Source organism: Chiloscyllium punctatum, chromosome 40 (genome assembly GCF_047496795.1).
Source record: "Chiloscyllium punctatum isolate Juve2018m chromosome 40, sChiPun1.3, whole genome shotgun sequence".
In the NCBI taxonomy this organism is placed as follows: Eukaryota; Metazoa; Chordata; class Chondrichthyes; order Orectolobiformes; family Hemiscylliidae; genus Chiloscyllium; species Chiloscyllium punctatum.
Window position 1 is genome coordinate 67,375,914 of NC_092778.1, and position 144,179 is coordinate 67,520,092.

Below are 144,179 nucleotides of genomic sequence, written 5' to 3' on the forward strand. Positions count from 1 at the left end.
CAATTCATACTCACCCCTAATTCACAAACCCCTCTCCCAATTCACACCCCTCTCCCAATTCACACACACCCCTAATTCACGCACCCCTCTCCAAATTCACATACCCCTAATTCACACACCCCCCTAATTCACATACCCCTCTCCCAATTCACACCCACCCCTAATTCACACACCCCTCTCCCCATTCATACTCACCCCTAATTCACAAACCCCTCTCCCAATTCACACCCCTCTCCCAATTCACACACACCTCTAATTCACACACCCCTCTCCCAATTCACACACACCCCTAATTCACACACCCCTCACCCAATTCACACACCCCTCTCCCAATTCACACACGCCTCTCCCAATTCACACACACCCCTAATTCACGCACCCCTCTCCCAATTCATACTCACCCCTAATTCACAAACCCCTCTCCCAATTCACACCCCTCTCCCAATTCACACACACCCCTAATTCACGCACCCCTCTCCAAATTCACATACCCCTAATTCACACACCCCCCTAATTCACATACCCCTCTCCCAATTCACACCCACCCCTAATTCACACACCCCTCTCCCCATTCATACTCACCCCTAATTCACAAACCCCTCTCCCAATTCACACCCCTCTCCCAATTCACACCCCTCTCCCAATTCACACACCTCTAATTCACACACCCCTCTCCCAATTCACACACCTCTAATTCACAAACCCCTCTCCCAATTCACACCCCTCTCCCAATTCACACACACCCCTAATTCACACACCCCTCTCCCAATTCACACACACCCCTAATTCACACACCCCTCTCCCAATTCACACACACCCCTAATTCACACACCCCTCTCCCAATTCACACACACCTCTAATTCACACACCCCTCTCCCAATTCACACACGCCTCTCCCAATTCACACACACCCCTAATTCACACACCCCTCTCCCAATTCACACACACCTCTAATTCACGCACCCCTCTCCCAATTCACACACGCCTCTCCCAATTCACACACACCCCTAATTCACACACCCCTCTCCCAATTCACACACACCTCTAATTCACGCACCCCTCTCCCAATTCACAAACCCCTCCCCCAATTCACATCCACCCCTAATTCACACACCCCTCTCCCAATTCATACCCACCCCTAATTCACAAACCCCTCTCCCAATTCACAAACTCCTCTCCCAATTCACACACACCCCCAATTCACACACCTCTCTCCCAATTCACACACTCCTAATTCACACACCCCTAATTCAAAACACCCCTAATTCACATACACCCCTAATTCACACACACCCCTAATTCACACACACCCCTAATTCACACACACCTGTCCCAATTCACACACACCCTTAATTCACACAACCCTCTCCCAATTCACACACGCACCCCTAATTCACACAACCCTCTCCCAATTCACACACCCCCTCTCCCAATTCACACACCCCCTCTCCCAATTCACACACCCCCTTAATTCACACCCATCCCTAATTCACACACCCCTCTCCCAATTCACACACACACCCCTAATTCTCACACCCCTCTCCCATTTCACACACACCCCTAATTCACACACTCCTCTCCCAATTCACACACCCTTGATTCACACACCCCTCTCCCAATTCACACACACCCCTAATTCTCACACCCCTCTCCCAATTCACACACACCCCTAATTCTCACACCCCTCTCCCAATTCACACACACCCCTAATTCTCACACCCCTCTCCCAATTCACACACAATCTTAATTCACATGCCCCCTTAATTTACACCCACCCCTAATTCACAAACACCCCCAATTCAAAAATCTGCCAATTCACACACTACCTTCCCAATTCACACACCCCCTTAATTCACAAACAGCCCCAATTCACATCAAATGTTAAGGAGTAGAAAAGATTGTCGCTGTACCCAGACCTGCACACAATCTCTACTCATCGTGACAGAACTGAATTCAGAGTGTGCAAAGTCAGTTCTCCTAGTAACAGCCCAAACTCAAGCCATTAGCTCTGTCAGTGAATGATCAGCCCTCAAACCCCATGACCAAAAACCAGCAATAACTCACTGTGGGAGATTAACCCACTTCCCAGGAACAAGCTACAGGATGTCAACAATAACATGACAAAATCTTCTTCAAATCTGTTTTTCCAACCTTACGGCATAAAAGTGTAGAATCCTTGGTGCAGAGTTCACTTGGCTTTTTAAAAATTTATTTTGTGGGATGTGGTTGTTGCTGACTGGGCCATTATTTATTTCCCGTCCCTAGTTGCCCCTTGAGAAGGTTGGGGTGAGCTGCCTTCTTGAACCGCTGCAGTCCATGTGCTGTAGGTTGACCCACAATGCCCTGTGGGAGGGAATTCCAGGATTGTGACCCAGTGACAGTGAAGGAACGGCAACATATTTCCGAGTCAGAATGGTGAACGTCTTGGAGAGGAACTTGCAGAAGGTGGTGTTTCCATGTATCTGCTGCCCTTGTCCTTTTAAATGGAAGTGGCCGTGAGTTTGGAAGATGCTGTCTGAGGATCTTTGGTTCCCTGAAGACAAAAGGTTCTGGGGTTTGAGACCCACATCAAACAATGAAGCACAAGACTTTGGCTGATGCTGAGTTCATTATCAAGGGAAAGCAGCAAGGTCAATTTGGTGGCTCTTTGATGAGGCTACACTCTGTCAGGTAGATGAAGCAGATTGTATATCAATATTCTGAGAAAAACATGGCAATCCTTCTGAATGCGTCAGTCAATGCTTATTCCTCAACCCATTCAACTAATTATTTGTTCATTGAAATTGCTCCCACTTATCTATCCCCACTGTCACTACTAATTAATATATACAGAATCTCTACAGAGTGGAAACAGGCCATTTGGCCCAACAGGTCCACACTGAGCCCCCAAAAAGCATCCCACCCAGAGCCCTATAACTCAGCATTTCCAACGGCTAATGCACCTAACCTACACATCCCTGCACACTTTGGGTAATTTATGTTATAGACTAGGCCAGACCACTCAAAACATTCTTAAGCAGGCAACACAGACCATAACTTTGCAATTTGTTTAGTGTACAGTGAAAATTACCCAGAGTAAGTTAGCTAGGTTGACTACCAGGTTTTAAAACAGACAAACATTTATTCATAAAATTACACAATGAAACACAATGAACAGAATAAAGAACCCCTACAGAACTCAGTCCATCCAAACTAGACTTAATTATGCTATTCTGAATATACACAACAGTCCCAATAAGCAAACTCCCTTAAAAAAACAGTATCAATGGAACAGATGCTTACAGGTTGAAGTTAGAAGGGCAGAAGGAGAGAGAGAGCTTGTTTCCACACAGCTGAACCCCTACTAATTCTGGACTGAACTGCTCAGTTAGAGAACTGACCATTCCCCTTTCATTATACAGCTCACTTCCAAAACATGACCACTTTGGCCAGAAGTTTAATCTGTTTACATATAAACAAAATCCTTTCGCATCTCTTTATCAAACTAGTAACCTCCGAGCCGGGAAGGATTTATGACCCCTCTGAGAAAAATAAAGTACACAGTATCCTTGAGAAAAGGAACATCTTTTAGAAAAAATGGTCCAGCTTTGTGACATTTAGCATGGCCAATCCACCCTAACCTGCACATCTTTGGAGTGTGGGAGGAAACTGGAGCACCCGGAGGAAACCCACGCAGACAAGGGGAGAATGTGCAAACTCCACACAGTCAGTCGCCTGAGGCGGGAATTGAACCCGGGTCCCTAGTGCTGCGAGGCAGCAGTGCTAACCACCGAGTCACCATGTTAATTAACTGTTCCAACGTAATAATATCCTATAATCACACCCTTGGCAAAATAGATTGTCTCACATGTAATTCCAGCTTTTAGCTGCAGTAAAGAGAGAGAGAGAGAGAGAGACAGGGTGGTGTAGCAACTTTCACAACCCCAACAGCTAGTGAAAACTAAACTAAAATCCTGGTTCTGTGGGAGTTTGGCTCTTCCCTTTCAGACTGCATCTATTGTTCCAACTTTAAAAAGAAACCCAAGGCTTCACAAGCTGTTTACTTTGTATTGGCTTTGAGCAGACCACTCACTACCTCTGTCCAACCTTTCTTCATAAAAAAAGTCAGGAGGAAACACATCTCTTAAAGCTGTCGTATCTTACATGTGGCTCTCGGATCGGGGTCATCATAGAATGCTGTGTCAGTGACATAGAACATTCTGGGTGGGCAATCCGACCCGTGAGTGACTGATTGCTGATACTGACCTGATTGGTCACAACATTTCCTACATTACGATAATCACTGCACTCCAAGTGTACTTCATTACACTACAACCAAAACAAAAAAGACTCTTGTGTCAATAAGGTAAGGATTTTCATTTTTTTTCAGTCGTGTGATTGGTAAAAAAAAAATCTTTTTTTCATTTATCATTTGATATTATAGGTGGACTAAGTTAAGCTTAAGATTAAAAATGGCAGGAGATCTCAGACCCATGTTATGCTCCTCTTGCTCAATGTGGGAGCTCCGGATGCAGCTGATGTCCCTCACTCTTTCATGTGCAGGAAGTGTGTCCAGCTGCAGCTCTTGTTCGACCGCATGACGCCTCTGGAGCTGCGGGTGGACTCACTTTGGAGCATTAGCGATGCTGAGGAAGTCGTGGATAGCATGTTTAGTGAATTGGTCACACTGCAGATTAGGATTGCTGAAAGGGAATGAGTGACCAAATGGCAGAGCAAGAGCAGGAAGGTAGTGCAGGTGTTTCCTGTGGTCATCAGCCTCCAAAACAGACACACCATTTTGGATACTGTTGGGGGAGATGGCTCACCAGGGGAAGGCAGCAATAGCCAGGTTCATGGCACCGTGGCTGGCTCTGCTGTACAGAAGGCAGGAAGAAGAGTGGAAGGGCTATAGTCACGGGGTTTCAGTTTTGTAGGGAGAAGATAGGCATTTCTGTGGTTGAAAACGAGTCTCTGAATGGTATATTGCCTCTCAGATGCACAGGTTAGGGATGTCTCAGATCGGCTGCAGGACATTCTGAACAGGGAGGGTGAAAAAAAGCGATGAGGTCCTACAAGCGGAATTTGGGAAGTTAGGAACCAAGTTAAAAAGTAGAACCTCAGAGGTAGTAATCTCAGGATTGCTCCCAGTGCCATGTGCTAGTCAGAGTAGAAATGAAAGAATAGCCAGGGTGAATGTGTGGCTTGAGAGATGGTGCAGGAGGGAGGGGTTCAGATTTGTGGGACATTGGGACCGATTCTGGGGGAGGTGGGACTATTACAAATTAAATGGTCTACACCTGGGCTGGACTGGAACCAACGTCCTAGGGGGTGCTTTTGCTAACGCTGTTGGGGAGGGTTTAAACTAATATGGCAGGGGGATGGGAACCAAATGAGGAGGTTAGTGGACAGTAAGGTGTTAGTAACTAGAGCCTGTAGGGCCTAGATAATGAAGTCAGCGTGATTAAGGGGAAGAGTAGGCAGGGAGCAGAGGGACAAGTGGTCTGAGGTGCATTTGTTTTAATGTGAGAAGTGTAGTAGGTAAGGCAAATAAACTTAGGGCTTGGATTAGTTCCTGGGAGTATGATGTTATTGACATTACTGAGACTTGGTTGGCGAAAGGATATGATTGGCATCTAAATATCCCAGGAAATCGATGCTTCAGGTGGGATAGAGAGGGAGGTAAAAGAGGTGGAGGAGTTGCAATACTGGTCAGAGAGGATATCCCAGCTGTGCTGAAGGTGGGCACTATGGAGGACTTGAGCGGTGAGGCAATATGGGCAGAGCTCAGAAATAGGAAGTGTGCAGTAACAATGTTGGGGCTCTACTACAGGCCCCTCAACAGCAAACGTGAGATAGAGATACATATATGTAAACAAATTATGGAGAGATGTTGGAGCAACAAGGTGGTGGTGATAGGAGATTTTAATTTTTCCCAACATTGACTGGGATTCATTCAGTGTTAGAGGTTTAGATGGAGCAGAATTTGTAAGGAGCATCCAGGAGGGCTTTCTAGAGCAGTCTGTAAATAGTCCAACTCGGAAAGGAGCCACACTGGGCCTGGTGTTGGGGAATGAGTCCGGCCAAGTGGGTGAAGTTTCAGTAGGGGATTACTTTGGAAATAGTGATCACAATTCATTAAGTTTTAAAATGCTTACAGACAAAGACCAAAGTCCTAAAGGAAGAGTGAAACTGGGGAAATGCCAGCAAACTTCGGCAGGAGCTGGGGAATGTGGATTGGGAGCCACTGTTTGAGGGTAAATCCACATTCAGTATGTGGGAAGCTTTTAAAGAGAGGCTGATTAGAGTGCAGGACAGACATGTCCCTGTGAAAATGTGGGATTGAAATGGCAAGATTAGGGAACCATGGATGACAGGTGAAATTGTGAGACTAGCTAAGAGGAAAAAGGAAGCATACAAAGCGTCTAGGTGACTGAAGACAGACAAAGCTTTGGAAGAATATTGGGAAAGTAGGACCAATCTGAAATGAGGAATTAAGAAGGCTAAAAGGGGTCATGAAATATCTTTAGCAAACATTGTTAAGGAAAATCTTTTATTCATATACGAGGAGTAACTAGAGAAAGGATTGGCCCACTCAAGGACAAAGGAGAAACATTATGTGTGGAATCAGAGAAAATGGGTGTGATTCTTAATGAGTACTTTGCGTCGAGGAGAGAGACATGATGGATGTTGAGGTTAGGGATAGATGTTAGAACATAGGACAGTGCAGCACAGTACAGGCCCTTCTGCCAACGATAAAGGGCTAGCCTTTTATCCTACTCTAAGATCAGACTAACCTAAATACCCTTCATTGCACTAACTTCCATGGGCCTATCCAAGAGTCGCTTAAATGTCCCTAATGTATCTACTCCCACTGCTGGCAGTGCATTCCACGCACCCACCACTCTCTGAGTAAAGAACCTACCTCTGATATCTCCCCTAATACCTTCCTCCAAACACCTTAAAATTATGCCCCGCTGTGATATCCATTTCCACCCTGGGAAAAAGTCTTTTGCTATCCACTCTATCGATGCCTCTCATTACCTTGTACACCTCTATCAAGTCCCCTCTCATCCTTCTTTGCTCCAACGAGAAAAGCCCTGGCTCCCTCAGCCTTTCTCCATAAGACACACCCTCCAGTCCAGGCAGCATCATAGTAGATCTCCTCTGCACCCTCTCTAAAGCTTCCATATCATAGAACACAGAACATTATAGTGCGTGGAAGGCCCATGGAAGTTAGTGCAATGAAGGGTATTTAGGTTAGTCTGATCTTAGAGTAGGATAAAAGGCCGTCGCTGTTATGCTGACCTAATCTGAAGCCCATCTAACCTACACTATTCCATTATAATCCATATGCTTATCCAATTACCATTTAAATACCCTTAAAGTTGGCGAGTCTACAACTGTTGCAGGCAGTGCATTCCACATCCATATTACTTTGAGTAAAGAACCTACCTCTGATATCTATCACCCCTCGATTTAAAGCAATGTCCCCTCATGTTAGCCATCACCATCCAAGGAAAAAGGCTCTCACTGTCCATTTTATCTAATCCTCTGATCATCTTATATGTCTTTATTAAGTCACCTCTTAACCTTCTTCTCTCTAACTAACACAGCCTCAAGTCCTTCAGCATTCCCTCACAAGACCTTCCCTTCATACCAGGCAACATCCAAGTAAATCTCCTCTGAATCCTTTCCAAAGCTTCCACATCCTTCCTATAATGTAATGTAGTGACCCCAGAACTGTACACAATATTCCAAATGCAGCCACACCAGAGCTTTGTACAGCTGCAGCACCATCTCATGGTTCCAAAATTCAATCCCTCTACCAATAAAAGCTAACACACTGTATGCCTTCTATCAACCTATCAACCTGGGTGGCAACTTTCAGGAATCTATGTACATGGACACCGAGATCTCTCTGCTCATCTACACTGCCAAGAATCTTACCATTAGCCCAGTACTCTTTATTCCTGTTACTCCTTCCTCAGTGAATCACGTCACACTTTTCCGCATTAAACTCCATTTGCCACCTCTAAGCTCAGCTCTGAGCTTATCTATGTCCCTCTGTAACCTACAACATCCTTCAGCACTGTTTACAACTCCACCAACCTTAATGTCATCCGCAAATTTACTAATCCATCCTTCTATACCCTCATCCAGGTCATTTATAAAAATGACAAACAGCAGTGGCCCCAAAACAGATCCTTGTGGTACATCATTATTAACTGAACTCCAGGATGAACATTTCCCATCAACCACCACCCTCTGTCTTCTTTCAGCTAGCCAATTTCTGATCCAAACCACTAAATCACCCTCAATCCCATGCCTCTGTATTTTATGCAATAGCCTACCATGGGGAAACTTATCAAACGCCTTGCTGAAATCTCTATACACTACATCAACCACTTTACCCATATTCACCTGTTTGGTCACCATCTCAAAGAATTCAATAAGAGTAGTGAGGCACGACCTACCCTTCACAAAACTGTGTGGTCTATCTCTAATCAAATTATTCCACTGTAGATGATTATCAATCCTATCTCTTATAATCCTTTCCAACACTTTACCCACAACCAAAATAAGGTTCACTGGTGTATAATTACCAGTTTGATTACTCTAGGTCAAGTCGGCATAAGGAGGGAGGACATGTTGGGTACTCTAAAAGTCATTAAGGTGGACAAGTCCCCAGGTCCAGATGGGATCTATCCCAGGTTACTGAGGGAAGCGAGAGAGGAAATAGTTGGGGCCTTAACGGATATCTTTGCAGCATCGTTGAACACAAGTGAGATCCTGGAGGACTGAAGAATTGCTAATGTCCCCCTTATTTAAGAAGGGTAGCAGGGATAATCCAGGTAATTATAGAGCGGTGAGTGTGACATCAGTGATAAAGAATCTGCTGGAGAAGATATTGAGGGATGGGATCTATTTACATTTGGAAGAAAATGGGCTTATCAGTGATAGGCAACATGGTTTTGTGCAGGGAAGGTCATGTCTTACCAACTTAATAGAATTCATTGAGGAAGTGACAAAGTTGATTGATGAGGGAAGATGTCATATACATAGACTACAGTAAGATGTTTGATAAGTTTCCCCATGGTAGGCTGATGGAGAAGGTGAAGTCGCATGGGATTCAGAGTGTTTTAGCAAGATGGATAGAGAGCTGGCTGGGCAACAGGAGACAGAGAGTAGTAGTGGAAGGGAGTTTCTCAAAAATGGAGACCTGTGACCAGTGGTGTTCCACAAGGAGTCGTGCTGGGACCACTGCTGTTTGTGATATACATAAATGATCTGGAGGAAGGTATAGGTGGTCTGATTAGCAAGTTTGCAGATGATACTAAGATTGATGGAATAGCAGATAGTGAAGCGCACTGTCAGAGAATGCAGCAGAATATAGATAGATTAGAGAGATGAAGCAGATGGAGTTCAATCCGGGGAAATGCGAGGTGATGCATTTTGGAAGATCCAATTCAAGAGTGAACTATACGGTAAATGGAAAAGTCCTGAGGAAAATTAATGTACAGAGAGATCTGGATGTTCGGGTCCATTGTTCCCTGAAGGTGGCAATGCAGTTCGATAGAGTGGTCAAGAAGGCATACGGCATGCTTTCCTTCATCTATAGGGGTATTGAGTTCAAGAGCTGGCAGGACATGTTACAGTTCTATGGGACTTTGGTTCGGCCCCATTTGGAATACTGTGTACGGTTCTGGTCATCACATTACCAAAAGGATGTGGATGCTTTGGGGAGGGTGCAGAGGAGGTTCACCAGGATGTTGCCTGGTATGGAGGGTGCTAGCTATGAGGAGAGGTTGAGTAGATTAGGATTATTTTCATGTGAAAGACGGAGGTGAGGGGGGGGACCTGATTGAGGCCTACAAAATCATGGGAGGTATAGACAGGATGGATAGCAAGAAGCTTTTTCCCAGAGTGGGGGATTCAATTAGGGGTCATGAGGTCAAGATGAGAGGGGAACAGTTTAAGGGAGATACGTGTGGGAGATTCTTTACACATAGGGTGGAGGGGGCCTGGAACACTTTGCCAGTGGAGGTGGTAGGGGCGGGCACGGTAGTGTCATTTAAGATGTATTTAGACAGATACATGAATGGGCAGGGAGCAGAGGGATTCTTAGAAAATGGTCGACAGGTTTAGATAGAGGATCTGGATCAGCGCAGGCCTGGAGGGGCCGAAGGGCCTGTTCCTGTGCTGTAATTTTCTTTGTTCTTCATTCATTAGCTGTGGAGCGCTTTGGGCAGCACCTGGAGATATACAAATGCAAATTGTTTTGTTCTTCCTTGGTCTCACAGAGTTGACCTGGTCTTGTCCTGATGTGTAAAATAAATCAATGGTTTTCACAGCAGAACTAGAACATTGTGCTGTCACACAATCACCTTCATTAGAACGTGGAAAGACTTTTCAGTGGAATTTCTCTTGAATAATTCTGATGATCTAATTAATACCAAAGCATCATATTCAGACAATGAGTAAGTTGTCCTGTATCTGAATCAGCAACGCAAGTTTGGAATCAGTTACCATCAAATCTGTTACACAAATAAAATAATTCTTTGGTTACAAATTTATCAGATTTTCAGTAAGATATTTATGACCAGAGAGCAAGAAAAGATTAACAACTTGTAAATATCCTTTCCAAATAGTTACAAACCTCTTAATTGCCATCTGTTGATCTTCAGTCTGAAACAGCTGTAGCTGTTGGGTTTACAGCAAAATTTATTTACCATGAAATTGCCCAGACAGGTAGGAATTACTAGGACTTAGAGAAATACTCTACAACTTCTCATGGTAGCTCTGAGTGTTAGAAGCAATGAAATGAACACAATTACAGATCTGATACTTCTTTGTAATAAATTGTCAGATTAGAAACCCAGTTTTTTGACAATTCAGAACTTAAATCTTGCTGAGAGAGAGGCAAATTATCGAGACATTTCCTCTTACCATCATCAGGACCAGTGCAAGAATGTCAAATCTCAAATGATCACAACAATTTATATTGCAGCAGAAAATGGTGCTGATTGTTTGGCAAGAATACAGTGATTAACTGAAGCCTAGGGAGCGATAGTCTCCCCAGCTCCTGGATAATTCAAAATATGTACAAGGTCATATTAGATCATTTATAGAGAATGGATCCCTGCAGATAAATGACTTGCCACTTTGTGACTTTGACTCGTGTAAGGAAGGAGCTGAGGGTTTATCAGCTGCTTCTCAGAAAATGTGAAAAACTGAAAAAACTGCAGATGTTGGAAATCAGAAACATGAACAGAAATTGCTGGAAAAGCTCTGCAGGTCTGGCAGCGTCTGTGAAGAGAAAGCAGCGTTAATGTTTTAGGTCACGTGACTTTCCTTCAGAACTGACGGTAGCTGCGAAAAAGTTATTGTTTATGCAGAAGATTATGGTAGGGCTGGGGGAAGAGGTAAACAATAGGTGGGAACAGAGCCTAGAGACACAGAAGGACAGTTGAACCGACAAAGGAGCGTTTAAACGTCAGCCTGGGAGAATGAGTGGTTGCTAATGGGGATTATTACTAGCTGAAGAAAATGCTGTGAAGATGCAGCCCATCTATACTGTCTTACTCAGAGCACAACGGGCCAAGTATCAAGCCAGGAATGTCATTATTTTTCAAGTTTAAAGAAGTTAATTTAACAGCTGATGAGACAGGCTTTACCAAAAAGACCGTATAACTCCCATGTAACCTTTCTTTAACAAGAGCAATTTTGGAGCAATAATTGAGAACATGGCTTATTCCAGAGAGAAATGAAAACTCCACTCATGGACATTTTTGTCCATTCTTTTCATTGTGTCTTACCTAACCCTTCAAAGTCACTAATTTCACCATCTTCTATATCTTGACCATCTTTTTACAATCACCAACACCATAAAATCGTTTTGCTCACTTCCTAGACTTACTCTGTAACAGTTAGCATCATTCCCTCTCGTTTTCAATAACCTGCAGTCTTTCTGACACATGCCAGTATTACAATAAATATCAATGACATTGTACAGGATATTGCAATGACCTAATCAATCAATATTCTAACTTTACTCAAGTTGAAGATTCTGAGCTCTTTCACCAAGTTGTCAAATATTTAAAATCCATTATTTGAGAATTTACAATATTGTATTAAAATAGACAAGTTCAAACTCTTTCACGAGACTCACTTCATAACCTTTTTGTTAAATCTTGACCTATTCTCATTGTTCTTTTAAAAATATAATCTATTGTTTGGCTTCCAAAGAGCAAACACGCATTTAACTTTCTTTCATACCAAAAACAGCGCAGTTTAAATCCATAAAAACATGAAGTGATTTCGTACAGGTGAAGGCTAGCACGAGGGGACAGAGCTTTAAATTGAGGGGTGATAGATTTAGGACAGATGTCAGAGGTAGTTTCTTTACTCAGAGTAGTAGGACCATGGAACAGCCTGCCTGCAACGGTAGTAGACTCACTGATGTTAAGGGCAGTTAAATGGGCATTGGACATACATATGGATAATAATGGAATAGTGTAGGTTAGATAGGGATCGGATTAATTTCACAGGTCGGTGCAACATCAAGAGCTGAAGGGTCTGTACTGTACTGTAATGTTCCATGTTCTGTTTAAAGTTACTTTCTAAGAGAGACAGAGTAGATTGTGAGATTGTCTTCCTCATGGCAGATGTGTTTAAGACCAGAAAGCAAAAGTTTAATCTGAGGAGTAAATGGTTTAGAGGAGATCAAAGAAAGAATTTTTCACTCAGAGAGTGGTAGAATGATGAAAGGTGTTGCCTGAGAGGGTGGTGGAGCCAGATACTCTCTCACTATATCTAACCAATCTCTAGATAAGCAGTTATAATGCCAGGGCAGGATACGCCATGGACTAAGTGCAGGTCAATGGGATTAGTGTAGCTTGGTGTTTGTCAGCACAGACATGGTGAGCCGAAAGGCCTGTTTCTCTGCTGCATGATTCTAATGGGCACAGATCTGTGGAGATAGAGCATTATGAAGCACACTAACAGCAAGCTTTTATGACTCAAAATAAGACGTCAGGTTGTATTCACGAAGTAAAACTGTGAGCATTGTGCCTTCCTTCCTATCTTGGTTTCTGACCTCCCTCTTACTCAATACACACACTGCAAACACACACCATACAGTGGTTCCCATCACTCTCCAATAATTCCACTGGACACCCATTTCCCCTCAAGCTTAATGGAAACATTATCTATAATTGACCTTAACCTCTCTTACTCAAAGCAACATGTCTAACATTTCAAGACAGTCAGAGTGAGATACATGATGTCAAGCCTGGGATAAAAATATCTAAATATGGTGTAATGCTTAAGCCGACTAGAAATTGCAATTTATTAGAGTCATTTAGACAAAACAAAGAATAGCAATTAAGTTTGCCATTCCAATTTTAACCGCAATAAGAAGTAAAATGGGTGAAGGGAGAGGACTTGTGGTGCTATAAGAACATACGGACTAGGAGCAGGAGTAGGCCATCTGACCCATTGAGCCTGCTCCGCCATTCAATACGATCATGGCTGATCTTTTCAGGGACTTAATTCCACTCACCATAACCCTTAATTCCTTTACCGTTCAAAACTCTATCTATCTTCGCCTTAAAAAAATTCAATGAGGTAGCCTCACCGGGTAGAGAATTCCATAGATTCGCAACCCTTTGGGTGAAGAAGTTCCTTCTCAATTCGGTCCTATATCTGCTCCCCCTAATTTTTAGGCTCTACCCTCTTGTTCTAGTTTTACCCACCAGTGAAAATATCCTCTTAACGTCTATCTTATACATTCCAGTCATAATTTTGTATGTTTCTATAAGATCCCCCTCATTCTTCTGAATTCCAATTAAAGTAATCCCAGTCTACTCAGTCTCTCTTCATGAGCCAACCCCCTCAACTCCTGAATCAACCCTAGTGAATCTCCTCTACACCCCCTCCAGTCCCAGTACATCCTTTCTCGAGTAAGGAGACCAAAACTGCATACAGTACTCCAGGTGTGGCCTCACCAGCACCCTGTACATCTACAACATAACCTCTCTGTTTTTAAATGCGATCCCTCTAGTAATGGTAGTGTCTCTACCTCCAGGTCCGGAGACTTGGGTTCAAGCCTCACCTGCTCCAGAGGTATGCAATACCATCTCTGAACAGGTTGATCAGAAAATATCTGGAGTGGGTGAAGGAGTATTATGGGCAGAAGTGTATGATGGAATATGTTGGCATGACCTGAATTATGAAAATGACTCCTGATCACACAGAAATAGAGAGGAGTTTGGTACACTGCTGCCTTTAGCACAATTTAAAACGGACTTAGTAATAAGAGGCTTAACATTAAGCCTTAAAAAATTCAACTGGCTCTCTCTGTGTAAATAGACCAAGTGATTTTATTAAACCTAAATTGATGAGAAGCCTGAGATTCAATTAATTGACGAGCATTAACGTCACTTCATCTGACGGCCACAGTGAAGGCGTAAGTGGCTTTAGCATTTTTGAATTAAGTGGAAAATAAGTTAGTGAGATCAGCAATTACCACAAGATCAGCCCTTCTTGTGTAGAATGTCCAATCTCCTTGCAATACTCAGCTTTCTCATTCAGATATGAATAAGTGTATAAATGAGTAAATGGAGACCACCACAATGGAACTGCACTCTTCTGAGTCACTGACTTGGTGAATTGGATTGAAGATTTTATCCTAAAAGTGATCTATCGATGGGTCAACATTATTACATAAATGTTTCAAGCTAGCATGAAGGTGGGGTCAATTGATCACAAAAACCTGTTCGTTTTTGGAGTACAGTTCTGGTTACCCTGCTATGGAAAGAATATTATTAAATTGGAAAGGGATTGAAAAGATTTGCCAAGGTGATACTGGGACTGGAGGGTTTGAGTTATAAGGACAGGTTGGGACTTTTCTCACGGGAGCGCAGCAGGTTGCGGGTTGACCAGATAATGGTTTATAGATAAGGTGAATAACAAAGATTGTTTCCCTAGAGTAGGGAAGTTCAAAACGAGAGAGCATCATTTTAAGGTGAGAAGAGAAAGATTTAAAAGGGACTTGAGGGGCAACATTTTCACCCAGAGGACGGTTTGTGTGTGGAATGAACTGCCAGAGGAAGTGGTAGATGCAGGTACAGTTACAACATTTAAAAGACATTTGGACAGATACATGAATAGGAAAGGTTAGAGGGATATGAGCCAAACACAGACACGTGGGACTAGTTTGGGAAACCTGGCTGGCATGGATGAGTTGGACTGAAGGGCCTATTTCCATGCTACATGACTATATGACTCTATGAGTCTATAAGATTAAAGTTTGAGTAAATTGTCACCTCAAAATCAAGGGTGAGTGACAGGGTCATGCTGCAACAGTTGTTGTGATGGGTTAAAATACAAGGTGCTCCCACTAGTGTCTAAAACAGGACACAAGATCGATCAAGCAAGATCAGCTTTCTGGTACTTGGGATGAATAAGCATCGAATGGAATTTGACTTTATCCAACACAGTATGCTATTTTAACAAGATTGTTGAGGTTTGGTAGAGATAGAACCTTTTTGTTGGATTGGAGAATGCATTAGGAAGTGAAATCGTTTATAATTCAAATCCTTATTGCGTTATTTGGAGCAGCACAGTGGCTCAGTGGTTCGCACTGGTCCCTCACAGCACAAGGACCTCGATTTGATTCACCGGGATTCATGGAGTTTACATGTTCTCCCTGTGTCTGCATGGGTTTTCTCTGGGTGCCCAGGGTTCCTCGCACAGTCCAAAGATGTGTAGGTTAGGTGGATTGGCCATAAGAAATGCAGAGTTACAGGGATGGGGTAGGGAGGTGGATCTGGGCAGGATACTCTTCAGAGGGTTGGTCGGACTTGATAGGCCAAGGATCCTGCTTCTGCACTGTAGGGATTCTATGAACTTAACCAACATGAGATAGAAATAACAACGTTGGAAAATATCCAATCACACTCATACAAACCAATTTTTTTTATTATGTTAAAAAAGATGTGTAAAATATATTATCATTATTTTTGGAATACTTAATTATTTTTAAGAGAAGCATATGGAATTGGCCTCTTTAAAAAAATGATCAGGAAGTCTTTCTGGAACAGGGATTTCAATGTTCCAAGAAGACAGCTGACTGCAATCAAGGGTTTGGGAGAAACTCTGAAGTTTTCAAATGATAAGGTGTTTACACTTTTGAGTTGATGACAGGCAGTGTAAACACATTAAGCCATTGGTAGAAGATTTGTAGCTCGGGTGCTCGTTGTTGTGGTTCTGTTCGCCGAGCTGGGAATTTGTCTTGCAAACATTTCATCCCCTGTCTAGGTGACATCCTCAGGTGACAGCACAGAAGCGCTTCACAGGAGGCTCCCAAGCACTGAGGATGTCACCTAGACAGGGGACGAAACGTTTGCAAGACAAATTCCCAGCTCGGCGAACAGAACCACAACACATTAAGCCATTAGCTTGTTTTCAGTTCGATTTAGAAATCATTAGAGTTTTAGTTGAATAAATTCAACAGTTGAGATCAAAGCAATTTTTAGTGTCTCTTAGCAGCTTTCAGTTCAGAAAAACCCAATCCCTGCACTAATAGTTTTTTTCAGTTTGTGAAGTTTCCAAACCAGGAGAGTTTCAGACAGAACAGTTTGGGTTATTAGAACTGAAAATCCATACTCACATTCCAGTCCTGTAGATCCAAAGGCAGCCTTCCGGTTGTCTTCTGGGCTATTTTCTGCATCAGCTTGTGACATTTTAAAGGTCCATGCACAAGGACACCCAGTTCCCTCAGGACTCTGCAATATCTCTGCAATTAGATTATATGATTTTTAAAAAAAATATTTCTGACAAAATGGACAAGTTCATATTTTTCCACATTATATCCCATTTGCCAGATCATTCCCCAAGACCGAGTGTAAGAAAACAGTCAAATGGAAGATGCAGTCTGATCCATTACACATTGATCAAAAATCTCAGTGTCACAAGATGGTCAGAAGTTTACAAATTGAAGTTTAATTACATTGCTTGTTTAAAAGCCAGTTTGCTGTGGCATTGATTGATTGTCTAAAAGTAGCACCTAGTTTCAGTCTTACACCAGTTACCATAGGACATTGAAAATGTAGGTTCTATTGTAACTTGCAGTTGATTGGAATTTTCCAATGTCTATTTCCGTGACCACTGAATAACAGTGAATGGTGTTTGCTGGCACTGCCTGTATATTACACACGTTAGTTTCTGCTAGAGTCATCTGCAATCCCCCAGGTACATTCACCATCACTAATCCTTTCTTGTATCATTTGAGCTTCTGATACCAGGTGGAGAAAGGCATTTAGCAGAAGCTAGGTTCAATCAAGATGAACAGGAAAGGTTTATGACATTATTTAATAGCTAGTGACATTATGTCTAATATATATGATTGTCACCTTGAGATAATTAAGCCCATCATAAGAATACAGTTAATGGGACACAGAGAGCTGGGGCAATACTGATTAGCTCCTCCAGAAGAGTCCACTACAACCTTGATCGGCATGTTTTACCTTGTGATGTGAATTAATGTGACTTAACCCTTTCAGAAACTAACTGTTTAACTGTCTAACCCTCTAGAGAGGGTGAAAGGGTATACTGGAAGTAAGGGAACCTGAGGCGAGGCTGAGGGACTGATTATGCAGATCAATAGCAGCAGAGGAGGGAGCCAGGGTCTCCTTGTCACAATTGCAGGAGAACGAAGGGGTGAATGAGGGACGCAGGTCGTATGGGTAAACAGATTGTGATTAAAGACAAGCCGACTGTGTTTGGGAAGATGGGAACATGGAGACCATGTGAGGGTACAAGATCAAAGGAACAGTTGTGAATGGGGATGGGAGAATTTAGATGGAAGGTAAGGTTAATGGAAGCAGAATGGAATTCACAAATTATGGGATCTCTCTGACCCCAATTCAGAGTAACAAGGAACATCTCCAAACTCAATGGTCCAAACGCATGCTGACTGCGCCACCAAAACTTCAGTTTTATAATCAAAGTATTGACAAGATGTAAAAACAATGTGTGCTCCATGTTGGCTTTCAGCCACAGGGTCTGATGCTGGCTCCTGCAGACTCTTACTACACAGAGAGATTTGTCAAGTGATGTCACTAACAGGGGGCACACGGAAACAGAGTTGGGCAATAAATCAGCTGAGAAAACTCTATACTGCAGTGCAGTTACTGCTGGAATTCCTATCACTAATACCTCTCTCAGTGATTTGTGTTATGCTAAATACAAGTCATCTTTACAGGAAATGAATAACATTTGCCAGAGAGCATTTGATCGAGTGTAAGAGCCAGGCTCAGGGTGAGAACTAGCAAAACTGAGGCAAAAGCAATAAATAACATGCAACATCTGAGTCAATTACAAAATAGAGCTGTTGTGTAGAACTGATTAAAATATCGAATCCGATAAAATGGAGGGTGTTTAATGTGATTATGGAAGAAACCATGGGGTAGATTTTTTACTCAGCGGGTTGTGAGTTCATGGAATGCCCTGCCAGTAGCAGTGGTGGACTCTCCCTCTTTATGGTCATTTAAGCGGGCATTGGATAGGTATATGGAGGTTATTGGGCTAGTGTAGGTTAGGTGGGCTTGGATCGGCGTAACATCGAGGGCCGAAGGGCATGTACTGCGCTGTATTTTTCTATGTTCTATGTCCTATGAAACCATTTTAGGCTTTAATCATTCATGGGATGTGGGTTTCACTGCCTGGATCAGTATTTGTTGCCCGTCCCTAGTTGCCCCCTTGAGAAGGTGGGGGTGAACTGCCTTCTTGAACTGCAGCAGTGCTGTAGGTTGACCCTCAATGCCATTAGGGAGAGAATTCCAGAATTTTGACCCATCTTAATGCTAGTGATCTCATGAAAAATTACAATTTTAAAATGTAAGTCACGAGGATGGTAACAAGGGCTTGGGAGAATTGTTGAGTTTATCAAGACATCAGACTTGACTGAAAACAACAAATTCTGAAGATCACAGCAGGTCTGGCAGTATCCACGGGAAGAGAGCAAGCTAATTTTTCAAGTCTAGACGACTTTTCATCAGAGCTGACACATCAGAAGCAACTCTTGCCAAGTTGGGTACAATTATGACATTTTAAAGGCATCTGGATGGGTAAATGAATAGGAAGGCTTTCGAGGGATATGGGCCAAGTGCTGACAAATGGGAATGGATCAGTTTAGGATAGCTAGTCGGCATGGATGAGTTGGACCAAAAGACAGGCAGCTGTCTGTGTGGAGTTTGCACATTCTCCCCGTGTCTGCGTGGGTTTCCTTTGGGTGCTCCGGTTTTCTCTCACAGTCCAAAAACATACAGATTAGGTGAATTGGCCACGCTGAATTGCCCATAGTGTTAGGTGAAAGCGTACATGTAGGGGAATGGGTCTGGGTGGGTTGCTCTTCAGAGGGTCGGTGTGGACTTGTTGGGCCGAAGGGCCTGTTTCCACACTGTAAGTAATCTAATCTATTTCCGTGCTATACAGATCTATGACTTTGTGACTCTATAGCAAACAAAGAACCAAAAAGCTGGTTGCCAAATCTTCTACAACCAACTCAGTTGACACATTATTATAAAACCATCTTTTTGCCAAATCTCCTTCACTGTCACTGGGTCAAAATCCTGGAATTCTCTCTCTAAAGGCATTTTGTGTCAACCTACAGCACATGGACTGCAGCAGTTCGAGAAGGCAGCTCACCCCCACCTTCTCAAGGGGCAATCAGGGATGGGCAATAAATGCTGGGCCCAGCCCACAATGCCAATGTCCTGTGAGAGAATTTTTAAAAAGACCAAATTGCTAGTCTGATTTAGCAAGCAAACTTTCTTTATAAAAAATGAATGTTAAAGTTGACCATTTGTAATCAGAAACAACTCATTAATATTGGGTAACTTGGTAATTAGCTGAAAAATGTATTGCTGGAAAAGCGCAGCAGGTCAGGCAGCATCCAAGGAGCAGGAGAATCGACGTTTCGGGCATAAGCCCTTCTTCAGGAATGAGGAGGGTGTGCCAAGCGGGCTGAGATAAAAGGTAGGGAGGAGGGACCTCGGGGAGGGGCATTGGGAATGCGATAGGTGGAAAGAGGTTAAGGTGAGGGTGATAGGCCGGAGAGGGGGTGGGGGCGGAGAGGTCAGGAAGAAGATTGTAGGTCAAGAAGGTGGTGCTGAGTCCGAGGATTGGGACTGAGATAAGGTCGGGGGAGGGGAAATGAGGAAGCTGGAGAAATCTGCATTCATCCCTTGTGATTGTAGGGTTCCTAGGCAGAAGATGAGGTGCTCTTCCTCCAGGCGTCGTGTTGCCATGGTCTGGCGATGGAGAAGGCCAAGGACCTGCATGTCCTTGGCGGAGTGGGAGGGGGAGTTAAAGTGTTAACTTGGTAATTAGACCACCATGAAATGTTATCATGAGGTGTTCCTCCTCAAACTTATTAAGCTGAATAATGATCTTGAGCTATTGAAAATATTCTGTAGATGTTCAAAATTATTTTAAAATTGACTGTTCTGAAACATAGGGTATATACAATAGAAAGGTGACATTTGTTTTACACATTTTGCATTCAGTATGCAAGTCACTCTGTTTGGAATGAAATGGAGTTTATTCTTTATTTTTCACTTTAGTAAATTACTGGAGAAAGTGAGGACTGCAGATGCTGGAGAGTCATAGTCAAAATGTGTGGTGCTGGAAAAACACATCAGGTCAGACAGCATTTGAGGAGCAAGAGAATCGATGTGGAAACATTGACTTCATGAGTTTCCTCATCTCCCCTCCCCCCACCTCATCCCAGATCCAACTCTCCACTCCGACTATTGCAAATACCCCCCACCTGCATCTACCTATCACATTCCCAGCTCCTTTCCCCCCAGTCCCACCCCACCCCTCTAAGTATCTGTCAGCCCTCCTTCCCCCTCCACATTCCTGACGATAGGCTTATGGCTGAAACGTCAACTCTCCTGCTCCTTGGATGCTCCCTGACCTGCTTTTCCAACACCAAGCGTTTCAACACCGAATTACTGGGGAGACACATTAAGTTTTATTTTACAATCAAACTTACATTCCACATTTCAGATCCAAGAGATGTAATTCTTCTAATATCTAAAGAACAGAACAGAATAGACATTTTGTGAGTTCACAATTTCCATTGTGCTAAGTCTGAGATATGTCGCTATCATAGATTCCGTCAACTTTAGAAATTAAAACCATGTTTCTATAATTACGAGACTGGTCCCTTATAAAAGATAGCGTTGCCTGATCCTGCTGTACCATGGTTCTATCATCAGGGAGAGACACAACTGGTGAGGGTCACCACAGCTCATATCGAGAAGGCAGGGACCTTCACAGTAACTCCAGCTCAGACAGCAGTCAAGCCCATGCTGTTGGTGTTACTCTACACCGAAGAGCAGCTGTCCAGTCAGCAGAGCTAACCAACCCCCTCAGGTAAGTATAGAGCAGATATTTCCTCTTGCGGGGGTTGGGTGGGGGAACTAAAACATGACTCTCCTTTGCACGCTCTCTAGCGTGAGATAATCAATTTCCTCAGGTTCTGACCTGATGGCTGCTAATAATGAAGTAAAATACAGAAGTTAAGTATTGGTATATTTGACCGGAAAGTCATATTTTGATGCATTTGAGCACAATATTTTGGAAAAAGTGTCAATGCCAGTGAAAGATTTAATGAGCATTATATGGGATCTTTACTGAAATAAGATCAGCTGGTTCTATGACAATGGGAACTCAGTCAGCTGTTTATTTCAATTAGAATGATAAATTGCCACTTGTGTTCCTTCTCTCAGGAGGAGATTTGAATCACTTGTCACCAGTACTCTCTCCTGACTGCTGTTTTGTTTTAAAATGATGCAATCTGTTAGATCAGCTCTAGACAATTAAGAGTATTGCATCTTGCATTATTTTGCTGACTTTCCAAACTATTGATTTGATTAATTGTCTTTCCCCCCCCGTGGTCAGCTGGCAGAGGTTATACAGAGACAGCTCCTACCATAAGACCATAAGACCATAAGACATAGGAGTGGAAGTAAGGCCATTCGGCCCATCGAGTCCACTCCGCCATTCAATCATGGCTGATGCGCATTTCAGCTCCACTTGCCAGCGTTCTCCCCGTAGCCCTTAATTCCTCTAGACAACAAGAACCTATCAATCTCGGCCTTGAAGACATTTAGCGTCCCGGCTTCCACTGCACTCCGTGGCAATGAATTCCACAGGCCCACCACTCTCTGGCTGAAGAAATGTCTCCGCATTTCCGTTCTGAAATGACCCCCTCTAATTCTAAGGCTGTGTCCACGGGTCCTAGTCTCCTCGCCTAACAGAAACAATTTTCTAGCATCCACCTTTTCAAAGCCATGTATTATTTTGTACGTCTCTATTAGATCTCCCCTTAATCTTCTAAACTCCAACGAATACAACCCCAGTATCCTCAGCCGTTCCTCATATGCTAGACCTGTCATTCCAGGGATCATCCGTGTGAATCTCCGCTGGACACGTTCCAGTGCCAGTATGTCCTTCCTGAGGTGTGGGGACCAAAACTGGACACAGTACTCCAAATGGGGCCTAACCAGAGCTTTATAAAGTCTTAGTAGTACATCTCTGCTTTTATATTCCAACCCTCTTGAGATAAGAGACAACATTGCATTCGCTTTCTTAATCACAGACTCAACCTGCATGTTTACCTTTAGAGAATCCTCGACTAGCACTCCCAGATCCCTTTGTGCTTTGGCTTTATTAAGTTTCTCACCATTTAGAAAGTAGTCCATTCCTATATTCTTTTTGCCAAAGTGCAAGACCTCGCACTTGCTCACGTTAAATTCCATCAGCCATTTCCTGGACCACTCTCCCAACCTGTCTAGATCCTTCTGTAGCCTCCCCACTTCCTCAGTACTACCTGCCTGTCTACCTAACTTTGTATCATCGGCAAACTTCGCTAGAATGCCCCCGGTTCCCTCATCCAAATCATTAATATATAATGCGAACAGCTGTGGCCCCAGCACCGAACCCTGCGGGACACCGCTCGTCACCGGCTGCCATTCTGAAAAAGAACCTTTTATCCCAACTCTCTGCCTTCTGTTAGATAGCCAATCCTCAATCCATCCCAGCAGCTCACCTCGAACACCATGGGCCCTCACCTTGCTCAGCAGTCTCCCGTGTGGCACCTTATCAAAGGCCTTTTGAAAGTCCAGATAGACCACATCCACTGGGTTCCCCTGGTCTAACCTACTTGTTACCTCTTCAAAAAATTCCAACAGGTTTGTCAGGCATGACCTCCCTTTACTAAATCCATGTTGACTTGTTCTAATCAGACTCTGCTCTTCCAAGAATTTAGAAACCTCATCCTTAATGATGGATTCTAGAATTTTACCAACAACCGAGGTTAAGCTGATTGGCCTATAATTTTCCATCTTTTGCCTTGATCCTTTCTTGAACAAGGGGGTTACTACAGCCATCTTCCAATCGTCCGGGACCTTTCCTGACTCCAGTGACTCTTGAAAGATCTCAACCAATGCCTCTGCTATTTCCTCAGCAACCTCTCTCAGAACTCTAGGGTGTATCCCATCGGGGCCAGGAGATTTATCAATTTTAAGACTTTTTAACTTTTCTAGCACTATCTCTTTCGTAATGGCAACCATACTCAACTCAGCCCCGTGACACCCTTTAAGTTTTGGGATATTACTCCTGTCTTCCACTGTGAAAACTGACGCAAAGTACTTGTTAAGTTCTCCTGCTATTTCCTTATCTCCTATCACTAGGCTCCCTGCATCAGTTTGAAGTGGCCCAATGTCTACTTTTGCCTGTCGTTTGTTTCTTATGTACTGAAAGAAACTTTTACTATTATTTCTAATATTACTGGCTAGCCTACCTTCATATTTGATCCTCTCATTTCTTATTACACTCTTTGTTATCCTCTGTTTGCTTTTGTATCCTTCCCAATCTTCTGATTTCCCACTGTTCTTAGCCACTTTATAGGATCTCTCTTTTTCTTTAATACATTTCCTGACTTCCTTTGTCAGCCAAGGTTGTCTAATCCCTCCCCGGTTAATCTTTCTTTTCTTGGGAATGAACCTCTGTACAGTGTCCTCAATTATACCTACAAACTCCTGCCATTTTTGCTCTAGTGTCTTCCCGGTTAGCCTCTGCTTCCAGTCTATTTTAGTCAGTTCCTCTCTCATGCCCTCATAATTACCTTTATTCAACTGTAACACCATTACATCAGATTTCGCCTTCTCCCTTTGATCCTCTCATTTCCTCTCCCTACTCCCTACATTGAGGCAGTACATTGGAAATTGAGCTTGTAATTACATTCTGTCCTGTGAGAGGCAGAAAGCATCACCAATCCCTGAGTCGTCTGTAAATTCTAACAACTCACTCATTGGCTCCAGCGTTGAGGATTCCTATGTTCCAAGTGGATGTACAGACAGGGACTGACCAGGAAGGACAATGATCTGTTTCCAAACCTTGGGGAAAAGCTGAATTGTTCAGCTGAAAGTAGCTAAAGGGCTCTTAAGAGCTGATCAAAATTAACACAAGAAGACACTGGCACTTTAATATGAGGCAATTTGTTAACGTAATCAACTTAATATATATTGCAGACATATGCAAACTAATAAGTGAATCTATTAACTTAAACTTCATAATATATATCTATACATGCTTCACAGTGCCTTCTCTCTGTCAGGGATTGTGGTAACGGTGACACTCAGAGCTCTGCCTTTGATTCCATGGCACCGGTCTCACCAACCCCAGCCCAGTGGTGAACAGTCCGATGAGTGGGACAGAGTCCCAGAGATTGAAACTATTCTGAATCTGAAGTTATGTGCTGAATTCCCATTTCCTAACACTTTCAGTCCTTTTCCAGACATTCCATTGTGCTGAAAACAAGTTGGAAACATCTCCGGGTGGCTCCATGTTAACTTCATAAAAGGACGGTTCCCATGGACATCCAGGATATGCAGTCCCCTTCCAGCAACAGCAGCCGGCTTTTGACACAAGGCCTGATTTTACATATGTTTTCTTCACTTTAAATACTAGGCCAGTGTTTATTGCCCATCCCTAATAACCCCCAGGGCAGTTAAGAGTCAACCACATTGCTGTGAGTCTGGAGTCACTTTTTTTTAAGATTAGGTTCCCTATAGTATGGAAGCAGGCCATTCAGCCCAACAAGTCCAGGAGTTCTGGTTAAAGCTCTGGGGACACAGGTTCAAATCCCACCAGAGTAAATAATGAAACTCGAATTCAATGAAAGCTATTCACTCCAAAGAGTAACCCACCCAAACCCATTCCCTTATCCAAGGCGCCTAACACTACGGGCAATTTAGCACAGCCAATTCACCTAACCTGCACATTTTTGGACTGTGGGAGGAAACCCACACAGACACAGGGAGAATGTGCAAATTCCACACAGTTACCCAAGGCAGGAATCGAACCCAGGTCCCTAGCACTGTGAGGCAACTGTGCTGACCACTGAGACACCATGCCACCCGTAGGCCAGACTAAATAGTGAACGCAGATTTCCTTCCCTGAAGGGAGAGTTTGTGAACCAAATGGGTTTTTCCCAGTAATCAGAAAAGAATTCACATTCATCAGTAATTCCAGATTGTTATTTCCCGTCTGCTGTGGTGGGATTTGAACCCAGGTCCCCAAAACATTACTTGCTTCTCTGGATGAACAGTCCAATAATAATATCTCTGGGCCATCACCTCCCTCCAGGAGTTCTGGTTAAAGCTCTGGGGACACAGGTTCAAATCCCACCAGAGTAAATAATGAAACTCGAATTCAATGAAAGCTATTCTAATGGTGACCAAGTTGATTGTCAATTGTTCCAAAAGCCCCTCTGATTTGCTAATGCTCTTTAGTGAAGAACATCTGTCACCCTTGTCTAGCCTACATGTGACTCCAGACCAACAGTAATGAGGTTGTAGCTTTATAGAGCTTCAGGTAGGCCACACTTGGAATATTGCACACAGTTCTGGTCACCACACTACCAGAAGGATGTGGATGCTTTGGAGAGGGTACAGAAAAGGTTTACCAGGACGTTGTCTGGTCTGGGGGATTTTAGCTCTGAAGAAAGGTTGGATAGACCAGGTTTGTTTTCACTGGCACGCAAGAGGTTGGAGGGCAACCTAATAGAAGTGTACAAGATGTGAATGGCATGGATAGAGTGGAAAGTATGAGGCTTTATCCCAGGGTGGAGGGGTCAATTACTAAGGAACAACAGGTTCAAGGTGCAAGGAAGGGAAGTTTAATAGAGATGTGCGAGGCAGGTTTTCACACAAAGGGTAGTGAGTGCCTGGAAGGCCCTGCCAGAGGAGGTGGTGGGAGCAGACACAACAGCAATATTCAAGAAACACCTGGACAAACACAGGAATAGGAAGGAAATAAAGGGATGTGGTTCCTGTAAAGAAAGACAGTTTTAGTCTGGAAGGACAAAATATGGCAGCACAGGCATGGAGGGCCGAAGTACCTGTTCCCATGTTGTATTGTTCCTTGTTCTAACTGCCCTCTAGGTAATACATGCTGTCCAGACAGCGATGATTGATTTTTAAATAGCCATAGGAGTTTCAGCAAGATGTGACCTTGTAATTTGTCTAAAATGGGATTTTGAATTCAGGGATTTTGATTAAATATTTCTTCAGCCAGAGAGTGGTGGGCCTGTGGAATTCATTGCCGCAGAGCGCAGTGGAGGCCGGGACGTTAAATGTCTTCAAGGTAGAGATTGATAAATTCTCGATCTTGCAAGGAATTAAGGGCTTCAGGGAGAGTGCGGGTACGTGGCATTGAAATGCCCATCAGCCATGACTAAATGGTGGAGTGGACTCGATGGGCTGAATGGCCTTACTTCCACTTCTATGTCTTATGGTCTTATAACATTGCTACAAGCTTCAGTTTCCTCTCTAGACTCCAAATCCCTTTCTTCTCAGTGCTGAGCTCATGTGGGGCTGCACTGGGATTGGCCAATGGGTTTTTAATCCGTTTTCCATTGGTATTGGAGTAAATCTCAGCAGGAGAGGAATACAGTGGGAAATGTTGCTGTTTCCATTCAGAGGGATCTTTCACATTGTTCAGGGACTGCTAGAAACTTGTAAAGTGACACTACAATCTCACCGCAAGATGTAGGTACGGACTTATATGAACAAAAACACAGAAAACGCTGGAATTACTCAGCAGGTGTGTTAGCTTCTATGGAAAGGGAAAAGAGTTCATGGGGGGGGGGGTGGGCTTACCTGTGGACAGTGTGTCAGGATAGGGTGTGACTGCGATTTAAAAATTGCAGTCTTAGAGGAGATCCCTAAACCCTGACACCTCCAAGATATGCAGTAACTTTCTGAGGCAGGGACTGGGGAATGCTTACCTCCAAAAACCAGCTCATTAAGCTCCGTCAGGGCCTCGTCAGCAGACCAGGGAAGGTGAGACTGCCATTTTCGAACATGAATTCAGTGACCCCAAACAGTTTAGTCCAAGTCAGCTCTAACAAAGCAGAAACAAGTAAAATCTTCTTGAACTGTGAAAAGCCTGGGATCCTGCACTGGGCCATACACGTCACATTTGACCATTTGGACCATTCTGTTCCTGCTGAAACTGCTGCTTCTTATCTTCGGCAAACCAGCAGCAGGATCCAACATGGCCACCATCTGATCTTGCCCTCATGATGTGCCACTAACTCTGCCACTAACTGGGCATCAAGCTCAAATCCCATTTATTTTGGGAATTTTCATTTCAAAACGAGGGCCGGGTTCTGGAAATAATCCAGATCCTCAACCACACTTTGAAAATCCAGCTCAATGTTTCAGGTTGATGACCCTTAGCCATGGGGCCACTTTTATTTCAGATTCTCAACATCCTCAGCATTTTGGTTTTGTACTCAATAAGGAATGTTCCTTAAGAACACTGACTGGTTGTTCTCTAATCATGAAAAAATAGCTTTTCCACAATAAAACATTTTCACATTACTATGAGTACAATTTCACTGTGGAAAGTGAAAAGCCTGAGTTTAATTTAAGACAATTCTAGTTTTGGGGATTTTCACAATATTTCCATAAAAAGAAAGCAGACTGCAGCAAAGTTTAATACCTTTATATGTGAATTTATATTTAAAATTATACTTCCGCTGTGTTATTCCACATCCTGAAAGGTGATGTTTAGTTGCATTAAATACAAATGGTTTCATATATAATCGTACTACCTGACAATCACCCAGACAACACATTGAGAGATGTCCAATTTGAGAAGGTGGCCAAAGTCATCTAACCCTACCAGCTGGGAAGGGTTGTGTACCTTCAGGCCCCAGATCTCTGAGCTCCTTCATTCCACCCCATAACAACACACTGGGAAATAAAAGAATTCCTGACATCATCTCTACGTTTTTGCCAAGTATTTTAAATCTAGCCTCTGACATTTTCAATCTTTCTGCCACTCAGAATGCTTCATTTTGTTTACTCGATCAAAACACTTCAAGATTTTGAATAATATTAGCAAATTTCACCTCAAAGTTCCCTCTGAATCAGGTTGATCTTTGATGTGATGTTCACATCAAAGGGGAGGTGATTGATTATCGCTGGACTGTTAATCCAGAGACCCACATAATGTCCTGGGGACCCAAGTTCGAATCCCACCATGGCAGATGGTGGAATTTGAATTCAATTTTTTAAAAATTTGGAATTAAGATGAGCATGAATCCATTATTGACTGTCAAGAAAAATCCATCTGGGTCACTAATGTCCTTTTGGGAAGGAAACTGCCATCCTTACCTAGTCTGGCCTACATCTGACTCCAGACCCACAGCAATGTGGTTGACCCTTATACAGCCCTCTGGGCAATTAGGGATGGGCAATAAATGCTGGGCCTAGCCAGAAATGCCCTAATCTTGTCAATGAATAAATAAGAAATTAGCCCTATTGGAAGTACTATTGACCCTCCAAGGACCCATTGTTGGACAGTTGTGGCCATTATGAATACTTGACTAAAGCTTGACTTGCTCATCAGTGTCAGAACAGTAAATGTTCTACTAATCTGAAAATGAATGACAGTTTTCAAAGTTTTAATAGAAGATTTTGGGCTCAATTCTTCCCTCCCTGGATTTGGCAAGAGAGATGTTGGGAAGAGAACTTAATGGGACTGTTTTGTCCTCAATCACCTGTTTCTCACTATCTCGGCAACTGAGTGTTGGTTGAGAAAGTCTAATGGGGACTCAACTCATGAGCAATTAGACCTTTAGATTGATAATTAATGACTGGATCACTAGCATGGTTGGTGAATGGGAAAGAAGTATTGTTTCCTGACTGGGTAACACTGGTGTCCTGCTAACTGGGTTTAGGGTGCTCACTAGATCGGATTTGTGAGACTACAGGAAGTGGGGTGGGGCAATGGGACCCTCTGACCTCTCTCCCGATTCGGTGACAAAGAGATGAAACTGGCTTTTCCTCTCAATGCTGAATCTGCCCAGGAGCAGACCTGGCATGCAGCGGTGCCGATGCTGAGGTCTGTGATAGGGCAAGAACTTCTCCAATTCTGGACGAGACAGGGAAGCAGCACTGATGATACCATCGATATACCGGAGAAAGAGTTGTGGGTGGAGGCTGGAATAGAATTGGTAAAAGGAATGCTCCACATACCCCTCCCCTCAAAGAGACAGGTGTAACTAGGGGCCATGCGAGTACCTAGAGCCACCCTCTGACCTGAAGGAAGTGGGAGGAGTTAAAGGAGACATTGTTGAGGGTGAGGACAGGTTCAGCCAGGCAGGTGAGATGGTGGATGGGGACAGGTCAATACATGCATCTGTTTGAGGAAGAAGTAGAGGGTTTTCCGACTCTCCTGATGGGGAATAGACATGTAGCTGCCCGATTCCCAATTAAAATTCTTTGTATTATTTGACCAATTAGTTATTCTGCTTAAAACTTCTTCCGTTATGACATTCACTTTGAATTTTGATACAAATCTGTACTCTTGTAACTCAAAGGGTTAATTTTCCAAAATTTGTGATATGATCAACAGTCAGCATTGAAACAGCGAATTTCCAAAATTCTTCGGAGCCAGATCTCATTCCAAGCACATAATCCAGACTCCAAGCCTTTATCAATTCAAGGCTTCCCAATATTAATCTCCAATGGCTCCATATCTACTTTTCACAAGGTCAAATTATTACTTTAATCCTGATTAAATGTTGTTAAATTGCTTGCTTTATATCAATCTCAATATTGAAGCTGCTTGGGAACAGGTTAACAGCTTCTGAGTTTGTTGCAGTAGAACAATATCTTTTTGAATTTTGTAACTAATCTGATCTCAGTAGATGTGTTAGGAGCGGCTTGCAGTTGGATGCAGACCTTCTGGCCTAGACACAGGGACATGATCATTGCATCACAAGAGTACTCACAGCAAGGCCTTTTAATTATTTCCAATCATCGATATTTAATGAGCTGCAAAAAATCACAGCCACAATTTTCCCAACTTTTAATTTCATTTTGTTCACGCTCTTGAAGACAGTCCATCTGGTACTGTCATGTTGTGCATATTGAAGCAGTTAAACAAAGCCACATAATGAGCAGCAGATCCTAATTTTTACTTTATTGAGAAACTTCTAGGTAAAGGGCTGTAGTTGGGGAAAAAAATGTGCATTAAGAAAACACTTGGATGCCAAACACATTACTGTTCAGCTCACATATCAACCCCTTCCTAGTTCAGGGGCTATGGACAGTCACTTCCCATAGATGTGAGAGTCTGCTAGACCTGAATGATACAGAGTGAGAAAATCAAAGACAAATGAGCCTAATCCACACTGGAAAAAGACAATGTTGTCGAGGAGAATACTGAGGTACAGGCTACGAGACTAGATGGGATAGAGGTTCACAAGGAGGTGTTACAAATCTGGAAAGTGTGAAAAAAGGTAAGTCCCCTGGGTCAGAGGGGATTTATCCCAGGATTCTCTGGGAAGCCAGGGAGGGGATTGCAGAGCCTTTGGCTTTGATCTTTATGTCATCATCGTCTACAGGAACAGTACCAGAAGACTGGAGGATAGCAAGTGATGTTCCCTTGTTGAAGAAGGGGAGTAAAGACAACCCTGGTAATTATAGATGAGTGAGCCTTACTTCGGTTGTGGGTCAAGTATTGGAAAAGGTTAAAAGAGATAGGATTTATAATCTTCTCGAAGGGAATAAGTTGATTAGAGATAGTCATCACAGGTTTTGTGAAGGGTAGGTTGTGCCTCACAAACCTTACTGAGTTCTTTGAGAAGGTGATCAAACAGGTGGATGAGGGTAAAGCAGTTGATGTGGTGTATATGGATTTCAGTAAAGTGTTTGATAAGGTTCCCCATGGTAGGCTATTGTACAAAATATAGAGGCATGGGATTGAGGGTGATTTAGGGGTTTGGATCAGAAATTGGCTAGCTGAATGAAGACAGAGGGATGGGAAATATTCATCCTGGAGTTCAGTTACTAGTGCTGTACCGCAAGGATCTGTTTTGGGTCCACTGCTGTTTGTTATTTTTACAAACGACCTGGATGAGGGCATAGAAGGATGGGTTAGTAGATTTGCAGATGACACTAAGGTCGGTACAGTTGTGAATAGTGCCGAAGAAGGTTGTAGGTTACAGAGGGACATTGAGAAGCTGCAGAGCTGGGCTGAGAGTTAGCAAATGGAGTTTAATGCAGAAAAGTGTGAGGTGATTCACTTTGGAAGAAGTAACAGGATTGCAGAGTACTGGGCGAATGGTAAGATTCTTGGTAGTGTGGATGAGCAGGGAGATCCCGGTGTCCATGTACATTGATCCCTGAAAGTTGCCACCCAGGTTGAAAGTCAAGACTGTGGTGCTGGAAAAGCACAGCAGGTCAGGCAGCATCTGATGATCAGGAGAATCGATATTTTGAACTTCATTCCTGGTGAAGAGTTTATGCCCAAAATGTCAATTCTCCTGCTCCTCAGATGCTGCCTGACCTGCTGTGTTTTTCCAGCACCACACTCTTGACTCTCATCTCCAGCATCTGCAGTCCTCACTTTTACCCAGGTTGATAGGGCTGTTAAAAAGGCATATGGTGTGTTAGCTTTTACTAGTAGAGGAACCATGAGGTCATGGTATGGCTGTACAAAACGCTGGTGCAGCCACGTGTGGAGTATTGTGTACAGTTCTGCTCACTGCATTGTAAGTAGGATGTGGAAGCTTTGGAAAGGGTTCAGATGAGATTTACCAGGATGTTGCCTGGTATGGAGGGAAGGTCTTACAAGGAAAGTCTGAGGGACCTGAGGCTGTTTTCGTTAGAGAGAAGGTTGAGAAGTGATTTAATTGAGACATATAAGATGATCAGAGGGTTAGATTAGGTGGACAGTGAGAGCTTTTTTCCGAGAATGGTGATGGCTAGCCGAGGGAGCATAGCTTCAAACTGAGGGGTGATAGATATAGGACAGATGTCAAAGGTAGTTTCTTTACTCAGAGAGTAGTAGGGGCATGGAGTGCACCGCCTTGCAACAGTTGTAGTCTCACTAACTTTATGGACATTTAAATGGTCATTGGATAGGCAAATGTACAAGAATGGAATAGTGTAGGTTAGATGGGCTTCAGATTGGTTTCACAGGGCAATGCAACATCGAGGGCCGAAGAGCCTGTACTGCGCTGGAATGTTCTATGTTATAAATGTTGGACAGAGTCTGGGATAAGACTATATTACTTTGATATCATAGTCACTAACGGTTTTCCATTTAGCTAAAACTAATTGCATTTGGTACAAAGTTACATACGTGGATCAAGGCTGCAACCAAAATTCACCAGCACTATATTTAACAATTAAAACTGTTCTTTTCCTTAAAGAAAACATTTTAATTAAATAAGACACTGAGATTTTGTCACTCAAAACTGATTGATATTTAACACCTGCTCCACACTTTCACGATGACCCTCACTGACAGCTCCTGCTCTAGGTCCAAATTTCATTCTGCTGAATCTCGATCCACAAATATATGGACTCTCAAGGTGATGTCGTCACTGCTTCTGGGCCGGGAGGCCTGGGTTCAAGACCCACCTGTTTCAGAGGTGTGTGATATCATTTCTGACCAGATTAATGAGGAAATGTATCCATCTGAAAGGAGATGGTGATATTTATCACAAAATGTTGTAAGCTGGATAAGGGAAGGTTGAATGGGAAATAAACCAATTGCTAATTTTTCATTGTCCATTTGGAATTACTTCCTAAGAATAACTTCACCCCATTGTTTCCTACTTTGTTTGAAGATGCTGACTTTGGAAAGTCCATTCCCTCAGGAAATGCAACAAAGGTGTCAATGTATGGGAGACCCTCGTTCAGAAGAAACTGACTTGGAGCAAACTCTTAAATAAAGGGACACAATTCTCTGAGAACATGCACTGGCAAGAGGAAGTACGGAAAAGGAATTGGAGAAAGGAATGCCAATGATCTCGGGGCCAAGGACCAATTCCACTTCCCGGAAACACCTGCTAAAGAGGAGATCCGGCTCTAGAATCAGGATCATCAGCTACACAAGGACCCACAGATCCCAGGACCAGTGACACGGAATAGAATAAAGAACAAAGAAAATTTACAGCACAGGAACAGACCCTTCGGCTTTCCAAGCCTGAGCTAATCCAAATCCACTGTCTAAACCTGTCGCCCAATTCCTGAGCATCTGTATCCCTCTGCTCCCCACCTCCTCATGCATTTGTCCAGATGCATCTTAAATGAATCTACCGTGCCTGCCTCTACCACCTCTGCTGGCAACATGTTCCAGACACCCACCACCCTCTGTGTAAAGTACCTGCCACATGTATGTGTCTTAAAGTTTCCACCTCTCACCTTGAAACTGTGACCTCTCGTTATTGAATCCTTCACCCTAGGAAAAAGCTAGTCTCTATCCACCCTGTCTATACCCTTCGTGATTTTATAAAGCTCAATCAGGTCCCCCCTAATCTTTTTTCTTCTAATGAAAACAATCCTAACCTACTCAACCTCTCCTCTTCATAGCTAGCACTTTCCATACCAGGCAACATCCTCGTAAACCTTCTCTGCACCCTTTCCAAAGCGTCCACATCCTTTTGGTAATGTGGTGACCAGAATTGTACACTGTATTCTAAATGCGGCCGAACCAATGTCTTGTATAATTTTAACATGACCTGCCAGCTCTTATACTCAATACTCCGCCAGATGAAGGCAAGCATACTATATGCCTTCTTGACCACTCTATCCACCTGTGCAGCAACCTTCAGGGTACAATGGGCCTGCACTCCCAGATCTCTCTGCCCATCAACTTTTCCCAAGGCTCTTCCATTTACTGTATAATTTGCACTAGAATTAGTCTTGCCTAAATGCATCATCTCACATTTGTCTGGATTGAATTCCATCTACCACTTCTCTGCCTAACTCTCCAGTCTATCTATATTCTCCTGTATTCTCTGACAGTCCCTTATGCTTTCTGCTACTCCACCAATCTTCGTGTCATCTGCAAACTTGCTGATCATACCCACAGTGCCTTCTTCCAGATCATTTATGTATATTACAAACAGCAGTGGCCCCAACACTGACCCCTGTGGAACACCACTGGGCACCTTTCTCCATTTCGAGAAACTCCCTTCAACTACTACTCTCTGTCTCCTGTTGCTCAATCAGTTCTTTATCCACCTAGATAGAACACCCTGCACACCACGTGACTTCACTTTCTCCATTAGTCTACAATGGGGAACCTTATCAAACGCCTTACTAAAGTCCATGTATATGCCATCAACAGCTCTTCCTTCATCTATCAACTTGGTCACTTCCTCAAAGAACTCTATTAAGTTAGTAAGGCACGATCTCCCTCTCACAAAACCTTGTTGCCTATCACTGAAAAGCCCATTCTTTTCTAAATATAAATAGATCCTATCCCTCAGTATCTTCTCCAGCAAATCTCCCACCATTGACATCAGGCTCACTGGTCTGTAGTTACCCGGAATATCCCTACAACCCTTCTTGTACAGGGGGGCAACATGAGCAACCTTCCAGTCCTCCAGCACCTCACCTGTGTTTAAGGATGCTACAAAGATATCTGTCAGGGCCCCAGCTATTTCCTCTCTCGCCTCCCTCAGCAACCTGGGATAGACCCCATCCAGTCCTGGGGATTTATCCACCTTAATACCCTCGAGCATACCCAACACATCTTTCTTCCTTATGTCAACGTGATCCAGACTAATCAAACTTCTAACTCCCAGGTAGCCAATCAGACGCATTAGGGAGTGTCGCTGAGGACATTGAGTAGAAAATTGGCAATCCTTCCTTGACCTCTGCAAATGTGAGAGTTCTGAAGAGTCATACCAGACTTGAAATGTTAACTCTGTTTCTCTCTACACAAGTGCTGCTGAGCTTCTCCAGAAATTTCTGATTTTATTTCCCATCTGCATCATCTGGAGTGTTTTGCTTTTATTTTTGGGCTCATGACCATTGCAACCAATCACTCCAGAATACAGCCATTTCCCCATGACTGAGACTAAGGCTGTCTGCTTTACCTGAAGCTGACAACTCATTTGCAAAGTCGTAAAGATGACCAGACCCATGCTTTCAGAAACATCGAACCTTTTCAGCAAAGATTCAGCTGGTAAAGTGTGGTGACATTCTTCAGTACAGCTTATAACATAATGTATCACTTGGCCAAATATTATTACAAAATGTTCACTCCAGCAGTTAAGAGGATTTTGAATATGGGAAGGAAGATCCTTAAGGGGGAGAATAAGGAGGATGCAATACACTGCAGATACTTGACTGTTGTCATAACTCTTAGAGAGCGGTGTTTTTAATAATTCACACATGGGACGTGGGTGTCACTAGCCAGTTCAACATTTATTGCCTGACCTTAGTTGCCCTGGATAAGATGGTGCTGGGCTGCCTTCTTGAATCGCTACAGTCCACTGAAGAACGCTTAATCAGAACAATCTCTGCTCCTTGCACCAACAGCGTGACGGACACATAGAAACATATTGTAGAGGGAGGCCTTTCAGCTCATTGAGTCTATACTGCCAAAGCTACATTAAATCTACACTGGTCCCATTTTCCAGAACTTGGGCTATATGGACATTGCAACTCCTCAAAGTACTTTTTAAAGGTTGTGAGGTTTCCCACCTCAACTTCCCTCCCAGCCAGTGCAGTCCAGAATCCCCCCTCCCCCCACCCTCTGGGGGTAAACACTTTTCAAGTCCCTCTAAACCTCCTGCCTCTAAAACGATGCCCCCTTTTATTGACCTTTCAGTTCAAGGGAGCAGCTGCTTCCTATTAGCCCTGTCTATTCCCTCAATCTTATACACCTTCTCTGCTCTGAAGTAAACAACCTGAGCTTATCCAGCCTCTCTTCATCGCTAAACTGCTCCATCACAGGGCAACATCTTGGTGAATCTCCCCTGCACCCCTCCAGTGCAAATCACATCCTTCTGATAGTGTAGGGACCAGAACTGCACAGTCCTCTATCTGTGGCCTCACAGTCCTGTACAGCTTCAACGTCACCAATGTCACCTCCCCGTTCTTAGCGTCTATGCCACGACTCACAAAGGCAAGTGTCCCCTGTGCCTTTTCAATGACCCAGTCCTGCCACATTCAGGGACAAACATCCCAGATCCCTCTGCTCCTCTGAGTTTCCTAGTGCCCTACCATTCATTGAGTACGCCCCTTGTTTTGTTCCTGATTCCAAAGTGCATCATCTCAGTGATTCGAGTTAAATTCTATCTGCCACTGATCTCTCCATCTGAGCAATGTTTACATCCCCCTGTCACTTAACACCTTCCTCCTCAGCATCAACCACTCGACTGGTTATGCGTGTCATCTGCAAACTTATCACCCCGAGCACGTTCTTATCTATACTGTTTATATCAATGTATCATGAACAATAAGGAACCCTCACTGAACGCTGGGCTCCACTCACACAAACAGCCTCCTACTGCCACCCTCTGTTTCCTGTCGCTAAGCCAATTTTGGATCAAACTTGCCAAGTTAGCCTGGAACCTATGTGCTAAGCATGTACACATGTAACATGTAAGCAGAACACAGCCTCATCTCCACTGGTTACCACATGTGCCAGATATGACTGCAGTCTGTCAACAAAAAATGGGCAAAATCTGAGTTGGTAGCAGATATCTATACACTATATCTGTATATGACCTTTAGCTGCAGATTGTCCATTGCACGGATTGAATTTGTGGTGTGTCCATTCCTCCTCCTTTGACCTGCTGCAGCGATGTCATCATCATTCCTGAACCTCAATGGTGGAGGTAACTGGTAAGCTGGTGCCCCCCGGAGGTATATCCTGGGAAGTTCAGTCAGCCACACACTCATGCCCCACTATAGACCTTTCTGTGCCTTTGCCAACCATCTGAACACATTTTTGGGAGGATTCAAATTTCCAGATTTCACCTCCGACGGCCTGAGTAAGTCAATGAGAATCACAGAAAGGAAGAACTGCTGGCGGTGCCAGGGACAGCTGAGCAACAATTAGGAAAGATTTAGATGTAGGAGTAACTTTTACATAGAGCCCTTGCAGCTTTGCTTGTTAACCATGCCTGACCCCCACCTCCCCTGCCCCCCCACATTGTTGACTGACTCAGTGTGGTCTTGCAATTCCAAAGCAATGGTTGGGAGGGGGGGGGGTGCACTTTGCTTCTGTCGGCCTTTCCACAGAGTTCAAAAACAGTTTTATTTATGAACTGTGTTCCTCCTCCACAGAGAAATTCTGTTCATAGGCAATGGGAGCTCCTTCATCCAACTGAACATAAAATTAACCAAAACCACAAAAAGAAATGTTTCAGGTCTCCCACCAATGCCCTTACCTTCCACCTCAGATGTCACATGAAAGCCAGCCCCAACACTTGTTATCAATATCACCTGATCCAACTTCAAAGTGCATCTCAATTAACATGCTCAGCACTAAGACCTCTTCATTGTATATGTGGCTTTTCAGGTAACAAATTAACAAACAGGGTCCTGACATGGGGACATTGTTACAGAATAAGGGGACCCTCACAGGGGAGTGAATGCCTGAAATTCTCTGCTCCAGACAGCCATGGAGACTAGCTCACTTTCAAAGGTCCATCTCCTTCCTCTGAAAAGTATTTAAAGGAATAAGGAACTGACACCAAAGAGAAGTTGAAACCTGGAGCAGATCATCCATGGTCTTGTTGAATGCAGGGACAGGTTCTAGATTAGTGCTGGAAAAGCACAGCAGTTCAGGCTCTATTCCTGATGAAGGGCTTTTGCCCGAAATGTCGATTGTCCTGCTCCTCGGATGCTGCCTGAACTGCTGTGCTTTTCCAGACCACTCTAATCTAGAATCTGCAGTCCTTGTTTTTACCTGAATGCAGGGGCAGGCTCGAGGGGCTGAATGGCCCACTACAGCTTCCATTTGAATGTTTTTATGCACCCCTTTTATTATGATCCCAGATAGGACCAGCACATATTGCTCTGGTCTAGTTGGGGACCTGCGACATCATTTTCATTAACGTGGACAAGATTTGAGATCCTGATTACAAAGAGAATAAAGCCACATGATTCCATGGTTTTGAATAAGCAAGTAAATGTTATTATACACAGTCACAAAAGTAAAGCGTATATTCTAACATCTGGAATTACCAAGAGGTAAATATGGTAAAAGACAAACTGTGGTCAAACACCCCAAAGAGCACAACAAATAACAAATGCAGCCAAAATAGATCCCACATATTTCTCAGCGACTTCCAGATGTTGGCCACCAATTCATTATGATTCAGCGCTGAGAAAGGGTCACTCAACCCAAAATGTTAACACTGCTTTCTCTCCACAGATGCTGCCAGACCTGCTGAGCTTTTCCAGCAATTTCTGTTTGCATCTGCCACACAGTGTTTTAACTCATATCTAGCAAAAAAACTGAGTTGACTCATTAAAAACTAACACAATTAATACTATAACAAAATACACTATAAACTAACAATTTACACTATAAAACTATCTTGTGCTTTGCCATAACTCTGGATGCCATAACTCATATCCCACCACACTAGATCTTGGCCTTGATCCACGTGATGACCACTGTCTGGTCTTCTCCCAGTGGCCCCAGGGTGCCTTGTCATTTTGGTGATTGGTCTCAAATTACCACCTTGAGGGTGGTGGTGTGGTCATTCTTATACCTGAAAGTCTTGAAAGTTTTGGAAGGGTCTTCACCATCCACCAATGGAATGATTTGTCTAGATCACCCTGATCAATCGGACCCAACCAGGCGTTGGCGTGTTGGTGGCAGGGTGATCCTTAGGCATCTGCTGCTGGAGGCGCTGGGCGCATGTAGCCTCCTCCAAATAAAGGTGGGAGGTGCCTGTATCGGGTACACTCCACAATGTTTCTGTCCAGCCACGGTCATTACAACTTTGTTTCCTTTGCAAGGATTCCAATTTTTCACTCTCAAAGATAGAGTTTCAGAATTCCTTCAGATTCTGCTCCAGCTAGGAATGCTTCAATGGCAGCTGTCTGTCACTGGAATTCTCTGACCGTATCCCAGCATTACTCATCGACAATTCCAGCTCTTCCTCGGACTGCTAACATCAATAAGATTAGCACTGCCCCTTCAAGTACTTCTCAGCTCCCAGAGACTGTAGGCTTCCTTCACCTTCACTCTCAATGATCAATGACTTACAGGGTCTTGTCCTGCCTGATGGCCTGGTGTCTGCTAACAGCAGCACTTGCTGTCTGCCTGAAACCACACCCGTGCTTAAAACTGTAAATGCAGCTAGTCTCTCCTGGTAATCACACCGATAAACTAATACCAGAAAACCTTCTTCAACTTCACCCTATCTCCACGATGACCTAGCCTGATCCAGGCTGTCTTTACCCTGATCTTAACCTGAGGGTTACGTATCCTTTGTTTACCCTGTTTCTTTGATATGATTACATCAATGGGTTGGAAAGCTTTACAGCTTGCATGCAATAAACAATGCCCTCGATTTTAATGTTGTTAAACAAAGATAAATAACCTCTTTAAGCAACAAGACACCAATCTTTTGAAGTGCACTAAACCTCACAGATCGCACATTTATCCCATCTTCGACTCGTAAATGTTATAAAAATTGAATTCAAAAAAACATAAACCAGGAACTTGATTTATTGCAATAACGCTCACGCCCATGATCCCTCATTCAGAACCATTACTTGCCGAGTGGTGTAGGTGTAGTGTGCAACTTCCTACACCAGCAATGTACTGAGACGGAATCTGTGGTTTCGGCATTGGTTTTGTCAAGCCATTCAGCTGTGTCAGGTGTGGCTAAATGCTGAGCAATGTCATCTTCAAATATCCTGCTGGGAGTTAAATGAATACGCTTCACATTTGTGACCATAATCTTTGACAACTTCACTGAATCTTTTGATAAGAGTGTAGGAATACTGTAGTGCATAACTCACCTACTGACTCCCCAAGGCCTGTGCACCATTACCCTCACTTGCCCGGACGGGGGCAGCTCCAATAACACACAAGAAGTTTTACATCATCTAGGACAAAAGCAGCCCACTTAACTGGCACCACATCTACAAACATCTACTCCCTCCACTACCGTAGCTCAGTAGCAGCAGTGTGACCATGTACAAGATGCACTGTACAAGATCACCAAAGATCCTCAGACAGCACCTTCCAAACCCATGACCACTTCCACCCAGAAGGTCAAGGGCAGCAGATCCATGGGAACATCACCCTCGCAAGCTCCCCTCCAAGCCACTCACCATTTTGAATTGGAAATATATCACCATTCTTTCACTGTCGGTGGGTCAAACTCCTGGAATTCCCTCCCTTAGGGTATTGTGGGTCTAACCCACAGCACATGGACTGCAGCCGTTCAAGAAGGCAGCTCACCCCCACCTTCTCAGGAGGCAATTAGGGACAGATAATAAATGCTGGGCCCAGTCAGCAACACCCACATCCCATGAGTGAATAAAGAAAAAGTTCAAACAACATTGTCAACTATTTTATTGGGTGGAGATAAAAGTAAAATGCAAAAATATCTGCCGAAAGTGTTTTGGTTTCTGATGGCAATATTAAGGATCGCTTTATTGTGACCAAAGGGGGAAAGGTGGAAATGAAATGAATAGAAGTTAACAGCCCAATTTTCTTTCAACTGAACATGTTGCTATTTCAACTATTTTGTTAATGAATTTGTTGAATAATGCTTTTGATGATGCATGAAAAGTGAAAAGTAATGGGCACCTTCTTTAAAGGGAAGATTGTTTTTGCAGAATAAGCTCTTTGGGACCACTGCGGACATTATTTCCAATCCAGCTCACCATTTCAAATATGGTGCGTTTCCATAGAGTGACATGAAATTAATGGAGTTAATATTTGTAATCACCAAATAATTTAGAGCCTTCACACACATTGCCAAACTGAATAGTCAGTACAGCCAATTTCACAATAGGTACAGGCTTCTGATTATTAGCAAACAGCCCCTATATATCTGTGAGTTAATACAAAATCAGGAGGTTTCCATATGCTTTATGCTAAAAGGCTAAAATAACTTTTCATTGTTAAAGGCCATCCACATGATCCATTGTGATGATGCTTTTTGTTTCCTCCTCCTCCTTCTGAAAGTACAGGAAGTTCAACTTGAGAGGGTCCACCTGAGTCAATACAATTATTACTCCCAACAGATAACTGACAACATCCAGGAAGGAACGGACATTGGAACGTGACATTGCGCTGATGTTACTGAACAGGGGCAAGGACAGATATCTCCCTAAGAACATTGTGGGTCTATCCACAGCACATGGACTGCAGCGATTCAAGAAGGCAGCTCACCATCTTCTCAAGAGGCAATTAGGGACAGGCAATAAATTCAGCCAGCAAGGTCCATGTCCCATGACAAAATAAAACAGAAGAGCATGAAGCAAGGCACGTCTCATTGCGCCACACTGACATGGCAGACATAGGAACATTGCTGCTTCTGGTAATAGGGATGTAGAAGGAGTCATACATCAATGTGTGAATGTGAAAATATTAGCAGCCACTCAGACTAACTCAACCTGGCTAAACGCTAGCATTTCTGATTCATGGATCAGGGAAATGGAGAAGCCGTATCAAATGGAAAAAAAAGGAAGGTGGTCATCATTGCAGACAACTGCACCCTGCTTCCCAGCACCATCATCAACTTCTAGCCAATGGACTGAGGGCTGGATGATTTAGAGTGCTCAATACCAATCCTGATGGTAGCTGACCTCTCAGGTTTAAAGGCCCTCAATAAGGAGTACAATCCAAAACAAACCATCTTCATGTGAAGGTGGCATGGAGGATGCTGACAGAAGCCACAATCGCCAATTGCTTTGCTCATAAACGGGCTTCAGCTGGGCAAGACACCAGGAATGAGAATGAAGCCAACCATCCTGAAGCCAAATGTATGCTAGAGGCCAGCTGGGACATTTGCTGCAGAGACAACCACGGAATCTCGTCCTGAGGTGGACGATGTGGTGTAGGTTTAAGGCTGAGATAGATTCTTGATTAGTTGGGAATCAAGGGTTACAGGGAAAGGGCAGGAAATTGGACATGAGCAATGTTGGATCAGCCACAATCCTTTGAATGGTGGAGCCAACTCAAGGGACTGAAGGGCTTACTTCTGTGGGCGAAAGTGAGGACTGCAGGTGCTAGAGATTAGAGTCAAGTTTAGACTCAAAACGTTGACTTTCCTGCTCCTCAGACATTGCCTGACCTGTTGTGTTTTTCCAGCACCACTCTAATCTTGGCTTACTCCTGTTCCTATTTCTTCTGGTCATAGTGTTATTATTGTGAAATGCCTCCAAAATAACCTTAATGTCCAATGGGGTAGTTTCTCCATGGGTGTAGATTCAACATTTTAGGCATCATAATCTTTGTGGCACAGTGATAGTGTCTCTACCTCTGGGTCAGCAGACCCAGGTTCAAGTAGCATCTACTCCAGAGGTGTCATAACATGTCTGAACAGGTCGATTTTTAAGAGAAATATGGATTTGAATCCCTATTTGCATGAACATATTAGGAAACAGTTTACATTACTAAACAAACAGCATGCCATTTACACACAAATACCTCACTCCAAAGACTGCAAATGAGAAACATTTGATACTAACAAAAGGGAGAATAAAAAGTATTGCTTATTTGTTTTTTAAATGAAAATTCTGCACAAAGGGAAAATATAAATTTGCCAAGTGGCTTGTAAAATTAGATATTGAAGAAACACATTGTGCAATATTCCAGACAATTACTTCATAATTAAAATCTGCAGGAACAAAAGCACAGAATTATTCTTGCTAATTTCCAGCAACTTCTCTCTTCTCTGAACAATTAAAGTCTAATTTTGAATATTCATTTATGGAGTCGATGGCATTTCGGATGACAAGCTATTAAATATCCTGACGTGGGGAGATATGTCGAAGTACAAAGAATAATATAAAGTCAATTTTCAACAATGATGATTCAGTCTGTAATGGGACAGATGTTTTGTTCTCACTATTGGTTGTATTATGATTGCCTGAATGAAAATGGATACATTAAAACAATTAGCAGAGAAAATGACATTCTAGGATATATTCTCATTACAGAACCATGTTTACAGGATAGAGGACCATCTAAATGGAAATAAACCGCAAGTACTAAAAAGGACATCTGTCTCTAATGTGCTTGGTGCAGAAAATATATTCATCACGGGAATTTTTCAATGTTCCAAATTTTAAAAATCTTGATGATGCAGATTTATTTTATATTCACTTCTGGACTGCCTACCCAAAACACAGGCACTGCAAGCTGTCCTTATTCCACAATAACTGCGCTCTGTTGCAACTGATATCTAACTCACTTAAACATCCAAAAGAAAAAAATTGAACCCCCACATACCAGACTCCAGCTGGCAATTTTATTATCTGTGGGTCTGTCAAGATTTGAGTGTGGCGAATAGAGATGTAAAGCGGCAAGTACCAAGAGCAAGGTGATGCTGAATTTGCATAAAACACTAATGAAGCCCCCTGACTGGAGTACTGGGTACAGTTGTGGACACCACTTTTCAGGGTGCGAGTATACTAGAGAAAGTTTGAGGTTGACAAAGAATACCTCCAATCAGGAGAAAGGTTAGTTATGAGAGTAGGACAGAGATTGTGGCTGTTTTTTTGGAAGGTAAAGATCAGGTGGAAGTGTGATAAAGGTTTAAAGATCATGAGGGATCTGGATTGAGTAGAAAATGAAACTATTCCCACTGGCAAAAGGATTGAGAACAGATTTAGAGTGACTGGCAAAGTGGTAAGATCACAGCAGCTGTAATGTAGGTAATGAGGATCTGAGTCTGGACAGACAGTATATAGAAGGTTTTGAGAAGATTTGTAGCTCAGGTTGTGGTTCTGGATCTGGATATAGGTTTACTCACTGAGCTGTTACCTAGTATGGTGACGAAACATCTGAAAACAAACCTTCCAGCTCAGCCAGCAAACCTACATCCAGTAAACAGAAAGGTGGGATGACTGCACATAAATTTGTCCAGTGAATGATTTGTTTCTGTCATGTATCTTAGTTGGAAAAAAGGCAAAATAGTGAAAAACATTTTCATCGTTGCCACAATCCAGAGACATCTCACACAGTTTGAAGAACAAAAACATAATTATTCAGTCCTAAGACTTATCGCCATCCCTTCTCCACCACCTTGACACTGGCGACACCGGACCAAACCAAACGTTGATGTCAAACACTATTTTTCGCTGCTGGGGTCTATTTCAGTGACATCGCCTCCGCTGTTGTATCAGCTGCCGATTCTGATACTAGCTCCCATGCACACACCAGCTAAGGTCTACGCACGGCATCTTTGAGTCCGTGCTGAGGTTCCACACCAATGCCGCCTAAGCTCAGGACAAGAAATAAGAAGAAAAGCAGTAGGAGCAGATGAGCTGCAGCTCAGAAGTCCTACTCAGCCACCATCATCCCAAATTACAGTTGGAACACAACGTGAAAATGCAAGGTTACATACTTTGGCAGAAATAGAGGATTGCATAAAATAGTGAAACTAGCTTAATGGGCTGAATGGCCTATTTCTGTTCCTACGCCTTACAGAAATATTAGGCTTATCTATAACATTACCTTCAAGTTCTCAATTCTCTTGGGAGCATAGAGGGCACCCTGCTGTCTGAATATTTCAAATGATTAACAAAATGTCAGCTTTAAGAAACCCCCTCTTTGCTTTTGACAATCACACAATTTGTCATATTTCTCAAAGGGTAAGCATCAATAATTGGTTGCCCAACGTTACAAGATTGGTGACTGAACCCTAAACATGTTCAATACATTAATGAATGGATATTATTAGCAATCTTTCAAAGCCCAATAATTCTTAGGAGGTAGGGCACAAGGATCAGGTCAGAGAAGGGATGATGTCAAGGAAGTTGGGAGATAAACTGGGGATCAAACAATAGAAGTTTAAAGTGGGGTGATGGTGGGGTGAAGAGAAAGAATCAAAAGGTTGGGGTTTGGGGAGACAGGAGGTTGGTCAAGGGGTGATAGCAATTGAGAGTTGGGGCATTGGTGTAATGACTTGCACTTGTTAAATCCTGAGCTTCCAGGACTGCTCCTCCTGTCTCCACATCCAGTAACTTACAACCAATGTAGGGCTTACTTTTGCTGATGCTGCATGATTTGGACGTGAGCATAAGAGGTACAGTTAGTAAGTTTGCAGATGATACCAAAATTGGAGAGTGGACAGTGAAAAGGATTACCTCAGATTACAACAGGATCTTGACCAGATGGGCCAATGGGCTGTGAAGTGGTAGATGGAGTTTAATTCAGATAAATGTGAGGTGCTGCATTTTGGGAAAGCAAATCAAAGCAGGACTCATACACTTAATGGTAAGGTCCGAGGGAGTGTTGCTGAACAAAGAGACCTTGGAGTGCAGGTTCATAGTTCCTTGAAAGTGGAGTCACAGGTAGATAGGATAGTGAAGGTGGCGTTTGGTATGCTTTCTTTTATTGGACAGAGTATGGAGTACAGGAGTTGGGAGGTCATGTTGCAGCTGTACAGGACATTGATTAGGCCACTGTTGGAATATCGCGCACAATTCTGGTCTCCTCCCTATCAGAAAGATGTGAAACTTGAAAGGGTTCAGAAAAGACTTACAAGGATGTTGCCAGGGTTGGAGGATTTGAGCTATAGGGAGAGGCTGAACAGGCTGGGGCAGTTTTCCCTGGAGCGTCAGGAGGCTGAGGGGTGACCTTATAGAGGTTTAGAAAATTATGAGGGGCATGGATAGGATAAATAGACAAAGTCTTTTCACTGGGGTCGGAGAGTCCAGAACTAGAGGGCATAGGTTTAGGGTTAGAGGGGAAAGATATAAAAAAGACCTAAGGGGCAACTTTTTCACGCAGAGGGTCGTACATGTGTGGAATGAGCTGCCAGAGGAAGTGGTGGAGGCTGGTACAATTGCAACACTGAAAAGGCATTTGGATGGGTATATGAATAGGAAGGGTTTGGAGGGATATGGGCCGGGTGCTGGCAGGCGGGAATAGATTGGGTTGGGATATCTGGCCGACATGGACGAGTTGGACCGAAGGGTCTGTTTCCATGCTGTACATCAGTTAATTCAGGGATAAATGAAAATAGAATGGATCTCTCTAACAAAGGGACCTCACACTGTAACATCTTATCGTTCACAATTTAAGCATTTTTTGGTTCAACTTAAACTTGGCATACTATGCAAGATAACTCTCTCAAAATTCAAGTTATTTTAAATGATCTCCAATCAGATTCTGCAAGGGATTAAACGGAGGTTAAAATTCAAGCCCCAATTTTTTGTTTTATGTAAGTAAAACACAACCCATCATCACACATGCCCATGCAATGACCTGATGCACATAAAAATCATGGCATCCACAGCCCATGTTTCAAAGAAATTTTATGTGCATTCCTAAAAAAACTTTGCTTGATTTTGAAAAGGAGTCAGAATGTTCTGAAAGAGTTGAATTGGCATTTTGCTCTCATTGTAGCCTCGCACAGCTCCCCGATAACCAAATATTAGTACTACCCTGAAGAACAGTGCTTTCTTGGGGGCAAAGTGGTTCTCAGCAGAAAACCAATTGCAGATCCGTTATTTAAGATAGGAGTGGTGGCAAAAGAAGTGGTGGCCTGAAGTGCATCTACATTAATGCGAGGAGTATAATGGGTAAGGCAGGAGAACTTAAGGCTTGGATTGGCACCTGGGAATATGATGTTATTGCAATCACAGAGACTTGGTTAAAGGAAGGGCATGATTGGCAACTAAATGTTCCAGGATATAGACATTTCAGACAGGACAGGGAGGCAAGTCCAAGGGAGGAGGGGGAAGGGAGGTTGGAGTTGCATTGCTGTTCAGGGATGATACCACGGCTATGCTAAAGGAGGACTTGAATAGTGAGGCATTATGGGTGGAGCTGAGAAATAAGAAGGGTGCAGTTACATTGTTGGGGCCGTATTACAGACCTCCCAACAGTGAGCGTGAGGTAGACAAACAAATAGGTAAACAGGTTATGGAAAGATGCAGAGGCAATAGGGTAGTTATGGGAGATTTTAATTTTCCCAACATTGACTGGGATACACTTAGTGTCAGAGGTCTGGATGGGGTAAAATTTGTAAGAAGCGGCAGGAGAGTTTTCTAGAGCAGTATGTCAATAGTCCGACGAGGGAAGGGGCCATATTGGACCCGGTACTGGGGAACAAGCCAGGCCAGCTATTTGAAGGGAAGCCCACATTCGAAATGTGGGAGGCTTTTAAAGATAGGTTGAAGATAGTGCAGGATAGGCATGTCCTATTGAAGGCAAAGGATAGGAAGGGCAAGATTCGTGAACCTTGGATGACAGGAGAAATCGTACGTCTAGCCAAGAGGACAAGGGAAGCGTACGTATAGTGCAGGCAGCTTAGAACAGAATGGGCCCTGGAAGAATATCAGAAGAGCAGGACCAATCTTAAATGAAGAATCAAGCGGGCTAAAAGAGGTCATGCAATAGCTTTAGCGAGCAGAATCCCAGAGCAGTTTATTCTTTATATTAGAAGCAAGCAGGTAACTCGAGAAAGGATTGGTCCACTAAGCGATAAGGAAGGCAGGCTGTGCGTCGAACCTGAGAGAATGTGTGAGATTCTGAATGATTACTTTGCATCAGTGTTCACTGAGGAGAGGGACATGATGAATGTTGAGATTAGAGATAGAGGATTGATTAGTCTGGATCACTTTGATATAAGTAGGGAAGATGTGTCAGGTAGGCTAGAGGTTAATAAAAGGTGGATAAATCCCCAGGACCGGATGGAATCTATCCCATGTTGATGAGAGGAAATAGCTGGGGTCCTGACATGTCTTTGTGGCATCCTTAAATACAGGTGAGATGCTGGACGGTTGCCCATGTTGTCCCCCTGTACAAGGGTAGCAGGGATATTCCAGGTAACTTCACACCAGTGAGCCTGACATCAGTGGTGGGAAAGTTGCTGGACAAGGTACTGAGGGATAGGAACTATTCAAGGTATTGAGGGATAGGATCTAGAAAAGTGATAGGCAACATGCTTTTGTGTGGGGGAGATCGTGCATTACCAACTTAATAGAGTTCTTTGAGGATGTGACTAAAGAAAACGTGAGGTCACATGGTGTGCAGTGTTCCATCTAGGTGGATAAAGAACTGGTTGAGCAACAGGAGACAGTAGTAGTTGAAGGGAGTTTCTCGAAATGGTCACAGGGGTCAGTGTTGGGGCCACTGTTGTTTGTGATATACATAAATCTGGAAGAGGGCACTGTTGGTATGATCAGCAAGTTTGCAGATGACACAAAGGTTGGTGGAGTAGCAGAAAGCATAAGGCACAGTCAAAGAATACAGGAGGATATAGATAGACTGGAGTTGGGCGGAGAAGTTGGGATGGAGTTCAGTCCAGGCAAATGTGAGGTGATGCATTTTGGTAAGTCTAATTCTACAGTAAGTTATACAGTGAACGGAAGAGCCATGGGAAACATTGACGAGCAGAGAGATCGGATAGGTCAGATCCCTGAAGGTTACTGCACAGATGGATAGAGTGGTTAAGAAGGCATATTAGTATGCTTGGCTTCATCAGACGTAGTGCTGAGTATAAAAGCTGGCAGGTCATGTTAAAAATGTACAAGACATTGGTTCAACCGCATTTAGAATACTGTGTACAGTTCTGGTCACCCCCATTACCAAAAAGGACATGGACACTTTGGAGAGGGTGCACAGAATACTTACGAGGATGTTTGCCTGGTATGGAAGGTGCTAGCTATGAAGAGAGGTTGAGTAGGTTAGGATTGAATTCATTAGAAAAAAGGAGATGGGGGGGGGGGAAAGAGGATCCTGATTGAGCTTTACAAAATCATCAAGGGTTTACCGACAGGGTGGATAGAGATAAGCTTTCTCCCCAGAGTGAAGGATTCAATAACGAGAGGTCACACTTTCAAGGTGAGAGGTGGAAAGCTTAAGGGGGATACACAAGGCAAGTACTTTACAGAGGGTGGTGGGTGTCTGGGATGTGTTGCCAGCAGAGGTGGTAGAGACAGGCACGGTAGATTCATTTAAGATGAGTCTGGACAGATGCATGAGTAGGATGGGGTGCAGATGCTTTGGAATTGGGCAACAGGTTTAGACAGTAGATTTGGATCGGCTCAGGCTTGGAGGGCCAAAGGGCTGTAAATTTTCTTTGTTCTTATTTAGTAACTGTTTCACTGTGGTACACAGCATCACCTAGTGGCTCACACAACCCCTTCATGTGCTTATTGACACAGGAACCTTGATTATCTGAATATTGGATTATCCAGCAAGATCGCAAGGTCCCAATGCTTACCTAAACTAGGTTACCCTGCATTCAACTAACCAAACGAAATGCTCCCTGCCCGGGTCCTTCAGATAATTCCAGTTCCTCTATACTTCCCTTCTTGCCTATAGCTTCAGCAAATGTTTGTGCCATTTGTTTTGCTGATCAGTTGTCATCTATAAGATTGAATATCTGAAAACCTGGCCAAAACGAACAAAAAATTTATCTACTATAAATGTCATAATATATTGGGCACAAAGTTCTAAGTTTCTTGAACTTTAAATCCTGCAGTGTTTTATAGTTGATTGTGATATAACACTATAGTTCTGTCCTCCTGCGATTTCATGTTATAAAAAAATCACGTTATAGCCAACACAGGTCAAGCAAGTTTGCATTCTACAGGTAACAGTCCAAATGGATTGAAGAAAGACACACTATAGCAGAACCAACTGTATTCATTCACAGAATGTGGGCACTAGCTACCCATCCCATACTGCCAAGAATCAGCGATGTTACTGTAGGAACGATGCTGGTACCTAGACCTGCATTAAGGATCAAGTCTAAAGAGGTTTTTTACAATTTAAAAACTATTTTGTAAAAATAGCTTCACAAAAGGCAAACCAAACTTGAAATAGGAGTCCATGCATACTTAGACAAGTAACCAAAAACCGGTTAATCTTTTTCCTCCTTAAAGAGTGTTAAGGTGACAGACTTGGAGGAGATTCCAGAGCTTAAACCCCAAACAACTTGAGTCACTGACAACATTTGAGTGAATTAAATGGTGACGTGTATAAGATCAGAACTGGAAAGAGCACAGCAGGATTTTAAAAACATGTGTCAGCCTTTCTGTACAAAGGCAAGGTGTTACTGATCTAGTTCATTAGCAAGGGCAATGAGAGGACAAAATCTGTTAAGAATAAACAAACATTGTGCAAGTTTGCAGCCAAGGGACATTCTTAAAAATAAACAGCCAAGTATTCCTTTGAATGAAACAAAAACAGACAGACACTTAAGGACTGAAACAGAAACTCCATGAGCCTGCCAGCATTGTGGGATAAAGCCAAGTTAACATCAAGTCTGGTGACTCTGTCAGAATTGATAACATCACGGAACTCAATGTTTCCTGTTTTCTCTCGAGATGCTAAATTTCTCTAGCACCATTTGTTTAAAATATTCCATTGCTTGTTCGTGTATTAATTTCACAGCCTGATTAAAAGACAGACAGAACAAGTGATTTCAATGTTTTATTACAGACAGGTTGCACGTTTTAGAAAAAGAATCCTAGAATCTTTCCTCCCGTGTGTTTCCGTTTGGCCTCTTCATGGTCCATGATCCCTGCTGAGGTCGTTAGAACGATGTACCTATAAAATTCAAAAGTGGATTTTCTCAATTTCAACCCAAAGCCATAACCATTTGAAGTTAGAAAGCACTTTTAGCCACAGACTTTTAAGCAAATATTTTGACAATCGACCAGAGTGTCTCATGTAACAGTAATGAACATGAGCGTTAATCTAGGACTAAACATTTGACTGTAGTTGTGTATTCAAAATGTCTGCAAACAAGAATTGAACCATCCCTCAAAGACAGTTGAACCATGGGCTGTTGGCAATATACCAAATAATCCAAAACAATTCTACATTCTGACTGAACCAAGCAAAACAAATCTTAAATTTTGATACAATGAAATTATAACTATTTTTGCATTGTAAATTTATAATAGAATCTTTCATTAAATCTTTACAAGGTTTAAAAAGCAATCTTACTCTCTGTATGACAATGTTCACATTTCAATGCTTAGATCAACGCACAAAGCATAAAAAGAGATCCCTGCTCAGATCGGTCTACTAGCACACTCCTTTCCTACTCCTATAATCTGTTAAAATTGCAAACAGGTTCAAAGTCCAATCTTAACAATGCAATTCAACAAGAAAACTAAGGTTTCAGCATCATCCCGTACCCGAACAGACTAAAAACTTATTCAGTAAATGATTGAAGTGGAGTTCTGATAAGTTAAAATATACCCTTAAAAGCTATTTGCCCCACCTAGTGTCCATTGCAACCTAATGACTTTATACGGAGTGGTAGCAGAGCAGTTATCTGGACAGGTAGTTTGTGCACTGCTGAGGTTACCATGAAGGGCTTTCCTTCTCAATCCCTCTCCCGTCACCCTGAGGCATGGTGACCCTCAGCTTAAACCACCTGTCACTTCTTAAGGAGTGTGCAGTCCTACAGTCTGATAGAACTCTGGCACCGAATTTGGTAATGGTTAAGAATGAAATCAGGTCTTAAACTGCAAAGTTTAATAAACAGACACAGACCATTACAAGACTGACCAGATGCTGATGGAGGGGAAAATGAAGAGGGAATTGTATTGATTCCTCAGTAAGATCAAAGGTCCAAGCCTCAGGTGAATAACATGCATACTCTCCTTCTGTCCACCAAGAAATGTGCATACTCAACACAGGCTCATGGACCTTGAAATAAAATAGACATATGTTCAAGAGGTATGACTGTGTGCCTTTGGTAGTACAACTGAATACTCCTTTTGAATTACAAAGCAAAAAGTGCAGTGGAACTTTCAAAAATTGGGAGATAGTTTTCATGTAAACTGCAGGCTCAATCGGTTTGATTTGAAGTTGTTCCTCATTCAGGATTAGAAGCCAATATGTAAACTTTTGCTTGTGACAGCATCAATCACATCAATGTTGACAGAACACTGACCCCTCCTCGTGCATAGCCAACACATGTATATTTCAAGTTCAGTCTCTGATCAAGGGCAAATTCAAAGGACATCTAAGATGAGTGTTGAGGCTATTTAAATAACTTTAAAAGTTAACTTAAGATACAAATAGATCAGTACTTCTGGTCAATAACTGCATAGAGCTTTTCCCTATGACAAGAGATTCTTTAATAAATAATTCTGACCTGTAAACTTCAATTATTTCATAGAATGTGGGTGTCACTGAAGGCCAACATATATTTCTCATCCCCAATTACCTCCAAGTGACTGAATAGCTATTTGATAGTACACTTCAGAGTCAGCACACAGCTGTGGGTCTGGAGTTACACATGCACTACACTGGGCAAGGATGGTAAATTTTCCACCTCAAAAAGGACATGTGACCTAGATGGGCTCTTCCTACAACAATACTTTTAGGTTCCTAACTCAATTCAAAAACTTGTAAAACTGACTTTAAATTCCAGCAATTGGGATGTGCAGGCCAGGTGAGAAATGAGAAATGCAGGGTTAAAGGATAAGGAAGTGGTGGGTCTGGGTGGGATGCTCTTCAGATGGTCAGTATGGACTCGATGGGCTGAACAGTCTGCTTCCACAACATATGAAGGTTTCTATGAAGAAATTATAAAGGGAGGATTTTAACCCATCATTCCCAAGCACTAACCTGGACCTCTGGATTTCAATCCTAGTGAGCTTGCCATATCATCCAACTGAAGTGTATTACTGTACTCATCTAACGTTGCCAACTATACCAAAAGAACAAAAGCAAAACCTGATTATATTGCAAAAGGATGAGTTTCTGCAGGCAATATAAGAGGGGGGGGGGGGGGGAAGAAGAGAAGAGATGGGGATGGTGGTGGTGGTGGAGGGTTGGAGGCGACAGCAGAGGATTGCAGTCAGTCTGGGCCCAGTATTCTGATCACAGATTATAAATGCCTTGTTTTAGTCAGTTTGGTTATGACCACGAGGCAAACATAGGGTTAATGTAGTGCGTAAGCAATGAAGTGGTGGAATGCCTAACATAAGCAAGAATGAACAAAGCTGCATCTATACAAATAATGCTGAGCAGTTAAATCTTTCTGTACAGTATACATAATTCTCTAAATCTGACCTAGATTTTGCTGTTTAGCAAGATTTAGATTCAACAGGTAAAAGCAAACCAGCCAGTCAAACAGGAACCTGAATAATGCAGATCAAACTGAAAAAAATACAACTTTTACTTTACATCCACCACTGGAGCTTTCCCAAGAAATCTGGAAATAAAATCCTGCCCAACTCACCGAAGCCTAATCCAAGAGCCTTGTGGTATTATCGTTAGACTATTAACCCAGAAACACAGCTAATATTGTGCGGACATGAGTTCAAATCGCACCATGGCAGATGGTGGAACTTATATTCAATAAAGAATCTGGAAATAAGTGTCTAACAAGGACCATGAAATAGTTGTCAATTGTTGCACCTGGTTCACTTATGTCCTTCAGGGAAGGTAATGTCACCCTTACCCAGTCTGATAACATGTGACTCCATACCCATAGCAATGTGGGTGACTCTTAAATGCCTTCTAGGCAATTAAGGATGGGTAATAAATAATCCCAGAGGGGCCCACATCCCATCAGCAAACAAAATGCAAGCGGTAGAAAGGGGCTGATTAATGCACAAGAATCTACAGGAAAACAGTTGAACTAAGTGACCAATCATTTGTGGCTGTGATAAGGAAAAAAAATTCTTCAAAAAAAAAGGTGCGAATCTTTGGAGTTCTCTACTGCAGATGTTCCAGTGTTAAATATATCAAAGGCAAAAGGCAGAATTTAGGAATATGGGAAAGCAGGTGGGAAAATGGATTTGAAGCCCAGAATCAGCCACAATCTTTAAACAGTGCTGCAGGATTGATGGCAACATTATATGCTACACATGCACCCACTCTAACGTCTCATGAAGCAATTGGTGTTGACAGACCAATTGCAACACTGCCCTCAGACTAGTGCAGCCAATAAGAGGTTTAGATGGAGTGCTATTTGATGGGCCAAATTGCCTGCTAACACTCCAACTTCAAGGGAGAACGGATAAAGGTGTGTCGAGGAAAGAGGGCATTATTCCATCTTAAGTGTGGAAACATCAGCACAACCCAGGATTCTGGTTCAGCCAGACCAAGCCCTTGGCATGCAATGTAGAAAGTGGCTTCAATTAAGGTAGGTCAACTTGTCATATCAAATACACATATCCTGCCTTCATATCCAACAATTCATAGAGGTACAGATTAGAATTTTACAAGTAATCAGAATCAAATAATTCCTTGATTCCAAATGGATGAAATACTGGAAGAGCTGGGAAACAAGTGAAAGTTTTATAGGGAATACTATCAAGGTGACAACTGGTGTTTTTCAAAAAAAAATAGAAGGAATAGATTCTCAGGGAATAATTCAACCTAGCAAGGAAAAACTAGGAGGGCACACAAAAAAAAACTAAAATTGGCTTAAAAGGTTTTCTTCTAAAACCAGATACTCATCTGAAATAACTCAATCTGTGAACAGCACAGATGCACTGCAAGCACTAAATCCAGGAGTGCCACCCAGAAGGTTACAGACATTGATAGCACATTAACTACTAGCCAGTTAACTCAGTCTAAGTTTACAAAATTAAAAGGGATTGATGAGCAGAAAAAAAGTTCGATCTCCCAGATCACTACAATTTACATTTCACCTCTTTTCAGAGATCATTGTACAGTTGATGCAACACTGATTAGACAAAGGAAGCTACTGATGCCAATAGCCACAAGCTACCTCCGAAGCACTGAGTAACACAACAGTTTCTAGGTGAGCAAATCTTCCACCAACATTCAATTCAAACTTGCTTTGAATAGACTAATGAATCATTTATACATGTTAGTTTTCAAGAAGTGTTAGCCAGGTGATAAATCAATCCACTTCCGAGACACCAAACCAAACTGCACCTCCCAATATTCATGATTCAGGTGTCTATTGCCAATAGTCAAAAGGGAATCTGTTAAGATTCCAGGGAGGGAATTCCACAATCTTGACACAGTAACAGTGAAGGAGCAGTGAAATGTGCGTGTGTCAGGATGGTGAGCAGCTTGGGAGTGGAACTGTTCCCACGTGTGCACTGCCCTTGTCTTTCCAGATGGAAGTGATTATGAGTTTGGAAGGTGCTGCCGGAGATCTTTGGTGAATTTCTGCAGTGCACCTTGTAGATAGTACACACTGCTGTTACTGACTGTCGATGATGACTGTTTGCGGATGTGGTGCCAGTCAAGCTGGCTTTACCCTGAATGGTGTCATGCCTAGAGTATTGTTAGGGCTGTACTCAGCCAGTCAAGTGGGAAGTATTCCATCACACACCTGATTTCAGCCTTGTAGATGGTGGACAGGGTTTGAGGAGTCAGGTGGTGAGTTACTTGCAGCAGTATTCAAAACCTCTGACCTGGTCTTGTAGCCACGGCAAGTATGTGGTGAGTCCAGGTGAGTTTCTGATCAGGGACAGCAGGGGATTAAATGTCAAGGGGCGGGGGCCAGATTGTCTCGTAGAATATAAGAATCCCGACAGTGTGGAAAGAGACCCTTCGGCCCAACAAGTCCACACCAAATCAGCAGGAGTACAGGAAATCCCCAGGTCATAAACAAATCCTGTTTTTTTCTGCTGTTCATAAGTCAAATGTGTGCGTAAGTCAGAACAGATACGGGCTAATTAGGACGAAACATTGTTTTTAAAAATCCGTTGTGTACAAAGAGCTGGAGGTCTGTTCATAAGTACAAGGCGTTTGTAAGTCAGGCGTTCATAACCCAGGGACTTCCTGTACACTTAAGATGGAAAACAGGAAGGCAAAAAGGGGACATGAGATAGCTTTGGCAAATAGGGTTAAGGAGAATCCAAAGGATTTTTACAAATACCTTAAAGACAAAAGGGTAACTAGGGAAAGAATAGGTCCCCCCCCAAAGATCAGCAAGGCAGCTTTTATGTGAAATACTCGTTTAGTGGGTCCACACAAGCATTTACTGTGGAGGAAGGATAGAGGAAGATACAGAATGTTGGGAAATAGATGGTGACCTCTTGAAAAAGGCCCATATTACAGAGGTGGCGGTGCTGGATGTCTTGAAATGCAAAAAAGAGGTTAAACCCCTGATCAGGTGTACCCAAGAACTCTTTAGGAAACTACAGTGATTGCTGGGCCTCTTGCTGAGATATTTGCATCATTGATAGTCACAAGTAAGGTGCTGGAAGACTGGAGGTTGCTAACATGGTGCCACTGTTGAAGAAAGGTGACAAGGACAAGCCAGGGAACTATAGACCAGTGAGCCTGATGTCAGTAGTACATTGTTGGAGGGAAGTAAGGTGTTCCACAAGGTTCAACATGGGGGACTGGTTAGCAAGGTTAGATCTCATGGAATACAGGGAGAACTAGCCATTTGGATACAGAACTTGCTCAAAGGTAGAAGACAGAGGGCGGTAGTGGGAGGGGTGCTTTTCAGACTGGAGGCCTGTGACCAGTGGAGTGCCACAAAGGTCGGTGTTGGGTCCAGTACTTTTCGTCATTTATCTAAATGATTGGATATGAACATAGAAGGTATAGTTAGTAAGTTTGCAGATTTCAAAAATTGGAGGTGCACTGCATAACAAGAGAAGATCTTCGCTTACAATGGGATCTTGATCAGATGGAGTTTAAATGTGAGGTGCTGCATTTTGAGAAAGCAAACCTTAGCAGGACTTATACACTTAATGGTAAGGTCCTGGGGAGTGTTGTTGAACAAAGAGACCTTGGAGTGCAGGTCCATAGCTCATAGAACATAGAAGAATACAGCGCAGTACAGGCCCTTCGGCCCTCGATGTTGCGCCGATCAAAGCCCACCTAACCTACACTAACCCACTATCCTCCATATACCTATCCAATGCCCGCTTAAATACCCATAAAGAGGGAGAGTCCACCACTGCTACTGGCAGGGCATTCCATGAACTTACGACTCGCTGAGTGAAGAACCTACCCCTAACATCAGTCCTATATCTACCCCCCCTTAATTTAAAGCTATGCCCCCTTGAAAGTGGAGTCGCAGGTAGGTAGGATAGTGAAGGCGGCATTTGGCATATTTCCTTTATTGGTCAGGGTATTGAGTACAGGAGTTGGGAGGTTATGTTGCGGCCATCCAGGACATTAGTCTAGCTACTTTCAGGATATTGTGTGCAATTTGGGTCTCCTTCCTACTGGAAAGATGTTGTGAAACTTGAAAGGGTTTAGAAACGATTTACAAGGACGTTGCCAGGGTTGGAGGATTTGAGCTATAGGGAGAGGCTGAATACGTTAGGGCTGTTTTCCCTGGAGTGTCAGAGACTGAGGGATGACCTTATAGAGGTTTATGAAATCACGAGGGGCATGGTTAGAGTAAACAGACAAAGTTTTTTTTTCCTGAGGTGAGAGGGGGAAAGATAAAAGGGGCCTGAACAGCAGCTTTTTCATGCAGAGGGTGGTATGTGTATGGAATGAGCAGCCAGAGGAAACTGGAGGCTGGTACAATTACAACATTAAAAAGGCATCTGGATGGGGTTAGGAATAGGAAGGCTTTAGAGGGATATGGGCCAAGTGCCGGCAAATAGGACTAGAATAGGTTAGGATGCCTGGTCGGCATGGACGAGTTGGACCGAAGGGTTTGTTTCCATGCTGTACATCTCTATGCTGTATATCACTATGACTCTCTGAAGAGTCTCCTATCTAAACCTATTCCCTTATCCTATTACTCTACATTTACCCCTGACTACTACACACAACCAACGCACCCCTGAACACTATGGGCAATTTATCATAGCCAATTCACCTACCCTGCACATCTTTGGATTGTGGGTGGAAATTGGAACGCCCGGAGGAAAACCATGCAGACATGGGGAAAGTGCAAATTCCACACACAGTCGCCAGAGACTGGAATCGAACCTGCGTCCTTGGCATTGTGGGACAGCAGTGGTAACCACTGACCCTGACATTTGCGAAGCACAAACATTATTTGCCACTGGTCAGTCCAAGCCTGGATATTGGCTAGAACTTGTTGCATTTGAACACTGACTACTTCAGTATCTGAGGAGTCACAAATGGCAAACATTGATCATGCAATCATAGACAAACATCCCCACTTCTGACCTTCTGATGGAGGGAAGGTCATTGATGAAGCAGCTGAAGATGGTTGGGCCTAAGACACTACCCTGAAAAACTCCTGCAGAGATGCCCTGAAGTTGTGATGACTGACCTTCAACAACCACAATAGTCTTATGTGCCGGGTATGACTCCAACTACTGCAGAGCTCGCGCATGATATCCATGGTTTACAGTTTTGCCAGGGGCCCACGATATCACGCTCTGTCAAATGCAGCAAGGACTCTCTCTATTGTAGAATTCAGCTTTTTTGTCCTTGTTTGAACCAAGGCTGTTATGAGGTCAGGAGCTGAGTGACCCTGGTGGAACCCAAACTGACATTACTGAGTAGGTGCTATTTGATAGCATTATTGATGACTATCACTTTACTGATGATTGACTGATTGATAGGGAGGTAATTGGCTAGGTTGCATTTGTCCTGCTTATGAACAGGGCATACTTGGGAAATGTTCCATACTGTCAGGTAGATGCCAGTGTTGTAACTGTATTGGAACAGCTTGGCCAGCAGGAGCAGCAAGTTCTGGAGCACAAGTCTTCAGTGCTATTTCTGGGATGTTGTCAGGGTCCATAGCTTTTGCAGTATCCAGTGCCTCCAGTTGTTTCTTGATATCATGTGAAGTGAATCAAATTGGCTGAAGACTAGTATCTGTAATGCTGGGGACCACTGGAGGCAGAAATGAATCATCCACTTAGCATTTTGGCTGAAGATTGCGGTGAAAGCTTCAGCCTTACTGAGGTCTTCTAACATTGATGATTGGAATATTTGTGGAGCCTCCACCTCCAGCGAGTTGTTTAAACATCCACCGTCAATCACGACTCAATGTGGCAGGACTGCAGAGCTTACATCTGATCCATTGGTTGTGGAATGCTTTGCTGCTTATGTTGTTTGGCACACAAGCAATCCTGTTTGGTGGCTTTACCATGTTGACACTTCACCTTCAGTTATGTCTGGTACTGCTCTTGGCATGCCCTCCTGCACTCTCCAATGAACCAGCTGATTCTAGTGCTTCCAATGTGGGAGATAAAGACCCCACAGAAGACCAGATCTGGGTTCCCATCATTCAATATTCACAAAACAATGTAGAAAGGCAACGTGCACATCAACACGTCACACAAGCTGTCTGATGCCAGGGTAGAAACACCAGAGTGAATTCTCTCATTCAGGAGTTTACAGCAAGACTTACCCAAACTGACGGGAAGGCAGGAGACTATTTTGCCACCTTTCGAGCTCTTTTACTTGAACATCGAATCTGGGGCTAATGACACCACACTATCAAGGAACAAACAAAAAGAGAGTCAATCCAGATAATAAAGAAGTACAATCCACTTAAAACAATAATAGACAATAGGTGCAGGAGCAGGCCATTCAGCCCTTCAAGCTAGCACCATCACTCATTATGATCATGGTTGATCATCCACAATCAGTACCCTGCTCCTGCCTTATCCCCATAACCCTTGATTCCGCTATCTTTAAGATTCCAATCCATCTCTTTCTTGAAAGTATCCAGAGACTTGGCCTCCACTGCCTTCTGGGGGCATATATACATCACTTTCTGGGTGAAGTAGTTTCTCCTCAACTCTGTTCTACCCCTTATTTTTAAGTGTCCTCTGGTTCTGGACTCACCCATCAACAGAAACATGCTTCCTGCCTCCAGAGTGTCTAATACTTTAAAAACCTTATACATCTCAATCAGATCTCTTCTCATCCTTCTAAACTCACGTCTAAATAGATCTAGTCGCTCCAATCTTTCAACATATGATAGGCCCGCCATTCCAGGAATTGACCTTGTGAACCTACGCTGCACTCCCTCAATAGCCAGAATGTCCTTCCACAAACTTGGAGACCAATAATATAATATGTCTCTTCAAACATCAGAAACAGATTATCTGGTTAAGACTGCAGCTTTGAGGCTGTTACACATAATTGATTCCCATTTAGGAGATGGGAAGTATCATAGACCAGAACCTTAGATTTCCTACAGCGCAGAAACAGGCCATTTGGCCCAACAGAGTAACCCATCCAAACCCATTCCCCTATGCAAGTGCTCTACATTTCCCCTGACTAATGCACCTAACCGGCACATCACTGAACACAATGGGCAATCTTAGCATGGCCAAGCCACTTAACTTGCTCATCTTTGGACCGTGGGAAGAAACCTACGCAGACACAGGGAGAATGTGCAAACTCTGCAGACAGTCGCCAGGGGTTGGAATCAAACTCTGGTCCCTGGTGCTGCGAGGCAGCAGTGCTAACCACTGAGTAACTCGCAGTGTAGTTTAGTACTTCTACAAAGTCAAAACTAAAAAGGACCATTAAGACCTGGGAAAGAGGAAATACACCAATTGCCAAACTAAAGTGACCAGAGCATCAGAAAGCAATCATACATCTTAACACAAGCACAGTAGTCACACACACAATAGGAAAACTGCAGAAAGGACATAATTGCAAATCGTGAGAAAGCGATTTTTTTTTCACCTTGTTCAGTCTGCCGGTGAGATTGACAACTATTTTCCCACCTCTGTGGTCATCAATAATCTCAAACTCTCCAATGTAGCCTAGAAATAAAAATATACATTTTGATGTCCAAGAAATTAGTGTATTTTTAAAAGTTCCATAAATTCCTAACTGACAGTCCTGACTCAAAAAAGTTAATAAACACCCCCATCATACTCTACACAACAGTGGTACAGGATCAATAACACTTCAAGAATTGACAGCCCAAGACACCACAGAATTAGGCCACACAAATCAACCATTTGATCATGGCTGATGTGTTTCTCAACCCTGTCTTCTCCTCAGAAGACTCAAACCGCTTACCAATCAAGAACCTCACTACCTGTCTCAAATACACAATGCTTTTGCCTCCACAACCCTGTGGCAATGAGCTGTCAAGATTCAACATTGCATTTACATTCCTCAGACTTGTCTCCAACTTCAGGAGCAACTTTTTCACAAGTGGTGGTGTAAGCAGGTACAATTACAACATTTAAAAGGCATCTGGGTGGATATGTGACTAGGAAGGCTTGAGGGAGATATGGGCCAAATGCTGACAAATAGGACTAGATTAATTTAGAATATCTGGTCAGCATGGACAAGTTGAACTTGAGGTTCCTGATGAAGGGCTTTTGTCCGAAACGTTGATTTCGCTGCTCGTTGGATGCTGCCTGAACTGCTGTGCTCTTCCAGCACCACTAATCCAGTATTTGATTTTCAGCATCTGCAGTCATTGTTTTTACCAAGTTGAACTTGAGGGTCTATCGTGACTATGATAAAGAATCCCATCCTACCTAGTGCAACATACAATAACCAAAGCAGTGAGAGAAACCATCTTACCATGCTTCATCATTACAGTCAGGAATCTCACAATCACTTTGGAGCATGGCCGGATGAGAACCTGACGTTTTCCACGTTTCTCTGCATTGTTGATGCTGGTCAGGGCATCTGCAAGAACATTCATGCGCACCATGATGCCTGAAGGAAAGGGAGAACAGGTTAGAGATGCTGCCCTTATGAATTATTGAAAGAGAAAAAAAGTAATCAGCTGCAGGAGGCACAAACTGGGAGTGCAGAGGGAAAAGGTGATTGGGGGGGGGGGGGGGGGGGGGGGAAAGAGATGAGATGGGGATAGGGGAGACTGCCTCATCTTCCTGACCCTGTACCAGTCTCAATCCCAATCCCAGATCCAGATCCACATTATCACTTTCCCTAAGGAAACTGTAGCCAATGGTATAGTGGGGTGAAGGCATCACCCACAGTCAGTAGGATCTCCAGCACCACTCCCTTCCCCCCCCCGGGGCCTTCACTCCCGCCCTGCAGCCTGCTCCTCCCCCTCCCATTGAACCGAACGCACAAGACGATTGGGGGGGGGGGGGGGGCACAATCCACCACAATATTTACACGGAAGACGCACGTTTTGCCAGCCCATAGTCGCACCAGATGAATCCCCACATCACATACTTGAAGGGGAACGGGAAAGGTCCGCGCCAGCACCGACGATGGCGCTGATACAGAGCCGATTACCACCAGCCAGAGCCCGCTGACATCTTACCGCTTGGTCAATATGGCGAAAGAGGAGGAAGCGCTGGCCGCACCGCCTGATGGGGAATTTCTAAATCTCGCGAGGGCTCATCACCCGGCGTGCTCCGAAAGGTCCTCCAGCCTTTCTCATCAACTACCGAATCATTCACCCCCACTCCCCGCCTCCGATCGTCTCGATGGCTCAGGAACGATTAAACACACTTGGTAACTTAGCAACGGCGGCGGTTTAGGCCTCAAGCTTTTCTCAGATAAGCGATAACAAGAAATTACATTAAAAATTAAAATACCGGGAACTAAATTAAAACTCAGAGAGCAACATTAAAATAAAATACAGGGAATTAAATCAAAATTTAAGGAACAAATTCCCCTTCAGTGTATGTGAAAGATAAATGCACAGAAGCACGTTATCTTTCTCTTTTTAAATAATTTAATAACGGTTTATTTCTCCTGTACTCAGTATCTGTAATACCTTGTTAGGCTTTTTTTTTCAAAATAATTTTGCCAATAAACAGGATGGAAATCATTACATTTCTTTAAAAGTTTAAGTTTTATTTTCCAAAGTTAACCCCTGGTTCAAAATTGCCATTTTTTTAGAAAGAAAAGTGATTATTGGCCATTGAAATGGAAAGCTATGGAGAGTGGGAGGATTAGGAAAAATATATTGCAGCCTGGGGAAGTGTGAAGTACTTTATTTTGAAAGAAGGAATAAAGAGGCAGACCACTGATGCTTTGGAAGGTAAGAAAATAAATGGAGTAAAGATATAAAGATCAATAAACTACTACAAGAAAGTACTATTTGATAAGCGTATAGAGGTGTAAAACAAAATGTTGGGGATTATTCTGTGGAGAAACATTATTGAAAAGCAAGGAGGTGATGCCAAATTCATGCAAACTTTGGCAGCATTATGTATAGAATATTGTGTGCAACTCTGGTTTCCATAACCACTGAGTTTAACACAGGAAATTATGAACAAATAATTGAGAATTACAATATTCAGGAAGGATTGTGCAAGTTGGGCCTTCTTTCTCTTAAAAAGAAAAGTCTGAAGGGGAAATTGACAGGTTGTCCAGACCACTCATTTAGAGTCATAGAGATGCACAGCATGGAAACAGACCCTTCGGTCCAACTCATCCATGCTGACCAGATATCCCAACCCAATCTAGTCCCACCTGCCAGCACCCAGTCCATATCCCTCCAAACCCTTCCTATTCATATACCCATCCAAATGCCTCTCAGATGTTGCACTTGTATCAGCCTCCACCACATCCTCTGGCAGCTCATTCCATACACGTACCACCCTCTGCGTGAAAAAGTTGCCCCTTGGGTCTCTTTTATATTTTTCCCCTCGCACCCTAAACCTATGCCCTCTAGTTCTGGACGACGCTGCAGGGAAAACAGCCCCAGCCTGTTCAGCCTCTCCCTGTAGCTCAAATCCTCCAACCCTGGCAACATCCTTGTAAATCTTTTCTAAACCCTTTCAAGTTTCACAACATTTCTTCGATACGAAGGAGACCAGAATTGCATGCAATATTCCAACAGTGGCCTAACCAATATCCTGTACAGCCGCAACATGACCTCCCAACTCCTGTACTCAATACTTTGACCAATAAAGGAAAGCATACCAAATGCCTTCTTCACTATCCTGTCTAACTGTGACTCCACTTTCAAGGAGCTATGAACCTGCACTCCAAGGTGTCTTTGTTCAGTAACACTCCCTAGGACCTAACCATTAAGTGTATAAGTCCTGCTTTGATTTGCTTTCCCAAAATGCAGCACCTCGCATTTATCTGAATTAAACTGCATCTGAGGTCAGGCTCACCTGTAGTTCCCTGGCTTGTCTTTACTGCCCTTCTTAAACAGTGGCACCACGTTTGCCAATCTCCAGTCTTCCGGTACCTCACCTGTGACTATCGATATTACAAATATCTCAGCAAGAGGCCCAGCTATCACTTCTCTAGCTTCCCACAGGTACACTTGATCAGGTCCTGGGGATTTATCTACCTTTAACCGTTTCAAGACATCCAGCACTTCCTCCTCTGTAATCTGGACATTTTGCAAGATGTCACCATCTATTTCCCTACAGTCCATATCTTCCATATCCTTTTCCCACAGTAAATACTGATGCAACATATTTGTTTAATATCTCCCCCATTTTCTGCGGCTCCACACAAAGGCCGCCTTGCTGATCTTTTATCTCCCTTTCTCAAAATACATTAATTAGCAAAATAACTTGGAATATTTTCCTATGTTTACTGAAATTGTCTCCTCTTATTATGACATTCCTCTTACCCTTATGATTTTGCTATGAATCTATCATCAGATGAAAGGAAATATATTTGTAGTCATGGCATATGTACAGCTACAGTTCTGTAATCAAGTTCATAGTTAAGATGTTTCTGCCTCCTTGTTCTTTTTTGTATCAGCTTTTAATTTATCACGTTGCCTTCAAGTTCTCCATTTAGCAGTATGGGACATATGTTAAAAATGATCATGGCTGTTCTACCATTATTCCTTCAAAGTCTTCACAGAAAATATTCAAGAAGAATTTCTATTTTGACATGCCAGATGTGAGAATGCAGAAAACTTGAACAGGCTCAGAATGCCAAAACTGTGCTTCTTTGTGTTTTTTGACCAGCTGATGAAACTGAAGGAGGCTATTTGACTTATCGATTCTGTTTTCTGTAAGGTGGGGCCAAGTCAGTGTCATGCCCTTATTCTATCCCTGTAACTGTGCAAGGTTATTTTTCTCAGGTCCTTATCCAATTTTCCTTTGAAATCATCAGTCACCTCTGCTCCTACCTATTTCACAGAAGGTGAATTCCAGGCCATCACCACTCATTACATAAAATAATGTCCTTCCTCAACACGCACACACCACTGTATGTCTTAAACAAAACCTTAAATCTGTCTCCTTGTGCTATCTGTCCACCAGGTCGAAATCTTCATAACTGGTGCACCACTATTGAATTTCCCTCCAATCACTTTTATACAAAGGAGAACATCCAACCTGGCTTTGTAGCTAAAATTCCTCATTCCTAGGATTCTCCCATCCTTCCAGTGCTATGAACTAAGGAAGGATGGCGTTCAGAGGTGCTCAAGGTTTACTGAAGATTCAGAAATGATATAACTAGAGCAAGAATTTATTTTTCTCAGTGAGTCACCTGAAATACATCGCCATTGCTGTGTTCTTGTGTAAGATAAGTGCAGTCAGAGCCACATCATTCTGGTTATCTGGACTTAGTTTTTAATACTGTCTGGTTATGCATACTTATAGCATCATAGAGATGTACAGCTTGGAAACAGACTGTTTGGTCCAACTTGTCCATACCTACCAAATATTCTACATTAACCTAATTCTATTTGTCAGCATTTGACCATATCCCTCTAAACCCTTCCTATTCACATACCCATCCAGGTGCCTTTTAAATGTTGTAATTGTACCAGCCTCCACCACCTCTTCTGGCAGCTCATTCCATAAATATACCATCCTTTGTGGGAAGAAATTGCCCCTTACATCCCTTTTAAATCTTTCCCCTCTCACCTTAAACCTATGCCCTCTAGTTTTGGACTCTGCTACCCTGGGAAAAGACCTTGATTGTTCATCCATGCCACTCATGATTTTATAAAGTTCTATCAAATCACTCCTCATCCTCTGATGCTCCAGGGAAAACAGTCTCAGCCTATTCAGCCTCTCCCTATATCTTGAACCTTCCAACGGTGGCCACATCCTTGTAAATCTTTTCTGAACTCTTTCAGGTATCACAACATTTTTCTTATAGCAGGGAGACCAGAATTGCACAAAATATTCCAAAAGTGGTCTAACCAATGTCCTGTACAGCTACAACATGACCTACCAACTGCTATACTCAATACTCTGATGGCAAATGAGACCAGGCTGCAGAAGGTTTTTGTAAATTTTCTATAGTTAAGGTTAATAGATTATATAACTAAAGTTATCATAAATTATCAAAATCTTGAGACTACATGTGTAAATTTCACATATTTTGGTGTTTTTGTTCCGTTATTGGGCTAATTGATTTTGTGGCATTTTTCAATTTACTGCAGTTTTATGTTTTGTTTATTTTTGTCATTACCTGCAACAGAGGAAAGCATGCCCAAAATGACAATTACTTGGCAGGCAGAATTTCCTTTGGAAATTCTTTTTGTTCTTTGGGAAGTTGAGGTCAGATAGAGTTTGTAGAGAAATGAGCAGTCTGTGTCTCCAGATTCTGTCGGAGCCTTTTGGCCAGTTTAATGCCATCAGTTTACGTGGCCTTTCCATCTGTGATTCAACCGGGAGGTCTTTTCACAAGTCAGCACTGTACTCTGGATGTGCCATCTTGTACAAGAGGAAAGTAGTTTTGATATCCTGAAAGTTGGAGGAGCACAATTTAATAGTATCCTTTCTTAGAGTTCAGTCTGGATAAATGGGAGATATTGCATTTTGGTACAACAAACAAGGGTAAGACTAATACAATTAATGGTAGGGCCTTGGATGGTGTTGTTGAACAGAGGGACCTAGGGGTGCAGGTACATAATTTTTTGAAGTTTGCATCATATATCAACAAGCTGGTTAAAAAGGCATTTGGCACTCATTCCTTAGTCTTTTGAATAAAGGAGTTTGGACACTATATTGAGGTTGTACAGGAGGTGCATTGAGGCCTCTTCTGGAATACTGTGTCCAGTTTTGGTCGCGCAGTTATAGGAAGGATATTATTAATCTGGAGAGGGTTCTGAAGAGATTTACCAGGATATTACAGGGTATGGAAGGTTTGAGTTATAAGGAAAGGCTGGATAGGTTGGGACTTTTTTCTCTGGATTGTAAGAGAATGAGAGGCGACATGATAGAAGTTTATAAAATAATGAGAGGTACAGATAGAGTTAATGGTAGTTGTCTTTTCTCTGGAATGGAGGATTTCAAAACATTTTTAAAGTAAGAGGAGAGAGATTTTAAAAAGTCACGAGAGGCAGTTTTTTCACACAGTGTGGAATGAACTTCCAGAGGAAGTAGTGGATGTGGGCACAATTACAACATTTAAAAGACACTTGGATAAGTATGTGTATAGAAAAGGATTGGAGGGACATGAGCCAGGAGCAGACAGGTGAAACTAATTTAGTTTGGGATTATGTCCAACATGGATTGGTTGGACCGAAATGTTTCTTTCTGTGCTGCATGACTCTTTGACTCTATCGTAGGACAACCAGGGCTGCACACAGAACTCCAGGTCTGGCCTTACCAACATCTTGTACAGCTTTGACAAGACTCCTTCTGATTTCGCTCCTAAATGCTAGAGTTCTAATTAAGGCCATAAGATGTAGATGCAGAAACAGGCCATTCTACCCATCGAGTATGCTCTGCCATTCCATGACATCATGGCTAATATGAAAATCCCCAACTTCTCTTTCCTGCATTTTCCACATAATTCTTGATTCCTTTGCTTATTAAAAATCTGTCTATCTCAGCCTTAAACCTTCTTAATGACCCAGCCTCAACAGCTATTTGCGAGCAAGTTCACTACCCTCTGAGAGAAGTGATTTATCGTCATCTATTTTCAAGCGAGCACTGCTTTTGTTTCAGTTTACCTCACCAGAGATGTAGTTTCTCTGTACTATATTGTAATTATGATAACATTAGTTGGATCATCTGATAACCTTCCTAACTACAAAAAATATACACAAACTTTAAACAGCCTGGTCTCACTTGCCAGTTTTTATACAAGTATTCTTGGAAATTTGTGGGCGACTCCCTCTCGACAAATAGTTTTCTGGAGATTCAGATCTTAATGAGTATTCCAGCTGAGGGTGGAACAAGGCTCTGTTTAAGCAAAGCCTCATTTATGTCCCACCCCCTCTTGAAATAAAGTCCAAGTTTCTATTAATCTTGATTTTTTTTTAAAATAATGTGCACTGGTTTTTAGTGATGAATGTACAAAAACATCTGAATCCATTTGGTGCATCACCTTCTTTCACCATCAATAAAATATTCTGATTTGAATCTGTGGGATGACCTTACACTTGTCACATTGATCACTATCTTGAGCGGTTTCATCCACTCGTTATGGCATTGCCACTGGACTGTTAATCCAGAGACATGGGTAACGCTCTGGGGACCTGGGTTCGAATCCCACCACGGCAGATGGTGGAATTTAAATTGAGAGTCTGATGATGATCATCTGGTTCACTCTTGTCCTTTAAGGAAAGATACTTGCCATCCATACATGCTCTGGACTACAGGTGACTGCAGACTCGCAGCAATGTGGTTGACTCTAATCTGCCCTTTGGGATGGGCAGTAAATGCTAGCCTAGTCAGTGACACTCTTATCCCACGGATGAATTTTTAAAAAAAGTTGCACCAACTCTAAGATTTTACAGTTAGAATATTCTGACTGGTCTTATTAGTAGATTCAAGAGTCTAAGTCAAAGCAGACCATTGATTTGTCACCCTATCCACCTTCCCTAATCAATCATTCCCTCCACCACCACCATTCAGTGGCAGCAGTATATACTATCTACAAGATATGCAACAATAATTTACCAAGACTCCTGAGACAGCCAATTTCAAAACCATGAACTCTACCACTCAACAACAAAATGCTGTCTGATCGGTGAGCCTGTCCAAAAAATGGCAGTGTCAGTCTCAGGATGCAGATGTCAAATACTAGGAGGCATAGGTTTAAGGTAAGAAAGGAAATATTTAAAGGAGAAGTGCGTGGCAAGATCTTTATGCAGAGGGTGGTCGGTGCCTGCAATGTGCTGCCAGGGGACGTAATAAAACTAGATGCAAAGCAACATTTAAGAACCATTTGGACAGACACGTGAACGGGCAGGAAATAGGAAGATACGCACCATGTGCTAGCAGATGGGATTTGTTTTCAGTACAGACATAGTGGGCCAAAGGGCCTTATCTGTTCTGTCAGGATGGAATGTGGGCAAGGGGAAAGGGAATGAGTGTGCGTGAGGGAGGGAAATGTAGGGTCTGGCTGAGATGGGAGAAGGTGGAAAATGCCATTCCCTCTCAAGGGCAACTAGAGATGCACAAGAAGTGCCAATCCAGCTCGCGACACAAATGAATAAATACCAAAACCAGGTGCTGGGTTGTGCGATACTTGAAGGTGCAGTGTGATCAGTGAAACATAACCCACTGTGTCAGAGGGAGTTAACAAGTTCCTTTCCCAGGCCAGCACATTTGCTCATCACCAGCGTGACCAATCTGAGGGTCTCAGTTGTTCCCAGCGTAATCTGGTTGTAATACTTCCCAGTACTCATTATTTTGTTTCTTTTTGAGAAAACTTTCATGATCACTGTATTTGAGAGTACCTTGACAATTAATATTTACCTTCAAGCAAATGTACAAAAAATAAATCAGGACAATTTTATGTTCACAGTATATAATGAGGGTCAGTTATAATGATGGGTGAAGGATACTCTTAGCAATATGAAGTGTTATTGTGGATAATGTTACCACATCTCAGATCATATAGTATTAGAGTAACCTGTTGGTTGTGGAGATGGAGAGTACTGTGGGTTAAAAGTTGGTGTCCAGCACCTGTTGAATGTCTGTAAACTGAATGGAAAGCTAATGGGGCGAATGCCAGGGCAGACCAGCTGCTGAAGTGTTTAAAACTGGGAGACTCACTGTGCATGTCATTAGTATGTGTGGAGAAGTCAAAAATATTGTCAGACTGAACCAAGACATTTTTTTATTTATTGTTTTACATTTATCAAATAGACTGTGTGCGCTATCAGTGAAGTTTATAACCCGAAAGTGTTTGTAAGTGACCATTAGAATGTAAAGATACTTCCAGTTGAAAATGATAGTCACATGGAGCCCTACTGATGAAATTGTTATGTCACTATGAGGAAATTTCAAAGCCATCTGCCTGCTCTGTACAGGCAGGTTTTTTCCCCAGACACGTTCGGTATTGGAATCACCTGTAATGTCAATCTTGGTTCAATGAGACTTGTGATATTGAGTATTTCAGTTCACTGCCTAGTTAACACTTCCTTGCTTCATTTTGTTTGTTTCTGATTTTGATCGAAAAAAAAATTAACAGCAACATTGGAAAGTTCTGTGGACTAGGAAACTCCCCTTCTGCCCCTTGGTTCAAATCTAGCCTGATGTAATGGAATCAAAGTGACACATCATTCTAGCCTCTGGACATACTACAGCAATTCCTCACAACAGTATTTTAGGATCAGATTTCTTCAGCTGTTTCAACAATGACCTTCCCTCTATCATAAGGTCAGAAGTGGAGTTCTTCACTGACAAGTGTACTGGTGTTTAGCTCCATTTGCAATTCCTCAGATAATGAAATAGACAATGCTGGCTTGTAACAGGTTCTGGAGAACATCTAGTCTCAGGATGATAAATGCCAAGTAATATTCATACCAGACAAGTAGCAACTATATCCACTAAAACAAGTTCCCTACCATTGCCAAGTTCCCCACCATCAATATTTCAGAGATAGAGGGAAGTCATTGACCAAAGACTGCATTGGATAGCTATATTAATGCTGTGGTACTACGTAGACCGTTGACCAGGCATTATACAGAAAATGACTCAGACTCCTGAAAGACTGCCCATAACGTCTTCAAAGAGAGTAAGTTCAGTAATTTGCAGCCAAAGTACCTTTTCAATTTCATGATAATTGCTAATAATTGCCAAGGAATATCTGTGACCCAGAAAATGAATAAAAACATGACAATGAATTGCTGGAAATCTTATCAATTTTTTTTCTCTCTTTTCTGTCTTTTATTTCCTCTATATTACAACTGCAATCTTGTTTTGGAAGGGTAAAATGAAGTGGGGGGAAGTTATATGACCTGTTCAGAAATCTGCTTAACAACAGGCCCAAGTGACATAACTGTAAAGATTAAAGAGAGGTATTGTTTGTTTTTCTGGAAAGATGGTGTAAGATGCTGAAATTTGGAGATTATGGCAGCAGTAGCTATCCTTACAGTAGTTAGGCTGTGACTCTCAGGAAGATGTTGAGAATGTCAGCTTACAAATGGTTATGCTTTAAACCATACATTTAATTCTAAGATAGGATAACTAATGGACATTTCTGTTTGGACAGAGGGCCACCTAAGAATGATACACCATACTTACAAATTAATTTCATTGCAAGACTGAATCCTTGGAGGTAAATAAGACTTAAAGTTCTAAAGAAGGGTCACTAGATCTGAATTATTAACTCTGTTTTCATCCTACAGATGCTGTCAGACCTTTTCCAGCAATTTGTTTCATTTTTGTTTCTCATTTCCAGCATCTGCAGATCTTTCCATTTTTAGTGAGACAAAAATCACTTCCACTTGAAAGTATTTCTTTTCCATTACTTTTAGTGAGTATCCTTCCCTTACATATTTAATTTATATTCTTTGTATTTGAATGCAGAATCTCACGAGATACCAGTTTACTCCAGTTTCTGGAGCAGCAGGGCATCTGACAGAGCAGCTCAGACAACTGATTTTTCACCTTTAACTACATGTTCATTCTGTAAAAGTTGCTGTTTGATTTAGTCCCCAGTAGTGATGACAGTGATAGCCACATTCTTATTTCTGCTACTAAACTTAGGCCATTGCTCCCTAACGAGAGGAGTGATTGACTGTGCAGATTGTGCCTTAACAACTGGATGTGGTAGTTGCACTACAGTAAAATAAAGAACTGCAGATGATGGAAATCAGAAACACAAACAGAAATTGCTGAAGAAACTCAGCATGTTCAGCAGCATCTGTGGAGAGAAAGCAAAGTCAGTGTTTCGAGTTCGATGATCCTCAGGTTGTATGTTTGCTCGCTGAGCTGGTAGGTTTGTTTTCAGATGTTTCGTCACAATGCTCGGTAACATCATCAGTGAGCCTCTGGTGAAGCACTGGTGTTCTGTCCCGCTTTCTATTCATGTATCTTGGTCTATATCATTTCCGGTTCTTTTGCTCAGAGGTTGGTAAATGGGGTCCAAATCAATGTGTTTATTGATGGAGTTCCAGTTTGAATGCTAGGCCTCTAGGAATTCCCGTACATGTCTCTGTTTAGCCTGTCCTGGGATGGATGCATTGTCCCAGTCACAGTGGTGTATGTAAGAATACTAGTGAGAGTGGGTCATATCTTTTGGTGGCTAATTTGTGCTCATATATCCTGGTGGCTAGTTTTCTGCCTGTCTGTTGGATGTAGTGTTTGTTACAGTCCTTGGAGGGCATTTTGGAAATGACATTTGTTTTGCTGGTTGTTGGTGCAGGGTCCTTTAGGTTCATCAGTAGCTGCTTCAGTGTGTTGGTACGTTTGTGGGCTACCATGATGCCAAGGGATAAGGATAGTGTCTACTTGTTTGGGTTTGTTGTTTCAGAATTGGTGGACTGTGTTTATCAGGTACCCGTTCTTCTTAACTACGCTGCGTAGGTAATTTTCTTCTGCTGCCCATAGTTCCTGGGTTCAGTGTATTGTGGCCTGTTTAAATAATGTCCTGATGCAGCTCCATTTGTGGGTGTGGGATGATTGCTTCTGTAGTTAACTGTCTGGTCTGTGTGTGGTCCGATGATCCTTCTTCAGACCTGAATTCTGGGCAAAGCATTAACTCTGCTTTCTCTCCACAGATGCTACCAGACCTGCTGAGCAATTTCTGTTCTTGTTACAGCTGCATTGCACTGGTCACGGCTCTCCAAGGCCACATAGATTAAATGCAGAAAATCCTGAACTTAACTGGGGAAACTTTGTTTCAATGATTTTTGAAGGGTAATAGGTGGTGGTAATGTTTTATCTCTAGTTCAGCAAAAAGCAGCATGAGATAACTGTCTTCTATTGGTTTTACAAAATATGGCAAAAATGTGTTAAATTCAGGAATTATAGATAAATATTATCACCAAGTGTTTTCTTCTTTCCACCTTTTTATTGAGTGAGTTGAAAGAGGCTAAAAATAAAGACCAACAATGCAGACAGAATTCTTTGAATTGCTTGAGCTCTGCATTAGTAGCTTAAGATGTTAAACAAGCTAATTAAATTCCAAATTTATTACTCAACCATCTATAATTCGTTCCATTAGCAATTTATAATGTCCTCAATGAACTATACAACACAAATCAAATGCTATTAGTGAGAAAAGGTTTTCAAATCAGGAAATTACACAGTTTGATTTGAAGATATTAATTCAGCATAGGAACGTATAAATATGGTATATTCAAATTAAATGTGCTTTTTATGTATCATTTACAGATTAAATTTACAAGATGTCAAATCATGAATGGGCACAAATATTAACTGGGTTTGGCAAAGGCTGCTGCACCCACACAATTCTCACTGACCAGGCCAAGGAAATGACCGTTGTCAGGGACCAACCTTACAGGACAAATGTTGCAAAGGAGATGCAGCCTGTGAGCCACTTTGGTACCAGAGCCATGCATCGAAGTACATTGACGCTGGGAAAAAAACCTGCAGTATCAGATTATACAAGCTCCTATAAGCAAGTAAGCTCCCTGAAAGATAGGTATTGAATCTGAATTAACTTTGATAATAAGCGTAGCATTGAATGCTCTCGGTCAGAACTGTTTCTGCCTTAATCTCTTTCTTTTGCACTCAAATCAATTGTTCTCAATTCTCCTTTTTACTTTCCTATTTTAACACATGGCAACAATATTGTGCACTATTTTCAATGAGGTGCATTGTTCAACCCATGGGAATATAACATTAATCGTGTGCACAGGACATTCCATAAGTGCGCTTTTTAAAATGTGCTCGGTATTTGAATTTTGGTCGCTATTGCTTCTTCTAGTATGGACCAGAATCCAACATCAAACACTGTCAATTCTTTTGTATTACATGCTATTAATCAATAGGAAATTAAAATTTTGAGACCTGCAAGAACAAACAAATACCATTTTTAAAATATTGGTACTATTTTGAAACACCATAATGTCACTATTTGTTACAGCATATTATTCTGAAATAAATTATAGCTAATTTTATTACTTTCACCATTGAAGGTGAGGAAAAGTAATGGTTTTTGCCCCTATCAATCTGTTCAGCTATAAACAAATATCTCAAAAACTAATGGACATATTTCAACAGAACCTGAATATATATTAAGGACAGCCAAAGGAAGAACTGATTACTTCTTAGTAAAATCTCTCTTCAGATCCTGGATTCTTTTGAAATGGAACCATTAACATCAGGACATAGAGTTTTTGAAAGTTGTGGATTGTCTTGGCTGCTGCGATACAATTTAGCTCAAAATGTGAACAAGGTTTTCATAGCAGGTTGTTGGATTTGGTGTGATGTTCCTTGGTTAGTTGGAAGCTCTTACTAAAAAGCTTTATTTTTACCCTTTTTAGGTTGCAGAGCATTAACCATGTGGGGAAAAGCTTGGAGGATGAGCTGCTTTATTGTAATAATGTTAATTTAATACAGTGCTGCTGAAGATTTGCGCTTTACTGAGTAGCATCATTGAGAATAGAGTCATATGGCACAGAAGCAGATGCTTTGGTCCAATTCATCCATGCCGACCAAGTTTCCCAAACTAAACTAGTCCCATTTGCCTGCGTTTGGCCCAAATCCCTTTAAACCTTTCCTGTTCGTGTACCTGTCCAAATGTCTTTTAAATGTTGCATTGTACCTGCATCTACCACTTAATTCCTCATAGGAACCATTGTCTGTGTGAAAACGTTGCTTCTGAGGTCCTCTTAAATCTTTCTCCTCTCACCTTAAAACTATACCTTCTATTTTTGAACTTCCCTATTCTAGGAAAAAGAGCTTTGCTATTCAATTTATCTTTGCCCCTCATGATTTTACAAATCTCTATTAGGGCATCCCTCAACCTCCTATGCTCCAGTGAAGACAGACAGGGTGGTTAAGAAGACTTTTGGCACACTTATCATCATTGTTCAGACCATTGAGTATAGGAGCTAGGGCATCATTTTGCAGTTGTACAGGATATTGGTGAGGCCACGTTTGGAGTATTGTGTATAGTTCTGGTTGCCCTGCTGTAGAAAGGATATTGTTAAATTGGAAAAGGTTCAGAAAACATTTGGAAGGATGTTGCCGGGAATGGAGGATCTGCATTATAAGGAGAGGCTGGATAGGCTGGGATTTCTTTCACTGGAGTGTTGGAGGTTGAGAAGTGACCTTTTAGATATTTATAAAATCATGAAAGGCACAGATAATGTGAATAGCCAAGGTCTTTTCCCTAGAGTAGGGGAGTTTAAACTAGAGGGCATCAGTTTGGGGTGAAAGGGAAAATATTTACAAGGGACCTGAGAGGTAACTTTTTCACACAGAGGGTGGTACGTATATGGAATGAACTGGCAGAAGTAGAGACGAGTACAATTACAACTTTTACAAGACATTTGGACAAGTACGTGAATAAGAAAGGTTTAGAAATATATGTGCCAAATGCAGGCAAATGGGACTAGTTTAGTTTGGGAATCCTGGTTGGTATGGACAAGTTGGACTGAAGAGTCTGTTTCTGTGCTGTATGACTGTATGATAGTACATGTTTCAAAATAAAAGCTTCTTGCAAAATTCAGTATTCATGATGCAGGATGTTTTCTTGCAAAGATACTGGCTTTTCACATTGAATATACACTTTGCCAAATAATCAACTGGTGCTAATTGTGAATGTACAAAAGGATGTTCAATCCTGCCACAATATTATCAGGATCTTTGGAACTAATGCAATGTAAGTGTATTTGTAAATAAAGGGCTGGCCCACAGAGACAGCGGATTTAGTCGTGGTTACATGGTGGTAAAGGGATAAGCTCAGTCTCAAATGCTGCAAAACCCTTACAGCCTAATTAATAATGGTACTTACTTTCTAGGTCAGGGGTTGTGGGTTCATTGAGGGTGAGCAGATTTTTTTGGTATGAAACAAATACAAAGTCACCTTCTCTCAGCAATTCCTTTACTGCTAGCACAGATTGTACAATTGTGAAAGTAGATGCAGCTAAGAAGGGGGCTAGTTTTATTCATTCTGCCCCTGTTAGCACAGTAGAACTGTCCAATTAACACCTCTCCCTCACTGTTTCTCCATGACCCGTAAAACTGCAGCTATTTTAAAACCCAATTCCCTTTTGATTGTTACTGTTGAACCTGCTTCCACCAACCTTGCCCATTTAGATCACAACAACACACTTTATTTAGTAAAACATACTCCTCTTCCAACCTCCTTTAATGCCTTCCTTGCTCCAAAGAAAACATCCCAGTTTCTGCACTTCTTGAGTCTCTGAAATTTTCAATTCCGGGCAGTATTCTTGCAAATCTGAAGTTGATGTCCAGAATTAAATGCAATTCTCAAAAGGAAGCCTCACACTTTATAAAGGGTTAGTATAACTTTCTTGATTTGGAGATGCCAGTGTTGGACTGGGTGTACAAAATTAAAAATCACACAACACCAGATTATAGTCCAACAGGTTTAGTTGGAAGCACTAGCTTTCAGAGCGTTGCTTCTTCATCAGTTGGTTGTGTCAACCACCTGATGAAGGTGCAGTTCACCGAAAGCTAGTGCTTCCAATTAAACCTGTTGGACTATAACCTGGTGTTGTGTGATTTTTAACTTTATAACTTTCTTGCTCTTGTACTCATAGAGTCAAAGAGATTACAGCATGGAAACCTTCAGTCCAATTCGTCCATTCAACCAAATATCCTAACCTAATTTAGTCCCATTTGCTAGCACTTGGCCCATGTCCCTCTAAACCCTTCCTATTCATATACCCATTCAGATGCCTTTTAAATGTTGTAATTGTACCAGTCTCTATCACTTTTAAGAAGGTGGGTGGTAACGACAAGCCAAGGAACTGTAGACCAGTGAGTCTGACGTCGGTGGTGGGCAAGTTGTTGGAGTGAATCCTAAGGGATAGGACGTAAATGTTTTTGGTAAAGCAAGGACTGATTAGGGATATTCAACATGGCTTTGTGCGTGGGAAATCATGTCTCACAAACTTGATTGAGTTTTTTGAGGAAGTAACAAAGAGGATTGATGAGGGCAGAATGGTAGATGTGATCTATATGGACTTCAGTAAGACATTCGACAAGGTTCCCCATGGGAGACTGATTAGCAAGGTTAGATCTCATGGAATACAGGGAGAACTAGCCATTTGGATACAGAACTGGCTCAAAGGTAGAAGACAGAGGGTGGTGGTGGTGGAGGTTTGTTTTTCAGACTGGAGGCCTGTGACCAGTGGAGTGCCACAAGGATCGGTGCTGGGTCCTCTACTTTTTGTCATTTACATAAATGACTTGGATGCGAGCATAAGAGGTATAGTTAGTAAGTTTGCAGACAATATCTGGTCTGCATGGACGGGTTGGACCGAAGGGTCTGTTTCCATGCTGTATATCTCAATGACTCTATGACACTTCCTCTGGCAACTCATTCCATACATGCACCTTTCTCTGTGTGAAGAAGTTGTCCCTTAGGTCCCTTATAAACTTTTCCCATCTCACCCTAAACCTATGCCCTCTAATTCTGGACTCCCCCACCCCATGAAAAAGACTTTGTCTATGTACCCTATCCATGCCCCTCACAATTTTATAAATCTCTATAATGTAATTCCTCCACCTCTGACGGTCCAGGGAAAACAACCCCAGCCTGTTCAGCCTCTCCCTGTAGCTCAAATCCTCCAAACCCTGGCAACATCCTTGTAAATCTTTTCTGAACCCTTTCAAGTTTCATAACATCCTTCCAATTGGAGGGAGACCAAAATTGTACACAGTATTCCAAAAGTGGCCTAACCAATGTCCTATACAGATGCAACATGACCTCCCAACTCCTGTACTCAGTGCTCTGACCAATAAAGGAAAGCATACCAAACGCCTTCTTCACTATCCTATCTACCTCCAACTCCACTTTCAGGGAGCTATGAACCTGCACTCCAAGGTCTCTTTGTTCAGCAACACTATGGCTTTATCAATAAAACTGAGGATTCCTATATGTTCTCACAGCTTTGTCAACTTGATAAATATGTATTAATGTGGGAATGATAAGTTAATTTATTTCTTTGTACATTACTGCATTAAAAAAGGATATTTGGACATGTTGTATACAATTTTTAACCCAATGTTAATGACTGACTTTGGAGATTTGGGATTAAACAGATGAGCAGGGACATAAAGTTTACCCAGGGCTTCACTGAATTGAATGCCACTATCATTTCTGAAGTTACCCAGCCTATTTGATTTCTAGGTGATTGTTGTTTTATCTAGTGTTACAAGCGTGGTGAAGTCATCTGTCCTAAATTCTGCTATTTCCATTAGTACTCAGTGGTTATCATATCCTTACAACAAGCATCCCAATTACTTGGCACCAGAGCAAAAGTCAAGGGAAGTTCACAAGCTGAGCACATGAACGTCAACTGCTGTACTCTCAGCCTTTCTACCATTTGCTGTAGGCAGACATTTGCAAAATCCAGTTAGATTCAATTTTCTATTGGTCAGCTCCCAGCTTTCTTTCATTGCTTTCAAAGAGTGTAAGAAGGCCAGACTGGTAGATGCTACACAATAGCAGAGTGACACCCACCTGCTTACCCATATCATACAGGCTGAGACAACTTGTGTTTGCATTTAACTGAGGAAGATTTATCTTCAGAAAGCAAGCTGTCAGGATGTCACACAACAGTACATTGTACAAATTGTTCTTCTAGCTGGAATTACAATTACCAACTACTTTAATTTCTGTGCCACAGATTAGGTCATGGCCTTCATGGGAATATCGGCAATTTAAATCAAATATCTACACACAGATGCGTGAAGCAAGCAATTATACTCTCCCAGAGTTGCCAACTTTAGGCATGTGTTCAGTGGCTAGCACTATGTTACCTGATGAAGGAGCATCGCTCCGAAAGCTAGTGTGCTTCCAATTCAACCTGTTGGACTATAACCTGGTGTTGTGTGATTTTTAACTTTGTACACCCCAGTCCAACACCGGCATCTCCAAATATAGTCCTGGTGTTTGAGTACTCCAATTAATAATATTTCTTCAAAAGCTGGGCACATCTCTGAGTGAAAGGTCAAAGGCCTGAAGTATTAACTATTTCCTTTCAAAGTTGCTGCTAGATTTGCTGAATATTTCCAGCATTTCTTTTGTTTTTATTGAAGTATCTGGGTGACCATTCAAAGACACATGCTTGTCTGATGGTATAATGATTGTAATGATGGTGTAATTATCTGATGGTGTAATGATTGTAATGATGGTGTAATTATCTGATGGTGTAATGATTGTAATGATGGTGTGATTATCTGATGGTGTAATGATTGTAATGATGGTGTAATTGTCTGATGGTGTAATGCTGGTAACACTAGGTGAACGGCACTGAAATGAGGACCTGGTTATCAACGAGAGTTGTCATTAAACACATTCTAGACAAAGAACACTTCAGATGCTTGGATCAATCAGAAAAATCTTGACTATGCCATGCCCTTAAAAATGTGTAGTACTGTTCTTCACAATGTCTGGTATAGCCCTGTTTTTGATCAGGAGATTAACAAGAGATGCAGTATACTGCGGAAGAGAGGGTGACCTGCTTCCATTACGAGAAGCTTTCATGTCACTTTGACAAAGGGGATTCTCAAATATTACAGCTGCCCATTGTGAGAACAGTCTGTCAAGACAGTCACCTTTCTTGCTATAAATTTGCCAACATCTATAAAGCTTTTCTTGTGCACATCAATGTCGACCGATTATGTTCTGGCAGCGGATCTGTGCAGAGTTGGACATCGAGTGAACTGGGCCTCAAGGCAGCTTGGTATTCCATGTTTAATTGACCAATGCATTGCTGAAAATTGTCACCTTTTGATCTACATAACCAGTTAGTCCTGGACAGATTAAGAAGATTGCATTACTGACTGACATGACGTTTGGGTTCAAACAACATTCCACAATCCATGTTTTCACCTGTGGTTTAACTTGCATCAGTCTCGTGTGTGAGAGCAGTAATTTCTTAACTAATGACCCATCAGTAATCAGTACAGGTGAAAGCTTCTAGTGAAGTTAGTCAGACATTAATTTGTTTGTGTTGAGAATTGGAGACTATAGGAAGACAAAATCAGATTCTTATTCTGAAAGTGGAATCAAATCAGCCCAGCTCCCAGAAGCAAAGCAATAGTTTCATGTGTCTGATGTGTGCTGTGCAGGAGTGCAGCCAGAGCTGTGTGCAAGCAGCCAAATTAGTATCTGAACAGAATTTGTGTAGCTGGACATACTTATCCACAAATACGTGAAATTCAGACTGATCCTGAAGCTTCTGGGATAGGGTAGCAGACACCTTCTGCTCTACCAACACAATGAGGTAGAAAGACCTGTGCCATGTATGGTGGTGGATATTGGCAGAAAGCCTCAGCTCCCAGATTCCCATTACCGCAAGGCCTGTGCTGCTAGTAAATAGGAGTAACTCTTATATTTGCTATTAGTAAATCACATACTTTTAAAACTATTGGAATTAAATGGCACAGAAGAAGGCTATTTGGTCCGTTATTCCTTGGCCAGCCCTTTGGTAGCTACCTAAATTAATTTCATGCGCTCGGTGTTTTTTCATCACACTGTAATTTTTTATTCCCTTAAAGTATTTATTCAATTCTGTTTTGAATGTTCCTATTCAAAGTCTTTTCCTAATGACACCTCTACTTCTTTTTCCAATCATCACCAATTGTCTCTTCTGATTACCAACCCTTCTGCCGCTGGGAAGTGTTTCTCCTTCTTTATATCATTTATGATTTTGAACCCCTCCATCAAATGTCTTCCAAACTTGCTCTGGTAAACAGTCCCAGCGTCTTCAGTCACTCCGTGTAAATGAAGTCCCTTTTCCTGCAGTCCAATTCTAATCAATTAGTTTTGCATTTTCTCCGATTTTTTGGCACCTTTCCAAAAATGTGGTGGCTAGAATCAAACCACTTCAGCTGCAACTTAGCCAGTAGTTCTTCTGCAGTTCAGTTATGTCAGAGCAGAATTGTTATTGATTTTAGAACATAAGGACTTGGAGCAGGAGTAGGCCACCTGGCCTTTTCAGCCTGGTCCACCGTTCAATAAGATCATCACTGATCTTTTTGTGGCCTCAGCTTTCACTTACCCACCCAGTCACCATAACCCTTAATTTTTTTGAACAGTAAAGGAATTATCTACCTGAGCTTTAAAAGCATTTAACAAGGAAGCCTCAACTACTTCACTGGGCTGGGAATTCAAAGATTCACAACATTTTGGGTGAAGGAGTTCCTCCTCAATTCAGTCCTAAATCTGCTCCTCGTTATTTTGAGACCATGCCCTCTTGTTCTAGTTTCACCCATCAGTGGAAACATCCTCTCTACTTCTATCTTATCTATTCCCTTCATAATTTTATAATTTTCTATAAGATCCCCCTGATTCTTCTAAATTCCAATGAATATAATCCCAGTCTGTCCTTATAAGCCAACCCTCTCAATTCCAGAATCAACATAGTGAACTGCCACTGCACCCCCCCCCCCCCCCGACCCCTCCCCACTCCCCCCTCCAGTGTCAGTCCATCCTTTCTCAAGTAAGGAGATCAAAACTACACACAGTACTCCAGGTGTGGCCTCACCAGCACCTGATACAGCTGTAACATAACCTCCCAGCTTTTACACAAAATCCCTTTAGCAATGAAAGATAAAAATCCATTTGCCTCCTTAATTACCTGTTGTACCTACAGACCAACCTTCTGTGATTCATGCACAAGGACACCCAGGTTCCTGTGCACATCTGCAATTTTTAACCTTTCAAATAATAGTCATTTTGCTGTTATTCCTACCAAAATGGATGCCTTCACATTTATTAACATTGTATTCCATCTGTCAGACCTTTGCCAACTCACTTAAACCATCTATGTTCTTCTGCAAAGTTTCCCAGTCCTCTGCACACTTTGCTGTACCACTCATCTTTGTGTCATCTGCAAACTTCAACACACCACACGTGGTCCCCAACTCCAAACCCTCTATGTAAATTGTAAATAATTGTGGTCCCGACACCAATCCCTGAGGCACACCACTAGTCACTGATCACCAACCAGAATTACACTCATTTATCCTCACTTTTTGCTTGCTGTTAATTAACCAACCCTCTATCTATGCTAATATATTGTCTGTAACTCCTCGCACCTTTAAATTATGCAGCAGCCTTTTGTGCAGCATCTTGTTGAGTGCCTTTTGGAAATGTTGAAATTTCCTTAGCCCTCTTTTCAGTATCTTCTCTGACTTTGTCTTGGCTCTGAGATTGTCTTTATCCTGAACTGCTTCTCTCGGTGGATCTTATTCTGAATATTGCCTTTTACTCTGGGCAGAATGTTGCCGTTAGGGGCTTAAGCGCTGAAAATGTGTTGCTGGAAAAGTGCAGCAGGTCAGGCAGCATCCAAGGAACAGGAGAATCGACATTTCAGGCATAAGCCCTTCTTCAGGAATGGGGTTAAGCTCAGCATTCAGAACTGTTTGGAGTCTGGCTTTTCACTTTGCTGCCATCAGTCAGAACAATTCGTTCAGAATTGTTGCTATTCCACATCTCCATGGGATATGGAAGATATACGTGGAAATAGAAGCATATTAATCTGTCTTAACTGCCCTCTTCTCCCCACCTCCACCCTCATCCCAGTGCCTCATCTCCCACCAGCCTCTCTCCTTATCTTTATCTGTCCTTAATCCATTTTCCTGGTTTGTTTTTGACAGTCCTGCATTGGAAGGGTTTAGAAAGATATGGGCCAAGTGCTGGCAAATGGGACTAGATTAATTTAGGATAACTGGTCGGCATGGACGGGTCTGTTTTTGTGCTGTACACCTCTATGACTCTATAATCTTGTCCCCCCGCCCCCCCCATTTAGTCATTTTCATTTGGCTCCGTTACACATCTCTCCAACAGATTTTTTCAATGTCCTGAGCTTGGAAATAGGGATTTAATATTTTAAAAGCAGTTAAGCTAGCAGAATATTATTTTCATATTTTTTCTTTTTTGACATATATTTCATTTCTTTCACTAGTATTATATTATTCAGAAAGCTCAACCTATAATCAAATATTCTGGTTACCCTGATGAAATAAAACACCTTGGTATGAATACAGATGAAAAAGAATACGTAACTACACACAGAGAAACCTTTTTTGTGAAAGATGTTATACCAGTAAGTTTGAGAACTTGAGATGGCTGTGTTTATAATACTACATATATTTCACTATTTGTCATTGCGTAACTGGTTTTACTCCATTTTATCCTGTTAATTAGTTTTGTATTTTAATTATTTTAAAATGTTAATTTCTGTATAAGTGGTTTTATTGATTGATGTTTCTTTCTGATTCAGTGTGAAAAATAAAATATTGCAACAAGTGCTATAAATTTGAGCCCATGCCCTCTTAAACGTCCTTGTTAATTTAAATATGGGATTATATCTTCCAAAGTTTAAAGAACATTGTATCATTCATCTTCTAGCTAATTTAATTACCAATCTTGCATTGGCATTCACTTCCTCCCTGCACCACGACTTTGTGTGGAAAGTGTTTGTTCCACTTTCTGTGCCTTTTTCTCCTCATAATTTCTTACATCCCCCATGTGTTTCGACAACATCACTTTGTCATTCAGTAATTTCACAACCTGGCCACTTAGTAACTCTGTGCCCTGTCTGTGAATATCTTTGTGTAACCTTTTTCTGAAAAATGTCATTGTCCCATTATCAGATTATTTTATTTTCCTGTAAAGTTAGGTTTTAAATCATGGGTTCACTTTTTCTTTTAATTGCACGTGATCTTGATTCCGTCTAAATAACACAATGGACAGTGATACAACCTGAGTCCTTAATTCAGAGTAGAACAAAGCTTTTTCCTGTGAGCCACACAGGGCATTTACTTTACAAGGCTAACGTTAGAAAGAATTGTTACGTTCAGTAAACTTCAGAAAATAAGTAAACAAATTTTTGAATGGGCTTATATACAGCAAGCATTCTGATTTGGTGAGAACAGAGTTATTCTTAGAAACAGGAGTTTCACCAAATGTCTTCACTTTCTTTTCATTACAAGCTTCTAAATTGATGTAAAAGCTAGCCTTAGGAGTAGAAAGTTATAACAAGGCATCATAATTATAGAATTTGAGAGATTGGTTAAGTGAAATCAGGAAGAAACATTTCCAGGAAGAATGATGATTAAATGCCCACACCTGCCCCAAAGGGCCATACATGCGCAAACAATACGCTGTTTTTAAAAATAGATAATCAACCAGAAGGACAAATCACTTTATTAAAACACTTCTTTTAAAAAGAGGTTCAAGAGTTCAAGTGGATTTGATTGACAGGATTTCCTGTTTTTGTTATTTGATGGAATCTGGAATTGCTGCATAGCCTGATGTCTGCCTCTGTCTAATTGCCCTTAAGGTGACAAGGAGCTAGCTCCTTGAACGCTGCATTTCAGGGGAAAAGGTAGGTCATATGCAGTGTCATTAAGGAGAGAGTTTGAGGCTTTTTGACCCAGTGTCAGTATAGTGTGTGGCTTGAGTGGAATCTGCAGGTGATAGTATTCCCTTGTCCTTTTAGAAGGTAAATAGGTCTGGAAGGTGCTGTTGGAAGAGCCTTGGTGAGTTACAACTGTCTCTGAATCACCCACCAAAAGGGAGTAAGATTGAACTGCTGATGAGAGAATTTGTGGTCCAGCACTGAGGGCAGAAGGTTGAAAATCTCTGTTTACGGGCTGTGCCTGGAGACGATTAGTTAGTTTTTCTTTATTTGTTTAGTCTCTAATTTTTGAGGTTTTCAACATTACTTCCAGTTTCAAAGTTTTGTATCTAGCTGTTACTATTAGGCTTTATTAGTTAAAGCAAATATTAGGCTTATTATTAAACATATCTTTCACAGATATATTTTAAATTAATTTTTCTAATTTTGTGTATTCTGGAAGAAGTGCAACTTTCAAACAAATAGTAAAATTTGTTCTTTTTAAAAAGTGCAGAATTCTGAACAAAACAATTGTTGAAAATCGAATGAAAAATACGCGGGGCCTAGCAATGAAAGAAATCACCAACCCTAAGAGTAGCAGTGCAAGTTACTGCACTTCTTATTCCTCAGTGCATGATATCAGGGTCCATCATCTAACATCTGCTAATATTGCTGAATTTCAGCCAAAGAGACCCACTCACAACATCATTACAGGTATGTAGTGCCTCTTCCAACTTGTTTCTTTAAACTACAAGATCATGTAAATACAGTAAATACAATTAGGACTGAAATACTAGCCTAGAAATTACTTTTTGAAGTAAGAGTAGAATTGAAGTATAACTTTGTACGAGAAGCAGTCCCCGGGCTGTGGATAGGTCCCATTCTGGAGTTTGTTCACAAGTGCAATTGGAAGCAACTCAGAACACAATGTAGACAATGTAAAGCAGCTGTTTATAGGAACAGGGAATATCTGTATGTTGAGTATTTAAAATTGCACCCCTGTGTGAGACTACATTCACAAATCAGGGACTTCCTGTATTGTCCTTTTAGATAGAGATGAGGAGAATTTTAATCTGCTGGAGGGTAGTGCGACTCTGAAACTCTCTCAAGAAGACTGTAGAGTCAGAGGTGTCTCTATTTTTAATGCAGAGGAAGACAGATTCTTGTTAGACATTTGAATGTCAGAGATAGATGGGAATGTAGAATTCCAAACACAAACAGATCAGCTTATTGATCTCTCATTGATTTTGGAGCAAGCTCAAGGAGTTGACCAGTCTCCCCCTACTGTGACTTCATATTTATATTTAACTTTGATGTTCGAGAGAATAAATCATGATGCCTTACACTAACTCTGTGTGTTTTTCAGCCAGTGGCTTTTGATAATTAGTGCAGTAACAGTAACCAGTTCAGTTTTTGGAACAATGTGCAGCCTCCAATAGGAAACCTCACAGAGCACTCACCTGCCACTCACTCCATCTGCAGCCTGCATTGGTGCAGTGTGTTTTAGTTCTCCACAAGTGCTCCACAGCTGGTGCATGACTTTGGAAATATAATCACTCTCGTTTAATAAACAACTACCCTACCATTCAGACACAGCAATTATATTGACATTGTGGTTCAGTGTGATGGTGTTAGTTTATGGATAAGTCTTAGCTGGTTGGGACACTGGGAATATTTCCATTCTGCTGTTCAAAGAGTCAGTCCCATGAGATTCCATCCACTTCAACGGACAGACAGACAGACAGACCATTGGATGAGCGAGGTACCAGAGTGTAACTAGATTTGAAACAAAAACAAAAGTTGCTCGAAAAGCTCGGCAGGTCTGGCAGCATCTGTGGAGAGAAATCAGAGTTAATGTTTTGGGTCCAGTGCTCCTTCCTCAGAACTCTGGTTTCACCAAAGTGAAGGAAAATCATGCAGGCTTCACTGTTCTCATTGGTTTGGCTGCCCTGCTCAGTGCATTTGGTGAGACAGTACCCAACATAGAGTCATACAGCACAGACATAGGGACGTGGCTGGAGTGAGCATCTGATGCTGCTGCCTCTAAAACATATGTCACATCTGTCTTCTCCAGACATTCTCTTAATTGGCAGAGTATATGACAGTGGTGTGCAAGTTAAAATAACCAGAACAGCTCTGTTGTGCTGGAGACATTGCAGAATATATTGTGATATTTTAAGATCTTGAACACTGAAACAGGAAGACACTTCACTGACACTAGGGACTTCGTTCCTAAAGTGGGTTAGCATCCAAAATACATAAAAATGTCAGCCCTGAAATTGTATCAAGGTAATCCCAATTCAGACTTTTTTTCTGGTGCTCTGTAGCCTCTTATTGAAGTGACAGTGAGAACCCAGGAGAACCACTCTGGAAATTCAGGACTGGACTTTCATTAAAGAAACACACATAATTACTTCAGTTTCGGAGACTCTTCTACATTGGGGAGGTAAAATGCAGGCTGGGTGACCGCTTTGCGGAACACCTATGTTTTGTTTGCTAAGGTGACTGCAGGCTTCCTGTTGCCTGTCACTTTAACGTCCCACCCTGTTCCCTGGTCAACATCTCTGTCTCAGGTTTGCTGCAGTGCTCCAGTGAGGCTCAGCACAAGTGGAAGAACTGCACCTCATTTTCCCCTTGGGGACCATGCAGCCTTCAGGACTCCATATCAACTACAATAAGTTTAGGGCCTGACCACCTTCTCCCATGCCTTTTAATGCTGCCAGATCTGCTGAGCTTTTTCAGCAATTTCTGTTCCCATTTCTGATTTCCAGCATCCACAGTTCTTTCAGTTTTTACTTATGGTAGGCTTATGCGGAAAGTCAGGAGGCATGGGATAGAGGGAAATTTGGCCAATTGGATAGAAAACTGGCTAACCGGTCGAAGTCAGAGAGTGGTGGTAGATGGTAAATATTCAGCATGGAGTCCAGTTACAAGTGGAGTTCCGCAGGGATCAGTTCTGGGTCCTCTGCTGTTTGTAATTTTTATTAATGACTTAGATGAGGGAGTTGAAGGGTGGGTCAGTAAATTTGCAGATGATACAAAGATAGGTGGAGTTGTGGACAGTGAGGAGGGCTGTTGTCGGCTGCAGAGGGACTTAGATATGATGCAGAGCTGGGCTGAGGAGTGGCAGATGGAGTTCAACCCTGCCAAGTGTGAGGTTGTCCATTTTGGAAGAACAAATAAGAATGCGGAATACAGGGTTAATGGTAGGGTTCTTGGTCAGGTGGAGGAACAGAGGGATCTTGGGGTCTATGTACATAGATCTTTGAAGGTTGCCACTCAGGTGGATAGAGTTTGTAAGAAGGCCTATGGAGTATTATCGTTCATTAGCAGAGGGATTGAATTCAAGAGTCGTGAGGTGATGTTGCAGCTGTACAGGACTTTGGTTAGGCCACATTTGGAGTACTGTGTGCAGTTCTGGTCGCCTCACTTTAGGAAAGATGTGGAAGCTTTGGAGAGGGTGCAGAGAAGATTTACCAGGATGTTGCCTGGAATGGAGAGTAGGTCGTATGAGGATAGGTTGAGAGTTCTCGGCCTTTTCTCGTTGGAACGGCGAAGGATGAGGGGTGACTTGATAGAGGTTTATAAGATGATCAGAGGAATAGATAGAGTAGACAGTCAGAAACTTTTTCCCCGGGTACAACAGAGTGTTACAAGGGGACATAAATTTAAGGTGAAGGGTGGAAGGTATAGGGGAGATGTCAGGGGTGGGTTCTTTACCCAGAGAGTGGTGGGGGCATGGAATGCGCTGCCCGAGGGAGTGGTAGAGTCAGATTCATTGGCGACCTTTAAGCGGCATTTGGATAGGTACATGGATGGGTGCTTAATCTAGGATAGAAGTTCGGCACAACATCGTGGGCCGAAGGGCTGTTCTGTGCTGTATTATTCTATGTTCTATGTTCTATGTTCTATTTGTTTTTTGATACATCAGGAAAACTTCCTTGGATAAAAATAATTAAATTAATGGAAGATGAAAGTAGTTTAAGTGGTGCAATGAGAGATTGATTTGACCAGTGTACATACTGTACAGTCATTGTGAAAGGGTTACGTAGGTCAGCAGCTTTGTGAAATCTCGTTAGAATCTCGGAAACAGCTCTGTACCATAACAGACCAACATTTTCACTCAGGATATTTCATCATTTCTGACCTAGAAAGTACAGAATCCTGTTCCTTAATCAATTTAGAGTTTAAATATCACAAATAAAGAGAAAGTTAATACTTAATAACAGCAGTCGATCCACAACAAGACTTGGCTCTTCTGAGCTCTCGAGGGCACAGTTTCCCCTTTTACTGTATTTTATTGATGTGGTCCATCTCTTTCTGTCAACATGTTCTGTAATCTCTTCCTTTTATACTCACCAACACGCACTAGCCACACCATATTAGTTTGACCTGGCCAATATCATTGGATCAGTTTCAAGTCTTTGGGAGTTGATGGACCTTCTCAGGCCCAACATTCAGGCACCTGGAGTTGGCTCCCAGTTTTCCAAAGGTTCTAAACTTTACATTTCTGTCAATAACTTAATTACTGCAAGTTTGTCGTTTCACATTCATCTTACCCTTTAGTTTACAAATAGATTCTAAGGTCACATCTCATCTGTTATCTCTCTCATTGTTCCTGCACAGAGATTTTAACAAAAGAAATCACAATCAAGTAAATATTAATGCAGCCAGCTTCAATCATTTGGAGCATTTAATACGCATTAACGTCGGCTGAATGATGTCCACCTTTTCCAGTCGAGTCTGCTGTAGTCAATTAGATCACAGCTAATCATCTTTCTAGCTTTCCCCACCACATCTCCTTCACTTGCTGTCCCTGGAACCCATTCCATTTTTGTGCTGATGATATCAAGAAATATTTTTACTTTAATATCACCAGTGAGGGTGAGACCCACAAACCTATGTTGGTGCTATGTTACTTCAAACTCTGATTTCTTCCATTAAGTGATTGATTGACACTGTTCATTCCTGTCCGTAGGTGAGGAAAGCCCCAGTCTTCAACACACAAACTACAAGAGAAAGTCAGGAGCCTGGCTTCAACAGTGTTCAAGGCAACGTGAATGCTTTTATGATCGTTCCTTTCTGTGCTGAGAGTTGAACAGATCCATTCCTATTTATAGTGAGGGTAGAGTCTGGCTCCAACTCACTAGATGGGTCCTTTAAATTTCACAACCTGTCAGACTTTATAACCATGAATCAAGCTCACATTGGAAATGTTTTAATTTGTAATTGAAAGATAGTTAAGTGAGCTGAATGATTTTCCTGTGTATATGTATAACATTGTTAACCCATCTATATGCTACCACTAAGTGAGATGTAATGTATTATACCGAAATCTTTAAATGGACTGTAAACAACACCATGCAATATAGCAGTGAGGGACATTAGTGCACTTTGTAAATTGGTACATGTGACATTGGATTGGTTCAGTGTAAATGATCAATTTTCATAATTTTGGAATAAGTAAGTTTGAAGGCAAGGAAAAAAGTAGTTAAATAGGCCTTAGATACAGAAAGGTCATTACATGCCAAGTCCTCTAATACTGCACTAATTTTTAGATTGTTTAACCTTACTGTTCAGATGTGTTATGACACAGTCTGGAGCAGGTTTGGCTTGAACCTGGGCATTCTAGCCCAGTGGTAAGGACAGTGCCAGTGTGCCACCAGACCCTCTATATCTGAGAATTACATTGTGTACACAGTGTAAAAACTGGTCATTTGGTTTCACTTGTATTTGTACATATCCTTCCCAACATTGTTCCTCTAACCTGATTAACAAATCTTAATTCTTACTTCTTCATTTATTTATCTAGTTTTCCCCTTAAATGCATTTGTGCCATTCACCATCACTTCTCCATGTGGAGCAAGTTCCACATTGTAGCTAGTGGGTAATGATGTAAGGTGGACAGGCTAAAATCTGAGCTGTTCACTTTGAGAGTTAGTTGGGAGTCTCACAATTTGATAATGTCTCTGCTGAGCACCAATCTCTCTTCCTTTTTCAAACGATTTGTGAAATGTGACTACATTCATGTACCTGCTTCACCTACTCCATCCAGTTTCTCCTGTGCTGATTCTTACCCTAATCCACTGGTAAGCTGAAACCATCCCACCATCTGTGAGAAGCATGGAACCTGGATGTTCACAAATTGTCGCAAACAGGAGAAGCTAACCCCTCCAAAAAGAGTAACTTTTTAATGTGCTGAATGCTGTTTCGCAGTGTTTCCCTTTATTCCTTCACCAGGTATGAATGTCATCAGCAAAGCCCACATCTAACTGCCTTTGAACCAACCTTTGAACTGAGCCATTTCAGAGGGCAGTTAAAAGTTGCTATGGATCTGGAGTCATACATAGGCCAGACCAGGTAATGTTGGCAGATTACCTTCCCTAAAGGACATCAGTGAACCAGATGGAATTTTAGAACAAATGATAATGGTTACAAGGTCATCATTACTGAGACTACCTTTAAATCCAGATCAGGTAAATTGACTTGAGTATAGACAAAGGTGGTTGTCTTGCAAAAGATGCTTTAGTTACTTGATTAACTTATGCAAACTTATCATTCAAATTAGCCATTTTGACTTTATGTATGTAGTGGTCAAACAAGGAGGCAATGACATGATTCCAATAAGCTGGTCATAAAAGAGAAGTCCGAGAAGTGTCCATTAACAGGTTTTAAGATTATGGAAGCTTCAAGGCTATTGAAGAAAACACAGGCTGAGTGATTGGTTCGGGATTGCCCACAGCCAATGCATCAATCCACACCACGCCCTCAACCTCTTCCCCAAGGTTTATGCTGAACCTTTTAACCTGATCAAATGCCCCAGGAGTGATTCGGTAACATTTCGACACAGCAACATTAGGATAGGTGGCTAAAAGCTTAGTCAGAGATTTACAGGAGTGGCATGAAGCAGAAGGTGAGAGGATTTTGAGAGGGAGTTGCAGAGTTGAAGGGGGAGGTAGCTGAAGATATGAGACAGCCAGCGTTGGAGCGTTGAAATCAAGGCTTTACCAGGAGCCAAAACTGATGGTGACCTCAGAGACTTGCTGGGCTGGAGGAGGTTACAATCACTGGGTAGGACCAGGCCGCGGAGGGATTTGAAACAGGAATGAGAATTTTAAAATGGAGGCTTTGTAGAACAGGAGCCAGTGTATTATTAGAGAGCACCGTGGTGATGATTGAGATTTAGTGCAAGACTCTGTCAGCACAGTTTGGGTAGTCTTTATGTTTATGGAGCTTGCAAAATTGGTCATGAACTTGGAACTAACAGAACAGAGAATTTCGGCAGCAGGTGAGCTGAGGGAGAGTGGAGTGTATAGATGGACAATGTAACCATGTTGGAAGTAGCTAGTCCTAGTGACAAGGATATAGGATCATCTTCTCTGTTCAGGGATGGGGTGACAAACAGTCTAGTTCTGTCAGTAACCAGTATCACAATCATGGAGGCAGCGAATGACCCCTCCGCTTTCTCTCTCCTTGTTTGACTGCAACAGGTTTGTTTTTAATAAGGATATGCTTAACCAGGTTAGTGAATGTTTAACTGTTTATGTGCTGTGATAATAAATGGACAATGGGACATGTATTTGTGAGATTAAGAAAGAAAATGAATGGCTTTATTATACTTAAACATGAACAAAAGTACTAAGAGTCATTCTGATTTTCATTCCCGAATGAATATACGTGACAGCATGGGGAAGGAATATCCAGAAAAAGAGAACATAGAACAGCAGCAGGACGTTCCATATTCAGTAGAGTCATAGCTAATCCAGCTGTGGTCTCAAATCCACTTTTCCATCTGCCACAACACTCAACAATCCACTATACTGCATCGAATAAATTCAATGACTCCACTTTCACTGAATTCCACCGAGTAACTGTAGAGGGTTGGGATTAACATCAGAAGAATAAGTGAAGTGTACTGATGGAAGGATGATGTCAGTGCCACATAATTGAGTATATTGGGCTGGAAGAGTGGCAAGGCTGTGTCTGACTATGAGAAGAGGGAGTGAATGACGTTGTAAATAAAGAATTCTTGCACAAAATTCCATGGGCTCCAGCAGCTCCAGGGGTAGATGTAGGGGGATGGGTGGGTTGCGCTTCGACGGGGCAGTGTGGACTTGTTGGGCCGAAGGGCCTGTTTCCACACTGTAAGTAATCTAATCTAATCTAATCTAATCTAATCAGCCTGACTTTGGGAGACTAAATAGGGTTAGACTCTAAACACGCATCAAAATACTAAATCCTCAGAGAAAAATTCTCATTGGTTAGCACTGCTGCCTCACAGTGCCAGGGACCTGGGTTTGATTCCAGCCTGGGGTGACGGTGTGGAGTTTGCACATTTTCCGTGTCTGTGTGGGTTTCCTCCGGGTGCTCCAGTTTCCTCCCACAGTCCAAAGATGTGCAGGTCAAGTGCATTGGCCATGCTAAATTGCCCATAGTATTCAGGGACGTGTAGGTTAGGTGCACTAGTCAGGAGTAAAAATGTAGAGTAATAGGGTAGGGGAATGGGTCTGGGTGGGTTACTCATGGAGGGTCAGTGTGGACTTGGGCTGAAGGGCCTGCTTCCACACTGTAGGGATTCTATGGATTCTGTTATCAAACACAAACTTGGCTTATTTGTAGGTTGCTATGTATTTCTAACATTTTCTTTCTGTGAAACTGATGTTAAGTTCTCATTTAATACATTAGTCATTTTCTCAGTATAATGCAGTTTGTCTTTTTAATGAGCCCATAAACCCTTTTAACTCTAGCATTTCAAAGCAGCAACTAAAATATCCTACACTCTGCAGTGTAGCTCAAACTTACAGTGCTAAGACTGTCAGCTAGCTATTTGTATTTTAAATTCACCTTTCATTTAATTAGCTGCTGATGATTAGTGCCTTAACCTCAGTTTATTTTTTATATATTTATTTGTAGGACGTGGATGTTGCTGGCTGGGCCCAGCATTTATTGCCTGTCCCTAGTTGCCCCTTGAGAAGGTGGGGGTGAGCTGCCTTCTTGAACCGCTGCAGTCCATGTGCTGTAGGTTGAACCACAATGCCATTAGGGAGGGACTTACAAGATTTTGACCCAGTGACTGTGTAAGAACAACAATGTATTTCGAAGTCATGAATGACTTTGTGGAGGTGAACTTGCAGGGGGTGGTGTTCCCTTGTATCTGCTTCCCTTGTCCTTCATCTTGGAAGTGATTGTGGGCTTGGAAGGTGCTGTCTGAGAAACTTTGGTGAATTTCTGCAGTGCATTTTGTAGATAGTACAAGTAGTTCTCCTATAATGCCATAGTTACGTTCCAGAGAAACTCTCAAATAATGGGGCCTGTGAGAAAAGTGGGGTTAGGGGTAGACTGGTAAAGAAATATCACTCACCATCGCTCACAATCACCCAGACGTGTAATGCAATGTATAGCACAGCCTGAATGAAGGTTGAAACCATATTTATTAACAAAAGTCAATTTAACACAGTACATTTAAAAATGTGAGGAAGCTGCTCTCTGTACAGTACCTCTCGCAGGAAGCTGCTCTGTTAACAGCTGACATCGGCGCACGCACAGAGCCACATGGAGATTTTGGTGCGCACAACGGTGCATGCACAGAAGAAAGTGCACAAACCGATCCCTGCTGGAATCATCCTATTGCCAACAGAGGTAAACATTCTCCAAAATAGTTCCCTAATTCTTCAGCAAAGTTATAGCCAAATTGTGCTGCCAAAACACGCATTATACCAGAACTGCCTGTGCAGACTGCTGCTACTGAGTGTCAGTGGTGGAGGGATAGACTAGATACATAGATATTTATGTATTTCAGAATCCAGTCATTTCATTTATTGAAAATATATTCATAGTCAGTGTAATCTTTCGTGGTGTCAAAACCTATGCAAAATATACAATGGTTTGGATTATATGAGACCTGGTAATCTTGTGCAGATAGAGGAAATTCTGCCAGATTTCCCTCACAAATGGTAAGTTATTTTCAAATTCTATCAAAGGCAAACCAAGGGGTGGGTTGGTTCTAGCCTGGCAGGTGGTAGTGGTTTTGGGTGAAGAGGTGGGGGAGGATGTTAGGAATCTGGAAGGTTTAGTCATGGTTTAAATGATTCTGGTAGAGGGAAGAGACACAGAATACTGATGAAACAGATACAAATTTTTCTACAGCAAATTAAGCAAGATACAGTGAGTTCAGCTATGTTGAGTGTCAAAGAGTACAGCAAGCCTGAATGGTCTATAATGCTGGGAGTGTAGTAGGTAAGACCGATGAGTTAATGGTGTGGATTGATACATGGAAATATAATATTGTTACCATCACAGAAACTTGGTTGAGGGCTGGACTGGCAACTCAACATTCTGGGCTGTAGAATTTTTGGGTGAGACAGAGGAGGGTGTAAAAAGGATGGTGGTGTAGCACTATTAATTATGGAGTCAATTAGTGTGATAAGAGATGACATATTAAATGAGGCTTTGTGAGTAAAACTAAGGAAGGTAAAGGAGGCAGCCACTCTACTGGGAGTGCATTATAGACCCCCAAAGAGTCAGCAGGAAATAGAGGAGCGAATATGTAGATGGCTCACAGAGGTGTGTAAGAGAACTAATCAGGTAAGTACACTGGGGGATTTCAACATTCCCAACATAAGTTGGGATAGTTATACTGTAAAGGGTTTAGAGGGAGCAGGTTTATTGAAATGTATCCAGGAGATTTTTTTTGTGCATCAATACATATGTGCAAATTAATACCCACTTGAAAAGTCAGATTTAGTGATAATTAGCATGGGTTTGTCAAAGATCATGCCAAACAAATTTGTGAGAAGCTTTTGAAAATGTGATCGTGTGTGCATGAGGCAAGTTCAATTCATGTAGTTTATGTAGATTTTAGGAAAGTGTTTGACAAGGTCCCACATTGAGAAGGTTAAAGCACATGGAATTGGCGAGGTGGATCAGAAACTGACTTAGTAATAGGACACAAAGGGTACTGGGAGAAGACTGTCCTGTAGTATTATCACACGAGTCAGTACTGGGACCCTTATTGCTTGTTACGTATATAAGTGATACAGTTGAAAATGTTGGAGGAATGTTATGCAAATTTGCAGTTGACACCAAGATTTGTAGAGTGGTGAAGATGATGTTTGTAGGTTACAGGATTATACATGTGTTGGTCAGACTGGCAGGCCAATGACAGGTGGTATTTAAGGTAAAGTATAAGGTAGAAGAAGAAACTAGATGGAGTATTTAATGAATGGCACAACACTGGGTAGAATAGAATATCCTTTATTGTCATCTGTACTCCAGTATAGAAGTACAGGACTACAGTGAAAAGTTTTTAACAATGGCTACCTTTGACTAAGATTTGTACCTAAGATAGTGTGAAGAGTAAAAAAAATGTAATCTTGTTATACAAAAAGAGGATTAAAAGGAAAGCAATAGCATTACTTAGTTGTCTGAAGAGTTAGGAATGAGATGGTTATAACATTATGAAAAGCATTTACATTACAGTCCAATAGAGAATGCCAAAAGCAGCAGCTCAGCATATGGCACCAGCCCAAAGTGTAACATCACTCCAGCCCACTCCTCACCAGCACTTAGCAGTTACAAGGTAAGTCACACTGTACAGGAACTCACCTGCACCACATGCCACGCCGGGTCTCAGGATTTCATTTCATCACTCTGGGATTCAGAGGTAGACAGGGATTTTGGGGTAATTGTTCACAGATCCCTCAAGTCAGCAAAACATATGAATAATATAGTGAAGACACATCAGACACTTGGCAGTCAACAGTTATGGCACTGAATGTAAGAGCAGGGAGGTAACATTGGGAGTCGTACAGAGCATTGGTCAGACCACAGCTGGAGTACCATGTGCTCACTACAGGAAGGATGTGATAGCACCAGAGGATGTTACTATAAGGAGAGACTAGAGAGACTAGGATTGTTTTCATGAGCGCAGAGATGGGGGATGTAAGAGTGAGGGGTATGGACAGGGTGAAGAGAGCAGCTGTTCCCCTTGGTTGAGGGGTCAACCACAAGGGAGCATACTTTTAAGGTAAGGGGCAGGAGATTGACAGGATTTGGGGAAGAAAAACGTTTTTGCTCAGCAGGTGGTGGGAAATCTGGAATGCACTGCCTGGGAAGGTAGTGGAGGCCAGAAATCTTAGAAAGCCTAAAAACATTTGAGTGAACACTTCAGATACCACAACTTTCAAGAATATGGGTCACATGTAGAGACTAGGATTAGCATACATTTAGTGGTAGATATGCCAGATGGCCCAAAGGGTCTTTTCTGTGCTATATGCATCTATAATTTCATCTGAACTCTCTGAATTCTCCAGTTTAAATGGAGAGATTTGGAATGTTCCAGGTGGAGAGAAATTGTCCTACAGAATCTTCAATTTCCTGGGCATTTCCTTCAATAGGGATTCCACAGGGTTCCCATGTGCACCTCCCAACTCCAACTGAATTATGACTATCAGCAGAAAATCTAGGTCAATGCTTCCCTAAAACCTGCAATGAATAAACCATTGCACTACTGTTCAAATTACAAACTGGGAATAAGAACAATCCATTGGGCTAGTTATTCATGATTTGGTTCTGGTGCTAAAAATCAGCCAGATAACACAGTACCCTGAATAAAATAAAACAATTAGTTTTAAGTATTTAAATATAATAATATTAGAATTATTGATTACTTTGAGTAGACATGAAAACAAACACTGAGTTACAGAACACTTTATTAGATTTTGCTTCAGGCTCAACTCTGAAATGTATTAAATAGTATTAGAACATTAGAAGTATAACATTTTAGAAAGATCAATTATAGCTACTTCTTCCCATTGAATACACAATTTAACATCTATTACATTTTTAACGTGCATTTTTATCATCAACTGTAATCGCTGAAAAGCTAACACAAGCTTCATTGTAAAGATTAAAATTTTTTTCTCCAAATAATTTCTGAAAGGAGGCAAGCCAGCCTTTCACAAAGAGGAAACCTGCAGCAATCAGAATAATAGCTTTAGAAGGTTATGAGTTTAGTTGAGGAGCAAGGGGAAAGCAAAGATAGTAAATCTGTATTACCCTGTTAAGGATAAAGGACAATACTGAGCAAATATGATATCGGTCAGTGAAATTCAGGAGTGTAATGACCCAGAACAATTAGCTGTACACCGTCAGCAAGACTAAAGAACCCCAAAAGAAGGATGTCACTGTACTTTCAAAACAGTTCCCTTCAGAATTCCTGTTGTTTCACTTTCCTCAGCAGAAACACATGATGCAGCATCAGGAAAGATGGCATGAAAAAGAATGATCAATACCCAGCCAAACAAGAGGCATCAAAAGAATGCCCTTCTCCACTTGGAGGTGGACTTTCACTTAATTCATTGCAATTCAAATGAAACAGATGAATCTCCAGTAAAGATTAGCTGATGACATGACCATGCATGGCAATGTACATGTATTGATGAGGCTAGACATGTTGCTTACTTCCCACACACTGAGGTGATTACAGCTTTGAGTCGATGGAAGATGAATTAATGTTGATTTCTGTGTAAACCACCTGTTCAGTGCTTTGTTGAGCAAGAACCCTCAAAGGATATAGTTAAAAACAACTAAAATGTACATTAACCACAAATATACATAAAAACATTTACAGAGAGCAAAACACAGCCTTATTTACATGTGACTTCAAACATACAATTACACACAGTAGTCATAGTGAATATACTGTTTCTGATACTGACAACTGGTTCCCACTTGCATGCAAATGCTCTAGCAAGAATACAGGTGATTGCACAGATATCAAGCAACTCCACAATTCCAAGTAACAAAGTAGTTTCTGGTTAAACTTTCAGTGCAGTCATGGCTGGAACAAAAATTCAAAACATCACAAATACAAGGAGAGAAAACATTGGTTGAGAACTAAATAGCAACTCCTGATCTGAAATAATGAGAAAATAAACCTTGCTGTATCATGCCCATTTGCTATACAAACACATACTTTGCCTTCTCTTTTCCCCTCCAAATGCAGATATTATAGCTGAACACACACTAGGAGCTGTACTTTTTTGATTCAGCAAGAAAATTGCCAACTAAGGTCACAAGTCATCAAATTCATTTATAATGGTGACAAATCCAGTTTGCATTATTCACTTTTCTTCTCTTTTTGCTTCAGGAGCTTGTTAATTTCGCGCCTAGCCATTCCCACATATTTTGTGATCAGTCGATGCCGATTCAGACCGGGAAACAAGAGTATGAAACTCACTGAAAACAACAAGAGGTTATTTTATACTGTGAAGAAGGAAGGAAACTGATAACTCTCATGATAAGAACTGCCTTCATTAGATTATATTAATGTGGTTGAAGGAAGTGAGCAAAACAAAAAGCACATTCTATCAGATTACAACAGTAACAGAGAAATACAAGTCGCCTGTTTAAAACAAGACCAGTCTTAAAATCCGAGGAAGATGTTTCAAAATTTAATAAAGTGCTAGCTTTATTTTTTCCTCATGTTACATTTTAGTTAGAATAAAAACTCACAGCTGAAGAAATGTCAAATTAAAAAGCTTCAAGTTTATTTAATTGCTGCTGCTATCATTCTAGGTTCTGTAATCTATTAAAAGTAGATGCAAAGTAAAATCTAAAATGCTCAGTCAACTTTCCAGGTTACATTTACTGAGACTGCAGGGCATATGTGCCCTCCCTCTGTGACCATGCACATGTGCATTAACAGATAGGGCCACGAATGAAGGGGTCGGGGAAAGCCGAGGAGTAGAGGAGGTCTGGAACAATGCACACGTGCAGTTCCAAGTGAGCACACACGTGAAACTGCCCCACAGTCTACCGTAGCATCAGGAGACGTTGCTGCAGACTAATCTAACTTGAACATACTTCTGATCTTACCCACCCTCCCAAACCAAAGAAGAATTCCTTTTCCAGCACAAGGAGCCTGGGGCAGTAATTGGTTTGGCTTTGGAAGCGGCCAGCAGGTATAATTCACCAAGTGTACTTTCCATCACATGGATGTACTTAAGGACCAACTTGCCTGCCCTAAAAGTCAATGTATCACTCAGGCAGGGTGGGGTAAGTCTGCTTAAATTTTTAGAAGAATAAAAACATAGCTAATGATGGACACAAAGGACATCTCGACAGGAGTTCTCCAGAATACAGCTCTGTTAAACAACTTGTTCAAAGATGTTAGACACACACTGGAGCAGGTGGGACTTGAATCCAGGTAACCTAGCTCGGAAATATGGACACTACCACTGAGCCATGCGAATCCTTTTTCCTCAGAACGTATGCCCTAGACCCAAATATCTTCAGCTGCTTTACTAATCAAAAATGGGGAGGCTCATTAATGATTGCATGATGTTCAACATTGTTCATGACCTCGCAGATACTGCAGCAGTCCATGTCCATATGGAGTAAGGTCTCGACAAAAATCCAGGCCTGGCTTGGTGATTCACATTCTCTCCACACAAGGGCCAGGCTGTGACCATGCCCAATAAAACTGGCTAGGTAAAAACAATGACAGCAAATGTTGGAAACCAGATTCTGGAAAAGCAAAGCAGTTCAGGCAGCATCCGAGGTGCAGGAAAATCGACGTTTCAGGCAAAAGCCCCTCTTTCCTGATAAAGGGCTTTTGCCTGAAACGTCGATTTTCCTGCTCCTCGGATGCTGCCTGACCTGCTGTGCTTTTCCAGCACCACTCTGATCCAATAAAACTGGCTGATAACTGAACCATTGCCCTTTCAAGTGGGAAAATGAGATCCATGAGAAATGTATGATTTTCTAGGATATGATTACAAAAGCTGAAAAGGATAGGTGAGGCGGGCCTCCTGCTTCACAGTCTGCATTACTCTCCACTTCGACTGCGTTAAATCAGAATGACTAAGCAGAGCCTTAGTGAAAGCGAGAGTCCATTTGTAAAAACAGCTTATCAACTTGGGTGGGTCAGTCAAGGAAATTATTTTTTCGGTCACATTCATTGATGAATTTCACAACAGGACTCCAGCTCAGGAAGAGAAAAGAATTCATAATGAAACAGTGTACTTTAGAAGGCCTCACCTGGTGTGTACCTGATTTAATACGGTACAACATCTACTTCAGGAGTGCAATGTCACACTGCAAAATTCAACCTGACCTGGACACAGGGTATAAATACCAAGGGCCAGCTCTTGATCCAAAATAATCAAATATGGGCCAAATGCTGGCAAGTGGGACTAGTTTATTTTAGGAATAATTGGACAGAATAATTGGGACTAGTTGGACTGAAGGGTCTGTTTCCAAGCTGTATGACCATCTCAATACAGAATTCCCAGATTTCACAATTAACGAGGCAAATGATAAAATGAAAACTCATTAACAACTTACCAATCAAATAGGTGAGGAAGAGGTTGTGAACCTGCTGCCCAATCCAAGCCACCACAGAGAGAACACTTACCGCAGTCATGAAATACTAAAGCAAAGAATATTAGAAATTACATTCTGCTTAATAGGCAAGTTTTGTACTCCATAATAGGAGGTGGGTAATGTTCCTCCATTATTCTGAGTTCGGAAGATTATCATGACAAGTTGATTAGTGATGACCCTACATAACACTAGCAGCCAGCAGGATTAGCACATTATCTGGGGAAAACGCACTGAACAATACATCCCTCAAGTACATTTAGCCATATTGTATTTGATGGGAGAAAACCAAATAAAGACCTGTTGCCACCCACAGGATAAAAGCAAAGTGTGTCAGGTCAAAGGCTTGCAATTAAATACTTAATTGTTCAGCAAAAAAAAAGAGGGGTTTCAACAGCTATGTGGGTAAAGTTCAAATCTTACTCATTGAATTTCAAGTCCATTACAAAAACGTAATTGTATATAAAAACAATGGGGAAAGAGCCTCTGAGCATTTGTTAAAAGAAACCATTTTTACTACATCCGTGTTTTAAATTGCAGGCCATGGCAAAACATGAGGAATTAAGCCAAGGGTTTTTAAAAAAAACAGAGTTCTGTTCATTGACTGGGAGAATTCTGCATACCGCGTACCATTTTAGGCTTTTCCTCCTTCAGAGCAAACAAACGTCTCCACCAGCCCACAATCCAACGCTGAGTCTTCACCAGATTGCTGCAGATTTCATGAAAGCGTTGTTGCTGCTCCGTAGTCCTGTTGATCCGAGCAAAAGATGAAGCATTTCAAGACTGCACAAACCTTGACATAACAACACCCGTGTCAATTTGTTCAAAAGAAAATCGTCTCTCTGTTAGGTGGTTTCAAAATTACAAAGTAGTCAGCAAGCGGATAGGTAAGGAGAGCTTTATGGCACATCCCAGTGCACACAAAAGTACTGTGCTTCCAAATGCCGTTACAAGTTTGGTAAAAATTCTCACCCTCACCCTCCTTTCTAGTACCTTAAGTTTTCAAGTTTCTTTAACATTACTTGACACTAGGGATAAGCTCAATCTACAAATATAAGTAATAAATCTCAGCCTTCACATCTCTCCACGAGTCAAATATTTTAAATTCTTAGTCTGTACTGTTTATGCAAATCCCAACTGTTTAATACAATCCACATCTCTGTACAAGGAATACAGTGTGCTCAAAAACAGTACAACCTTTCCAAACAAAGTACAGCATAGAACATTTTAAATAAAAACTTTTATATCAGAACTATTTGTTATGAACTTTTCCTATAGCTATAGGTCCCCTCCGCGCACCCCCCCACTCCCCCTCCCTTCCCTACCCCGAAAGTAATATCCAACAATCCTGTTGGGACATCATCTATGTAGACCTTACTAAAGTGTTTGACAAGGTTCCTTATGGGAGACTGATTAGCAAGGTTAGATCTCAAGGAATACAGGGAGAACTAGCCATTTGGATACAGAATTGGCTCAAAGGTAGAAGACAGAGGGTGGTGGTGGAGGGCTATTTTTCAGACTGGAGGCCTGTGACCAGTGGTGTGCCACAAGGTTCAGTGCGAGGTCCACTGCTTTTCGTCATTTATATAAATGATTTGGATATTAACACAGGAGGTGTAGTAAGTAAGTTTGCAAAACTGGAGGTGTACTGTACAGTGAAGAAGGTTACCTCAGCGTACAATGGGTCCTTGATCAGATGGGTCAACGGGCTGGGAGTGGCAGAAAAAGTGAGGTGCTACATTTTGGAAAGGCAAATCAGGGTAGGACTTATATAATTAATGCTAAGGACATGGGGAGCGTTGCTAAACAAAGAGACCTTGGAGTGGAGGTTCATAGTTCTTTGAAAGTGGAGTCGCATGTAGACAGGATAGTGAAGTCGGCATTTGGTATGCTTTCCTTTATTAGTCAGATCATTGAGTACAGGAGTTGAGAGGTCATGCTGCGGCTGTACAGTACATTGGTTAGGCAACTTTTGGAATACTGTGTGCAATTCTGCTTTCCCTCCTATTGGAAGGATGTTGTAAAACTTGAAAGGGTTCAGAAAAGATTTACAAGGATGTTGCCAGGGTTGGAGGATTTGAGCTACAGGGAGTCGTTGAACAGGCTGGGGCTGTTTTCCCTGGAGCGTCAGAGGCTGAGGGGTGACCTTTATAGAGGTTTATAAAATCATGAGGGGTATGGATAGAGTAAATAGACAAGGTCTTTTCCCTGGAGTCGGGGAGTCCAAAACTAAAGTGGGGGTTTGGGGGGGGGGGCAAGATTTAAAAGAGGACCTAAGGGGCAACTTTTTCATACAGAGGGTGGTACGTGTATGGAATGAGCTGCCAGAGGAAGTGGTGGAGGCTGGTACAATTACAACATTTAAAAGGCATCTTTTAGAGGGATATGGACCTAGCGCTGGAAAATGGGCCTATATTAGGTTGGGATACCTGCTTGGCATGGATGAGTTGGACTGAAGGGTCTGTTTCCGTGCTGTATATCTCTATGACTCTAAACATGCACATGGCCATTTGGTGAAGATGGACAGTGTTCTGCTGGACTGAAGAATAGCTACACCAGCCGGCAAGGCTGAGGTAGGATGAAAAGATCACCTCAAGTCAGGAGTTTCCCATCACTTTGGACTGAATTCAGATCTGGCTCCACCCACAAGAGAGCTCTACAACATCAGAGTTTAATTATATTTTTTAAATAAATTAAACTTATGACAAATTTAGCAAAGTGAATGGACAACAGAATTCAGACAAATGGCCAGATTGTCACTAACTGGAAGTGTGAAATAATCTCTCACCATTTGTTGGATCCAAACATCCTGGAAGCAACAGTTGGAACTAAGTAATCTGCCAAACAAATGATCATAATGGCACATGAAACACCAGTCAGCACTGAAGGATCCAGCCAGTAGATTAGTCTGTGAAGGGAAATCACATTGTAGAAATTATGCCAACTACAGTATTTCTTTGTTTATTTTATATTTTCAAATGCAACTGTTGGCAGGGAGGGCAAGGTGAGGAGGTGGGTAATGTGATAATTCAATTATCACAGAATCTAATCCTGAAGAATTTACTGAGGCTACTAAACATTGATTTAAGCTTCCATCATTAGCCAAGCAATCAGAATATCAATGTTCATTTATAATTGGCAGGTTATAGATATTTAAAGTGAACAGAAGAAAATCTCAAATTGACAAAAATATTAAATTAAATGCCAGAAATTAACAGAACACAGAATGGATATGGATTTACTGCAGGCATTTACAAACAGGCTGGTTCCACTGTTATGAGTGTTCTGTAAACTCCTGAAACTTTTCTGATTGCCTTCGGAAGTTGAGGAGAAAATGTCCAGAGTATTTACTGAATTGGCTAAGTCTTTTCTTTGGAGTTATTTAACATGCAAGCACAGGATGCTGAGTTATGTTTGCCGACATAAGTCACAACATTTTAAATGCTATTCATCATGAGAGCTGTTGGAGTGCTACGTAAATGAAAAGATAAACACAAACTAAATTTTAGAACTCCCTAACAAGTTTTTACAGCCCACATTATATCCGAGATGGTGTTAAAAACAAGTCAAATATTTATCTCACTGAGATCTACCTCATAAACCCAATATTTATTGTACTCAACTCTTGCATGCAAGAGAAGTCAACTGCTACTGCAGCAACAGGTGATCACATAAAACAGTTATTTGCACTTAACATCAGCCCTAAGCTTCTGTTGAGAATTTATTTGACAACCAGCATATAAATCCACCGAGTTCTTAAAGATGAGGGAGTTCAGTGCAAGTCTGCAAAATAAACAGCACAGTATAGAGTTAACCAGCAAGTTCTGGAGATTAACAACCATATCTTAATCATGAACTTGCTGGCAACTGAAACCATGACCACGATAAGCATTGTTACTAAGTTGTTATTTGGCAGTTTTATTCATACTAATACAGACAATATTCATCTTTTGTACAGCATTAAGCTTTATTACAGTATAATTAAACAAGGGGGCAAAATAGTTGGAAAGAGTTTGCCCATCCTTTACGTGGAACGTAAATCTGCTAAACTGGAACCTTAATAGTACTGTGTAAAGTTGGTTGCTAACTGTAAATATCTGCTGACACCAACATATCATGAACACAGCTGAGAAACTGAACAAGTGGGTTACCACAAAATGAAAATAAATTTCACACCATCTAAATGTTACCCTACAGCAGTCACATGAAATGATGATTATTTACAGAATTAACATAGCTAATCTCGTGGATCATCAGTCATGCCTCGACAGTACAGGAGGAGGTATTGCTAACAGTATTGTTAACCTACTACCTGTTTCCACCGATAAAAGGCATCTTCATGAGAGATCCTTCTTTCAACTGGAGATGGAACTCATTTTTAATGAACTCCCTGTCATCAAGTCTTTAACATTAATGAAACCTGCATAAAGGTAAATCCTTTAGTTTTCAGTTAAAGTCTGGATTGAAGCTTAAATGTGAACTGCAGAAAACAGATCAAACCCCCCCCACCCCAAATTTCTCTCACCCTATAAGTCGTAGTGACCATGAAACTGTCATCCATACACTTTTAAAGCAATCTGGTGTACTAATTTCCTTTACCTGGTTGAGCATTTGCAAGACCTGGCCCACAGTTCTCAAATGCCCTTTGAAAAGGCTAAGCAAGCCACTCAGTTCAAGGGCAGTTAGGACTGGACAACAAATATTAATCAGAATACCCATGAAAGAATAAAGAGAAAACATTAACAAAACACCCAGTAGTAACTCTGGGTTCATAATCTCTGCTTTGTCTGAGCTGTGAGAATTAAACTAGTTGGGCTGGTATTATCTGGTGTTAAGGTTTACACCGGGACGAGTTCCAACAGGCGAAACAGCAGGAATTCCACAATTATAGAGTTTCTTAACTTGCAGAAAAACACTTCAACAGGAGAATCACTAAATATCCTGCAATCTAATAACTTACTTCTCTCCTGCCCAGAATGAACAAACATGCCTTCAGGAGTCTTCTCACTAGAAGCCCCTGACTCACTTCTCTCTCCCCTCGGTTAAAGATCTTTCTTAAACTCACCTTTCCCCCCATTAAAACTCTCTAGCTTTGAGTCATCTGTGCCAAACCCTTTCTTTGGGTCAATGTCCATTTTGCATCTGATTAGAACTATGCAAAGCGCTTTGGAATAGATTTTCATGAAAAAGGGCACAATGTAAATGCAGACTCTACCTCAATACTTACAAAAATACCACTGATACACCCAGCATCATTACAGCAGGAAACCAGGGTTTCTCCCAACGCAGGACACGATCTGCAGCAAGCATCACTTCTCCCCAGCCCTCTAAATGTTCTTCAAGCTGGGCAGTTTCTGCAGCCTGAAAAATCAAGTCAATGTCAAGAGTTCTGTTTTAATATTGATTTAAACAATGGGATATAGTAATATTCCTAATTAGTATTAAAAAAAACACACATAACTCATCCACATAACATTTGTTCATCCCATTAATGGTGCCAAAGTGGAAACCTTATGAATATTTGATGTTTTGAATAATCATCATAATTGCTGATTGTATGGTAAAAACATCAGGCAACATTGTGAATCAGATGGGGCAAATACCTGATTGAACTTTCACGGTTCAAAGGTCACCTCTGTCTTTAGGTTTGTTGAACTCTCAATTTACAACAGTCAAACACAAACTCCAATAAATATATTTCAAATACAGTCAGCGTTATACAGCATGGAAACAGACCCTTCGGATCAACTCGTCCATGCTGACCAGATATCCTAACCGAATCTAGTCCCGTTTGCCAGCATTTGGCCCAATTCCCTCTAAACCTTTCTTATTCATGTACACATCCAAATGTCTTTTTAAAGTTTACCCACCTCCACTACTTCCTTCGACAACTAAATTTTATGGATGGAAAATCTCCATAAGAATGTGACAAAATCTGTATCAACGCTTTCAGCGATGACTGCTTGCTGAGTATAACACTGCGCTGAAATGTTATATATCACTGGTCACATGTCCTTCTTTGAGAATCTTTTGTGATTGATTAAAATCAACCAGAGAAATTTTTAATTTACACTAGCGCTGAACAGATAAATATATTAAAGGAGATGGCCATTTTAAATGTGGTGAAACTATTACGTTTTGCATAATTTCAGTCCTAATCACATGATACAGAATGCCTCGACTTTCCCTGATAATTTGAGAGTCTGACATGTCTTACATATAAATCATAGGAGTGTAACACGATAGAATATTGAATGAGGCAGCCCAGCCTGAGTTCAAGATAAGTACATTGCTGTTTGTGACATCACCATTGCCTCTTTGTGTATTCCTGCAGGAGACTGCATCATCCAGCGACTGCAAGCTGCACAAATCCCAATCAAAACAAAGAATCTTCCCCAGAAAAGAGACAGCAACTGCTCGTTCCAAATTTGCCCCCCAAAATATCAAAGCTCCTACCCCAGAAACAAAGAAATATGATGGATTAAAAGCAAATGTTTTTATAAAACCATGGAACCGATAAAATAGCCACTTTAACAACAGATTTCATGAGGAGAAAGTGAGGACTGCAGATTCTGGAGATCAGAGTCGAAAGGTATGGAAAAGCGCAGCAGGTCACACAGCATCCGAGGAGCAGGAGAGTGCCGTTTCAGGCATAACCCTTCATAAGGAAGTTGATGGAACATTCCTGATGAAGGGCTTATGCCCGAATGGTCTATTCTCCTGCTCCTCAGATGCTGTCTGACCTACTAAGCTTTTCCAGCACCACACGTTTTGAAACACATTAGGCAGAAAACCAGGAGACAGAAGACCAAGATCTTGGTCAGAGATAAGTTTTACACAAGAACCTAAAGAGGAGAGATTTAGAAAGGGAATTCTCAAAGGGTAAAGGAACTCAGGGAGACAAGGATGCCATTTTCCTTCAGTGGAGAAAAGCTACAGTGAAATTTGAACACAAGGATGAAAATTTTGAAATGAAGGCTTTATCTGACAGGAATATTCTGTGAGCAGGGAGATAATGGGCGAGTGGGATTTAGATTAGATTAGATTACTTACAATGTGGAAACAGGCCCTTCGGCCCAACAAGTCCACACCGCCCCGCCGAAGCGCAACCCACCCATACCCTTACATCTACCCCTTACCTAACACTACGGGCAATTTACCATGGCCAATTCACCTGACCTGCACATCTTTGGAGTGTGGGAGGAAACCGGAGCACCCGGAGGAAACCCACGCAGACACGGGGAGAACGTGCAAACTCCACACAGTCAGTCGCCTGAGGCGGGAATTGAACCCGGGTCTCTGGCGCTGTGAGGCAGCAGTGCTAACCACTGTGCCACCGTGCCGCCCACAATACATGCCATGACACAGGCTGGAGAGTTTGGATAAGTGCACGTTTCTGCAGGGTGGAAATGGTGGATTTCAGTGGGAGGGCTGCAATATTCACAGTGAGTAAGTACCACAAACATGGATGAGGGTTTCAGCTCACAGAAACTTGAATGAAGGCCAGAAAAGGTCAAATTGCAGATGTGGAAGTCAGAATACTGGATGGAGGAGTTGATTTGGAGTCAGACTGTGGCTCAAGATAGAAAATGATAGCCAGAGGGGTAAACTGGTCATTAATCAAATTGGCAGACACACAAAACCTGATTAAGATGAATGTAACATTTTTCTAGCCAATAGAGGTGACAACTCAAACAAATTATGAGAGATTTTGTAACTGATGTCATACAATCAGAAATCTGGGCTGTTAGAGATTTTGAGAGAATTTTTAATTCTCTAAGACAGAAAAGAAACGGCCATCATCACCGGGTTACTGTCTCCCTGCCCAAAGCACGGTCCCAAATACAAGTCCGAAGCTCTGGCCAGAGATCCACCACCACCCTCTCCCCCTCAGCAACCCACACTCTTTCCCCCCGCCTCAACTCCCTACCCCTTCACCCACACTGTCCCCATCATAACCCCATGACAACTCCCCTCCCCCACCAAATCCCACTGCCCTCCCTCCTCCTCCCACTCACTCCCTTATCCTCCCCCAAACCTCTACTACCTCAACCCTCACCCTCATCCCCACCCCACCCCCTCCCTATTGTCTCTGATATTGGGTGAGCGGTGTTAAGGGGACATGGGGGCTGCCCCCCGGGGGAGTGAGGAGGGTGGGGAGGGTGGTGTGTGTAGGGGGGTGGGTGTGCGTGTGGAATGGGTGGGGGGTGTGTGGGGTGTGGGTAGGGGGCATGTGTGGAGGTTGTGGGGGTGTGGGGTGTGTGTGGGTGGGGGTGTGTGTGGGTGGGGGTGTGTGTGGGTGGGGGTGTGTGTGGGTGGGGGTGTGTGTGGGTGGGGGTGTGTGTGGGTGGGGGTGTGTGTGGGGGTGAGGGGGGGTGTGGGTGGGGTGTGTGTGGGGGGGTGGGGGGTGTGTGAGTGGGGTGTGTGTGTGTGTGGGTGGGGGGGTGTTGGTGGGGGTGTGGGGGGGTGGGGGTGGGGTGTGTGTGTGTGTGTGGGTGGGGGGGTGGAGGTGTCTGTAGGTGAGGGGGGTGGGGGGTGTGGGTGTGGGGGGTGAGGGGTGTGTGTGGGTGTGTGTGTGGGAGTGGGTGTGGGGGGGTGTGTGTGGGTGGGGGTGGGTGTAGGGGGGGGGTGTGTGGGTGGGGGTGGGTGTAGGGGGGTGGGGGGGGTGGGTGGGTGGGGGGGGTGGGTGTGGTGGGGGTGGGTGTGTGGGTGTGGGGGTGGTGGGGTGTGTGGGTGTGGGTGTGTGTGGGTGGGGGGGGGTGTTGGTGGGGGGGGTGGGGGTGGGGTGTGTGTGTGTGGGGGGGGTGGGGGTGTGTGTGTGTGTGTGTGGGGGTGGGGTGTGTGTGTGTGTGTGTGTGGGTGGGGGGGGTGGAGGTGTCTGTAGGTGAGGGGTGTAGGGGGGTGTGGGTGTGGGGGTGTGTGTGTGTGGGGGTGGGGGGGGTGTGTGTGTGTGGGTGGGGGGGGTGTGTGTGTGTGTGGGTGGGGGGGGTGTGTGTGTGTGTGGGGGGGGTGTGTGTGTGGGTGGGGGGGGGTGTGTGTGTGGGTGGGGGGTGTGTGTGTGTGGGTGTGGGGGTGTGTGTGTGTGGGGGTGGGGGGGGTGTGTGTGTGTGGGTGGGGTGTGTGTGTGTGGGTGGGGGGGGTGTGTGTGTGGGTGGGGGGGGGGTGTGTGTGTGTGGGTGGGGGTGTGTGTGTGTGGGGGTGGGGGGTGTGTGTGTGTGGGGGTGGGGTGTGTGTGTGTGTGTGGGTGGGGGGGGTGTGTGTGTGTGGGGTGTGTGTGTGTGGGGTGTGTGTGTGGGTGGGGGGGGTGTGTGTGTGTGGGTGGGGGGGGGGGTGTGTGGGTGGGGGGGGGTGTGTGTGTGTGGGTGGGGGGGGTGTGTGTGTGTGGGTGGGGGGGGTGTGTGTGTGGGTGGGGGGTGTGTGTGTGGGTGGGGGGGTGGGGGGTGTGTGGGTGGGGGGGGTGTTGGTGGGTGGGGGGGGTGTGTGTGTGGGGGTGGGGGGTGTGTGTGTGTGGGGGTGGGGGGTGTGTGTGGGTGGGGGGGGTGTGTGTGTGGGTGGGGGGGGTGTGTGTGTGGGTGGGGGGGGTGTGTGTGTGGGTGGGTGGTGTGTGTGTGTGTGGGTGGGGGTGTGTGTGTGTGGGTGGGGTGTGTGTGTGTGGGTGTGGGGGGTGGGGGGTGTGTGGGTGTGTGGGGGTGGGGGGTGTGTGTGTGGGGGTGGGGGGTGTGTGTGTGGGGGTGGGGGTTGGAGGTGTGGTGTGGGGGGGTGTGTGTGTGGGGGTGGGGGGTGTGTGTGTGGGGGTGGGGGGGTGGAGGTGTCTGTAGGTGAGGGGTGTGGGGGGGGTGTGGGTGTGTGTGGATGAGGGGGTGGAGGTGTGTGTGTAGGGGGGTGTGGGGTGTGGGGGTGTGTGGGTGGGGGGTGTGGGTGGGTGTGTGTGTGGGGGGTGTGGGTGGGTAGGTGTAGGGGGGTGTGGGTGGGTGTGTGTGTGGGTGGGGGGTGTGGGTGGGTAGGTGTAGGGGGGTGTGGGTGGGGGTGTGTGTGGGTGTGTGGGTGTGGGTGGGGGGTGTGTGTGTGTGTGTGTGTGTGTGTGTGTGTAGGGGTGAGGGGAGTGGGGGGGGGGTGTGTGGGGGGGTGTGTGTGTGGGTGTGTGTGTGGGGGGGTGTAGGGGGGTGTGTGTGGGGTGTGTGTGGGTGTGGGTGTGTGTGTGGGTGTGTGTGTGGGTGTGTGTGTGGGGGGGTGTAGGGGGGTGTGTGTGGGGTGTGTGTGGGTGTGTGTGTGGGGGGGTGTAGGGGGGTGTGTGTGTGGGTGTGTGTGTGGGTGTGTGTGTGGGGGGGTGTAGGGGGGTGTGTGTGGGGTGTGTGTGGGTGTGGGTGTGTGTGTGGGGGGGTGTAGGGGTGTGTGTGTGGGGGGGGTGTAGGGGGGTGTGTGTAGGGGGGTGTGGGTGGGTGTGTGTGTGTGTGGGTGTGTGGGTGTGTGTGTGGGGGGGGTAGGGGGGTGTGTGTAGGGGGGGTGTGGGTGGGTGTGTGTGTGGGTGGGTGTGTGTGTGTGTGGGTGTGTGGGTGTGTGTGTGGGGGGGGTAGGGGGGTGTGTGTAGGGGGGTGTGGGTGGGTGTGTGTGTGGGTGGGTGTGTGTGTGTGTGGGTGTGTGTGTGGGTGTGTGTGGGTGTGGGTGTGTGTGGGTGTGTGTGTGGGTGTGTGTGGGTGTGGGTGTGTGTGTGGGGGGTGTAGGGGGGTGTGTGTGGGGTGTGTGTAGGGGGGTGTGTGTGGGGGGGTGTAGGGGGGTGTGTGTGTGGGTGTGTGTGTGGGGGGGTGTAGGGGGGTGTGTGTGGGGGGGGTGTAGGGGGGTGTGGGTGGGTGTGTGTGTGTGTGGGTGTGTGTGTGGGGGGGGTAGGGGGGTGTATTCTCTCACCAGGCGGTTGCTGCTTTTATTGTCTCCGTCGCCGCTCGCCATCGCCGCTCGATCTTTCTCGACGCCCGTTTACTGCGCCTGCGCGCCTGCTCACCCCCTATTGGTCTAGCTCCGCACGTGTCACCGCGCACGGTATTGCTGATTGGACCGAGTCCCACCGGAGCATGACACCTGATTGGCCAGTAGAGGCGCCGCTCTAGTGATCCGCGCAGCCGGTATTTAAATGAACACGGTGGCCCCGCCCCAAGACCTGCTTGGTCACGTGTGCCTCCACGTGACCGTTCCCATGTGACCATCTCACGGAAGTAGAACAATGACTGAGCTTGGCCATTTAGAAACACAGACACGTGTAAATAATGTCAGAGTAACTGCTCGATATTCCTCCCCAAACAAAACTGGTTCGTTGGCAGGTTTCCTATTTTCCAGAATCTGAAAACTTATTTCTGTGGCTACTTTCTTTAAAATCCTCGGACACAAACCAGTAAAATAAACACTGGTCAATCAAACTGGAGCGTCTGGTGACAGTGCGGGCTGTGGGAGTGAGTCAGTCAGTCACCCGTGAGCATTGCCTCGGGTTTAGTGGCATCACTAGAGCGAGTAAGAGTTGTTTAGTATTTGTAGGGCAGCAGCACACAGCCAGCCTTACAGGTGAACAGCCCCACAGCATCTGCACCAGATCTGTCATTTACATATTTATTTCCATCTCTGAAAGCAGACTGAGCTCACACTGCAGTTTATTGCCCTGCGTAGTTTCTAGCTCCAAGTAGATTTGCTTAATTACATCATTACCTGAGGATAGCTTGGATCGAGTAACAATCCATCGTTTCCAGATCCGTCATCTTGCCCCATTGTCTAGATTAGAGTGGTGCTGGAAAAGTACAGCCGGCCAGGCAGCATCCGAGTAGGAGAATCGATGTTTCTGGCAAAGTTCTTCTTCAGGACTCATTGTCTGACTTATTTTTTTCCAGAAGTCTAAGTCTGGAAAAAATTAAGTCCCTTGACTTCTGCGAATCTTAGCTTTTCATTGAAAATTCCTGTCTGTCACCTGCACAGGTACGAAGTAGATTCCGAGTTGCCAATCTAATCGCTTTGGATGTGCATTTCAACGAAATATTTTTAAAAGCACCCACAACCCCCATACACAAAAAAACTCAGAAATAGCTGCAAAACTAGTCCCAGGTCAGAATCATAAAGGACCAAGTTATGAAGAAAGGGAATGTTGATATAGACAGTATAAAAGTGGAAATTTGGGTACTTTATTAATGAAGGATAGTAAAACTTTGTCAGTGACATGCTAGGCTGCTTCTTTCAAAAAAATAACTTGTGCATCAAGTAATCCTATATCCAAAACTGGTAGAGCCAAGTCAGCTTATTGAGTAGTGTTCTGTAAACTCCACAAGAATCATTGTAAAGGAGGTATTAGAAAATTCTTCCCAGAGAATGGTGACAGGACTGGACCTCGTGACTGTTTGTACAGTTGGCTCACCAGCTATAACATTTTGAACACCTACAACATTCTTTTCTGAAACCTTAATAAAATGACTTTCATGATAGCAAAATTATGCTCAAGTAAGTACTTAAAATATACAATACCCCACTTCAGATCTCTACAAGGTACATTGTGGAAATTTGCCAAAAGTTCCTTGACAGCACTTTCCAAACCAATATTTAGAAAAACACAGGCAGCAAACACGTGGGAACACCACCATCCTGACTTAGAAACGCATTGCCATTCCTTCACTGTCACTGGGACAAAATCCTGGAATCTTCCCCTATCAGCATGGTGGGTCTGTATCAGTTCAAGAACACAGGTTACCACAAACATGTCAAATGCAACTAAACGTTGGGCAGCCAACAACACCCACATCCATGAGTGAATTAAACAAAATCTTAATTGTCAAGGAAATAAACTCAAATTTAATTGTATTCACTGATGGATGGGAAGAGTAACCAACAGTAATGAGATCAGGATCCTGCACAGGGTAAAAGTAGTAACATTTACCTGAACCAGAGGGAAAAAAAAAACTTTTCAACTTCAGGCAAAGATGGCACCTTGCAAATTGCACTGAAATTTCAGCTTGTTAAGATATGGAAACCTAAACTGGGGCTTGAAGTCATATTGAGGTTAGATTGTTAACTACAGCAGTGTACTACGGTTAAGAGAAAGCTTCATAAAAATACAAGTCATTACTCAATTCCATCCTTAGATTTAGGCCCCAAGAGCTAGTTTGCAGGAAAAATGCCTGAAGCCATATTCTTACAAGACATTATTCACTCCAACCTCATTGTCAGTGAACCCCGCACTGCTCATTTCTACCTCCTACCAAAGATTCACAGACCTGACTTCCCCAGTCAACCCATTGTCTCAGCCTGTTCCTGTCCCACTGAACTCATCTCTACATACATGGACACCGGCCTGTCCGCCTTAATGCAGGAACTCCCTACCTACATTCAGGACACCATCCATGCCCTTCACTTTCTCCAAAGTTTTCGTTTCCCTGGCCCCCAACACCTCATCAGCATGGACATTCAGTCTCTGTACACATCTATCCGCCACGACAAAGGCCTCCAAGCCTTTAAGACTCTTCCTCTCACGCTGTCCCAAACAGTACCCTTCCACTGACACCCTCACCCGCTTGGCTGAACTGGTCCTCACCCCTAACGACTTCTTCCAATCCTCCCACTTCCTCCAGACCAAAGGGGTAGCCATGGGCACCCGCAAGGGCCCCAGCTATGCCTGCCTCTGTCAGATATGTAGAACAGTCCATCTTCTAGTTATAAAGGCACCACCCACCACCTATTCCTCTGCTACATTGAAGTCTGTATTGGCGTTACCTCATGCTCCCACAAGGAAGTTAAACAGCTCATCTACTTCACCAGCACCTTTTACCCCAGCCTCAACTTCACCCGGACCATCTCAGACACCTCTCTCCCCTTCCTGGACCTCTCCATCTCCGGCAAGACTAACCACGGTCATTGACTACAAGTCCACCAACTCCCACAGCTACCTAGACTACACCTCCTCCCACCCTACCTTTTGTAAAAACACCACCCCTAATTCCCACTTCCTCTGCCACATCTGTTCCCTTCATAGAAAATCCCAGATGGCGTCCTTCTTCCAAGATTGCAATTTCCCTTCCCATGTGGTCAACAATGCCCTCCCATGCATCTCCTCCACTTCCCACACCAAAACCCTTGAATCCCACCCCTCCCAATGCAACAAGGACAGAACCTCCTCGTCCTCCCCTTTCACCCCACCAACCTCCACATACATTGCATCATCCTCTGCCACTTCTGCTACCTACAAACAGACCTCACCACCAGAGACATATTTCCCTCCCCATCCCTATCACGTTCCAGAGAGACCACTCCCTTGTCATGTCCACACCCCTCACCAGCCCACACGCCACTCCTGGCACCTCATCCTGCCATCGCAGGAAGTGCAAAACCTGTGTCCACACCACTCCCCTCACCTCCATTCAAGGCCTCAAAAGGATCCTTCCATCTCTGATAAAAATTTACCTGTTCCTCCACCAATGTCACCTACTGCATCCGTTGCGGTCGCCCCTACATCAGGGAGACAGGACACCTACTTGCAGATTATTTCAGACATCATCTCTGGGATACCCACACCTACAAACCCCACCACCCCATGGCTGAATACTTCAACTTCCCCTCCCACTCTGCCAAGGACAGGCAGATCCTGGGCCTCCTCCATTGCCAAACCCTAACCACCTGGAGGAAGAGTGCCTCAACTTCTGCCTTGGGACCCTCCAACCACACAGAATCAAGGTAGATTTCAACAATTTCCTCATCTCCCCTACCCCCACCCCCGTAAGCAAGCCCTCAGCATTGCCCTCCTGACCTGTCCATCACCTTTCCCAGCTATCTGCTCCACCCTCCTCTCTGATCTATCAGGTTCTCCCTCAACTTAACTAGCTATTGCTTTCTCAGCTACTCCCCATTTATATCTCAGCCACCCCAGCCCACAAGCCTCATTCCTGATTAAGGGCTTATGCCTGAAACTTCGATTGTCATGCTGCCTGACCTGCTGTGCTTTTCCAGTACCCCACACACGACCGATTTCCAGCATCTGCAGTCCTCACTTTCTCCCATTATTAACTGCATCCTTTTTTGTTTCAACATAACATTATGCAAAATGAAAGGGGCTTGTTATTAACTTTCTTCAATTAGTAGAGAGAGAACTTCACGAAGGAAATGAACTCATCGTTATTGCTTTCACCGAGTTTTTTTGAAAAAAGCTGCTGCACACAGAAAACAAAACACGTAAAATAATCCAACTCCAAATAGCAATTTATGAGTGTTCCTATGGTGCGCAAGAGAACCCCGAATTGTAATCTAATTTAAATAACGTCAGACCTTGGCAGGGTAAAACTGGATTTCAACCTTCTCTCTTCCTACCAGTTTTTCTTTTCCTGGATGTGCAGGGAAAAGAGAGAAAATAGTGCTAATGCCAGGATCACTGTGAATGTAATAAATTTATTGGAAATACGGTCCAGGATGTAAATTGTAGCAGTTCAATATTTGATCATTTTAATTAGTTGAGATTTTATAAACAATGTGCATAATACAAACAGGATTCATATTCAAGTACAGATATCAAACGCACCATTTCCCATTCAATTTTCTCCACGAAAGAATTTGCAGTTACATACGCCTTTCACAACCTCAGGATATCTTGAACCGACTCACAGCCAATGAAGTATTTCGGAAGTGTAGTCACTGCTCCACATGTCAAATTAAATGCATAACTTCCTTTCACCTTTTTTTTGTAAATTAATTTTACATTTATCAGGATGGCATCATATTATAAAGAGGTTTCAGCAGCTCATTTGTTCCAAAATGAGTAGACCGAACTTCCTTTCCAAAGTCAAAGTCAGAGTTACAGTTTCAGTCTGACGCTTGTAATCTATTGTTTTGTATGCATCAGTTTTGCACATTCTTGACCACACTTGGTTTGGGAATCCCTTAGTGGGAGAGGACAAAATCCTCAACAGTAAACATTAGCTCCTACTGCTTACTGACAGATGGCAAAATAAAATAGGGCAAAGAATTCTAAGCAAGATCTAGTCCACTGCAACCTTTCAGCTGGAGGACAGTTTCATGGTAGGAACCAGAAAAAGAATTTTTTTTAATCAAGAGGGAGGAGAGACTGTAATTCTCTCAAATAACTTCTTTAAAAGTACATTTAATTTACTTTAAATTAGTAATAGATGCAGGAAGTTGCAATCAAAATGATATGGCAAGCATGTGTGATTTGATGGTTTGTATCAATCTGTATAATGCTGAGAAATGATTTTCTTTACAAGATGAAATTAAACCATTTTGTGACAGTTTTAAAGTACCACACACCATATACCTCCACCAACAGACATTCTTTATCACTTTTGCCAGCTAAATGTAAAACACAGTTAAGAATCTACATTGCTAAAAATAAGTCCAATACAATAAGGGTGGGTGAGTGAAAGGAACTTCAATCCTCATTTTGTGATTTATAATGTCCAAAGCAATTTCTCCAAAGCATTTATGAAATGATGAAATCACCAACATGTCAAACACAGCACTGATCATCAGAGCAAATTGGGTTGGGGGCATTTGGGTGCAAAGAGTGTGTGGCTAGTAAAAGCCAGAGGATGAAGGAGTGAGGTTGTGAGCGCGTAGAAAGAGCAGATGTTTTCTAAACACCTCAAAATAATGCTGACTTGGGATCACTGAGAAAGAGCCGAATAAAAAGGAAAAGCACAAGCAAAAACAAGCCAAAGAATCAAGATTAATTAAAAAAACACTTGTGATCATGGGATGTCACTTTCAAATACATTTTTGAGGGTTTATTCAGCATTTTTATTCATACAAATGGCAAAACCTGCATGATAAAGATACACAAAAATATCCATGACCTTTTATTTCCAAGTAACAAAACGGGAAGGAAAAAAAGCACTTTAAAGTATATGCATAGAAACACCTAACCCTTTAGTTTACCATGAATTTGTCAATGCTTTCATGTAGTCTTCCAGATTGTGCACCTTGCAAAATGTTTACATTAAAATGGGTGATGACTACTACTGAATTTCAATCACAGTAAACAGAATTACAGGCATCGGAGAAGCACTTTGCTGAACTAGCATACACCTATAAGAGAAAGCGAACAAAAAGATCAGGGTGGTGTCACCTTCCTCACACAAGTCTTGTGTAGTATTATCCAATCTTAGTTTTTGGGCTGCTTCTGGAGTCCATAGTTTCTCCCAGCCTTGGTTTTCTTTCTGGATGGCCATCTTCAAGGGCAAGTCAGCCAGTGAAGTCGTTATCCAACTGGAATCACGTGAATCAAAGAGATTTCTTTCCTCAGGACCCCAGTTTTCTCAATTACCTTTCAGTAGGGTTTAGTACTTTGTGACTTGAATGTTCACAGGGCAGATGGAATTTAGGTTTTCAAAATCACTCTGTACTCAGTAGGATAGCAACCGTTTCTGCACCTACCCCCTCGATACTTCTGCAGTTCTTGTATGACAGAAAGACAATCATGTAATTCAGACTGGGCGCTATGGCCCTTGACCTTGGGGTGCAGACCGTATAAGCATATCCCTGAGTGCAGCCTTCTGACTAATCACTCCGAATGCACGGGGATTCCTAGATTACCTCAGATTAAGCCCCAGAATACATCAACACCGGCCATGGTACGGCTATAGATGCCTGTGGCTGAGTTGATTCTGGTGGATGCCTGACTTCATTGAACCAGAGAGATCCACTGTATTCCAGTTCATACCCATGCTGTCCAACCTTCATACAGCTGTGCCAAGTTATCTAGATTAGTAGCCTCTTTAATCACGTAATCAACCTAGAAAATACAATGAATAAGAATTTTGTTTAAAAACTGATACATCAAATGAACAGAAATATAGGTTAAAGCCCAATGATAGTAAATAAAACAAAACTGAAGCTGGTGTTTGGGGACAAATTCAAACAGTTTCCTAATAGTCGACATATTTATTTGGAGAATAGGCAAAGAAATCAATTTTACTCATTAGACTCAAATTTGAAAAAGCATCTTAACTTGAGATATGTAAAAGCTTACAAGAAACAGCAAGAGTAAACCATTCAGCCCTTCAAAGCTGCTCAGCCACCCAGTAAGATCGTGGCCACTCCCGATGTAGTCTTGAGCTTGGCAAAAGTGAGGACTGCAGATCAGATTCTAGATTAGTGTGGTGCTGGAAAAGCACAGCAGGTCAGTCAGCATCAGAGGAGCAGGAAAATCAATGTTTCGGGTATAAGCAGGATTCCTGATGAAGGGCTTTTGCCCGAAATGTCGATTTTCCTGCTCCTTGGATGCTGCCTGACCTGCTGTGCTTTTCGAGCACCACAGTAGTCTTGAGCTTGCCATCCCACCTAGATTTGCTAGCCCATCCTAACCATTACAGACATAGTCATCTCTGATCATGTTCTTGGATTAATCATCACCTACATCCTTCTTCCATACCCTAACCCTAACCCTATTCTCTCTCCTAAATCTGTTCCAGAAAACACCCTCTTCCAATTCACTTACAACTTCAAAACAACCACTAGTCTTTGGTCCACCGTTTGACACAAGATATCTGCATCTACTGATCTGCTCAACCACACTCAACCCACCCTGGCAATGCCTCTGATACAGCCCACAGCTCCACTCACTTAAATGAAGGGACACAAACTTGAAAGGACAGAGCAGACAACTAACCACCCATGGGTGCAGATTAAACCAAGGAGAGCCAATGGATGTTACCTACCTGGATTTCATGAAAGCCTTTGACAAGGTGCATCATAGGAGGCTATTGAGTAAGATAAGGGCTCATGGGGTCAGAGACAAGGTGCTAGCATTGATTGAAGCTTGGCTGTGGTGTTCCGCAAGGCTGAGTGTTGGGACCACAGCTTTTCACTTTATACATTAATGATCTAGATGAAGGAACTGAGGGCATTCTGGCTAAGTTTGCAGAAGATACAAAGGTAGGTAGAGGGACAGGTCGCATTGAGGTGACAGGTAGGCTACAGAAGGACTTGGACAGGTTAGGACAGTGGACAAGGAAGTGGCAAATGGAGTACAACATGGGAAAGTGTGAGGTCATGCACTTTGGCAGGAAGAATAGAGGCATGGATTATTTTCTCAATGGGGAGAAAATTCAGAAGTCTGAAGTGCAAAGGGACTTGGGAATTCTAGTCCAGGATTCCCTCAAGATAAACTTGCAGGTTGAATCAGTGGTTAGGAATGCAAATGCAATAAAAGCATTAATTTTGAGAGGATTTGAATACAAAAGTAGGGATGTATTTCTGAGGCCCTAGAAGGTTCTGGTCAGACCACATGTAGAGTATTACGCACAGCTTTGAGCCCCAGGAAGGCTGTACTGGCCCGGGAGCGTGCTCAGAGGAAGTTCACATCCCAGGAATTAAAAGCTTAGCATACAAGGAACATTTGAGAACTCGGTGTCTATACTCATAGGGGTTTAGAAGGATATGGGGGGATCTAATTGAAACATACAGAATACGGAATGGCCTGGACAGAGAGGATGTTGGGAAGATTAGATTAGATTAGATTAGATTAGATTAGATTATTTACAGTGTGGAAACAGGCCCTTCGGCCCAACAATACCACACCGCCCCGCCGAAGCGCAACCCACCCATACCCCTACATCTACATCTACATCTACCCCTTACCTAACACTACGGGCAATTTTAGCATGGCCAATTCACCTAACCTGCACATCTTTGGACTGTGGGAGGAAACCGGAGCACCCGGAGGAAACCCACGCAGACACAGGGAGAATGTGCAAACTCCACACAGATGTTTCCATTGATAGGAGAAACTTGGACCAGATGGCATATCCTTGGAGGAAAGGGAAGACCCTTTAGAACAGAGATAAGGAGAAACAGCTTCAGCCATAGAGTGAGGAATCTATGGAATACATTGCCACAGAAGGCTGTGGGGGCCAGCTCATAGAGTATATTTAAGACAGAGATAGATTGAGTATCTAGGGGACCAAGGGTTATGGGGAGAAAGCGGGAGAATGGGGGTGAGAAACTTATCAGCCATGATGGAGTGGTGGAGCAGACTGGATGGGCTGAATGGCCTAATTTCTGCTCGTGTATTATGGTCTTATTGGTGAATCCAGCTGGACTACAAAACTAATATGGCCTGCTCTACGTTGGTAAAACTGATCACCCATACAAGATCATTTTGGGATACATAGATAATCTCTAACTTCATTTCACCACTGCAGTCTTAAACCCCTCCCCCCTTCAATAGCAAATGCCATACAGGCAATGTGATCTGCTGGCATGTCACACCTTCCACTAGCTCACCTGGCCAATACTCTTCACTATTTTCTGAACTTGCATCTTTCTCCCATATCCCCTCGTTCCGTACTCACCTTTCCATGAAATCCACCTCCTGTTCTCATGACTTTATTAATTCCAATGTCAGCAGACATTGGGACTGCTTTGCTTTCTTCTGGTGTTGTTTTTGTCTCTCTGTCTCCCCTCTCTAAATCTGCTGTCATAAACCCTGGTCCTGAAAATACCAACCCTTGACCACCTCAGTCTTAGCAAACTCCATTCTATCTCCAACCTTCCTTAATTTTCCAAAGTTCTTGAACCTGCATTGTTGCTTCCCAAACCTGTTCCATCTTTCCCAGAACTCCATGTTTGAATCTCTCTAGTCAGGTTGCCTCCAGTTGTACAAAACCAAAAGGGCTCCAAGCACGATCATCACCTATACGACAGTTACCCTTGACCGTTTACAGCGTGGCACACTGGAGCATTAGGCTCGAAGACATAGGAGCAGGAGTAAGCCATGCAGCCTGTCCAGTCTGCTCTACCATTTAATAAAATCATGGCTGGATCTGATAAACCTCAACGCCACGCACCAACCTTTTCACTGTAACCTTTAATTTCCTTACTGATTAAAAATCTCTTAGCCTTGAATAACCCAGCTTCAACAGCAATAGGCGAATATGGTGAACCAACACAAATTTGGCAAGGTGCACTATTGTGATTGGCATAAACCATTTTGCATAATAATTGAGCATTAGGTATCTTAAGAATTGCATATCGCACAGTATTTCAAACATGAAAGTATGTTTATCCATGCATAGACACAGTTTGTTTTGTCATTAAAAACACAAAAAGGAGCACTATTATATTTCTAATTGCACGCCAACCATGATTAGTTTCATAACAGAAACAGCAGCATCTCTGGGAAGAAAGCAGAGTTAATGTTTCAGGTCTGCTACATCCACCAGAAAGTACAGGTTATCTTGCAAGAGTGAAACTGGTTTTGTTGAAACAGCAATGGTTTAATAATCAGTGTAATAATCTGTTTTCTGCATGGATCCTCACAGTATGACTACGATCAATGCAATTTGAAATCTCAAATTAAGTTTAGTATGTAATGCTGTCTCTATCAGCAGTGAGATTTAAATTTCCTTAATATGGAGCTGCCAATGTTGGATTGGGGTGAACAAAATTAAAAATCACAACACCAGGTTATAGTCCAACAGGTCTATTTGGAAGTACTAGCTTTTAAAGTGCTGCTCCTTCATCAGGTAACTAGATCTGAAAGCTAGTGCTTCCAAGTAAACCTGTTGGACTACAACTTGGTGTCGTGAGATTTTTAACTAAATTTCCTTAGGCTGTGATCTCATTTACATCAAGTAATTTGCTGGTCGTTGTATCATACCTACTAAATTCTTCTTCAATCCCCATTCTCCACACTCAAGCTTAAATTGACAGGGCATGGGGTCCCCAGAGTTTGTCTCCACATTAAAATGACAGGACTGCAGATTGGAGTGTATCTTTTCTTAATTCAGCATTCTGATGACGAGTCACCAGCCTCGAAATGTTGTTAACTCTGCCTTCTTCCCACAGGCTGCCAAACCTGCTGAGTTTCTCCAGCAATTTCAGTTTTTATTTCAAATCTCCAGTATCCTGGTTCATGGTTTTATTTTCTACAGTCAGATTCATATCAGTTTGGCTTTCCACAGGATTTCTTTTTTACATTGCTGCAAATGGATAATAGCATTTATCATTGCTACTGTATTAATTACATTGCAAAGAATTTCTTTTGTTTTTCACTTTCTTATAAGGACAGTCTGGTACAATACTCTCAGGGCGCTCATCATGCAAAGCTAACTTGGACTCATGGGAATGTCAGAAGACACATGCTGAATTAAGAAAAATAATATAATTCAATCTGCAATACTGGCATTTTCAAGTGTAGACAAACTCTGGGGAACCTATGCCCTGTCAAATTAAGTTTGTGTGTGGAAACTGTGGATTGAAGAAGAATTTAGCAGATATGATACAACAACCAGATTACCTAATCCTAAATGAGATCACACCCCAAGGTGTGATTTGGAGATGCCGGTGTTGGACTGGGGTGAACAAAGTTAAAAATCGCACAACACCAGGCTATAGTCCAACAGGTTCATTTCAGGTAGGTGTAGCCCCATCTAGGGCTGTGCTGTGAAACAGAGGGCCTCTGATAAACAGTGGGGTGGCTGGTCTCAAATCAGTTTAAAGAGACATCTGCTATCTTGTGTGTCCTTAACTGGGAAGTTACTTCATTTTGCAGTCTTCAAAAGCTGGGTGAATATTGTGAAGCAAGACAAATCTGTCACACATCTTTCACACAAGTTGAGCATTAGACATCCCAAATGGATATTGCCTTTCAAAGTTGTAAATGTGACAAACACAGAGGTCAGTTTAGAGATAGGACAAATGCTGGACTTCTAAATTTCCTTGTTAAAAATCACACACCACCAAGTTATAGTCCAACACATTTATTTGGAAGCACTAGCTTTCAGAGTGCTGCTCCTTCATCTGCCTGACAAAGGAGCAGCACTCTGAAAGCTAGTGCTTCCAAATAAACCTGTTGTTGTGATTTTTAACAAGGAAATTTACAACTCGCTACTGATAGAGACAGCGTTGCATGCCAAACGTAATTTGCGATTTCAAATTACACTAATCATAGTCATACTGAAGATCTATGCAGAAAACAATTCTGCTGATTATTAAACTATTGTTGTTTCAAATAAATTGATTAGCTGTCACTTGGTAACTTGGATTCTTATTGATTCTTGTAACATGAACTGCAAGGCAACGTCAGCACTTATCACTTATCCCTAACTGCCGTCCACAAGATGGTGACCAGCTGCAGCCCATGCTGCATAGGCACTCGGTGCCTTTCTCTGTAGCAATTTGATACAACCCAGTGGTTTGCCAAGCCATTTCAGAGAAACATTAAGCAACCGATACTTACTGTAATTAGCCCAGGTACAGATGATGGAATTTCTTTCCTGAAGGACATTAGTGAACTAGGTGAGTTTTTATGGCACTCAAAGTTTGTGATGTGTGATCAAGTACCCATATTTCCAGATCATTACTCCAGGCATCTGGATTGTGAGTCCAGTATCACTACTGCTGGCTACCATCCTCAGTGATGCTGCAGTTTCCTATCTTATTGATCCATCCTTGCCAATTACTTATCTCAGTACAAGAATCTTCTGTATTTGCTCGTTTACCACTTTTTATTTGAATAAGGAATTCCTCTCTAAACCACTATCGTTTGGTGTGTGTATAAACACACTCCGTAAAATCCTTCTTGGACACAACATTTGGCCATTTGCCTTTATCTGGCCGCTTTTTAAAAATTATCACCGAATGTGGGCATTGCTGGCTGGGCCAGCTTTTTACCGCCCATCCTCTCTGCTTGAGGTGGTGAGCTTCCTTCTTTAAATGGCTGCAGTCTCCAGGCACACTCAGCGTGAAGTCTCTCCGTTGGCGGCACACTCGCTGTGGAGTCCCTCCATTTGGGGCACGCTCACGGTGAAATCCATCTATTTGGTGTGCTCTCATGGTGGAACCAGTTGAACCCAGGTTTGGTAGAAGCCAACACAACATCAATTACTTACAAATGAAGTCCAGCATTTGTCCTATCTCTAAACTGACCTCTGTGTTTGTCACATTTACAACTTTGAAAAGCAATATCCATTTGGGATGTCTAATGCTCAACTTGTGTGAAAGATGTGTGACAGATTTGTCTTGCTTCACAATATTCACCCAGCTTGTGAGGACTGCAAAATGAAGTAACTTCACATTTAAGAACACACAAGTTAGCGGATATCTCTAAATTGATTGAGACCAGCCTGAATCAGAGGTCCTCTGTTTCACAGTACAGCCCTGGGTGGGGCCGCACCTACCTGATCCAATGAAGCCAGCAAAGTCTCCTAAAAACAGCTTCTAGTCTCTGACATGGTCACTTACAGAGACTCCATAGCTGTGCCTTCAGCTTTACAACAATACTCTGCTCCTCAGTGACGGCATCCATCAACGTTAGCTTCTGTTCTATACTCTTATGATGCTCAGCTCGACACTGCACCATCTTCTGACAAACTTTAGGTCAGCTTAAGGTTTCTCCAGTTCAACAACAGAAAGCAAGCCGCCACTGTGTCACCTCTTAAAATAATAACTCTGGTTCCATGGTCATCTTGCTGCTCTCCAATCTGACTATCCAACAGGGAGCAAGCTTGGACATACAGCAAGTAATTGGGAAGACCAATAGAAGGGGGCTGTTTACTGCAAGAGAAATGGAATGCAAAAGTAGAGACTGTACAGTTAAACAGGGCATTAGTGATACAGCTTGGGTACTGGGTGCAGATTTGGATTTGTTATTTAAGATAAGGACATAATTGCACAAAAAGCAAACAAGAGAAGGTTCACTCAACTGATGGCTGCATTAAGGTGAGGGTAAGAGCCACGTTAAGGAGGGAGATTGGGCTGGTATCCAGCAGAACTCAGAACAAGGCGAATCTTATTGGAATCAATAGGATCCTGTTGGGAACGCAGATGATGAAACAATGGCTTCTTTTGTGGGAAAAATAACAAGGGGACACAGTTTAAAAATAAGGGACCTCCCATTTAAGATCAAGGTGAAGAAATTTTTTCCTCTGAAAGGGTTGAGAATTTATGGAACGCACTTCCTTAGAAAATCAAAGCTAGGCCATGGAATATTTTTAAGAGGGAATGCGCTAGATTCTTGACCAACATGAGACTAAAAGGTTATCAGGGTAGGCAGGAAAGTGGAGTTGAGGCCATTAGCCACAATCTTATTGAATGGCAGAACATAGAACATAGAACATAGAACATAGAACATAGAACAATACAGCACAGAACAGGCCCTTCGGCCCACGATGTTGTGCCGAACTTCTATCCTAGATTAAGCACCCATCCATGTACCTATCCAAATGCCGCTTAAAGGTCGCCAATGAATCTGACTCTACCACTCCCTCGGGCAGCGCATTCCATGCCCCCACCACTCTCTGGGTAAAGAACCCACCCCTGACATCTCCCCTATACCTTCCACCCTTCACCTTAAATTTATGTCCCCTTGTAACACTCTGTTGTACCCGGGGAAAAAGTTTCTGACTGTCTACTCTATCTATTCCTCTGATCATCTTATAAACCTCGATCAAGTCACCCCTCATCCTTCGCCGTTCCAACGAGAAAAGGCCGAGAACTCTCAACCTATCCTCGTACGACCTACTCTCCATTCCAGGCAACATCCTGGTAAATCTTCTCTGCACCCTCTCCAAAGCTTCCACATCTTTCCTAAAGTGAGGCGACCAGAACTGCACACAGTACTCCAAATGTGGCCTAACCAAAGTCCTGTACAGCTGCAACATCACCTCACGACTCTTGAATTCAATCCCTCTGCTAATGAACGATAATACTCCATAGGCCTTCTTACAAACTCTATCCACCTGAGTGGCAACCTTCAAAGATCTATGTACATAGACCCCAAGATCCCTCTGTTCCTCCACCTGACCAAGAACCCTACCATTAACCCTGTATTCCGCATTCTGATTTGTTCTTCCAAAATGGACAACCTCACACTTGGCAGGGTTGAACTCCATCTGCCACTCCTCAGCCCAGCTCTGCATTCTATCTAAGTCCCTCTGCAGCCGACAACAGCCCTCCTCACTGTCCACAACTCCACCTATCTTTGTATCATCTGCAAATTTACTGACCCACCCTTCGACTCCCTCCTCTAAGTCATTAATAAAAATTACAAACAGCAGAGGACCCAGAACTGATCCCTGCGGAACTCCACTTGTAACTGGACTCGATGCTGAATATTTACCATCTACCACCACTCTCTGACTTCTACCGGTTAGCCAGTTTTCTATCCAATTGGCCAAATTCCCCTCTATCCCATGCCTCCTGACTTTCCGCATAACCCTACCATGGGGAACCTTATCAAATGCCTTACTAAAATCCATGTACACTACATCCACTGCTCTACCCTCATCCACATGCTTGGTCACCTCCTCGAAGAATTCAATAAGACTTGTAAGGCAAGACCTACCCTTCACAAATCCGTGCTGGCTGTCCCTAATCAAGCAGTGTCTTTCCAGATACTCGTAAATCCTATCCCTCAGTACCCTTTCCATTACTTTGCCTGCCACAGAAGTAAGACTAACTGGCCTGTAATTCCCGGGGTTATCCCGGGATTTTGAGTGGGAGTGGGAGCAGCGGCCGAGGAAAAACGAACCCGGGAGACTACAGCTAAGGTAAGACAGTTTGTTTCAAAATTACTTACCTGTAGCGGGCAGCGGAAGTGAGGTTGGAGCGCATAGCTGGGCGGGAAGGTAAGTGATTAGTATTTGAGTGGGTGTGTTCTAGACCCCAGGTTATTGACTCAGTGTTCTTGTTTTTGGAGACAGTGTACAGTCATGGCAGCGCAGGCGGTGGAATGTTCCTCCTGCAGGATGTTTGAGGTAGGGGTGACCACCGATACTCCTGCCGACTTCGTGTGCAGGAAATGCAGTCAGATCCTGATCCTCACCGAACGAGTTAGGGAACTGGAACTGGAGCTGGATGAGCTGAGGATTATTCAAGAGGCTGAGAGGGTGATCGATAGAAGCTACAGGGACATAGTTACGCCAGAGAACAGAGGTAGCTGGGTAACAGTTAGAGGTGGGAAGGGGAAGAAACAGGCAGTGCAGGGTTCCCCTGTGGTCGTTCCCCTAAAAAATAAGTATGCAGCTTTGGAAACTGTTGGGGGGGACAGCCTTGCAGGTGTAAGCTGCAGTGAAGGGGTCTGTGGCTCTGAGTTTCAGAAGGGAAAGGGGGAGAAGAGGAGAGCGCTAGTTATAGGGGACTCTCTAGTTAGAGGGACGGACAGGCGGTTCTGTGGACATGGGCGAGACTCTCGGCTGGTTTGTTGCCTCCCGGGTGCTAGGGTCCGAGACGTCTCGGACCGTGTCTTCAGAATCCTTAAGGGGGAGGGTGTGCAGCCAGAAGTCGTGGTACACATTGGCACCAACGACATAGGTAGGAAGAGGGGTGGGGAGGTCATTCAAGAGCTCAAGGAGTTAGGCTGGAAGCTAAAAGCTAGGACAGACAGAGTCGTCATCTCTGGGTTGTTGCCGGTGCCACGTGACAGAGAGGCAAAGAATAGGGAGAGAGTGCAGTTGAACACGTGGCTGCAAGGATGGTGTAGGAGGGAGGGCTTCAGATATTTGGACAATTGGACTGCATTCTGGGGAAGGTGGGACCTGTATAAACAGGACGGGTTGCACCTGAACCAGAAGGGCACCAATATCCTGGGGGGTAGGTTTGCTAGCACTCTTCGGGGGGGTTTAAACTAATTTGGCAGGGGGACGGGATCCGGACTTGTAGTCCAGCAAGTAAGCTAGCTGTGTGTCAGGATGTCCAAGACTGTAGGGAGGCTGTGGAGAAGGTAGCACTGACAGGGACTACTTGCGGACACAGATGGGCTCAAGTGCGTATACTTCAATGCAAGGAGTATCAGAAATAAGGTGGGTGAACTTAAGGCGTGGATCGGTACCTGGGACTACGATGTTGTGGCCATCACGGAAACATGGATAGATGAGGGACAGGAATGGCTGTTGGAGGTTCCTGGTTACAGATGTTTCAGTAAGATTAGGGAGGGTGGTAAAAAAGGAGGGGGGGTGGCATTGCTAATTAGAAATGGTATAACGGCTGCAGAAAGGAAGTTTGAGGGGGATCTGCCTCTGGAGGTAGTATGGGCTGAAGTCAGAAATAGGAAAGGTGCAGTCACCTTATTGGGTGTTTATTATAGGCCCCCCAATAGCAGCAGAGATGTGGAGAAACAGATTGGGAAACAGATTTTGGAAAGGTGCAGAAGCCACAGGGTCGTAGTCATGGGCGACTTCAACTTCCCAAATATTGATTGGAAGCTCTTTAGATCAAGTAGATTGGATGGGGCGGTGTTTGTGCAGTGTGTCCAGGAAGCTTTTCTAACGCAGTATGTAGATTGTCCAACCAGAGGGGAGGCCATATTGGATTTGGTACTCGGTAACGAACCGGGACAAGTGGTGGGCTTGTTGGTGGGTGAACATTTTGGTGATGGCGACCACAATTCTGTGACTTTCACCTTGGTTATGGAGAGAGATAGGTGCGCACAACAAGGTAGATTTTACAATTGGGGGAAGGGAAATTACGATGCTGTAAGACAGGATTTGAGGAGCATACGTTGGGAGCATAGGCTGTTAGGGAAGGATGTGGTGGAAATGTGGGACTTTTTCAAGGAGCAGATACGACGTGTCCTTGATATGTATATACCGATCAGGCAGGAAAGAAATGGTCGTGTGAGGGAGCCTTGGTTGACGAGGGAGGTTGAATGTCTAGTAAAGAGGAAGAAGGAGGCTTACATAAGGTTGAGGAAACAAGGTTCAGACAGAGCAGTGGAGGGATACAGGATAGCCAGAAGGGACCTGAAGAAAGGGATTAGGAGAGCCAAGAGAGGGCATGAAAAATCCCTGGCGGATAGGATCAAGGAGAACCCCAAGGCATTCTATGCATATGTGAGAAACCTGAGAATGACGAGAACGAGGGTAGGTCCGATCAAGGACAGTGCTGGGAGACTGTGTATTGAGTCGGAAGAGATAGGAGAGGTCTTGAACAAGTACTTCTCTTCAGTATTTACGAACGAGAGGGACCGTATTGTTGAAGAGGAGAGTGTGAAACGGACTGATAAGCTAGAAGAGATACCTGTTAGGAAGGAAGATGTGTGGACATTTTGAACAACTTGAGGATAGACAAGTCCCCCGGGCCTGACGGGATATATCCTAGGATTATGTGGGAAGCAAGAGAGGAAATTGCAGTACCGTTGGCAATGATCTTCTCGTCTTCACTGGCAACTGGGGTGGTACCAGGGGACTGGAGAGTAGCGAATGTTGTGCCCCTGTTCAACAAACGCAAAGGGTTGTATATTCCTGAAGGCTTTTGCCCAAAACATCAATTTTCTTGCTTCTCGGATGCTACCTGACCTGCTGTGCTTTTCCAGCACCACTAATCTAGACTCAAAGGGTTGTATATCTTCGGGAGAAAGTGAGGACTGCAGATGCTGGAGATCAGAGCTGAAAATGTGTTGCTGGAAAAGCGCAGCAGGTCAGGCAGCATCCAAGGAACAGGAGAATCGATGTTTCGGGCATAAGCCCTTCCTCAGGAATGAGGAAAGTGTGTCCAGCAGGCTAAGATAAAAGGTAGGGAGGAGGGACTTGGGGGAGGGGCGTTGGAAATGTGATAGGTGGAAGGAGGTCAAGGTGAGGGTGATAGGCCGGAGTGGGGTGGGGGCGGAGAGGTCAGGAAGAAGATTGCAGGTTAGGAAGGCGGTGCTGAGTTTGAGGGATTTGACTGAGACAAGGTGGGGGGAGGGGAAATGAGGAAACTGGAGAAATCTGAGTTCATCCCTTGTGATTGGAGGGTTCCTAGGCGGAAGATGAGGCGCTCTTCCTCCAGCCGTCGTGTTGCTATGGTCTGGTGATGGAGGGGTCCAAGGACCTGCATGTCCTTGGTGGAGTGGGAGGGGGAGTTGAAGTATTGAGCTACAGGGTGGTTGGGTTGGTTGGTCCGGGTGTCCCAGAGGTGTTCTCTGAAACGTTCCGCAAGTAGGCGGCCTGTCTCCCCAGTATAGAGGAGGCCACATCAGGTGCAGCGGATGCAATAGATGATGTGTGTGGAGGTGCAGGTGAATTTGTGGTGGATATGGAAGGATCCCTTGGTGCCTTGGAGGGAAGTAAGGGGGGAGGTGTGGGCACAAGTTTTGCATTTCTTGCTGTTGCAGGGGAAGGTGTCGGGAGTGGAGGTTGGGTTGGTGGGGGGTGTGGACCTGACGAGGGAGTCGCGGAGGGAGTGGTCTTTTTGGAACACTGATAGGGGAGGGGAGGGAAATATATCCCTGGTGGTGGGGTCCGTTTGGAGGTGGCGGAAATGATGAAGGATGATATGCTGTACATGGAGGTTGGTGGGGTGGTAGGTGAGGACCAGTGGGGTTCTGTCCTGGTGGCTTTTGGAGGGGCGGGGCTCAAGGGCAGAGGAGCGGGAAGTGGAGGAGATGCAGTGGAGGGCATCGACCACGTCTGGGGGGAAAGTGTGGTCCTTGAAGAAGGAGGCCATCTGGGTTGTACGGTTTCGGAACTGGTCCTCCTGGAAGCAGATGCAGCGGCGATGAGGGAATTGGGAATATGGGATGGCGTTTTTACAGGGGGCAGGGTAGGAGGAGTTTGGTATTATGTTAAGCATGCATTGAATCAGACCCTTTGGTCCAACCAATGATAACAATGATAACAATAGTGTTGTCACACACAGATGACAAGCAACATGAGTTCGACTGGGACAACACTACTATTATAGAACAAGCCAAACACAGAACAGCCAGGGAATTCCTAGAGGCATGGCACTCATCCACAGATTCAATCAATAAGCACATCGACCTGGACCCAATATACCGGCCACTGCAGCGGACAGCTGGAACTGACAACTGGAAGCGGAAGAGACAAACCACTATAAATGTCGGAGGAAACAGCACAGAAGCGCTTCACAGGAGGCTCCCAAGCACTGAGGATGTCACCTAGACAGGGGACGAAACATCTGCAGCACAAATTCCCAGCTCAGCGAACAGAACCACAACAGTGAAATTCAATCCTCCACCTTTGGCTCTGACACAGCCCCTCCTCTTCACTATTGACAGCTGGGCTGTCTGCTGAAATAGCACAATGATCTGGAACACTCTCCCTCCCAACACCAATGCTCTTTCCCATAATGGCAAGCCTCCTTGTAATCTAGATCTTGAACAAAACTTTGTCACCACCACAATATCCTATTTACATACAAAAACAGATGTTATACTTTGGGTTTCCTATCAGAAACATATCGTTAAAGAGGCAAATGTGCCATGACAATGTTGTACCTGTTCAGCAACAGTCATTCTCCTGTTGGGATCCACATCTCTACCTTCCAACTTGGCCTTCACTCTTTTCCACACACTGACAGCGTAGGAATTCCGTTCCTGAACGGCTAAAATACAAAGAAGATAAAACTTGTACCTTCTATTTTGCTTTAAGTTAGACACCTTAGCAAATACAACTGTTAATAAAAGGCAAACAAACAGAAAATGCTGGAAATGCACAGATCAGACATTGACTGAAAGGAAAGAAAAAGTCTTTCAATAGGTCAATCTAAAATAACAAACATATTTCACTTTCCATAGGTGAGGCCAGAGTGGCTGAGTATTTCCAGCAGCTTTGTTTTTTTCATTTCATATTCCCAGCATCAGCAACATTATACTTTCAGGTAATACACAAAAGTACAACAGTCCCTACATATTCCAAAAATCTTTGGAGCAGTAAGGTCAGGGTTCGGGTTGGAAATGACATCAATCTCTTTGTGAAAGGAAACTTACCTTTCCCAGTCTTGGGATCTCTGGCTGCCTTCTTAGGACTTGGAGCAACATTCTTTGCCAGCCCTATGGATGTTCCTGGTGGAGTATTTGCTGAAGCAGCTAGGTTTCTCTGAGCCATCTTCCGTGCATTCTGTGACATCACTTCTGGTTGTGTCTTTTGAGTTGTACTGCTGCGAACTGCTGCAGAAATAAATGTTGGATACTTAAAGCAATTGCCTGCTTTATTTATAGGAAGTAATGGATTAAAAGAAAAAACATTCCATTTTGAGAAAGAGGACAGTAAAGTGGATTAAACACAGTGCTCAAAGACCAGTGTTCTAATGCAATAAAAATTGTACTCAAAACCTGCAGGAAGAGATGAGTGAACTTGTGTAGTCACAACGAGGCACCTAATCAACAATAAAACTCAAATTCAAAAGTTGGCAAATTCCCTCAGGCAGTTGTGGTAAGAGAGTTAAGAATCATTACTCTTTCTGTATTGAAGATTTTCAATAAGTAAACCTAGTTCTTCAGACTAAAATGGGTCAAAGGATATAAAGTAGACAGCGTACTGAATTGAATAATCAGCTGTGACATATTGAATGGAGGAACATACCTGATGGGCCGAATGGCTTACTTCTGCTCGAACAATAAAAATCCATTAGTCTATTTGAAAGAGTGTGTCGTGACCGAATACAAAATAATAATTCTTTTATGAAGTGACATTTGGTAACTATAGAATCTTGTTCAAAAAGGTTGGGGGGGTGGGGGTGGGGGTGGCGAGTGCATGCAGTCAAAGCTTTTCATCCTGCACTCTTCTGGACAAATACTAGAGCATCAATTTCAAATGAACAGAACTATTTATACCACAAGAAATTTATGGTTAATCATTTATTATGTAATAAATGCATGTTATAAGTTTCAAGGACTTCTTGATATTACAGTCAGCACTACTCCAGGGAGTAGCAAGTGAAGGCTGAAAATTCAGTGCAAAGTTGAACATGAACGTTTACCTGCTGCAAAACTGGGCTGAAAGGCAGAGACAGAAGTCGGGCTTGAACATTCGTTAGATTTATCTGTGACGAGTGGCGATGCAAAGCTGACAAGATCATTGTAGACGCTGAAAGACAAGGACAAACGTTACAATTGAAAACAAGGCAAATGAAAGAGATAGAAATCAGCTGAATATCACAACTATTGGTGAACTAGCATATGCTTTCCTCAGAGGCTAGTGAACTGTAAATTTAAACTCAGGCAACATGAATTGGGGTTAATGAAATGCAGGCAGCTCTTCTATAACACAATGGTTGTGTTCTTGTGCCACCCCATGTTATAGAAAATTTGCGCTTTAGAAACTGCCCTTATAGTGCTGGCAATGTAATTGTGTTACAGTCAACACACATTTTAAAAGTTCGTGCTTTAGAAACAATATCCTCAATTCGTCAATCGTGTTAGTGAATCCACGTTAACAAAATACATGTTGTTATCAAAGAACACCTGTAGAGGTTATTCACAGTCCTGCTTTTAATTTGTGGATAAAGCACAGGGTGTGTAAAAACTGGTGATCAGATACTTCTTCTTTTTCTATCTCTTGCTCCTTTCTCTCCTGCTGAAGGCACATGGAGAATTAATTCTCGTGGCAAACAGTACAATTGCCCCGTGCTCATATCAAGCTAACCAGAGCACCATCAAAGCAGAGAGCGGAGACTGTAGCTATGCTGAATCCGGTCTTCATCTGATGGCTGCTCTAGCGCATTTTTCCTACCAGCCTCTCACCACCTGAGATAACGGAAGCTAATACTGAGACCATCACCAGTAACTAACTGCACACAGATAAGGGACCAAAGCACAAAGCCTTCTTGACCAATGTGGTTTCGTGTCAGATGATAAAGGTTCATTTATCTACGAGCCAGTGGATAGTGGTAGGTCCCAAATAATTACATGACATGATAAAAGGTCATTATAATAGACAATAAATTGATGCATTTTCTAAAAATGCTCATTTCTCAGGCAGATTGAAGGTTACAGGTTCGAATCCTCATCGACTCTGAATTGGATTATCTTGCTGTGAAAAGATTTTACGAACTATGCTTCCTGGCAGCAATCCTGCCAAAAATAGGATCTTTTCTCTCCACAAATTTCTATACATTAAAATTGATGGATACAACATTGTGGACAGCAAGCCAACAATTTCTATTTACCCACTCCCAATGGATGTGGCTGTTTTAATTCAGAAAGCTCTGAGTGAGGCTGGTGCTGACACCAGTGATTTAGAGTTTTAGGGAGGGGGGGGAAATGGGGAGGAAGTGGGAGAGGGAGGGGGAGAGAAATTTGTTAATGCTCTTCAGGTGGGTTTAAACTAATTCAGGAGGGGGGTGGGACCTTAAATTGTCGTTCAAATATAAAGGAGGTTGAGAGTAGGGAGGTCTGAAATAAGGTTTCAGGGTCATAAGAGGGCACTGGCAAGCAAAAGGTTGGTTTGAAGGGTGTCTATTGCAACGCCAAGTGCATCCAGAATAAGGTGGGTAAACTTGCAGCATGGATCGTACCTGGAATTTTGATGTTGTGGCCATTTCAGAGACATGGGTAGAGCAGGGACTTGAATGCTTGATGCAAGTTCCGGGATTCAGATGCTCAGTAAGAACAGAGAAAACGGTAAAAGAGGGGGTGGTGTGGCACTGTTAGTCAAGGACAGTATTACTGTTGCAGAAAGTGTTTGAGGACTCATCTACTGAGGTAGTATTAATGGTTGCAGAAAGGACATTAATACTTTAGACAGGTCAGTTTTTGTGCAATGTGTCCAAGAGCTATCCTGACACTGTACGTAGACAGACCAACAAGGGGTGAAGCCACATTGGATTTGGTACTGGGTAATGAACCCAGCCAGGTGTTAGAATTGGAGGTAGGTGAGCACTTTGGTGATAGCAACCACAATTCAGTTATGTTTAGGGCTTTAGTGACGGAAAGGGATAGGTACATACCGCAGGGCAAGAGCTACAGCTGGGGGAAAGGCAATTATGATGCGATTAGACAAGATTTAGGATGGGGAAGGAAACTGCAAGGAATGGGCACAATAGAAATGTGGAGTTTATTCAAGGAACAGCTACTGCGTGTCCTTGCTAAGTATGTACCTGCCAGGCAGGGAGGAAGGTGCCGAGCGCAGAAGCCGTGGTTTACTAAAGAAGTTGAATGTCTTGGCAACAGGAAGAAGAAATCTTACGTTAGAATGGGATGTGAAGGCTCAGTCAGTGCGATTGAGAGTTACAAGGTAGCCAGTAAAGTCCTAAAAAGAGAGAGCTAAGACGAGCAAGGAAGGGACATGAGAAGTTGTTGGCGAATAGAATCAGGGAAAACCCTAAAGCTTTCTCCAGGTACAGAAGGGATAAACGATTGACAAAAGATTAGAGCCAATCGAGGACAAGAGTGGGAGGTTGTGCATGGAGTCAGAAGAGATAGGGAAAGCCATAAATGAATATTTTTGTCAATTTTCAGACTGGAAAAAGACAACGTTGTTGAGGCAAATACTGAGAAACAGGCTACTAGGCTAGGTGGGATTGAGGTTGACAAGGAGGTGCTGTTAGAAATTCTGGAAAGTGCAAAAATAGCCAAGTCCCTATGGCTTGATGGAATTTATCCTAAGATTCTCTGGGAAATCAGGGATGAGATTGCAGAGCCTTTGGCTTTGATCTTTATGTCATCATTGTCTACATGAATAGTGCCAGAAGACTGGAGGATAGCAAATGTTGTTCCCTTGTTCAAGAAGGGGAGTAGAGACAACCCTGGTAATTATAGACCAGTGAGCCTTACTTCGGTTGTGGGTAAAGTGTTGGAAAGGATTATAAGAGATAGGATTTAGAATCATCTCGACAGGAATAAGTTGATTAGGGATAGTCAACACTGTTTCGTGAAGGGTAGGTTGTGCCTCACAAACCTTATTGAGTTCTTGGAGAAGGTGACCAAACAAGTGGATGAGGGTAAAGACGTTGGTGTGTGTTGATGAATTTCAGTAAGGCGTTTAATAAGGTTGCCCATGGTACACTATTGCACAAATTACGGAGACATGGGATTGACAGTGATTTAGCAGTTTGGATCAGAAATTAGGTAGCTGACAGGAGACAGAGGATGGTGGTTATGGGAAATGTTCATCTTGGAGTTCAGTTACCAGTGGTGTCCCACAATGATTTGTTTTGGGGCTCATTGGGGATTTTCTACAGTATGGAGATGAAAGAACTCATAAGCCAGCAGATTTTGGAAAAAATGCAGGATGTAGCAGGGTGACTTCAAACTTTCCCAATATTGACTGGAACCTCCTTAGTGCAGATGGTTTGGATGGGGCTGTTTTTGCCAGGTGTGTTTAGGAGGGTTTCCTTACTCAGTATGTAGACTGACCAACGAGGGGAGAGGCCATTTTGAATTTGGTGCTCAGCAATGAGCCAGGACAGGTGTCAGATCTCGCTGTGGGAGAGCACGTTGGTGACAGTGATCACAACTGTCTCACATTTACCATAGCCTTGGAGAGGGAAAGGAGCAATTACCAAAGGAAGATATTTAATTGGGGAAAAGGAAATTATGACGCTATCAGACAGGAGTTGGGAAGTACAGACTGGGAGCAATTGTTCCACAAAGGGCACAGCAGACATGTGGAGACTGTTTAAGGAGCTGCTGTTGCGAGTGATGCACAAATTTGCTCCTCTGAGACAGGCAAGGAGGGGTAAGATTAAGGAGCCTTGGATGATGAGAACAGAGGAGCTTCTCATCAAAAGGAAGGCGGCAGCCTACATAAGATGGAGGAAGCAAGATCTAGCACAGCTTTAGAGGATTACAGGCTTGCTAGAAAGGAGCTCAGAAATGGACTGAGGAGGAAGGTATAGATGAGCCATCACAGGAAGGTTTATTTTGCAGAGAATGCATGGAATGCAATGCCAGCAGTGGTGGTGGAAGCAGAATCCTTAGGGACATTTATGCGACTGCTGGATGCACATGGATAGCAGTGAATTGAGGGTGCGATGGTTAGGTTATTTTATTTTAGATTAGGAATAATCCTCGGCACAACATCGTGGGCCGAAGGGCCTGCTCTGTGCTATACTTTTCTATGTCCTACGCTGTTTGTCATTTTTTATAAATGACCTGGATGAGGGCGTAGAAGGATGGGTTAGTAAACTTGCAGACACTAAGGTCAATGGAGTTGTGGACAGTGCTGAAGGATGTTGTAGGTTACAGAGGGACATAATAAGCTGCAGAGATGGGCTGAGGGGTGGAAAGTGGAGTTTAATATGGAAAGGTGAGAGGTGATTCACTTTGGAAGGAGTAACAGGAAAAAAAAAGTACTGGGCTAATAGTAAGATTCCTGGTAGCGTGGATGAGCAGAGAGATCCCTGTATCCAAGTACATAGATCCCTGAAAGTTGCCACCCAGGTTGATAGAGTTAAAGCAGCGTACGGTGTGTTAGCTTTGCTTAGTAGAGGGACACTCTCAGAACCATGAGGTCATGCTGCAGCTGTACAAAACTCTGGTGTGGCCGCACTTGGAGTATTGCGTACAGTTCTGGTCACTACATTATAGGAAGGACATGGAAGCTTTGGAAAGAGTTCAGAGATTTACTCAAATGTTGCCTGGTTTGGAGGCAAGGTCTTACAAGGAAAGGCTGAGAGACTCGCTGAGAAGCGACTTAATTGAGACATACAAGACAATAAGAGGGTTATATCGTGAGGACAGTAAGAGCCTTTTTCTGAGAATGATGATGGATAGCATGAGGGGGCGTAGCTTCAAATTGAGGAGTGATAGGCATAAGACAGATGTCAGAGGTAGTTTCTTTACACAGTAGTAGGGGCATGGAACCCACTGTCTGCAACAGTAGTAGACTCGCCAACTTTATGGGCATTTAAATGGTCATTGGATAGGCATACCGACGAGAATGGAATAGTGTAGGATAGATGGATTTCAGATTATTTTCACAGGGTGGTGAAACATCGACGACTGAAGGGCCTATACTGAGCTGTAATGTTGTAAGTTTTAAAATTACAGTTAAAACATTAACTGAGCCATGTCAATTTCAAGTTTTAGAACACTAAATTAGTTAATATATTACTGCAACATTTAATGTTATTCAAGAGACGAGGTAAATGGACTTCAGTAAGCTGCACACCCAGGTAATAAATGAAAAGTTCCTGCACAGGCTGTACACAAGCGTTTTAAAATATCACTTGCATGGAGCCATGCAAAAATATTTAATAGGACATGAACTTAAACAAATCAGCTACGTACTACAAACAAAGAAAGGGTAAACGGAAAGCAAGGTGGCACAAGTGCCCAGTGGTGAATAAATTATGCAAGTTTTAAAAAGCAAAATAAAGTGCTTACAAATTCATTACTATTTCACCCTGATATAAATAATAGCAAATCAGGTTCAAGACAATGGTCTGTGAAAAGCAATATACAAATGGTTAACTTTTGGTCCTAATTTAATATATACTCTCAGAAAAATAGCATGCTTCAACTGCTAACTGCACATTTATGACTGGTATCAAAAGACATTTTCTTTCAAGTTTTACTGGAGATTGGTCAAATCAAAGTGCCAAACAAGTTGTATAACTTATAATTTTAGTATCTTCCTTACTTTAGGCTCTGAGATTTCATTTCCTTTAGAGTTGGTGTAATCTCCTGCAGCATTTCGACATGTTCCTGACTTCTGAGCTGTCCCATAGCCTGCACTATTGTGAACAGCACAGTTTGGATGTTATCCTGCCAAGACTTGTATTCAGCTAAAAACTGACGCACACTGTCCTCATAGGGAACATCTTCATTGTCTCCTAGAGCTGCTTCTTCATCCTTTTAATAGGTGCCAAAAAATGAGAAAACATTATTTTCTTTTCATGAGAGAGGGTTTCCCCACGTTAAATATATTTGCCGCCAGTTCCATTTATTTTTGCAACAGAAAACATTTTACCAAATGATTGCAATGACTGATCACTTCAGAAAACTACTGTGCTTAGATACTGAAGTTCCAAAAAAGAATCCAGCAATGGATACTGAATGTACAGAAAGTTATTTTAAAAAGACAGAAAACCAAGAGAGAGATGGCCACAGTTAGTTTGCATGCAGTGGGCATCCAAGGTGAAAGCACTTTCAAATCAGGACAAAATGAACTAAATTCTCCTTTCTATATGAGCCAAAAGTCTAGAATGTGGAATTAGCTTTAGTAACACTTAGTCCAGTTCATGGAGAGAAGAACCCATTAACACAAAACTGTCAGTGTTCTTTGCAGATGCAATTAGAATGACTGTTAGGGACAATGTGGTCTTGGCTGACATCAAGGTATGAATTTACAGAGAGTGACAAATTCTACTTTTCTGTCATGTAAACTATGATATACGGATTACTGAACCATTCGCTAGTTCAGCTGTTAACAGGACATTTGTATCGCTGCAATTTTGAACATTTGCAACACAGACTCTTAGGCTACAATTGACCAAGTTAGTTTGACAAGGAAGTTATCTAAGTCTCTGGTTCTTCTGCCCAAGTTTCTTCAGAGACATTTTGATTAATATTTTTAAAACTTCTTTGGAACAATCTCACTTTCTACTCAGTTCAGTATGAAGCCAGAGTCACGTTCCACAAGCTTAAGCCTAACGCTGACCTTGATCAGGTCATTTCTCTGCATTTAAAACATTCCAAAACTGCCTTTTGGAATTTGCTAGAAACCTAACTGCTTAATCTGGATTTATTTATTTATATACAAAATGTGAGTGAGAATGCAAAGTGTGAACATTTTGGTCACTGTGTGTAAACTAAATCTGAAAACCAGCTGTTATCACTGTCACAATCCCAAAACAGTCTCAGAATTAAAACCTTAATCAAATTAAATATAAATACAGCAAAGTACACAGGTTAAACATCATTAGCAATAATTTAGATCAGAAATTTGCTCTACAGAAAAGACAAAAACTTCAATTACTACTACAAATTCACATGCAATGTTTAAATAATAAAAGATTAACTTTCACTTAGTGCATCTGAGAACATATGCAAAAGCTGTCTTGAGGAGGAAACAAATTCAGACTATTTCCAAATGTGATCTTACATATAATTATGAGTTAAGGTCGAGGTGTTTGGAAGACAGTTAAAAGTTTAAATGACCAGTTTAATTTTTGTATATTACCAAACATTAAAGGACTGGATGTAATGCATGGAAGAGACTGCAATTAGGCCCACTTAACTGAGACAGGTCTTGTGTCAGCTTCCACTGAGGAGAGGATGCAGTCAGGCTCATTAATGATCCACTGATATGCATAGGAGGCCACCACAATGTATTGGTAACTCAGATGGTTAAAAGGAGGGCACACAGGTCTCAGCCTAGTGTGTGAAAGTGGGGCTAGTGTAAGAACTATTGCATTTTTAGTTCAGACTCAATGGACTGAAGGGTATGTTCTGTACTGTATAAACTGAGTCTCAGAAGGTAGCCCAGCAAAACCTGTTGGGGGTGGGAACCTCACCATCAGGGACTCTATAGCCGATTGGGGAACAAGGGATTAGGCAGGAGGATGGTCACTGACAGCCATCCTTGCCTTGCCATCTCTGCTGCACCTATCCCACCATCACTCAGCTGTGCTTAGGGCCTTTCCATGATTGGCTAAGAGCAGTGCTGCCAGCAACCTACACTCTTATTGGTGGCACTGAAGAGCTGCTGACTGGCTACATTTTGGACACTTGTAGGGAAGGCTTGAAGGTTAAGTGCCTGGTAGGCACACTGCTTTCATTGAGTCTCCCCCAAGCAAGCAGATGTACCTTCCCCATTAATTCTTCAAGAGATGAGAACCTGGTCAGCCCGACTGAACTCTGGTCTAATTTCATGTGCATGTTCTGCCTCTCATTTGGGCAAACAGCTGTTTACTCATTTACACATGCAGAAACCTCAACTCGTTTGTGAGTAGATCCAACATCCCTCCTGGAAAGGTGGATGGTTTGGTCACTTGAAATAGAGGCTCATGACCAACTGGAACCAATCAGCTCCAGGAAACAGTCTACAGAGTGAACAGCAAGGTTGATCAAGTGATTCACATCACCATCTTTCTAAACTGTCAAAGTTAAGGAAATACAGTAGCCCCCCTGTACACACGGAAGGCTGAAACTGTGGATAGGAACGATCCCATTCATTTAAATGGGAAACATGTCTTCCCGGCAGCCTCCTGATCCCTGGCTCTGGAAGATTCCCTATATGTTTGGACTACAGTAAACCACAGGTGAGTGAAACGGTGGTATCTGGACCCACAGATTGGGGGGAGGGTCGCCTTGTGGCATCAAACTGTCAAATTATGCAGTAAAGTGATTTAGCCAACCATTCTGGCTGTCTCATGTTCTGGTCCTCCACTTCTAAAGGAAGCTTGAAACCAACATTCCAAACAAAATAGTATTGTCAACATTTACAATACTCAACTTGGAAGAGGTTGCTGCAACCATATACTACTTTCTCACATCTTTCATTGTAATATTTTGTTTTCCATTAACCTACAGAATCAATAGACGACCTCTGAATATTTGTGAATAGAAAGCAAAATACATTCTTAATTTTAACTCTCGATAGACTGTCTGGGAAACCTGACAGTTTAAATGGATTTGGAGACAACAAGTAAAATAGTCAGTAGACCACAAAAGCAGAAATAAAGTCTGAAAGCCATATCAGCCAATCCCCCCAAAAAACTAATGAAGGCATTACCTTTGCCATTGCTTTAAGTAGGTGTTTAACATCTGCCAAAAGTTTGTTATGGCCAGTAAGAACAGTTTTAATATTATCCACCAGCGTCTGTATTGTTTCACAAACTGCTTCAATCTGTTGTTCCTTCTCGGACTGCACTGCTCTCTGAGTTGACATATCTTGAGTCAGTTGTTTGTGAGCAGAAGAAAGCCATTCAGAACTTCCTATGGGATGTTCAAGACTGGTAGCCTGAAATAAATAGAAAACATCACACTTGATTGAAACTGCTTTGGGCATTTGATTGCGATAATGAGAATCTCATTTCTATTTGTGCGTGAGGCTACATTTCCAGAATCAGCTGCTGCAGTTAATCAGTGCAACAAAATTTTAAACTCAGTCCCCAGATCCTCATAGTCTATCAGTCATTCCTGACAGCATTGGTAGATTACACCATGTTGCTTCAATCCTAGCTCCAGAAAAATTCCTGTCTGCTTGTTTCATTAAGTAGAGATAAACAAAGAGATGGACTTGTTGGGCTGAAGGGATATACAACAGAGAAACAGAGAAACATGAAACTTATATCTGACTCAGTTCGTAAATTTGTATCTATTGGCAACATTAATGCTCCCAGGAACAGATCACTGGCTGTCAAATTTCAGCTCCCAATGTCTAGGAACCTCAGCCCATGATCCATTGATTAGATCAGTTGGAATGCTATTGGGCAAGGTGTGGAAGGTGTTATTCTCATATCACTGTATTATGCCAGTGTAAATCCTAAATCGCATTATTGGTAAGAATGAAAGATTTGGAATATAGGCAGTTGAATAAGCATAGATTTAAAAGATTTGTCGCTTAAGTTCAGGTTTATTTCCAGACGCTTCGTTACCTTAGTAGGTTAACATCTTCAGTAGGCCTCAGGCAAGGCAATGCTGAAAATTCCTGCGTTCTATGTATATGTTTGGGTTTCTTTGGGTTGTGATGTCATTTCCTGTGGTGATGTTATTTCCTGTGGTGAAGTCACTTCCTATTCCTTTTCTCAGGGGGTGGTAGATGGGGGTCATTCTCCCCTACATCAAAGACATCTCAGAAATGACTGCCAGACTACTCAGACCCCTTGGCATCATGGTAGCCCACAAACCCACCAACACACTAAAACAGCAGCTAATGAACTTGAAAGACCCTATACAAATGAGCAAAACTAATGTCATTTACAAAATACCGTGCAAGGACTGTAACAAACACTGCATTGGACAAACAGGCAAAAAACTAGCCACCAGGATACATGAACACCAGCTAGCCACAAAAAGACATAACCCGCTCTCACTAGTATCCTCACATACAGATGAGGAAGGACACCACTTCAACTGGGACAACACATCCATCCTATGACAAGCCAAACAAAGACATGCATGAGA

The 144,179-nt window shown here is 42.8% G+C and overlaps 4 protein-coding genes across 14 annotated transcripts in view; 1 reads left to right on the forward strand and 3 right to left on the reverse strand.

Moving 5' to 3' along the window:
• Positions 1–50,960: 50,960 nt before the first annotated feature.
• rps15a (ribosomal protein S15a) lies at positions 50,961–62,812 on the reverse strand. Of its 3 annotated transcripts, none has more exons than XM_072560182.1 (5): positions 62,663–62,812; positions 61,948–62,085; positions 61,090–61,169; positions 59,798–59,883; positions 50,961–51,090 (listed from the first exon to the last, which is right to left on the reverse strand). In XM_072560182.1, the coding sequence occupies exons 2-5, from the start codon at positions 62,078–62,080 to the stop codon at positions 50,997–50,999; spliced, it is 393 nt and encodes a 130-aa protein (XP_072416283.1). In that variant the 5' UTR covers positions 62,081–62,085; positions 62,663–62,812; the 3' UTR covers positions 50,961–50,996. The 3 variants fall into 3 exon arrangements, with proteins under 3 accessions (XP_072416283.1, XP_072416282.1, XP_072416281.1); XM_072560181.1 differs by having other exon boundaries at positions 62,572–62,694; XM_072560180.1 differs by having other exon boundaries at positions 62,525–62,668.
• Positions 62,797–93,095, forward strand: LOC140464720 (uncharacterized). 7 transcript variants are annotated; one of them, XM_072560175.1, is made up of 6 exons: positions 62,810–62,856; positions 63,247–63,388; positions 73,857–74,107; positions 83,600–83,740; positions 85,546–85,750; positions 90,015–93,095. In XM_072560175.1, the coding sequence occupies exons 3-6, from the start codon at positions 73,871–73,873 to the stop codon at positions 90,125–90,127; spliced, it is 696 nt and encodes a 231-aa protein (XP_072416276.1). In that variant the 5' UTR covers positions 62,810–62,856; positions 63,247–63,388; positions 73,857–73,870; the 3' UTR covers positions 90,128–93,095. The 7 variants fall into 7 exon arrangements, 5 of the variants coding, with proteins under 5 accessions (XP_072416278.1, XP_072416276.1, XP_072416275.1 ...); XM_072560177.1 differs by lacking the exon at positions 63,247–63,388 and having other exon boundaries at positions 62,797–62,856; XM_072560174.1 differs by lacking the exon at positions 62,810–62,856 and having other exon boundaries at positions 62,888–63,388.
• Positions 93,096–97,729: 4,634 nt separating this feature from the next.
• On the reverse strand, positions 97,730–112,449 carry arl6ip1 (ARL6 interacting reticulophagy regulator 1). The gene is made up of 6 exons (XM_072560183.1): positions 112,322–112,449; positions 106,647–106,780; positions 104,208–104,327; positions 102,050–102,167; positions 101,384–101,468; positions 97,730–99,274 (listed from the first exon to the last, which is right to left on the reverse strand). The coding sequence occupies exons 1-6, from the start codon at positions 112,361–112,363 to the stop codon at positions 99,156–99,158; spliced, it is 618 nt and encodes a 205-aa protein (XP_072416284.1). The 5' UTR covers positions 112,364–112,449; the 3' UTR covers positions 97,730–99,155.
• Positions 112,450–118,144: 5,695 nt separating this feature from the next.
• The window catches only part of smg1 (SMG1 nonsense mediated mRNA decay associated PI3K related kinase), a 173,947-nt gene continuing 147,912 nt past the window's right edge, over positions 118,145–144,179 (reverse strand). For 2 of the 3 annotated variants that reach the window (XM_072560184.1, XM_072560186.1), the window contains exons 58-63: positions 142,786–143,013; positions 139,690–139,901; positions 134,087–134,193; positions 133,095–133,274; positions 132,603–132,709; positions 118,145–119,177 (exon numbers count right to left, since the gene is read on the reverse strand). In XM_072560184.1, coding sequence (XP_072416285.1) covers positions 119,100–119,177; positions 132,603–132,709; positions 133,095–133,274; positions 134,087–134,193; positions 139,690–139,901; positions 142,786–143,013 — 912 coding nt within the window. In that variant the 3' untranslated portion in view covers positions 118,145–119,099. The remainder of the gene's footprint in view (positions 119,178–132,602; positions 132,710–133,094; positions 133,275–134,086; positions 134,194–139,689; positions 139,902–142,785; positions 143,014–144,179) is intronic. The other variant, XM_072560185.1, reaches the window with a different exon arrangement.

What these genes read in the sequence shown, in the direction of transcription:
- rps15a (XM_072560180.1), bottom strand. Translation starts at nt 62,564, where the DNA reads ATGTGGGGATTCATCTGGTGCGACTATGGGCTGGCAAAAC. An exon ending in GACTGTAATGATGAAGCATG is followed by an intron (nt 61,170 to 61,947) that starts GTAAGATGGTTT and finishes TTTTATTTCTAG; the next exon opens with GCTACATTGGAGAGTTTGAG. An exon ending in CTGCCTTCCCGTCAGTTTGG is followed by an intron (nt 51,091 to 59,797) that starts GTAAGTCTTGCT and finishes TGAATTTTATAG; the next exon opens with GTACATCGTTCTAACGACCT.
- LOC140464720 (XM_072560177.1), top strand. Translation starts at nt 73,871, where the DNA reads ATGTCAAATCATGAATGGGCACAAATATTAACTGGGTTTGGCAAAGGC. An exon ending in ATACAAGCTCCTATAAGCAA is followed by an intron (nt 74,108 to 83,599) that starts GTAAGCTCCCTG and finishes TTCTTTCACTAG; the next exon opens with TATTATATTATTCAGAAAGC. An exon ending in CACTCACAACATCATTACAG is followed by an intron (nt 85,751 to 90,014) that starts GTATGTAGTGCC and finishes TCCTGTCCGTAG; the next exon opens with GTGAGGAAAGCCCCAGTCTT.
- arl6ip1 (XM_072560183.1), bottom strand. Translation starts at nt 112,363, where the DNA reads ATGGCGAGCGGCGACGGAGACAATAAAAGCAGCAACCGCCTG. An exon ending in ATAAAAGCAGCAACCGCCTG is followed by an intron (nt 106,781 to 112,321) that starts GTGAGAGAATAC and finishes TTGATTTTTCAG; the next exon opens with GCTGCAGAAACTGCCCAGCT. An exon ending in AGGAGGAAAAGCCTAAAATG is followed by an intron (nt 101,469 to 102,049) that starts GTACGCGGTATG and finishes TCTTTGCTTTAG; the next exon opens with TATTTCATGACTGCGGTAAG.